Source organism: Lepidochelys kempii, chromosome 1 (genome assembly GCF_965140265.1).
Source record: "Lepidochelys kempii isolate rLepKem1 chromosome 1, rLepKem1.hap2, whole genome shotgun sequence".
Taxonomy (NCBI): Eukaryota; Metazoa; Chordata; order Testudines; family Cheloniidae; genus Lepidochelys; species Lepidochelys kempii.
The window spans coordinates 313,338,900-313,483,078 of NC_133256.1; the positions used below are offsets into that span (position 1 = coordinate 313,338,900).

At 42.8% G+C, this 144,179-nt stretch overlaps 2 protein-coding genes across 4 annotated transcripts in view; one reads left to right on the forward strand and one right to left on the reverse strand.

The window, feature by feature from the left end:
• Positions 1 to 19,118: 19,118 nt before the first annotated feature.
• MOV10L1 (Mov10 like RNA helicase 1) lies at positions 19,119 to 102,354 on the reverse strand. Its single transcript, XM_073331779.1, has 27 exons — positions 102,267 to 102,354; positions 100,879 to 101,063; positions 93,262 to 93,421; positions 91,040 to 91,152; positions 87,281 to 87,471; positions 85,723 to 85,863; positions 84,925 to 85,169; positions 84,133 to 84,325; positions 74,329 to 74,523; positions 73,212 to 73,326; positions 69,538 to 69,715; positions 68,680 to 68,750; positions 68,177 to 68,268; positions 67,343 to 67,401; positions 66,505 to 66,620; positions 65,582 to 65,687; positions 61,963 to 62,141; positions 59,950 to 60,096; positions 55,100 to 55,221; positions 53,758 to 53,857; positions 44,346 to 44,510; positions 26,813 to 26,986; positions 26,352 to 26,501; positions 24,987 to 25,094; positions 23,107 to 23,244; positions 20,224 to 20,315; positions 19,119 to 19,529 (listed from the first exon to the last, which is right to left on the reverse strand). Exons 1-27 carry the CDS (start codon positions 102,352 to 102,354, stop codon positions 19,457 to 19,459), a joined length of 3,696 nt encoding a protein of 1,231 aa, XP_073187880.1. The 3' UTR covers positions 19,119 to 19,456.
• Positions 102,355 to 106,281: 3,927 nt separating this feature from the next.
• The window catches only part of MLC1 (modulator of VRAC current 1), a 38,698-nt gene continuing 800 nt past the window's right edge, over positions 106,282 to 144,179 (forward strand). Inside the window, exons 1-12 of one of the 3 annotated variants that reach the window (XM_073328305.1) lie at positions 106,290 to 106,369; positions 107,706 to 107,843; positions 108,598 to 108,781; positions 118,138 to 118,227; positions 121,056 to 121,109; positions 121,192 to 121,293; positions 129,316 to 129,417; positions 132,961 to 133,032; positions 133,516 to 133,632; positions 134,620 to 134,676; positions 135,737 to 135,859; positions 137,887 to 138,054. In XM_073328305.1, the coding sequence (XP_073184406.1) occupies positions 108,602 to 108,781; positions 118,138 to 118,227; positions 121,056 to 121,109; positions 121,192 to 121,293; positions 129,316 to 129,417; positions 132,961 to 133,032; positions 133,516 to 133,632; positions 134,620 to 134,676; positions 135,737 to 135,859; positions 137,887 to 138,054 (1,065 nt within the window). In that variant the 5' untranslated portion in view covers positions 106,290 to 106,369; positions 107,706 to 107,843; positions 108,598 to 108,601. Of the gene's footprint in view, positions 106,370 to 107,705; positions 107,844 to 108,597; positions 108,782 to 118,137; positions 118,228 to 121,055; positions 121,110 to 121,191; positions 121,294 to 129,315; positions 129,418 to 132,960; positions 133,033 to 133,515; positions 133,633 to 134,619; positions 134,677 to 135,736; positions 135,860 to 137,886; positions 138,055 to 144,179 lie in introns of all 3 variants that reach the window. The other 2 variants (XM_073328306.1, XM_073328307.1) reach the window with 2 other exon arrangements.

Sequence of the window (144,179 nt, forward strand, 5' to 3'; positions counted from 1 at the left end):
GCCTTGTGATCACTGCAAAAAGCCTATGCAAACCAGCGACCCTCATCAAAGCTGCTTGAAGTGTTTGGGGAAAACCTATGTTAGCGATAAGTGTCACATCTTCAAGAGCTAAAAGACCAGAACTAAAAAGGAGCGGGACATAAGACTAAGAGCGTTCCTCATGGAATCGGCCCTTGTGCCGGTCGCAGAGATCGGACTCCGTACCAATGTCACTGTGCTCAGGGCAAAGTGCACTGCTGGCACTGGCCTCCCAAGGCCGGTCCCCGCTAAGAAGCAGAGAAAGCACACCGGGAGACGGCATTCCCTGACATCTCATACTGAAAAGTGAAAGTCCAGAGAGCAGCATAGGCCCAGGCGGGGCAGCATGTCTCCGGAGCCCAGCCAGGTACATGCATCGCTGGTGAGGCTATCCAGCCACACTGGGTAGTGGCGGAGGTCCCATCCACGCCGGAGGCCTTCCAGACCGCAAAAGATGACATGTCTTTGCCGTTGCTACCGATGCCTCGTCAAGACGTACCCATCTCTAGAGGGAAGCCAGCACTGGGGCCCCTGTAATGGGCTCTGTCTGTGTGGCATCTCTCCCCAGCACTGTGGTGGTTGACGTCGAAGCAGCGATCCTCAGGAACGTGCTTCCACACTGACTGGAGTTCCCAGCACCATTTGCTGGACTCTTGGCACTGGTCCCCCAAGGCGTGGCATCGCTCGCCCAATGGTTGGCGCAGAGCAGTAGCACACCACCAGTCCCTGAAATCATGGCACCGGTCACTGGAGCACAGGCATTGCTCCTCAGGGCAAAGAAGTTCATTAAGACCATGCCGCCGATCCCTGGGACCATAAGACTGGTCTCTGGTGCCGAGATGCAGATTGCCAGACTCATGGCACTGATGCCAGGGGTGGAGGTGGCATTCTCTGCCGTCTCATTCTTTGTCGCCGGACTCCCACTGCCATTCCCAGAGCTTTAGGCGTTGATTGCTAGTGTACTGTTGCTGATTCGCCGAGCTCTGCCCCCGGTCTCCGGCCAGGCGGCACAGGGACCCCGAGCCCCAGCCACAGATGCTGGGATGGTAGGCGTGGAGGTGATATGGACATAGCGTTGGCACTGCAATAGTCTCCAAGGCAAAAACTTTCCTCCTCCTGGCTTGGAGGCTGAGGAGATAGCAGGTCCCTCTTGCCAGGTGTAACTAGCCAGATCCGGGAGGGGGGAGGAGGGGTACTCATCCAAGGCCACCAGCCAGAGCAATGGGCCATCCTGTGGTACTTTTGGAACCCATGGGGGTTCCCCAGGCATCAGAGACCCAGATGCAGCGTTCAGTGTTGGGGATTCAGGTGGGGGATCTACAACCCATATTGGACTCATGAGGCATCAACAACTATCTCAAGAAGTTGAAGTTCTGCATGGTCTCCCCGGTCTCCATTATCCCCTCCCTGGAAACTGGTATACTGCCCTCTACTTGAAGGATGCGTATTTTCATATTTCCTTTTTCCATGGACACAAGGTTCCTGCGGTTTGTAGTGGAATACATCCACCACCAGTTTGCAGTGCTTCCATTCGGCCTGGCTACTGTGTCAAGGATGTTCACGAAAGGCTGCGACCACCGCCATGCATATCTGAGGTGCCAGGGCATTCAAATCTTCCCATATCTAGATGATTGGCTCATCAAGGGTCATTCACGGGCACAAGTCCAGCACAGCATCTGGTTGGTGCAAGCCATGTGCCAAGCACTAGGTCTGCTGTAAACAAACTGTACCCGAGCCAGCGCCTCTCTCGCAGAACCCAGATTCAAGGCAATGTCAGGTCTCATTGCCCAACTCACCAGCCACCCTCTCACCACAGCCACGGTATGCCTCAGGCTTCTATGGCACGTAACGGCAAGCACTTACGTAGTTCAACATGCACAACCACATCCCAGACCATTCCAGATGTGGCTAGCATCAGACTATAACCTAGCCACAGAGTCCACACAGTTCTGCCACAAGTACTTACTGCTCTGGAGTGGTGGTCCAACCCTGTAAATATATCTGAAGGAATATTGTTCGCGACCCCGAAACCCACAATGGTGCTAGTGTTGGACGTGTCTGACTTGAGCCTGGGAGCCCACCTTGGATCACTAAAGACCCAGGAGCTGTGATCCAGGGAAGAGCTGGCAATGCACATCAATGTCAGGGAGCTCAGGGCCCTCCAGTTGGCTTGTGAAGTGTTCTTTTTGCAACTGTCCTGTCAGGTGGTACAAGCATTGATGGACAATACGGCCTCCATGTTCTATGTGAATAGACGAGGAGCATGGTCATCAGCCCTCTCTCAAGAAGCCCTTTGACTGTGGGACTGCATGCCATACACATCAAAGTTCTACATCTCCCCGGTGTCTGAAACATGCTGGCAGATTGCCTCAGCAAGTGCTTCTTTTCTCACCATCAGTGGTCCCTCCACTCGGAGGTCGTCAGAATGATCTTCTGGGGGGGGGAACTCCCCAAGTGGACCTGTTTGCCACCAGGTGGAACAGGAAGTGCCATCAGTTCTGCTCCTTTCAAGGGCTCAACAGCAGATCACCATCCTCTCTAGGCTCGCTGGCCTTCCCTTTGAGCCTCTTGCCTCCTGTTCTTTCACATCCGTTGTGGAAGGTTGCTTTCCTTGTGGCTATCACTTCAATCTTGGAGACTCGCCTCACTGAAGCCCTTAGGTTGGAACTCCCATACACGGTGTTCTACAAGGAGAAGTTTCAGTCCACACCCTGCCTTCCTGCCGAAGGTGGTGGTGGTGTCTTTTCATGTTAGCTAGGACATTTTCCTCCTCATATTCTGCCTGAAGCCTCACTCGTCCACTGAAGAGAGGCACTTACACACCTTGGATGTCTGGCAGGCTCTGGCTTTCGACTTAGAGCATACCAATCCCTTCCTTAGATGACTCAAACTCTTCCTCGAGGTGGCTGACAGGATGAAAGGCTTCCCAGCCTCTCCTCAGAGGCTTTCGTCTTGGATTACCTTGGATTACTAACTGTATCTGTACTTGCTACAGTTGGCGCAGGTCGTACCTCCAAAGATAGTGACAGCCCATTCAACTAGAGCTCAGGCAACGTCTGTAGCCTTCACAGCACAAGTCTCTATCCAGGACATCTGCAGGGCTGCAACGTGGTCGTTGGTATACACCTTCACAACCCATTACACCATTATTCAGCAGGCCAGAGATGATGCTTGATTTGGCAGAGCTGTGTTGCTATTGACACATCCATGAACTCCTACCTGCCTCCAGAAATACTGCTTGGGAGTCACCTAACATGGAATGGACATGGGCAAGCACTCAAAGAAAAAAAGCCTTCTATAACCCCTGTTCTTCGAGATGTTGCTCATGTCCATTCTATGACCTGCCCTCCTCCTCCTCTGTCTGAGTTCTAGTGAGCAGGAACTGAGGGAGGGGGGAGCCTCGTATGCTGTTTCATACACGTGCCACTCCGGAGCCAGTCCCCTGTGGATACCACTGAGGGAAAAACTTCTGCCAGTGGTGCATGGGGTGAGCACACACAACAGGGAATGGATATGAACAACACATCTTGAAGAATAGCTATGGAAAGTGAGAAACTTGGCAGAAAAAAAATGGTTACTAAAACTAATCCCTCCATTCATCACAGCTATTCTTAACAGTGAATGCATCTGTAGTGCATGCAGGTAATTCTTAGTGGATATTGCCAGCTCCAAGGGGGCCAATTAAGGGTGCATTGGCATATTCCTATACTTTGTGTTTTCTGGTTCTTCGAGTGGTGGTCCCTATGTGTATTCACTATGGGTGCACCTGCATTCCGTGTGCCTGAGATGAATTTTTCACTAGCAGTGTCCATTGGTCTGCACCTGCTCCTCCTTATGCTCTGAACCGAGGGCTTGAGAGGCAGCATAGATTGACCTTCTATCCAGTTTCTTTCTATCACTTGTCATCTGAGACACAACTTCCTCAGTGTCCACCAGCTTTCCTAGCATTCCTGCTCTTAGGTTTAGCTGTTGTGAATAATTGCTCTTTAGATATTTTTTAGTAATAGTGTCAGGGCTAGGGTTTCCCCATAGTACCTGTACAAGTCTGGGCACTTAGTATGCCCAAGTTTCCTCACTTCAAATCCTGCCTGGGCTGCCCCCGGGCTCTTCCGAGTTAGTGATCCCTACAAGAGCTGTTTATGCTTTTGTGGGGAGACCCACCCTTTGAAGTGCAAGATACGTCATTCTTTCCCTCAAATGTGACAACGCTGTAGAACCTCGATGGAGCCTTTCGTATGGCCCCAATCTGACCCTGGGTCTTCTGGCTCTGCAATGCACTGGATGGAGCCACCGCCTAGTGCCCCTCTAGCCCCTGCGCTCCTTAACTCTGCATCCTCAGAGGTCAGACCCAAGGACTCATCCAAACTCAGAAATGAGGAGGGTAAAGGCAAGCACCCTGATAAAAAGTAAGAATCACCACCTCTTGCATCCTCTAAGAGGAAAGGGCTACCTCCCCCATAATTTCAGGCTCTGGTATGGGTGTATCTGGAGCTCACAAAGAGCATGGTTCCCTTTGAGTTGTTATCTGATATGATAATTCGGTTTACAAATGTACTCTGCGTTCAGCTGTAAAAAGTGAGTAAGTTCATAAGATGTCACTGTAACCTATAACAATACATGTTGCTAGGAACAGGTGCAAGAAAACCAGACAAACTGAATTAGTCCAAACAAAAAAGCCTGCTAATATAATTCAGACTCTAGTGAGATCATATTTAATAAACAAGCAAATGTGGATCTGGAAATTAATTAACCAAATTGGTATGTTGGGTGTTAGGACTAACTTGTGGACAGAATGACAGGATGGGCTATTCTACTTACCAAACCCTTTAGCGTCCTTGAGACTTTGGGGACAAAATAACAGATGGAGGCTATTGCTGTGAGCTTCACCATCATGGTTGCCATCCCTACCATTTCCTGTGACCCTGAGTGGTCTTCATCCTAATCCTGAAAGATCTCCCCATCAGACCAGAGAGAGGGACTCAGATAACATTGCCACATCTACTAGCCGTAGCTGAATCCTAGCAGCACTTGGCTGAAATGGGATCAGACTTGAACAACAGTAGTTCCAGCCCACCTCAACTATCTTTCTCTCTTTTCCCCAAAAGGAAAGTTATCTCTGACAAAGGGGTTTTCCTTCTAAAAATGCTCTCCTGGGAAAGGGAAGAAGGGATGTTAAAAAATAAGTTTAATGCTTTACTTTTCAAATGTTAAATTTTTTCTTTTATCTTTAATAAAATATTAAAAGGATGTTTAGTTGTATTTGCCATAGTACAAAACAGCCTGAGGTCTCTGTGTACCAAACCTCAGACCTTGTTTTACACTGTATAATGTGATGGTGTCTAGTTAATATCTTTGGCTCACATACTCCATCTAAACAAATACGTGTCGCTCTGGGTGCTCCACCATAGGATTTGTGCACACTCAAGCACTCTTGGAGATTTTAATCTGCAGTGTCTGAGGGTCTACACCAGTGTTCCCCCTAATTTTTCCCACCCATGTGCAGAATGAATTTTGTTATGTGCACCAATATGGAGGTGATGTCTGACATCACCTTCATATTGGTGCATGTAACAAAATTCATGGGGTGGAGTGGGGCCAAGGGGTTCTTGTGGGAGGGTGCAGGGGCTGGCTGGGGTGTGGGCACTGCAGCTGGGTCCAGGCCGTTTTGGGGTCAGGCTGGGTCTATGCCACTCTGGCCGTTCCTGGGCCTGATCTGGCCACACCTGGGTCTGTGCCGCTGCAGCCGCATTGCCCCAGGCCTCATCTGCCCGTGACAGGTCTGGGCTGCAGTTGGGGCTGTGGGAGACTGGGGGAGATTGGTTCCCTAAGCTCCTGCATGGTGCTAAATAGGCTGCTGCATGGCCATGCAGTTTACAGGGAACTTAGCTCTACACCTGCACTCCATACATCCTCATGCTCTGGTGCGAGAGTATATAAAGAGAGACTCATTACTCCTCCAGTTCCTTCTCAACCATCCTCAACTCGAGCTAGAGCACTGCAGTGTCTGCTGCTAGTTATCAGCATCCTTTTATAAGTATTTAAATTTCATTCCTTATTATTTTTACTTTAGCATATGTTTGTGCTTTTGAGGGTAGGGAGTGTTTTCCAGCTGCCCCTTTCCTTGTGCTGCTGGGGCCTCCCTGGTTGGGTTATGCCAAACCCCTCAGGTTTCAAAGCCCATCAGCCCTGCTACAGGTCTTCATCCCTCATCAACAGGCATTCTAGCCGAGTCAGGGAGTGTCTCATCCTGTGAAAATGGAAGGTCTACACCTCATTTAAAAACAGTTCTTGCAAGCTGAGAGAGCTCCTTCAGGCTCACGGAGTCTAATCTGTCCCAGTACACTGGCCTCACATGCTTAGGTTATAGTGGTGTCTTCCACAGACCTTGGAGCAGTTTTGGAAACTAACCATTCAAAAAGGAAAACCAAATTCTTGCAGAGAGACTCCAAAAGAAGGGGAAGTTGCTGTTCAAGACTGGAAATAGGGAGAGCTCATGCTCTGGTAATGGGTACTGCTATTGGCTCTGGTACCAAAGCACCAATACCTACCAAGACTTGTGGTATACTTGCACCAAGAAATCTTCTAGCAAATCATGCTGAGAGCCATTGTTGTCGCTACTGAAGCCAAACCCTCTAGCCCCAGAGACTTCTCCAGGTGCTATGATTCTTAAGAAGCTTTCTTCTAAGGTTCTGGTATCGCCCCCTTTAGGTCACAGCCACAAGAAGTGCATGGACCATCCCTCTGCACTGTCTCTGGTATATTCCTCCTTGGGGTGTATAACTATGGAGTGCATGAATTGTACTGCTGCACCCTCTCCCTGTCTCTAGCTTCCCCACTACTGTCCAGGTTCCTCTCTCACAAAGACCTCCTGCAGAGGAACTGGAATCACCCCTATGAAGCGGTATTGAGAAACTCTTCCCCAGTATTGCTAGAGAACTTATCCACTTGTACTGCATCCCAGCATAAAATCTTGACTGCTGGTACCAACACCATTACCAGCCCCACCTTAGCCTCCAAAATGGACATGGTTCCTGGTACCACTTCCTAGAGCTCCTCTACCGGAGGCAAAGAAGAAACCTCCTCCGACTTGGACATTTCTGTCCAGGACTGCACCTCCATCCCAAACCCACCTTCTTCGCTGTAGGTGTTTCCAGATGTCCATATCACTCCTGGCAGGAAAACCCCAAGGACCTTTTCTCTATGCACAACTGTAGTGGATCTTCTGAAACCCCATGACTCCTTAAAGTGGCCAGTATTGTAGGTTAGCTTCGTGTAGGAGACCCATTTTGGACTAGCAGCTACTAGTACCACAATAGCCTCCCCAGGAAGTAGCCACACACGGGCAAAAAGATTCATAGATACTAAGGTCAGAAGGGATCATTATGATCATCTAGTCCGACCTCCTGCACAAGGCAGGCCACAGAATCTCACCCACCCACTCCTGTGATAAACCTCTCACCTATGTCTGAGCTATTGAAGTCCTCAGATCGTGGTTTAAAGACTTCAAGGAGCAGAGAACCCTCCAGCAAGAGACCCGTGCCCCGTGCTGCAGAGGAAGGCAGCAGTTGAGGCAACACTTCCATCTGTTACCCCAAAATTTGGACCCATGGCACCCTAATAATGGTCTGTAAACCAACTGTCAATTTGGCCCATCGAAGTAGGCCCTCCCCTAGAAGAATTACCCACGTTTTACCAGGGAGTTTGTCTCAAGCAGTAATTCTTTGAAAACAAAATGATCATTTATAACCATTATATAATCAAGACAGACGACAATATAACACAATACAAGCTACATAGCAATACAGCTCTCCAGATGCTGGTGGTGGTGGGACCCTTGGAACTGACTGGCCACCACACTGGCGGGGATCCCTGAGCTGCCAAGCCACCAGTGGTGGTGGCAGAGGAACCCAGGAGCTGCTCAGTGGCCACGAGCAGCCACCCCCCGCCCTGCAGTTCCCAGCCACCTCTGGCCATGACAGAGGGATCCCGGAGCTACTCAGCGGCCATGGGAACCCGTGCAGCTCCCCAGCTACCACCGCTGGCCAGGGCTCCCCTCCCCCCCGCAGCTGCTCGCCACCGCAAGCAGCTGTTGCCCGCCTCTGGCCATGGCAGAGGGACCTCAGCAGCTGCTGGAAGCCCCCCCTCCTCCAACCAGCAGTGGCAGGGGACCCCTGCCTGCTCCAGCTCCACGGGGACCCTGCTACTCTCAGCTACTGTAGGTTGGGAAGGGGGGAAGGGTGGTGGACCCTCCTCCCTCCCTCTTTTGTCAGGAATGTTTTTAATAAAAGTCAGGGACAGGTCACAGCTTCCATGATTTTTTTTGTTTCTTGCCTGTGACCCATCCATGACTTTTACTAAAAACAATGACAAAATCGTAGCCTTAGTAATAAGGTGGTGGCCTGCCCTAAAGGAATTGCAAGGGTAGTACTAGGGGGTTTGTTGCTGACCTGCAGAGGATTCCCCAGAGCAGGCTAATCCTGCTACCCCTTGGAAGAACATGGATACAGGCCTTTGCTCAAAGGATTGACATGCAAACAGTAATTCTTCGAAAACAAAGTATCATTTACTTAAGGTGTCAAGGCTAATTCCCCACTCTGGCACTTTTAGTGCAGAAGGTGGAGGCCCACAAGGATTCTAAAAAAATAATACTGGCCACACTAGGCTTGTATTAAACTCCCAAGGTTACCAATTCGAGGTCAGAGAAAAGCTGTAGATACTGCCACCACCAAAGTGCAAAAAAATCCCCCGTCTGAGAACCCAGGAAGGCGCACTTGAGAATTCCTTCCTGTGGGGTACCCTCAAGCCCTTTCATCCCCCTCCCCCCGCTGGGAAGAGCTGAGAAAGGCCAAAAAGGAAATCAGCTCTTGCCACAGACAATTAAACAACGTGTGCACAAACCTCTTAAAACAAAAATCCAATTCTGTTCTTTAAAAAGGTAAATTTTATTAATAAAAAAGAATACATACATCCGGAAACTCAGGCTATTGCTAGATTTTAAAAGAGCAACTACAAGAATTAAGCACCAAGACTAGCTTTCTTGAGGTCCAGCTTAAAGGTTACAAGCAAAACAAAAGCACCTCAGGTTAGCACAGAGGAATCCACAAGCCATAACGAAATAAAAGGAATAAAACTAATTGCATCTTTCTAGACATTCCTGATCTACTTAGATATCTGGGGTTTTAAACGAGTAGTTTCTAGGTATGATACTGAGGATTTTTTCATACCTGGCCCAAGCTTTTACAGCATAGCTGCTGTCCTCTTTGCCCCTCCCCAGGAGGGCAGAGACAGACAGACAGAAGGGGAGTCGTCTTTTTTTTTCCAATTTAAAAAAGCTCTAGCCTTCCCATTGGCTCTTTTAGCCAGGTGTCCACTCCCTTCCTTTTACCTATGCATAGCAGTGAGACTTTTTATCCCTTTACAGGTAGTGCAATTAGAGAACAGTTACTAAGAGGGATTTTATAGCTACTGGCTGGCTGGGTGTCCATAAAAGGAAGCTAACCCCCCTTAATTTATCACAAAAGGAGATAAGCAATGACAATATATTTAATAAAGCAAGAAAAAGTATATCATATTCTACAAGACATAACATTTAAAATGGCATAATAAAATAAGACAGCATAGGAAACATAGCATACATAAGTCAAATGGCAGTTACAATGATGATGATTAAGGCGCATAGAGATCTCATACACATGCATAGAGCCCCAATACAATGGTATATTGCAACCCATCATAACAAACAGAGCTTCTATGCATGTGTACAACAAAACATTATAATACATTAAAGAATCATTATTTACAGTAACATTCTGTGAGTGGTGGCCAGACGATCACAGAATGGGTGGGGCAGATCTCACTCAGGCAGGCATCTGGTTTTTATTTACAGGTACACCCAGTCATTTTTAAAAAAAATTTTGATGGAAAAATTAGAGACTTACACACTCTCACTCAAAATCCCTCTGATTCATCTCAAGGGGTCCTTCTGTTCTGTCAATTTGGAGATATCTGCTCTGGGGATGGCTGCTGCTGCTGCTTCACAAAGCTCCCCTTGCCACCTGCCCGGAACCTGCTGGTGCTGCTGTGCTGCCTTAGAAGCTACTTGGAAGCTTTGGTTGCCTGTGGGTAGCTGCTTCCGGAAGCCTCTGCTTTTTCTTCAGCTTTATTCCCTTCAGCTCTGCAGCTCAGGTACCCTACATGCCCACACACTTAAGCCTGCTGGCTGTCAGTCTTATATACTGGTTGCTTTCTCAAATCCGGCTTATTAGCATAATCTTTCCTGCCCAATTAGATCCACTCAGCCAATCAGCTTCCAGTTATCATAGAGGCTCATCCTCCCCTTCCCCCCCTTTGCTGCATAGATCTTTCCCTGGAGGTCAATATTAGCATAGATCCTCCCCTTGAGGTCTTGGGAGACATGCCGGGTCATTCCCCATTGAACTCTATCTAAACCTATGTCCTCCACAGAGAGTACTTGCAACCACTATTTTGGTTTTCTGACTCTAAACTATCATTAATTCCTACTTATCTAAAGCCTTAATCCTAAAACTAACTACTGTTTTATGCAACCAAAGCGTTGATACTGTCACCACCACTGTCATGCCAAATCTGGAGAAATACGATTTTATGATGATTAAGCCGCTTTTTCAGTTTTTGTCTGCAAGTCTCTATCCAAGGTGCTGCAAGGCTTTTCAGAGCAGCTAAAAGCAAAATCTTTTGTTATAACCCCAGTTACCTGTCTGCTACTGGTCAATTCAGCCTAAGATCACCATTTTGATTTTTTAAATAAAATCATTATGGCTGCCACTTTGGATTTCTAGCTAAACCTGCTATAAACTATCACTATCTAATATTTGTAAAATTAGTTACATCTATATTTTATGTATGTCTCAACATTGATACTGTCACGATTTTTGTTATGCTAATTGGAGCAGGTAAAATTCACTAAGTTTTTCTCCTGCTCTGCCTGCTTCCAGCTGTGTGGGACAGTGCTCTCTCTGGTACTGATTTCTTTACATAGGAGTTAGAACAGCTTAGAAAACTTACCGGATGTGATACAAGAGGCTGTTATTCTGCCTTGCTGAGGGGGTTATGCCCCTGCCCCCATACTCTGCTGCTGAAGAGATTAGACTCCCTCTGGTCCCACTGGAGAAAGTCAAGGAACCGCCACACACTTCCTGGTGAACTTTCTGCTTCCTAGGGCAAGGCTGTCTTACCCTATTAATAGATTTACTATCACCAATCTACTGTATGGCAGACACCTGTCATCAGCCCAGCCACGTGGAAGAGGGCTGACAAAACAGTATTATGTCCCGGCCAAGGGGATGGAGTTTTTTTCCTCCCATCCTTGGTAGTAGATTTTTTTCTTCCCATCCTTTTTTCCTACCAGCTCCTTTGTAGTGGAAGCAGTAAAAACAAGGAGCCATCAACAAGCTTATTCCAAACAGATTCTCTCAGATAAAGAGCTCAAGTGGCTGGAGCTTCTGGGCCAAAAGAGCTACTCCTCTGCTGCTCTGCAGTTTAGGGTCATGAACTATTAAGCCTCGACAATAAAATGTACATGTTTAATCTAATAAAGCATATTTCATTGACTACCTGCTACAAGACCAAAGAGTCATTTTAAGCTCTTATTTGAGAAGGCCAGATGATCATGAAGGCTCCCTAGATTAGATAGCAATCGCTATCATTCGGTGAGCCTCTTGGCTATAAAACCTCCAGCATTCCCAGGGAGGTTCAGAACACAGTGGAGAACCTTTCTTTTGAAGCTCTTCAGTAGCGACACCAACTGTTCACTTCGCTCTCAAGAATTCCAGGATGACACTGAATCTCTCAGGATCTATAGGCCTGCAACAAAGAGATGATTTAGCAAACTGCAGCCTGCTCAACAACCGTGACCCTTTCAATACCAGACCTATAGAAGTCCTGTAGACCCCTCCAGAAAGAGGTCCAGACCTCACAAGAAGGGGGTCTCACCCTTTACGTTTACCTCCCAGTCTGCACCTTCCTTTAAACAGCCATTTTGACAGCTTGGTCCTCCCATGCAAGACTACAACTTAAATACCTTCAGGACCGGCTCAGGACTGTTTACACGCCAACAGACATAGTCTATCCAAACAAGTGACCATATCTCAGAGTTCTCTGCTCCCTCAACTGGTGCAAGGATCTTTTCAAAGTCTGTGTGGAAGTTGCATTTTTTTGCATCCACCCCCCCAAAGGTTCATTACCATGGATATTTCCCTGCTGTGTTAGGATGCCCATCTCCAAGGCTCTGTAGGCCAGGGCAAATGGACTCCTCAAGAAGCTTCTGTCCACATCAACATTCTCAAACTCAGGGTGTTGCCCTGAAAAATGGATTTTTGGCATCCCAAGCCTACTGCCTCTTTATCTGTCTTTCCTGAGGTATCAGTTTCTGGAGTTGTTACAGAAAACACTAAAGGACATGGATATAACCTTCCAATAAAGTAATTGACATAGGCACTACTACTACTACTTTATACTTCCAAAATAAAGTATTTTATTAATGTAGCTAATAATCCCTAATACAATATGATCTAAAAATCTTAAAGAAGGCACAAAACCCCTTACACCAGCAGTTCTCAAACTGTGGGTCGTGACCCCCTTTGAGTGGGGTCGCCAGGGTTGGCTTAGGCTTGCTGGAGCCCGGGGCGGAAACGCTGGCCAGCAGGACTCAGGTTGCAGGCCCCCTGCCTGGGGCTGAAGCCCTTGAGCTTCAGCTTTGGCTCCCCCTCCCCGGAGCAGTGGGGCTCAGGCTTTGGCTCCCCCACCCAGGGCAATGGGGCTTGGGTGGGCTCAGGCTTCGGTGCCCCCTCCTGGGGTCATGGAGTAACTTTTGGTGTCAGAAGGGGTCGCAGTGCAATGAATTTTGAGAACCCCTGCCTTACACTAATTCCTTATTACACGTTTAAAAGAGCATTTAAATTATGACAGCATATAGTGTAAATGATTCCAAGCAAAGCGCTTTGCTACAAATCGCCAGTTTGTAAAAAATCATGGACAGCAGTTCTTGAATTTGTTCTAAAATTTACACAGATAAAGTCTCAATTAGTAACAGTACTTTATGCATTCTTAGTAAAAAACCCCACTCCCGCTATATTCTAAGTTATAGTTAAAACTAACAGGCTTACTTTATAAATCCTTTAGTATCCTTCTTTGATTGCTGATGCTTGCTGCTGAAGTGGCTTTTCCCAACAGTATTTTACCAGGAAGCTTGACCTTCATGGAAAGGAGGGACAGAGAGCATGAAGCCAGTGGGTCAAAGGGTGATTTAGTCAACGCTGAGAGAACAAGGTTGAAGTCCCACTGGGGACAATAGGTTGTGTGTGTGGGAAAGTCCTGAGACGCTTCCAAAATCTGGTAGTCAACGGGTGTGTAAATATGGAGTGCCCTTCTACACAGGTGTGGGGGATGGAAGACACTGATAACCAACTGCTATAGAATTGAGGGCAAGTCCAAACGTCTTCAGGGACAGAAAGTCTAAAAGAAGGGGAATGTCCACTTCCACAGGGGTGAAGCCCCTATCTGCTGGGTCCAGAGGGCAAAGCGTTTCTACTTGGGCTGATAAAAACGCCTCATGGACTCTTTCCTGTGGCTTAAAAGGATGTCTTGTAATGCCAACGAACATTCCTGTTCTAGAGAAGATGCCTATCCAAATACCAAGCTCTCATGTGAAATGTCTGTGGATCAGGATGTCTGATCCTGCTGTTGTGTTGCACAAGCAGTTCCAAGAAGAGGGTAAGGGAATTGGGGGACGGGCCGACGTGGAGAAGTGTGGGAAATCAAAATGGCGGGACCGGAACAGGGCTATCAGGACAGACCTGGCCCTCTCCCGTCTGATCTTGTGGAGGATTCATGGAATAAGAGGGAGAGTGGGGAAAATGTGTAGTTGATCTGGTCTGACCAGCAGAAGATGAGGACATTGCCTTGAGAGTGGATACCAACACCTTTCTGGAGCAGTATGTGCTCTATTTGTTGCTGATGTGAGAAACAAAGAAGTTTCTGGTGGGAGTCCCCCATTGGCAGAAGATGTCATTCACTATGGAGTTGTGCAGCTCCCATTCGTGATCAACGATGAATCTTCTAATTAGAGAGTCTGCAATCATGTTTTGAGTCTCTGGAAGATTACTTCCTGGTCAGCAGCCTAACTGAATAGAAAGTCGTGCCCTGATAGGTCCAAGGGATGTGCTCTATTGCACCCCTTTGTAGCAAGAAGTCCACTTCTAGGGTGAGGATATTGTCATTAATATGGTCCCTGAAAAGGGATCAGGGCAGGGGACATGGATGAGGTAGCGTAGTGAACTCAATTGTATAGTCATAGTGGATGACATCCAGGACCTATGTGTCCACTGTTATTGCACTCCAAGCTGGTAAAAAGGAGTGCTAGACGACTCTTGAAGGGAGAGGGTTGGTTGCATGGTGGTAGGCACGGTGATGGTTGACGACTCTCTAGTGGCACTCAAATATCATTTTTGAGAGGTTTGAACATGAGATGAGGAACATTGTGAAGGTGGGCCCCGAGGATGGGATCCTTGCGTCTTCTGGCACTTATGAGGAGTTTTATATGACCTCTGGTGGAAGAACTGGGGAGTCCTGAACCAGAGTCTAGGCGGTGGGCAGTAGAATTTCCTTTTGGGTGCAGGTGTATAGCTATCCAGTGATTGTAATGTGGATCTGGAATCCTTGAAGGAATAAAGGGAATCATCGGTCTTCTGATTAAACAGATGTGACTCATCAAAAGAAAGGTCCCCAATGGTTTTCTGCACTTTCTGGGGAACCTGGATGAGTGCAGCCATCAATCTCTCCTCATGACAATACCAGTGGCCATTGAGTGAGACAAGGTATCTGCTGCATCTGTAGCCAACTGTAGCGCCATTCTAGCCACCAGCTTGCCCTCCTCCAGGATAGACTAGAAACATGCTTGGTCTTGCTGAGGCAGCTTGTTGGCAAAGTCCTCCAATTTACTGTAGTTAAGAAATTCATATTTGGCCAGCAAGGCCTGGTAGTTTGAAATCTGAAATTGGAGGCTTGCTGAAGAGAAAATCTTGCATCCCAGAAGATCCAAGAGTTTGCCCTCATCTTTCGAGGTGGAGCATGTATTTTGCTGTCTGGATCGTTCTGTTGCTGCTTGCACCACAGGGGAATTGGGTGAGGGGTTAGAGAAAAGAACTCTGACCCTTTAGCTGGAATGTAGTATCTCTCCTCTGCCCCCTTGAGGGTAGGCGTGCAAGTAGCTGGGGTATGTCAAACTGTTTGAGCTGGTTGGAGAATGGCATAGTTAATGGGTAGAACAACCCCGTTTGGTACTGAGGAATGAAGGATGTCCAGGAGCTGATGCTGCTTGTCCTGTACTTCCTCCAGTGGAATATACTGTTTGCCTGCCACCCTTCACAGGAGTTCCTGAAACTGGAAAAAGTCAGCTGGAGGTAAGGGGGAGGCTGAAGGACTGCAGCACCTGGAGAGGATAATGAGAAACACTCCTGTTCCGCTGGTACCATCAGAACTGGACTGAGTGGTTCATCCTCCATAGCTTGTTTGGAGCATCTGCCTGAGGGTGCCCTAAATAGAGATAGGAGCTAAGCTTCCTTCGTAGAACGAGTGGGTTCCAAGGGTGGGTACTGGGGCCAGGACCCTCAATAGGGCCAGCAAGACTGATCTGGCAGATGGTGCGGAGCGCCACATGGAGAGGGCAACCAGCAGCTTCCATGCTGCTGAAGGGGAGGGTATTGCCACACCACTGGTGGACCTTTCATGTAATTGTACTAACAGCAGTGAACAGGTGGCTCTTGTGCCCTGTTGGAATCAGCCGACTATAAGAACTCAGATCCTGGATCCAGTGGTGGTACTATCGAAACCGATGGAAGAAACAGTTCTGGGCAAATTGTCAAAACCCAAGATGTTTAGAAACAGTCCCAGGCCCAAGATGTTCCTCTTTCCCCAGTTCTTGTTTATACTGCAACAGATACATTTCAACAGGTACATTGTCATGGCAATACCCCCAATGCTATTTCCTTATCTGGTATTTCTCCATCTTTCTCATATTTTTCACAAACAGCTCTGGATGGCTTAAAACCTCAAATTCTCGTTTCGGTTATCAACATGCAACTCGGGTCAAACACACTAGGCCTATAACATATTACATGGATATATGGATTATGTATGGATATATGTATCCCAACACCTTGTGTCAACATTACCCATTCTATACTGAAGCGGAGCACTGTCCCCGAACCGGCGGATCCCTGATCTTAAGGGAGGCTGACACTGCAGGTGTGCATGGCTTGGTACCAGCAGATCTGTTGGTCTGTGCAATTTTTTGTCATGTTTGTGTGCCTTGGAATGCCGCCACTTCTCTGTGACTGGAACTCATGGAAGGCACATCATCGTTTGGCTTGGAGGAAGATTTACTGCCAGGCTTATGTGCATGCTTCCTTACCTCCCAACTAGGCTCCAGCACGGGGTCTGTAGATGCAGTACCACTGGAGCTGGAATTAAGCTCTGCAGCCAGAGAAACACTCCTGAGTTTATCAGGCCAATGTATGGGGTGGGGTGTTCCTTGGCCTGGTTTTGACTTCAGACTCGTGGCAACCTCCATGAGGTGCTTCTAGAGGTGATGAGCCTGGTCTTCCTGGGTAGGGCTTGGGAAGGACTTGCAGATATTGCACCTGGATGAAATGTGGGCTTCTTCCAAGCAGCAGAGGTAGCATTGGTGCGTGTCACTGACTGAGAATGAACGTGGACGGGAGGCACAGATCTTGAAACCTGGCATCTTTGTCATAATCTGTGTGTTGGTGCTGGGGAGTGAGTGGGAGGGGGAAGAATGGGAAAACAGATTCCCCCAAAGTCCAAATCCTACTAAAACTGCTACTAAGAACTAAACTATGAAGAAACAGCAAAAACAGTAGACTAAAACTAACTATATATAGAATTTCTAAACTTCTTTTCTTTAAAAGTGCATCAAAGAGGAGAGGACACTAACAGTTCCAACTCAGACCATGCAGCAGTGAGAAGGAACTGGAGACGCAGTGACTCTCAAAAAGAATTGGTGATATGGTGTATAATCCATGGAACATGATCTCCCAGTGTGATGCTGTGGCCAAAAAGGGCTAATAATGTGATTGTGGGATATATAAACAGAATAGAGTTGGAGTAGGGAGGTTATATTACCTGTATTTGGCCCTGGTGCAACTGCTACTGGAATTGTGTCCAGTTCTGGTGACCACTTTTCAAAAAGGATTTTGAAAATTTGGAGAGGATTCAGAGAACAGCTACAAGAATGACTGAAGGATTGGAAAACATAACTTACAGTGAGACTCCAGAAGCTAAATCTATTTAACTTATCAAAGGGGGAGACCTGCTTGCAGTCTGCAAGTACCTACATGGGACAATAGACATTTGGTAACAGATGGCTCTTTAAACTAGCTGACAAAAGTATGACAGATCCACTGGTGACTGCAAGTTCAAGCTAGACACATTCAGACTAGAAATAAAGGTGCATGTTTTTAAACAGTTAGGATAATTAATCACTGGAACATCCCACCAGGGGTTGTGGTGGATTCCCCGCCACTGCAGATTTTAAAATCAAGACTGGATATTTTTCTAGAAAATGTGCTCTAGTTCAATCACAGCTATAGGACTTGAAGCCAGAATTATTACAGGGAAATCCTATGGCCTGTGTTATGTAAATCAGACTAAATGATCACAAAGGTCTATTTATGAAACCTTAAAAATCAAAAACAGTGTCTACATGCTATGCTCTGGTTTAGCCAAGAGTTATTGGGCTGCATGCAGAAATTAATGGGTGAAATTCTGTGGCCTATCGGACTGAAAGATAGTTGTCCCTTGTGGCTTTAATCTTATATGAATTTCAGATTTTCCCCTAATGTATTATATTGAAAAGCATGACATAGGTCACTGCCTTGTAAAGGGCCATCAGATTGCATGAACCACTGATCAGATCTATTATCTATTATAGCAAGACTGCCAGCTGTTTGCTTACTGAAGTGGGAAACAAAAATAAAACAACCCACAAATTTTGGTAGTTTAAAAAAAATTAAAAGAGAACAGTGAGGTGACTATAAGCCTTGTACTGCTTGTTATGGGAATACCTTTAATCAAAACCTTTGTTTAAGGTATATGGGCAGTCAGAAACCCAATAAATGAAACTGTAGGCAGTCCAGGCTGGATCATATTGTTGCTTACAGTATTTCTTAATCCTGAAAGGAGCTGCCCCACTAAGTTTTCATAAAAATCACTAGATAGCTACAGTTGAGGTTATTTTTGTACACCAGCCTTTATTATTTAAACATTAGTCAGTAAATTTCTAAACACTCTTTATCTCACTTATACAGGAAAATAAGCCATATATATGTTCTCATATTTTGCCTGTAAAAAAAAAAAACTTAATGCAGGTCATTCTCATAGGGATGGATTTTCTGAACACTGTTTTTCCAAAACAAAAAATTAAAGGTTGTTTCTTGGCATAACTGCTGCAGTGTTTTTCCACCTTTATTCTACAGTGTATAACTTTTATCGCTAAGTAACCCTTGTAATCTTTAGCTGACATCTTCCAAACTACATTCTAATTTCCTAGCCCCAAATCATTAAACTGATCCTTTCTGTGAAAGTGCACTAGAAGCCATCTAGGTTATCTGCTTGCATGGGATTATTGGCTGTATTAAAAACAAAAAAAAGTTAGAGGTTGCCTAAAATGTAATGCTTTATGTCACCACTTCCTTTCTCTCATTAATATGAGAACCTGGACAAAGCCCAAGTGCAGCACAAAGCTATGAGTTTCATAAATATAGTACCTCTATTATAGGTTTTTGTGATATTTCAGCCCAAAGAGGCTAAGTCACCTTCAGAAGCTACAGATTTGTTACAACAGGTGAGAGCAAGGAAAAAAGCCTTTTAGAAACCAATAGCTTTCTTCAGAGAAAAATGCCAGAGACTAAAGAGAGGGGAAGAAGAAGAAGAAACAGAAATCCTTGAAACATTGTAAAAACTATTCTTTTGATATAAAACTTTCTCAGAAGTCTGGATTGAAATACTTGCCTGGGTCTGAACCGATACTACATGAACTCAGAGGATTGCAGGGCACTGAATAAAAGACATTACAAAATCGTAGACTATTACAGATACAAAATTAAACGTCAGATGGGAGAAATTCAACATTAGTTCCTGGTTCTTTTTAGCTTCTGTTTTGAGAAGCCAAAAGGATAATGGTACATTACAGTATGCATAAACTTTAGGTATTTATACTCGTTTGGTACAAGACTGAAGTTAGTATAGCAACTTTACCTTGACGCACAGGATTTTGAACTTAAAGTTGTTTGTAGTTAAATAAAAAAAATCCCCTTAAAGTTTAGGAATACAAACTATTTAGAAAACAATGCTGAAACTAGAGGTTCTGAGTTTCTGTTTTGGATCAAATGCTTTTCACACATTCACTTTCAGATGGAAAAGTCTTCGGGTCACGCCCTGAGCACTGGAAGTCGTATCTATGGATTAAAGTTAAAAAGTAAAAGGGAAAAATAATTACAAATGGTGAAGTAGATCCAACCACCCTCCTGTGAATAAGAAGGTGCTGGTTTAGATAAAAAGTTAATTCCTGTGTAGTAAATCTAGTATCTTGCTTAAAAGGGGCTCAGTTAGCTTAAATCACAGTCTTTAAAAACTGTTCTCCCTTAGTTAAGTTGCCATCATCTTAGAAACCTTAGAAATAGATTTTCAAATCAGATTTTTAAGTTATTGGTATGAATGCTCAACAAGCAGTCAGCCAATTTGTTTTGATACACAAAGCTCTGTTTGGGTGCTTAGCTTTTAGGCACTCATTGGAATATAATGGCCTTGGTTCACTTATAATTTTTTGATGTACCTTTTCCTATTTGTAGGTCTCCAAAGGCCATACTTAATGACTTGGAGGAAACTTAAAAAAAAAAAAAAAAAAATATCTCTAGTTCCCCAAATACATGTGCACAATTTTGATAAGTTACAATATAGTCTATATAACTTCGAATTTGATAATTAACACATATGGGAAAAGAAACGCTTATATCTCAGTAACAACACCTTCTGAATATGGAAACAGATGTTCCTGTATTTATCATACCCTTATTAGAGTCTGTATCTGTTTAGAAACACACACAGTAAGTTGCCCCCACACTTAAGCATACTGAAGAAGCAGGCACTCACCGTTGCAGAGATTTCAATTCAGAAGGCAAATCGCAACCTACATAAACTCCATTTGCTAGGCTGTATTCCAAAAGAGCGCTGAAACAGGGATCCTACCAAAAAAAAGTTATGTTTAAATACAGTAGTGCAGTTAGAATTAATTTGTGTATTTCAGAGAGTATTAACAGGTGATGCAAGCGTACAGGAGACCTAAATTTATCTGAATAAATTATTGGTCAAAAAATAGAACCTGCAGACTGGTTAACAGAAGGTAATTAAATAATGTTGCTGTCTTTAGCTGGAATTTACATTTTTTACAGATAGATTCGTATGTGCTCCTAAAAGTATTAGAAGTTTCTGAAACACTGCATTCTGGAAAGGCACACTAACCTTATTTTTTTGATTCACTATAAATGATGAACCTAATACACACAGGAAGATAGTGATTCTAAATACACAGAATTCTTATTAGCTGTAGTCCTCCTCATTTCCTTACCTGGAAATGAAAGTGTTTTGGTCCATCCTCTCATCTTGGTCAACATGGATTTACAAATCACTATTTTGTGGGTAACAATCATGTTGTTTAGGTGTCAGAGTAGCAGGCCGTGTTAGTCTGTATTCACAAAAAGAAAAGGAGTACTTGTGGCACCTTAGAGACTAACACATTTATTTGAGCATAAGCTTTCATGAGCTACAGCTCACTTGCATCCAATGAAGTGAGCGAAAGCTTATGCTCAAATAAATTGGTTAGTCTCTAAGGTGCCACAAGTATTCCTTTTCTTCATGTTGTTTAGGTTGATTTGGATGCATTGTTAATAGCTTGTTAGATTCCCTTTAGGCTTAGTATTCCCAAAATAATCCAAGGACTCTTAGGGCTTGTCTATACAGTGCCTAAATCCACACCAGCTGGGGTGAGAACTGTAATACGCACCAGCTTGTGTCATGCACTAACTGACCTGTGTAAACTCTGCTGGTGTGCACTAAAAGTTCTATGCATGTTAATGCAATTCTGTTCAAAAATGGGACTGGTGTGAACTAAGACACACTATAGATAAGCTCTAAGAGCACTCGGATTCTTTTGGGAAGATTAAGCAAAAAGAGAATCTCTCTAACAAGATTAACAATGCATCCAAATTAACCTAAACATCATGACTGTTACCTACAAATATATTGATTTCTAAATTATAAATTCATATTGACCAAGATGAGAGGAGGGACTAAAACACTTTCATATCCAGGTAAGGCTGCGGATGGTAACTTAAAGAATGATGCTTCACACGGATTTTCTCCATCTAAACAAATCTAGAGTTTCCCTATATGGTAGGGAAGATTGTCAACAGGATGGCTTAGACTAAGAAAAATTCTGACTGTCCTACTTCTACGTATTTGCTTACTCTTAAGTCCTTTAGAGATGCAGAAGACATGGACAAAAAGAGCTAAATATTCTAAAGACATGTAAGTGATATCTAAAAGTATTTTGACATTGTGGATGACAATGCCCATTGTATTTCTTAGGACATGGAAGTCAATAGCTGTAGTACTAACATATAAAGAGTCCCAGCGCAACTGAAACCACAAGCTGAAAAGTCAAAAATATTGCATATAAATTCCTTTCTCTAACTGTCCCTTTAGTCACAGATAGGAACACAAATTTAAATAAAGGAGATGGCTGTGCACTGAAAAAACTAAATACAGGAAACTAGAAACAGTATGCCAAGGTTCCATCTTGGTGGCATCTCTGGTTTCTAGGTGAAATTTACTCAGTTTACAAGTAAAAACTCCTTCCTCCCCCAACCAGGGCCGGCTCTAGGCACCAGCAAAACAAGCAGGTGCTTGGGGCGGCACATTTCTAGGGGTGGCATTCCGGCGCCAGCCATGCCGCCCCTAGAAATGTGCCCCTGCTGCCCCAGCTCACCTCCACTCCGCCTCCTCCACTGAGTGTACCACCGCCACTCTGCTCCCCCCTCCCTCCCAGGCTTGCCGCCCCCCCCGCTCACCTCCGCTCCGCCTGCTCCCCTGAACGCGCTGCCTCTCCCTCGCCTGAGAGGGAGGGGGAAAAGCGGAGCGACGGCATGTTCCGGGGAGCAGGCTGAGCGGAGGTGAACTAGGGCCAGGGGTTGTATGGGGGGGGCGGGGGCCAGGAAGTAATGCAGGGGGGAATGTGGCACGCCCGGGGGAGGAGGCGGGGCCGGGGATTTGGAGAAGGGATGGAGTTGGGGCGGAGCCAGGGGGGCATGAAAAAAAAAGCAGGGGCGGCCAAAAATTTTTTTTGCTTGGGGTATAGCAAAAATCCTAGAGCCAGCCCTGACCCCAACTGCCCATCCTCCAAACTCCCTCTGGGATCTGAAAGTCAGGCCAGACTCTTTCACACTTGTGCATCACCACCATCAGTAGGAGATTATACATGCCAAATTCTGACTTTATTTTACAATTGTGCAACCCTACTGAAAGCAACATCCAATGGAACTTCTGCACATGAGAGCAGAATTTGGCTCCACACTTAAAACAATAAATATGCTAAAAGAGAATCCAGCTCACAAACCTAGCACTGCAGAACAATGCAGCTAACATGAGTAAAAAAAATTACTACTTGACTTTTAGTGACATTTCACTAAAGTCAAGAGATAATGTGCCAGCTATGCATAGGGACAGGTATGTGTTAGGTAAGAAGGTGCCATTTTAATCACTTTTCAAACCAGAACTACACTAAAAGAAAGCAGTGCTCAACACTGTTTTGAAAAAGTTTCATATAAAGGAGAACAAAGAGTCATTGTTCTTCACACCAAGTAAATAAAAACTCAAAAAAAACCCCACAGTTCATAGCCCCCAAATACCATACAAATACTGCATACACACACTTCTGTTTTTTTTTTAAACAGCGAAAAAACAAAAATACCACCTTACTTTTACAAGTACATGAGGATTTCCCACCATAATAAGCAAAGCCTTGGGTCTGGTAATTGCCACATTAAATCGTTTTGCATTAGAGAGGAATCCCAAGTAGTATCTATCATCATCAAATGAACCCTCATTCGATCGTACCTAAAACGAATAGACAAACAAAGCAACAGTCAATAAGTGAGACGGAAACTCATCAAAATATACTGCAGTCAAAAATTGTTTTCTTTCCTACTGTAGTAAGGATGGATCAGAGAAAACATAATAAGTACAACTTCACCCCGCCAACTATGTTGCCACTCTAAATATCCCCTACACAAGGCAAGTTCTCCAGATGAGACTGCTCAAGGAGAATGGTGTGTAAAGTGGCCCCAGTGAAGCAGCAATCAGGGGTGCCAATCCTAATTCAGAATGAGAAATTAGTAGTACATATCTTAATGAAGAACGCCATCTTAGAACATTATTTAATTTTATTGGTGAAGGTAGGTAATGCTCCAGAGAAGTTCTAATTGATCAACCCACAGACTAAGCTACTGTATTTGTACATGGAATAGTATTGCACGCTTCCTTACAATGCCCAGACATGCTTCAAACCTAACATGGAGGGACCACCTTCTTCAGACAACTGGTACTCTGGGACCACAACTTATCACACTTCATGTTGTTTCCTTGTTCTCTCCCAGTATGTTATATCCACCTATTGTCTCCTATTTAGATTAGGAACACTTCAGGGCAGAGACCTTCTTCACCTGTGTGTGCACACACATGCACCCAAGCTCAATGGGACCTTATGGTTAGGTTCCTAGCATGGAACTCAAGAGCTGGGTTCAAATACCTGCTCTACCAGACTTGCTGTGGGCAAGTCACTCATCACTGTACCTCAGTATCCTCACAGGTGTGCTGGGAGGATAAATATGTTAAAGACTGTGAGGCACTCATACTACAGTAATGGAGCTAAGATCAAGATAAGTACTATCACAATACAAGTAATATGGCCTGGAAGCATTAGATTTTTATCGGTAAATGTTGATAAACGTCGATCTCACCATACAGAAACCAGTGAAAATGTATTTCCATCAATAATTGACAGTCACAGCTTGGTAAAGAAAGAAAAAATGATGCTTGAGAAATCAGAGTTTGATTTAAGGCTATATACTTTGCATATTTTGACATACGATCCTGAAATCTGTGTTTTAATGGTTACGAGGCTTTAACTTTCTGAATCACAAAATCTACTGTCATTAAATAATTATCGTCTGATCCCCCTCATAATTTTCTGCAACTCTGAAATTTTAAATTGATAAACATTAAAAAAATGCTTAAAAATAAACAGATTATTCATCAAAACTATAAAAAAAAAATCAAATTCTGCCAAGCCTACAAATTTACAAGGTGATAAGATAGTTCAGTCTCCATTCATGTTTGGTGTTGGTGCTTTTGGATAGACTACCAGCAAAGGTATCAATTGAGGCAGTGACTCTGGTCATGTGCACTCCTCTCATTAGGAAGCGGGCTGAATGTTAATTTTCATATAAATCAAATAGCTGTAGACAGGTTCATTATCACAGTGATTAAAAGTTTTCTCCTCTATAGTTACTAGCTTAAATTTACACAATTTTCAATTCCCCAATTTATGTTTAAATGTACTCGAAGTTTGAAGTAAAAAAGTCATACCCTTGTGTAAAATAAATGAGACAATTGTTACAATATAAACGTAAATATTTACCAACTACTACAAAATGATATCTGACATACTGCAGTATTTGCCTGTACTTAGAAAATGAAGTAGTATCTTAGGTGCTGTGATACATAAGTGGTAGATAAAAATACGTTGCCTTTTAAAATGGTGATTACTGTTGTATAAAAAACATTGCACTTTTACATACTGTCGATATGATGATCACCAAGTACTCCTGCCCTTGAAACTCCTCTACAGAACCAACTTTAATATCCATCAAATCAACATTTCGCAGAAGAAACCTAATTTTTTCTACCTATAAAACAAAAATATTTGAAGGAATTTGTTTTTAGATTAAATAACTAGTATCTTTCATACAAAGTGTATCAAAAATAGAATCTAATGTAAAAATTTTTATACCTCTCAAAGTGTTTGCATCTGGATTGAGAGCAAATGTTCTAACTGGGAATGATTAACAAGAGCTTTTAGATTAAGTACAAAGTTCATATGGGAAAGTGTCATACCTGTTGCCAAACTAAGGGTATGTCTACACTACAAAATTAGGTCGAATTTATAGAAGTTGGTTTTTTAGAAATCGTTTTTATATATTCGAGTGTGTGTGTCCCCACAGAAAATGCTCTAAGTGCATTAAGTGCATTAACTTGGCGGAGTGCTTCCACAGTACCGAGGCAAGCATCGACTTCCGGAGTGTTGCGAAGTGGGTAGCTATCCCACTGTTCCCGCAGTCTCCGGAAATGAGATTAAAAAGTTCGTGGTTCTTTTCTTGTCTACTTGGCCAGTGCATCTGAGTTGAGAGTGCTGTCCAGAGTGGTCACAATGGAGCACTCTGGGATAGCTCCCAGAGGCCAATACCATCGAATTGTGTCCACAGTACCCCAAATTCGACCTGGCAAGGCCGATTTAAGCGCTAATCCACTTGTCAGGGGTGGAGTAAGGAAATCGATTTTAAGAGCCCTTTAAGTAGAAAAAAGGGCTTCATAGGTTTACATCGATTTAACGCTGCTAAATTCGACCTAAAGTCCTAGTGCAGACCAGGGCTAACAGGTAAAGTACCCAATAACACAGGTACGATTAGTTGTCTATGGTATTAGGTACGATTAGTTGTCTATGGACAAAATTAATCTCAACATTTTAACCAGCAACTGATATTTTTTCAGTTTCAAATTAGTTCACACTTCTTGGCTTTTTCCTCACATTAATATAGTTTCTAAGAAATTTTGTAATGTTGAAATTCTTATGGTGTATTTAGCTACTATCCAGTCTCTCCACAATTTTCTTAACTGCTTCTGTAAGTAGGCAGAAGACCAACTGTGATAGATCTGGGGACATTAACGTGGGGGAGAGAAGCAGAATGTGTCCTTTTTCATTACTGCTAGCTTTTTATCTGATAGTTTAATAGCATATTAAATATGATTGACAGTACAATACATAATGCGACTAGGAAAGCAGTCCAAAGTTTGCAATAGTTTCTTGCAATAAACAGGACTAGCAGTGAATCAAAAATATGAGTTTAAATTCAGAAACTTATCACTTATAAGCATCAGAATCAGACCTGTTTACGATATGGTGTAATCACTCCAATATCAGTCACCGACACTGCATTGTTAACATGTTTTGCAAGAAGGCAACAATAACGCATTACTTGAACTGCTTCTGTAGGATTAAACCAAGAGGGGTTGTGTCCTTCACGTGTTTCAGTGCCCTGCATTAGGAGAGAAGAAAATAAAGATCAGACACAGAGTTGTTGCAAATTTAGTGATAAATACCTGCTGATTATCTTCTTAACACTTAGGAGTTGGTTTGGAAAGAAGTCAAATTATACAGCAATGTCGGCTAATTTGATTAAATGTATCTACATAGTCTAGAATTAGACTGAGGAAAAACAAACAGGTCCTTCTCCAATTACTGCACTTCCAAGCATATGAAATTTATGTTACTGAAGAAGAAGAGTCTCCCACCTATCAAATCTCCCTTAATTCCCCACCCCCATTTTAGTAAGAATATTTTACATACCTTTATGCCATGAAAAATTAGTGGAAACCCCTTCCTCGGTAATTTTTCCCAACCCAACAAAGAAGTTACAACGGAAGTGTCTGCACAAACTTCCAGCTCTTTATGATAAAACAGTTTAGAGGGCAACGCAAGCAATGTAGAATGTGATCTGTAATTCTTCAAAAGTTTTGTAACCTGCAAGGACGAAAACTCAAAATCCATGAAATGAAATTGCACGCATACCACATCCTGCAATTCTTGTCTCCTTCTCCCAGCACAGAGAAGATTATTGTCTGCTCTTTTCTCTAACCCCTTCACCTGCCCCAGTGACCCCATCACCTGATCTCCTCCACACCTACTCTCATCCTCTCTCTTTTCCTTAATCCCTCTCCCTCACATCTAACTCTTTTCCCCGACAATACAACCATACTTAAGTCTCTCCCATCTTAAAAAAACCAAACCAAACAAAAAACCTCTTAACCCCATTTGCCTCTCCAACTACCCATCTCCCTTTTGTCTCTAAGTTCACTGAATGTGCTATCTACAGTCACTGTCTGGAGTTCCTCTACTTCAGCTGTATCCTAGACCCTGTTCCAATCCAGCTTATGCCTCTTGTACACCACTGAAACCACTCCTCCTAAAACCTCTAACGGCCTCTTCCTAGCTAAAGCTCAGCACCAATACTACATCTTCACGCCCTTTGGTCCATCAGCCCTATTTGACATTATCTACCACACTCCTCTTCCTGAAATATTGTCTTCCCTGACTGTCTTCTCTTGGTCCTCCTCCTACCTCTAATTGTTCCTTCAGCATGTTCAAGAATCCTCTTTCTCCCTCCAACTTTCTGTGAAGGTTCCACAAGGCTCTGTCCTTGGTCCCCTTTTCTTCTTCTACAATTTATCTGAGTAATCTCATCCACAGACACAAATTCAGCTACCATCTCTAAGAAGACAACTCACCGATTTGTGTGTCTACTCCAGACCTGTCTTCTTCTAGCCATATTAAAAAGTCAACCTCTCTCTGTGAGATCTCCTTGTGGATGTGTAGCTGCCAGCCCAAGTTGAATATGGTTAAAAACAGCTTCTAATAATCCATCCCAAGCCCTTGCCACTACCTCCTCTCTCAATTACTGTAGACAACTTCACCATCCTCTCACTCACATCAATAACCGGTGTATGATTTTTTACTCTGCCTTTTCTCTAGGTCCTCATAGGTCGTATCTATATCTTATCTAAGATAAGGACTTGCCTATTCATCTACACAGCCAAAACTCTTGTCCAAACTCTCGTCACCTTAAATCTCGATTACTGCATTAAGGTTCTTTTCCATTAAGAATGCTGCTGCTAAGATCATTTTCCTAGACCATAGCTTTCTTTTGCGCCCCTCCACTGGCTTCCCCTTCTCTACTGTATCAAAAATAAGTTTCTTGTCTTCACTTTCAAGGACCTTCACAGTCAAACCCCATCCTACCTATCATCTCTTATTCCCAATCAATCTGATGCTCCTCCCGAATTGGTCCATGATGCCAGCTTCCATCACTCACTTGTTAAATTTTCAAACAACCACCTTCATGCTTTCTCATGTGCTATCCCTCGGGCTGCACAAACTACTCCATCATCAACCTTTAAATCCCTCCTCAAAATGCTCCTTTGCTGCGATGCCTATAGAAAACTTGACTATGGTTAGACTGCTGATGTGCAGAGATCACTGCCTATCACACCAACTCCTTGTACTCCCCCATCTATCTACATCTATCTGTTGTCTCATCTTATTCTTAGATTATAAGCTTATGAGGGCAGGGAGCGGTTTGGTTTGTACTCCACTTTGATGAATGGGGTCCTGGTCTATGACTAAGGCTCGTAGGCACTATAGTAACAAACAACACTATTTCATCTCCATAGCACAGCAACAATTGTTGACTGCTCTAGTGCAGGCTCTACAAACTCATGGATCTCTCGTGCTTAAAGAAGAATATAGCTGATTTTTTTGTAGTAAAAGTTCTACGACAAGATTTATTGTAGCTTTTTAAAAAAAATAATAAAAACTGGTTTCATTAAATATATCCTTCTTCCCAAATGGTAAAATGTAACTCCCAGTAGACTCCATAATATTTAGACTCAGCCAAAATAGGCCTTAATGAAAGGGAATCAGTTATGGGACTTTTAACTTTGCTATTGAAGCATGAAAAGGGGACAAGCTCATTTTACGTGCATACAGTTATACAGCCAAAAGCCTAGACAAAATGGTAAACACAGTCTTCTTGCCCTTCCCTCTCATCTCTGTGGCCATTATTATCTGCTGTGACCCTGTCTGATCTCAGGATAAGTAAGGGTGGGCTAGTTCAACCTCTTGGATGGGATAACTGCTGCAGGAAGTGGTACTGGTGATTTATTAAATATTTTTCTTTCAAGTGAATCAGTACAACCAATGCTTCAGAATGACTTTAGTGGACACTGTGCTACTTTGGGCAAAACGTACCACAGGCTCAGATCACGTGTGTTACTTAAATATTCTTTGCCCTTTTTGAGAAGAAAGCTTGCACATCTGAGTGAATTCCAATTCCAGTAATCATAATCTGTTTAAGTTCTCCTGCTGTTTCCATTGAACAGACTATTAGAGTTTCTTTTTGTTTCAGCTCTGTGGTGAATGAAGTAGTTTTACAGCTTTGTTATACAGTAGACAATATTTACATTCACTTCTTTCCAGCAATTCTATAAAAGCTTATTTTCTGCTGCTGCAATATTATCTTTCCACCTTTTATGTGGAAAGATTCACAGGTTTATACCTTCTATGTTAAACGGTGGCCTAAAATTGGGAGGTGGGGCAATAGTGCCTGTGCGGCATCTTTATGGATAGATGAATGTCTGAACATTTTTCTTATGTTTGTTTACATTAATATTAAATACGGGGGAGGATTTCTGAGTTGCTTTTTCTACTAAAAAAGCAAGTCCTGTTTACCTCTGGAGTTTTATGGAGGACTGAGGAACTACTGGAGTTATGAAATCAGAGGAGACTGAAGCCCTGTCTACATGAACACTTAGTTTGCAGCAAGATAGGATGTAGATCTGCCCTGCACTACCCTAATGCACAGTAAGTGTCCATGTGGACCCTGCTGCCATGCACTAACAGTTTGCTAGTGCAGGGGTTCTCAACCCTCTTTCGTTGAGCCCCCCTCAACATGCTATAAACACTCTAGGGCCCAGGGAGGCTTGGAGCTTCAGCCGCAGGGGGGTGGTGGTGTGGTGCGTGTGTTTTTCTGGGATTCTGGCCTGTGGGGCACAGGGTCCAGCTGCTGGACAGTGCACTTGGGCATAGGCATAGTTTGACTTCTATTTTAGGGAGCAGGGCCAGATGGGGCTCAGGCCAGCTCCACACGGCAGGGTCCAGGAAGGGAGCACCACACTCCACTTCTGATTCACCTCAGCAAGCCACCCAGCCTGTCAGTGTTGGGGGAGGGGGGGAACAGGGAGGGGGGAAGCAACTAAAAATCATAACTCAAAGGGTATGCTCAGCTCAAAAAGTCTGAAAAGCACTCGCGGTGCAGGGAGACAGGTAGCTAGGGGCTGTGTGCAGGCAGGGGGATAGCAAGGGGCTGTGTGCTGGGAGGGCTCCCCAGGTCCACCCCGTGGTTGTTGCTCCCAAAGGGCTCTGCTGGCCCTGGAGCCAGGTACTCCCATCCAGGCTGCTCTTACTGGCTGCGTGGGTAGTCAAAGGGGGATGGGAGCTGAGGAGCAGCTGTAGACCCGGACACCAGGAGGAGGAGGAGGAGCACCATGGCTGCCCGCTCCATGGCATTAGTCAGAGGAGCAGCCATCCTGTACTGCTCAGCTCTGGCTTCCCATTTTTGACCTGGGCAGGGGGGTGAGGCCTCGGGAGGGGGCATGGGGGGGAGAAAGAAGAGGTAGAGGGAGCGTTTGGAGCTTCCCCTGGGACTGCCCCACTCTGGTTAAGGCACTACAGTTTGGGGGTGGGTGGGGGAGAGACTCTCCAACTCTGCCCATAGGCTCGGGGCTTGTGCCCCACAGGGTGCCGGGGCTCAGGGCTCACAGATCCTCTGAAACCAACTTGTGGCCCCCAAGGGGGCCATGGACACCTGGTTGAGAACCACGTCCCTAGTGCACTTTGATCTACTCCCAGGAGTAGATCAAAGTGCACTAGCGGAAAAAATGTTTACTTACCTGTTCTGTAACTGTTGTTCTTTGAGATGCAGTTGTACACATGTATTCCACTCAATTATATGCGCAACCAGGATGCTGGAGCCAGAGAGTTTTCTGCAGCAGAACCCATTGAGGCAGTGCTCATAACCTACACATCCTCAGACCCTCTCCCCCAAGACTATGTAAGAATAGCACCACTCAGACCACCCTCAGATCCTTTGCATCTGAACCTGGAGAAACAGGACTCCGATGCAGAGTGGACAGAGGTTGGGTCATGGAAGACGTGTGCAACCACATCTTGAAAACAGTTATAATAAAGGTAAGTAACAGTTTTGTCTTCGAGTGGTTGCACATGTGTACTCCACTCAGGTGAGTGACAAGCAGTACCATTAGGAGGCAGGAATCAGAGTTTATTTAAATAGCGACTATAACACCACTTTTCCAAAGTTTGTATCAGATCTTGCAACTGTAGTGATGGTGTAATGATGAATGAAGGTATGCACAGAGGACCAAATAGCTGCCCTACAAACATCCAGTATGGGTATGCCCTTTAGAAAAGCTAGAGATAGCCTGAGATCTCATTAATGGGCTGACAGTCTCTGTGAAGGAGGGGTATTCACTATCTCATAAGCTGTCATGATACAGGAAGTAATCTGGAAACTGCTTGCTGTCTTACTCTGTCAGCACACAAAACAAAGAGCTGAGGAGACAGCCTAAAAGGCTCAGTCCTCTTCAGACAGAAGGCTAATACTGGCTTTACATATAAAGTATGCAGATGAGCCTCATCCCTATTTGAGAGCGGCTTTTAAGAAAAAACACAGGTAAATATATTAAAAATTTTGGATGTGCTCTCAAAGCTACTTGGATCTTTGATAAACAGCATATATAGAGGTCCTGCTACAAGACCCTGATGCTCACCCACTCTTCTGGCTGACATAATAGGAATGAGGCAGGATTCTTCTGATATCAAAAGACAAAAGAACAGGTGGCCATAGGCTCAAATGGAGGCCCATTAAAGAAGCTATAGTCTGGGGGCCCAAATGGAAAATCCTGCCTAAATCTGAAATTTGTAGCATCCATCTGCAGAAATGGTTAACACATTTTTATGAAGGGATTAATTCCCTGGAGTTATTTGCTTGTGTGTGTGTTGTATTATGTAGTGGTAATTGAGAATTATGGGTGCTTTTGTAAATCATCTCAAATTGCCTTCACACATTTCCTGAAAAAGTCCAAGTAATGACTCTTCTTTAATGCGTGTATAATTATACATTTATTTCATCCCATAGTGATTTCATTATAGCAAATGAACTTTAAATATGTTCTCTGCTTGTTGTTTTGTCTATATGTGTAATTTATGATTCGCTTACATAATGTAATGTGATTATTTCATCTGCTATTCCAACAGTAACATCTATTGTGTACTGTCCAGTGCTGCCAGCATCAGCTACTGAATGGGATACAGTTTTCACTGTAATGAAGAATGTCAACAAGATGTCTAGGACACTTGGCCAAGATGATGGTGTTTTGACATTTGATGAGGCTATATATTGTAAGGCTAAAGTGATTCAGTGGAGGTGTCCAGAGGAATTTCAGAAAAAACAATCTTGAGAATGGGTGGTTTCTACATAGCACAGACATTTCTGGCTATAACTGGAAAGAAGTACGAAGAGTGCTCTGGAAGACATCCTCATAGAATTTCAATTGCATGGTAGCAACACAGCAAGCAATCTACTTAAAGGCAGTTATACAACCGTGGAATGAAGGCCCACAAGCTTACAATGGAGGCTCTGTCCAGATTGCGGTGGCAGGCATTTTGTAAATGGATACAAGACAATGAGATTGACTGTGATGTAGACCTTACCAACAGCAAGCTCCAAGAATGTCAAATTCCGGTATCGAAAATGGTGCAACAAGTCTCACAGCAGACACTTGCCCAGCTCAGTGATGCCCTCAAGAACGTACTGGATGTAGTACACAGATTCTGCAATTTTGGAACAGCAACTTCCCAAACCTTTGCATTCTGAGATGATTACATCAAAATGGTTAACATCTCAATGTGTTTCATTAGAGCAGAAAGTGAAAACAACTGGCACATACATCTTGCAGTGCTTTTAGAGATACTACTACTTTTCACTTTTGACTGTACCAGCTATGCCCGCTGGGTATCTGTGTACATCAGTGATACGAAGTTTCTGCCAGATTAAGCCGCCCAAAGTTCATGATCAATCTGTGCAAGGAACTTATGCAGTGGCTCAGTCTACAAATAAATTCAGCAAAGTCTGGATAGACATGGCACTTGAACAAACAGTAAACTGTGATAATAAAGAAAAAAGGGGATATAGTGGGTTTCACTTTGAAACCAGGATCTTAGATGGTTCATCACTGCTCATGAGTGCTTAGCTATCACAACTTCCACAAAGATAACATGTGTTATATAGTAGACTCAGATGTGTCACAAGGAAAACACAAGGAGGCTGCACCACTTTGCATGCAATGTGATGAAGGAGATGTAAATAAGGGAGTTTGCACCATCACTGAATCCATGACAAACCCATTTGATTTGAATGTGAATTGAGAACATTCACCAACATTGCAAGTGGCATTGTTTGTACCCGCAAAGATTGCTACCAAGCTTGTTACTACAAATGATATAGGAATCAAAGCAATGAAACAGTATGTGGAAGAGATTAAATTCAAATACCACTGGTTTCTTTGAACCACTGCCTAAGCTCAACATCAAAACATTTGCATCTCTAAGCAAGAAGTTCAACCTGAAAGTTAGTAGTGATAAGACAGTTGTTTAGCTGTCTTGTAGTAACTACACAAACAAGAGATACATGAGCATTCTACAGTTCAATATGTTCTAGCACATTTGGATGGTACCCTGAACAAAACTGCAAAGAGTAAGCTATTGCCTGAATTAGAAAGAGTGAGAGTCCATATCAACTGCCAGCATTCAACAAGCGCACAACTTGGATAGCAAATGGCAAGTCTGTTATTCAAATGGTCAGGCCAGAAGGTGCAACTAGCTTTGCAGAACTTGCTGACTTGGGTTTCAGAATAGTACACCACCCTCTACAGAGTTATGAGAGCTGCAAAAGAACATATATTGTCTTTACTTATATCATGTCAAAGATTCAATTGAAAGTTTCTGGGCATGCACAGAGGCATCATCACAAAGCAATGAAGTAAAAATCCATGGTCCCAATGGAGAAAATTCATTGAAAACCCCAAGAATAAAGCACATCTGGTAAAATTTTTCTCAGAATCATGATCACCCACACCATAGCAGCTGAACTTGGCCAACAACAATACAGAATGTTGCCAGTAGTACGCATGCTGACTGGGTGTGATTCAACCTGCTGCTTGGCAAGGGTTGGCAAACTAAAGCCATGGAAGCTTGTCAGAAGAATCCACCCAAATTTAAAAGCCTTGCCAATTTTGGCATTACGGTGGTTACTCCTGCACAGCTGGCATCAGCAGAGCTTCCGATAGCTCTTCTCTATAACCCAAAAGCTAACTCTGTGGGTGCAAATAAAATTGCGATATAAGCTTTTCTGTCACAAACAGGCCCAGAAGGCAGCCTTCCCCCCAGTTTACAATAATCTTCTGCAACATACCAAGCACATAAATTAGCCTTACTGGGAACCATACCAAGGAGGCTCAGCCTGACATCCCTTCCCCAACTAGAAATGGCTGGCATCACAACAATGATGGACACATTTCTCCAACAATTGACTAATGACAGACATCTGTCTCTGATGCAGTCCAGGAGCTCATTACGTGGGGGGGGGAGAAGCCAAGTGTGAGCACAACTACTGTTACTCAAGACACAGTATGACAAGCATACAGACTTGACAGAATCCTGATGGTGAGGTTGCTGCCTTGGATTTGAGGGGGGTGGACCCCAGAATGTGATCAAACTCATTGCAACCATATTATGCGCGTTCACACACCATGAATTAATAAAATAGAACACCACATAATAAAGGGTTAATTTGAAAGCAGGCTTTTAGAGGCAAGGTCAGAACTAGCTGGCAGTTTCTGCTAATCATAATGGGAGGAGGGGAAAGAAAAGTCAACAACTGAGAAAAAGAAATTAAGTGGATGGAAAACCCTGAATTTGGGTGACTGATACAGAAGTATTATTATGATTAAGATTGTTAGGAATGTGTTGATAAGTAGTTTACTGAAAGTTAGGAAAAGTAATGATTTTAATAGGGGTCACTAAGATGTATAAAGAAAAGGAGTACTTGTGGCACCTTAGAGACTAAACAAATTTATTTGAGCATAAACTTTCGTGAGCTACAGCTCACTTCATCGGATGCATTCAGTGGAAAATGAAAATTCCACTGAATGCATCGATGAAGTGATCTGTAGCTCATGAAAGCTTATGCTCAAATAAATTTATTAGTCTCTAAGGTGCCACAAGTACTCCTTTTCTTTTTGCGAATACAGACTAACACGGCTGCTACTCTTTAAGATGTATAAGTTAGTTATAAAAGATGAGCTAAGACAGTGTATTCTGGAGCAGTCCTCTGAAGCCACCTTGAGAGATGTTTTTCCTGATGGCTTTTCTCCCTGGCAGGTGAACAACTGGCCACTGCAAACATGCTGTTAATTACTCAATACTGTTCCAATCTAATAAACTCCAGTTTTAGATAGAGCACGCTTACTTACATTAATCTTTCATCATATGGAATTGCTCTGTTCCCACTGATTTATTCCTGACACTGCCTGGAGTGAAATAGTGAAGTTACCCCTGCTGTTGCAGGTGGACTGGACTTAGCACTCTAGGTGGAGTCGCCAGAGCCAACAATGGCTCTAGGGAGGACGAGTGGCCCAGCACGGGTCTCACTGCATTAGTCACTCCCCACTTAATCATAGAATATCAGGGTTGGAAGGGACCTCAGGAGGTCATCTAGTCCAACCCCCTGCTCAAAAGCAGGACCCATCCCCAATTAAATCATCCCAGCCAGGGCTTTGTCAAGCCTGACCTTAAAAACTTCTAAGGAAGGAGATTCCACCACCTCCCTAGGCAACGCATTCCAGTGTTTCACCACCCTCCTAGTGAAAAAGTTTTTCCTAATATCCAACCTAAACCTCCCCCACTGCAACTTGAGACCATTACTCCTTGTTCTGTCCTTGTCCTTGTCTGGGACTCACTTGTCCCTCTTTGGAACTGGAGAGCGCCCTCTCTTGGTGCGCTGTTTCTAATGCTTCTTCCTCGGCACCAGGGATGGAGAATGGTGCCGGTGGAGTCCTTTGCAGGGAAGCTGAAGTGCTCAGTGCTGATTTGGATCAGCTTGGCACCTAGGCCAGTCTGAGGGCTGCCTCCATACAAATATGTCTATATTTCTGAATATGTGGGCTGAAGCTCCTGAAGATCTGGCACTTCTCCTTAATGTGAGTTTCCCTGAGGCACTTTAGACTGCTAGAATGCGGGTCACTCTCTGGCATGGGCTTGCGGCAGGAGGCACATGACTTGAAGCTCGGGGACTGGGGCATGACCAGGCCCTGGTATGAAAATCCGTCAACAACAGGGACCACTATTCACCCTATATACACTAACACTTACTAAGAACTATATAAACTAACTGCAAAAACTATACAATATATTATAAAGTCCAAGGGAAAGAAGTCTTGCAAGAGCAAGAGGGATCATTCCAAGTAACCGTCACAGGCAGTAAGGGTGCGGAGTTGGCGGCACCCCTTATACCGACGCATCTGCATGTGACTCCAGGGGCAACGAGAGCCAGTCCTACGGATACCCCAAGGGAAAAATCTTCAGCAACCGCGCACGTGGCACGCACACACCCCGAGCACGGAATGGATACGAGCAGGAACTCAAAGAAGAAAAAGTGCATCTAGTAGACTGCTCTCTACTATTAAGCAATATTTCCCGAACTGCCACTGAGCAGTCTCTCTGTTTGATCTAACTACTCAACAGTCACACCATGAGGTACAGACTGTTTGGATCTGGGTGCAATGTAGGTCTAGGATGCTGGTACAGTAGGCCTGGAAGAATAGACAGAGATGACATGGAGTTTGAATCGAGAAACTGTGAAGATCAGAGATCCAGCACTGGCTTGACCAAGATAGCATTATGAGAATTATCCTGGCCTGGTCTTGTTTTACTTGGACAATAACCTGTGGGATAAGCAGAATGGGGGTAATGCATACATGAAGCTCAGTCCCCATGTTGAGAGAAAGGTTTGGGTTAGCAAACCTGTACTCTGGCTCACTCAGAATGGAACAGAACCGATGGCACTTCTTGTCTTTTGTTGTGAATAGGTCAAATGCTGAAATACCCCAGACCTGAAAGTTGGTTCGGAGCACACTATTCTTCAGGGACCACTTGTGATTTTGGGAAAGTCTCCTGCTGAGGTGATTGGCCAACTAATTCTGGGAACTTGGTAAGTGTGTGGAAATGGGAGCAACCCCTTCTTTGATGCAAAAGTCCCATAGATTTATCACCTCTAGACAAAGCTGATCAGATCATGCTGTCCCAGTCTGTTTAGGTAGTACACTGTGGCTGTATATTTGGTCAGCTTCTAGATCAACAAGCTCTTTACACAGAAAAGCACAACAAGCCCTCTGAATCGTGCAGAATTTGCGGACACAGATAGAGCAGGAGGCAATTCTCCATATTAACTCTTAGGTTTGTAACCCTTCTAGATAAGCACCCTGTCCTATCAGGAGGGAAGCATCAGTAACAATTGAAGGTGGCAAGAAAAGGGTACGCCCTTGCATGTGTTCTTCTGACCCATCCACCACTCTGGAGGCTATAGGACTGCAGGACAAACCCGTACCAGTATTCTAAGGGATGTCTTTTCGGTTGATACACTGAGTTCAGCCACGCTCGAAGGATGCACAGGAGAAGCAAGGCATGTTGGGTCACACAAGTACATGTGGCAATATGGCCTAAAAGCCTTAGTCATCATTAGATTGTGACGGTGGGATCTGACTTAAGAGATAAGTACAACTAGTGAATGGTCTGAGATTTCTCTAGAGAGAGAAAAGCCATCAAATTTGCAGAATGGAGTAGGGCCCCGTGACACTGGCAGATCAGGTGTCCTCTCATGCCAAGGTCCCTATGTTTCAATTGAACACTGACAAATACATAGCTGGAATCAGTCTGGCTCACTTATGTGTTAGCATTGGTAAAACAGGTATTAAGATTGGAAGCATGCATTTGGTATTCAGAGTTTATTGAATACTTGCAAGTAGCTGTGTGAATTAATCTCATTTAGAACATCTGTAGCCTACATTGTAAAGGTAATATTTGAGCAGTTGTATTGTGAGTTGGGAAATCACCAGACAGGAGAGACACATTAATTAGTGTGAAGAGCTGACCTTCAACAGAAGGTATTACGCCCTTCCCCAAAGGAAAAGTCCATCGATACCAGATTGTGGGACGTTGCAACTGGAATTTCCGTATGTACTGTCAATAAGAGGACAAAAGACTTTTGTTGTTCTTCTCTCCTCCCTGTGACAATGAGTCATGCAAGCGGATTCCTCCCATCAGCTGAGTTTGCAGCTCAGACCACATGGCAGGAGGGGCTCAAAATCCCAAGAGAAGGAACTAGGTATCTCTATGCTGTTTGGACTTGGGGGGAGCATTGGCAGCAAGGTGTATCTAGGCATAGCAAGAGATCCCCAGCTGCTTAGCCTGAGTTAGCCCTAAAGCTCAAACAGAGCTTGCTGATTACAGAAGCCTATATTGCCTTTTAAAATTGAAGAGTAATTCATGCATGTGACTGTTTGCTTGCTTTAACCTTGTAATTTCCTTTTAATATTTCATGAATCTTTATATACTTTATTATAGAATTGGCTGTAAGTGTTGTCTTTGGTGTTAGATCTAAGGTGAAACTGACCTGTGGTAAGTGAGTAGTGCTTTGGGACTGTGAGTAATCTGAATAGAGTGGTGATTCTTGGTGTAAGGGCTGGGTGGCGAGATAGGTCAGAGTACCCAAGGGAATTGTCTGTGATTCCATGTTAGGGTCAGTATAATACTTGAGATGTTTCCACTTGATATTGGTTGGTGAAATTTAAGTTGGAACTCTCAGCCTATTTGGGGTTTGTGCCCTGGTTCCTAACAGTCTGCCCTGAGGTTGGTACTCATGTTCTTCTACCACGGCAGGCAGTGTTACAGCCCCAATTAATTCAAATTTTCCATGTCAGGACTAATGTAGATGGTCTCCTGTTCAGCAAGAGTTCAGGTCTGATGTTCAGACCTGCCTTGTCCTAACCAATCATTCAGAAGGCATGAATTCTTTCTCCTCAAGTAGGTCACCACTACTGCCATGCACTTGGGTATACATGCAGGGCCCACAGCAGGCTAAAAGGGAAGTATTGTGTATTGACAGTGTTGGCCCACTATTACAAGTCTTAAAAACATTCTGTGACTTGGCAGTACTGCCACATGTATGTAAGCAGCCTGAAGATAAGATCAAAGGCAGCAAACCAGTTATTGTGGTCAAGGGAAACAATGACTGACATTAGGGAACTATGTGAAATCTTACATGCCTAAAGAACTTGCTGAGATTTCAAGGTTCAGCATGTGTGTCAGACCTCCCCCTTTGCATGTGGAGAAAGTACTGAGAATAAAACCCCTTTCCCTGATGTTAAAGGGGAATTTCCTCTATGGCCCTTAGAGCTAACAGTCTGAATTTCTTGAAGGAGCACTGACTTGTGAGATGGGTCCCTGGAAAGCGATGGGATTGGTGAGAAAGCAAAGTGGACAGGAATTGGATAGAATAGCCTAGTGCATAGTGCTTAGGGCCCATTTGTCCATTGTTCTAGATTTCCAAGCATGAGGAAATGGGATAATCTGTCCCCAAACAGTGTGGGGGAAATGGCAGAAAGATCACTGAGTATTGCTGTCCTTGAAAGAGAAGTCATATGGGTTCCTTCCTAGTAACTGACTGAAGATGAGCTGGCTGTGTCGAGCTGGGAGTTGGTATGGTGGCTCTTTGTAATACTGATGTTAGTATTGACACCCACAGCAACATTACCAACAGCTTTTGGAGGCTGGGGCACAGACCACTAATGAATGAAGAGTAGCAGGAGAGTCTTTAAATGAACGTAAAGTTTCATCAGTTTTGTCTGAAAACAAAAATAGATGATCAAATGGGGGAGGTCCTCTATAGCTTGCTGGATATCGGAAGCAATGCCCGAGTTCTGTAACCACGAGGCTCACCTCATTGTTATTGCAAAGGCTATTATTCTAGAAGAAGCTGCAGTCATTCCAGTATGTGCTTGCTATGACATCTTGGTGACCACGCAACCTTCTTCAGGAAAGCCTTAAATTCCTCCCTTGCATCTTCTGGTAGTTTGTCAGTAAATATGGACCTTGTATCCCAGTTTACAAAGTCATATTTAGCTAACACTACCTGCTGGTTCACTATATAGATTTGTAGAGGAGGTGGAATAAATTTGTCTCCCAAGTAAATCAAGCCTCTTGGGCTCTTTTTCTTTGAGAGCTGAGTTAAATCTCCCTTGACACGATCTTTCACTGGTGCACCCATAACTACTGGAGTTTGGGGCAGGATGGGGAATAAAAGCACTCAAAGACTGGTATCTTAACAAGACATTGTTTGTACGCTTAGCTGTAGGAGCTAAGGAAGCCAATGTGGGCTGCAAGGTCTTTGCCAGCTCTAGAAGAGTCTCATTAATTGGATGGGCTACCCTTCCAGGGGCAGCCATTTGTAGAATATCGAAAAGCCTGTGACTTCTCTCGAACAAGCTCAGCTTATATGCCCAAAGCTACAATAATTCTTCTCAGCAACTCCTGAAAGTTGAATCAGAAAAAAAGAGTCCAGGGGTGTCATAAATATAAAGGGAAGGGTAAACCCCTCTGAAATCCCTCCTGGCCAGGGGAAAGCTCCTCTCACCTGTAAAGGGTTAAGAAGCTAAAGGTAACCTCGCTGGCACCTGACCAAAATGACCAATGAGGAGACAAGATACTTTCAAAAGCTGGGAGGAGGGAGAGAAACAAAGGGTCTGTGTGTCTGTCTATAGTCGGTCTTTGCCGGAGATAGACCAGGAATGGAGTCTTAGAACTTTTAGTAAGTAATCTAGCTAGGTATGTGTTAGATTATGATTTCTTTAAATGGCTGAGAAAAGGATTGTGCTGAATAGAATAACTATTTCTGTCTGTGTGTCTTTTTTGTAACTTAAGGTTTTGCCTAGAGGGGTTCTCTATGTTTTTGAATCTAATTACCCTGTAAGATATATACCATCCTGATTTTACAGGGGGGATTTCTTTATTTCTATTTACTTCTATTTTTATTCAAAGTCTTCTTGTAAGAAACTGAATGCTTTTTCATTGTTCTCAGATCCAAGGGTTTGGGTCTGTGGTCACCTATGCAAATTGGTGAGGCTTTTTATCCAACATTTCCCAGGAAAGGGGGGGTGCAAGTGTTGGGAGGATTGTTCATTGTTCTTAAGATCCAAGGGTCTGGGTCTGTAGTCACCTAGGCAAATTGGTGAGGCTTTTTACCAAACCTTGTCCAGGAAGTGGGGTGCAAGGTTTTGGGAAGTATTTTGGGGGGAAAGACGTGTCCAAACAGCTCTTCCCCAGTAACCAGTATTAGTTTGGTGGTGGTAGCGGCCAGTCCAAGGACAACGGGTGGAATATTTTGTACCTTGGGGAAGTTTTGACCTAAGCTGGTAAAGATAAGCTTAGGAGGTTTTTCATGCAGGTCCCCACATCTGTACCCTAGAGTTCAGAGTGGGGGAGGAACCTTGACAAGGGGTCATTGAGTCAATGGGCAAGGAGGAAGACAGGTTAACAAGAAATGACAGATCCTCCTGTGATGGGAAACAAACAGGAAACAGTTCCTCTCATAATATTGGCTGCTCAGGGGAAACTGTCTCTGCATGTTTCCAACCTAGATAGCTCTGGAAGCTGTTCTGCCAGATGCTCGGCAACCTTCCCCTAGATGGAGCCACTGATAAAGATCTGGGGGGGGGGAGATCACAAAGCACCCCAAGAGGGCAAAGAAGGCTACTGAGGGTCAGCCAGTAATTACTAGGCCCTGAGGATCTCTCTCTGATGAATGATTGGTCCCACTCCCAGAACCATTGAGGCCCTTCAGAGGCTGCCTAGACAACTTGCTAGACTCACTGCACCAAGGACGGGATGGTAAATTACCAGAATATTCCAAGACAGACTCCAAAGAGCCGCCTGAGTAGTCAGTGGTCATTGGAGGTTCAAAGACTGATGGGGCCACTAGGCAACCTGACTTATCTGTAGCCCATTATAAAGAGACCAACATCGGTACCTAAGTAAGGTAGTCTACACTGCAGTGGCACCCTGAAACGGCAAAGGTATGGCATCATGAATCTGTGCCGAGAAAGACCTTGTAGTTGGTGCCACAATATCAACTGTAAATCAGTACTCAACTCTGACTATCATTCTTGTATCAGGGCTAAAGAATGTACTGGTGCTGACATGCTGTGTACCGCTGCCAAAGAGAGTACAAAGATGCTGAGTCCCCGCCATATTTATTAGCTTGTACAGATACTAGTACTGCTAACAGTCTCTGCACAGAAGCTGAGACAACAAAAGCAACTGCAGTGCAATAGATTCCTGCTTCACAGGAGAGTCTGGAATGGAGATGCATAACAAATCCTTTGCTGCCTCATAAGCTTGCAAAGTTGTCAGTACTGAAACAGCATCCAGAGACTTAATGGCTGTCCTGCTGATTGTACCGGAGTTGACGGCATGGTACAGATATCCATGATATCAGGGAGACATGGGTCAATGGCCCAGCTCCACCATGAGTACCTAAAGAGTTCCAGTGATGTTCTGAGTCCTTTTTGAATAGGATATTTCTTCAACTTCAAGGGATTCTTATCTGTCATGTCCCCTCTTTTCGGTAGGCCCCGGAGCAGAAGGCTGACCCTTCTTTCTCCGTGGAGAATATTCTCCAAGTCCAGAGGTCTGTCAAGACAACCACAGCAGCAGTCTGCACAAGGGTGGCAGGGTGTTTACTCAAGGGCCTTGGGACTGAGGCTGTCCTCATCACATGCTCCATGAGGTGCTGAACAGGCACGTCTCTGGAAACATGCGTTCTTTTCTTGAGCAAACGGCAGATATTGCACCCCTCCTAATGTGTCCCTTGCCAAGGCACAAAAGGGAGTGTGTATGGTGATCACTATTTGGAATCACTGGGTGAGCACACGATTGGAATGTGCAACCACTCGAAGTACTTCTTTTAGTGAGCAGCAGTTTCTACATGCACACAGTGCATAGCAGGCTACTGCGGGGTAGATTTACATCCCAGCTTGCCACGACTAAGTGTTCTTTGAGACAAGCCCTGAAAGGTGGTGTGACGGGGCAAGGCCAGATGGCTATAGAAAAGTAGTGGGAGATAGATATATTGGCCCCAGACTAAATAAATCCCTGGTACCAGGGTAAGTAAATGCCAGCTCCTCTAGGTCAATTACGACACCTGGGGCCAATTAAGATCTTTCCAGAAGGCAGGGAGGATAGCTAGGTTGATTGGGAAACCTAAAGCCAATTAGGGGCTGGGTGAAACTAGTTAAAAGCTTCCAGTTAGTTAGTTGGGCGCATGTCAGGAGCTGTAGGAGGAAGCTGCACTGTTGGAGGAATTGAGCAAAGAGCAGTACAAACCATTTCAGGCACAAGGAAGAAGGCCCTGAGGTAACGGTGAAGTAGATATTGAGGAAGCGGGGGCTGCTGTGGGGAAGTGGCCCAGGGAATTCTACATGTCCTATTTCCAAAAAGTCAGCTACCATAGCTGCTACTATTAGGGTCCCTGGGCTGGGACCCAGAGTAGAGGGTGAGCCTGGGCTCCCTCCCCGATTAATCACTGAGACTGGGAGATAACAGAGACTGTGTGAGGGAGGGTTGCTTCTCCTCACCTCCCTTGCTGGCTTATGATGAAAATAGCTCAGCAGGCTGTGACCCTTGCCTCTAGAGAGAGAAGAGCTACGTGGAGGGTCACAGTGAGCCTCTGAGGCTAGCAGAATCCGCCAGGAAACGCAGGACCCACGGAGACAAGGACAGAGCTTTGTCACAGTGGATAATGGGAAAGGGAAGGGATTTTAAGTCAACGTTAAGCATTTTGTTTTTTGTCTAACATTTACATTATTCCACTGTCTAAACACATAGTTGAGGGGGAAAACCATCTTTGAAGGGGTAGACATGTTAACTCTTTAATAAATAAGGTACAAGAAAACTCACAATACACACTTGAAATCTTGAAGTCTTCCAACAAAACCACAGAAGACCAAACTCGGTCCTCCTTTCTTTATACATCAGAAAGCAACAATAGAAGTGAAACTCCCTCCCTCCGCCCATCCACGTATTTTTTCTTCTTAGGGCAGCTCACTTAAAAAAAAACAAACCCTGCAGTTTAACTTACCAATAGAGGATTGTACGATCCATATGCACCAAAAGTATCCTCATTTCTCTGATATAGAGATTGTGACATTAGTCTTTCCAGCATGGATACATTTAATCCGTAAGCCATTGCAAGTCTAGATTTAATTACTGGTCCTAATTGCATTGGATCTCCAGCGAGCACTATCTGCAGAAGAAGTAAAAACCCTCTTCTGTATTAGAACTGACACAAAGTTAGATGAATACATTTTTTTTAAAAAACTAAGGATTAAAAAAATCAACTGCTGTTACAATACTGTAGACATTCTTTCTCAAATGGCTAACACTATTCAGTGGGTGGAGGGAAGGTGCAAAGTAATGATTAACTTGATGGCTGACTTTATTGCACAAATGTACAAGAATTTTATTCTTTTAAAGATAAAATATGATACAATTATTTGCACCTGAAAAAAAACAAAAAACCCCCCCCAAAAACACAGTTACCCACCTTTTTCGTAACTGTTGTTCGAGATGAGTTGCTCATATCAATTCCATTCTAGGTGTGCATGTGCCCGTGTGGTCATTAGTTTTGCCTTAGCAGTATCTGAAGGGCCAGCTGTGGCGCCCCCTTGAGTGCCATGCTCAGGCGTTCGTATATCAGGTGCCACCGGCCCTACGCTCTCTCTGTTCCTTCTTGCCGACAACTCCAACAGAGGGGCAGGGGTAATGGAATGGACATGAGCAACACATCTCGAATATTTACGAAAAAGGTGGGTAACTGTTTTTTCTTCAAGTGCTTGCTCATGTCGATTCAATTCTAGATGACTTACAAGCAGTTATCAAAGGAGATGGGCTCAGAGTTCGTGGTCTTGTAGCTTACAGCACTGCTCTGCCAAAGCCAGCATCATCTCAAGCTTGCTGGGTAAGGGCAAAATGAGACAAACGTTTGAACAGACGAGCAGGTAGCGGCCCTACACATCTCTTGGATTGCTACCTGTCTCAGGAAGGCCACTGACTATGCTTGTGTCCTAGTCGAGTGTGCCATCACGATTGCCAGCGGAGGCACTTTCACCAGATCACAGCAGTAGCGGATGTAGGCTGTGATCCAGGACGAAATTCTCTGAGCAGACACTGGGCGACCTTTCGTTCTGCCACTGCAACAGTGTTGACTTACAGAACGGCCTTGTTCTATCTATGTAGAAGGCCTGCACCCTCCAGACATCCAGGGTGTGTAGTCTACTCTCATCTGACACATGAGGTTTTGGAAAGAAGATAGGCAAGTACATCTCCTGGCCAGTATGAAACTGGGAAATAACTTTGGGCAGAAACCCTGAGTGCAGTCACAGCTGGATCTTATCCTTGTAGAAGACCATATAGGGAGGCTCAGAAGTAAGCACCCTGAACTCGGACACCCTGGGGGCTGACATTATCGTGACCAGGAACGAGACCTTCCAGAAGAGAGCAGGAAGTCAGAGGCTCAAATGGAGACTCCATGAGCCTCAACAGCATGAGATTCAGGTCCAGGGGAGTGGGAGAATGGGGTCTCAAACATGCGGGTAGAGACACTCCAGACCTTTCAAAAACTGTACTACCATGTCATGAATGAAGATCAACCTGCCTTGAAACAGAGGATGGAAAGTCGAGAAAGCGACCAGGTGGACCTTGACCAATGACAGGGACAAATGTTGGAGTTTGAGGTGCAGCAGATAATCCAGGATCTCCTGCAGCAGGGCCTGCTTGACCCAAATACACGCATTCTGAGGCCCAACATGTGGATCTTTCCATTTGGCCAGGTAAGTCGCTCTTGTGGAGGGTTTCCTGCTACCCTGCAAGACCAGCTGGACACGGGTCAAGCATGCCTATTCTTCCATGCTTAGCCATGTAGTAGCCAAGCCATAAAGTGCAGCGCCACCAGGTTCAGATGCAAAAGGCTGCTGTGGTTCTGTCACAGCAGATCCGGCCAGAGAGGCAGCTGCAGTGGGGAGGTTACCAAAAGGCTCAGTAACTTGCCTAACCAGTGCTGGGCGAGGCCACGTGGGGGATATTAGGATAACTTTTGCCTTGTCTTGCCCGATCTTCACAAGGACTCTGTGAATCAGTGGCACTAGTGGGAAGGCATACATCAGCGCTCCCAACCACAGAATGAGAAAGATGTCTGGCAGGGAGCCCGTCAGTTTCCCAGACTGAACAGAACACGTGTCATTTTCTGTTCTGCCTGGACACGAACAGGCCCACCTGGGAAGTCCCCCACCTCTGGAAGATTATGCTGACCACCTCCGGATGGAGCAACTACTCGTGGTGAGAGGAGACAGTCCTGCTGAGGTGATCTGCCAGGACGTTCCTGGTTCCAGGCAGGTATGTGGCTATCAGATGAATGGCATGACACACACAAAATTCCCAAAGGTGGAGATCTTTTTGATAAAGAGCCAAAGACATGGCAGCGCCCTGCCTGATGATGTAACACATCGCAGCAGTGTTGTCTGTCAGGACCTGCACCACCTTGTCCTTCAGGTGGGGCAAGAATGCCTGACAGGCCAGGCAAACCGCTCTGAGCTCCTTGATGTTTATATGGAGGGCCAGATCATCCCACAACCAGTGACCCTGCATGCTCAGCTTGCCTAGGTGGGCTCCCTAGCCCAGGTCTGAAGCACTGGAGACCAGGGTCAGCTACGGGGATGGGGTCACAAAGGGGACTCCCTCCAACATAGATTCGGGGTCCAACCACCAACCCAGGGAAGGCCTGATGTGGTATGGTACACTGACTACCCTGTCCAGGTCACGCCTGTCAGGAATGTAGACCAACGCCAGCCGTGCTTGCAAGCGCCAGAGATGGCCCAACAGCCACAGGCGTGAGCCGTGGTGAGCGGGTGGTTCTTTACATGGGAGATCAGGTCTGACATGGCCTGAAAACATGCTTACGGAAGGAAGGGTCTGGCTCACATGGAGTCAAGAACCGCCCCAATGAACTCTCTTTGTTGGACTGGCCTTAAAATGGATTTTTTCTCGTTTATTAACAGGCCCAGGTTGTGGCAAGTGGAATGCACCAGATTGAGGATCCTCTGCACTTGCTCCTGAGACCTGCTCTCGATGAGCCAGTTGAGATATGGAAAGACCTGGACCCCTCGGCATCTCAGCTAAGCAGCCACGGCGCCATATATTTTATGAACACCCTGTGGGCCGATGAGAGGCCAAAGGGTAGCACTGTGAATTAAAAATGGAGCCTACCCACTATGAAATGGAGGAAGCATCTGTGACCTGGGAAGGGATGATTGTGGCCAGGGAGACCATGTGAAACTTCAACTTTTTGAAAAGGAGTACTTGTGGCACCTTAGAGACTAACCAATTTATCTGAGCATAAGCTTTCGTGAGCTACAGCTCACTTCATCGGATGCATATTGTGGAAAATACAGAAGATGTTTGTTTTTATACACACAAATCATGAAAAAATGGGTGTTTATCACTACAAAAGGTTCTCTCCCCCCCCCCCCCACTCTCCTGCTGGTAATAGCTTATGTAAAGTGATCACTCTCCTTACAATGTATATGATAATCAAGGTGGGCCATTTCCAGCACAAATCTAGGGTTTAACAAGAACGTCTGAGGAACAGTGGAGGGGGGGGAGGGGCGGGAGGGAGGGAGGAATAAACAAGGGGAAATAGGCTTGAATAGAGACTGGGAATGGTTGAGTCATTATAAAAAGTAACCTAAGTTAATTGTATCCAATTTGCAAATGAATTCCAAGTCAGCAGTCTCTCGCTGGAGTCTGGATTTGAAGTTTTTCTGTTGTAATATCGCAACTTTCATGTATGTAATCGCGTGATCAACCTTCAGGATAGGTTGCAGATCCTTGATAATGCGTTGGAGGGGTTTTAGTTGGGGGCTGAAGGTGACGGCTAGTGGCGTTCTGTTATTTTCTTTGTTAGGCCTGTCCTGTAGTAGGTGACTTCTGGGAACTCTTCTGGCTCTATCTATCTGTTTCTTCACTTCAGCAGGTGGGTACTGTAGTTGTAAGAATGCTTGAAAGAGATCTTGTAGGTGTTTGTCTCTGTCTGAGGGGTTGGAGCAAATGCGGTTGTATCGCAGAGCTTGGCTGTAGACAATGGATAGTGTGGTGTGGTCAGGGTGAAAGCTGGAGGCATGTAGGTAGGAATAGCGGTCAGTAGGTTTCCGGTATAGGGTGGTGTTTATGTGACCATCGTTTATTAGTACTGTAGTGTCCAGGAAGTGGATCTCTTGTGTGGACTCGACCAGGCTGAGGTTGATGGTGGGATGGAAACTGGTGAAATCATGGTGGAACTCCTCAAGAGCTTCTTTTCCATGGGTCCAGATGATGAAGATGTCACCAATATAGCGCAAGTAGTGTAGGGGCGTTAGGGGATGAGAGCTGAGGAAGCATTGTTCTAAGTCAGCCATAAAAATGTTGGCATACTGTGGGGCCATGCGGGTACCCATAGCAGTGCCACTGATTTGAAGGTATACATTGTCCCCAAATGTAAAATAGTTATGGGTAAGGACAAAGTCACAAAGTTCAGCCACCAGGTTAGCCGTGACATTATCGGGGATAGTGTTCTTGACGGCTTGTAGTCCATCTTTGTGTGGAATGTTGGTGTAAAGGGCTTCTACATCCATAGTGGCCAGGATGGTGTTTTCAGGAAGATCACTGATGGATTGTAGTTTCCTCAGGAAGTCAGTGGTGTCTCGAAGGTAGCTGGGAGTGCTGGTAGCGTAGGGCCTGAGGAGGGAGTCTACATAGCCAGATAATCCTGCTGTCAGGGTGCCAATGCCTGAGATGATGGGGTGCCCAGGATTTCCAGGTTTATGGATCTTGGGTAGTAGATAGAATATCCCAGGTCGGGGTTCCAGGGGTATGTCTGTGCGGATTTGATCTTGTGCTTTTTCAGGGAGTTTCTTGAGCAAATGCTGTAGTTTCTTTTGGTAACTCTCAGTGGGATCAGAGGGTAATGGCTTGCAGAAAGTGGTGTTGGAGAGCTGCCGAGCAGCCTCTTGTTCATATTCCGACCTATTCATGATGACAACAGCACCTCCTTTGTCAGCCTTTTTGATTATGATGTCAGAGTTGTTTCTGAGGCTGTGGATGGCATTGTGTTCCACATGGCTGAGGTTGTGGGGCTGCTTTTCCACAATTTCAGCCCATGCACGTTGGCGGAAGCACTCTATGTAGAAGTCCAGTCTGCTGTCTCGACCTTCAGGAGGAGCCCACCTAGAATCTTTCTTTTTGTAGTGTTGGTAGGGAGGTCTCTGTGGATTAGTATGTTGTTCAGAGGTGTGTTGGAAATATTCCTTGAGTCGGAGATGTCGAAAATAGGATTCTAGGTCACCACAGAACTGTATCATGTTTGTGGGGGTGGAGGGGCAGAAGGAGAGGCCCCGAGACAGGACAGCTGCTTCTGCTGGGCTAAGAGTATAGTTCGATAGATTAACAATATTGCTGGGTGGGTTGAGGGAACCATTGCTGTGGCCCCTTGTGCCATGTAGTAGTTTAGAAAGTTTAATGTCCTTTTTCTTTTGTAGAAAAGCAAAGTGTGTGTTGTAAATGGCTTGTCTAGTTTTAGTAAAGTCCAGCCACGAGGAAGTTTGCGTGGAAGGTTGGTTTTTTTTATGAGAGTATCCATTTTTGAGAGCTCATTCTTTATCTTTCCCTGTTTGCTGTAGAGGATGTTGATCAGGTGGTTCCGCAGTTTCTTTGAGAGCGTGTGGCACAAGCTGTCAGCATAGTCTGTGTGGTATGTAGATCGTAATGGATTTTTTACCGTCGGTCCTTTTGGTACGATAACCCAACACACTCACAAATCTTGGGAGACAGGCCAGTCCTTGCCTACAGACAGCCCCCCAGCCTGAAGCGAATACTCACTAGCAACCACATACCACACAACAGAACCACTAACCCAGGAACCTATCCTTGCAACAAAGCCCGCTGCCAACTGTGCCCACATATCTATATAGGGGACACCATCACAGGGCCTAATAACATCAGCCACACTATCAGAGGCTCGTTCATCATGTGCAAGCAATGCCCCTCTGCCATGTACATTGGTCAAACTGGACAGTCTCTACGTAAAAGAATAAATGGACACAAATCAGATGTCAAGAATTATAACATTCATAAACCAGTCGGAGAACACTTCAATCTCTCTGGTCATGTGATTACAGACATGAAAGTTGTGATATTACAACAGAAAAACTGCAAATCCAGACTCCAGCGAGAGACTGCTGAACTGGAATTCATTTGAAAATTGGATACAATTAACTTAGGCTTGAATAGAGACTAGGAATGGTTGAGTCATTATAAAAAGTAACCTATTTCCCCTTGTTTATTCCTTCCTCCCCCGCACTGTTCCTCAGACGTTCTTGTTAAACCCTGGATTTGTGCTGGAAATGGCCCATCTTGATTATCATACACATTGTAAGGAGAGTGATCACTTTACATAAGCTGTTACCAGCAGGAGAGTGGGGTGGGGAGAGAGAAAACCTTTTGTAGTGATAAACACCCATTTTTTCGTGATTTGTGTGTATAAAAACAAACATCTTCTGTATTTTCCACAGTATGCATCCGATGAAGTGAGCTGTAGCCCACGAAAGCCTATGCTCAAATAAATTGGTTAGTCTCTGAGGTGCCACAAGTACTCCTTTTCTTTTTGCGAATACAGACTAACACGGCTGTTATTCTGAAACCTTTCAACTTTTTGAGAAGCTTGTTGAGGAGGTTTAGGGGTGGGTGCAGCCTCCTCTATCCTGGCCTCCGAGTGTGACTCATGCACTGAGTCTGGTGCTGTCCGTACTGCCAGCTGTTGCTCCGAGGCAGTGGCAGATGAACAATGCGAAGGGGGCATTGTCATGACTGGCATGCCCCATGCACTCCAATAAGGCTACAGTGCTGGCCATTGGCCATGCTGCCAAGGCGGCACTGTCAACATCAGCGCAGCCTTGAGAGCCCAATCACTTTGGTGGAGTCTGGGCGAGGGGCTGAACTGCCCTTCTGTGCCAGAGGAATCCCCTTCTGGTGACCACAGTGGGCCATCGACGCCCGCGTCTGCCTGCTGACGGTTGCCGCTGGAGACTGGTGCCTGAAGTGAGAGGGTTGGTGTCGGTATCGAGAGGACCAGAGGCATGACAGGGAGTGCTCCCCACAGGGCAGGCGACTGAGATCTGCGCTGAGAGGATGACTGGCGGGAGGATGAATGGTGCTGGCAATACAGAGACTAGCGCCTCCCCTTATGCAATCCACATTGAACAGCAGGGACTGCGATTGCTGTGCTGGAGACCGAGGGCGAACCCCAGATCCGAAGATCTGCAGCTTGGAGGAGAGCACTGCCTTGTCTCAGGGGATTGGTGGAGTGCCACTGCCCCCGAGGGGGTCTTAGCAGCTGGCTTGCCCTCATGGGGAGCCTTTGCCGTTTCCTGTGGTGCTGGCGGAGGCCTCTGCTCTCTCAGCACTTTCTTGGTTGGGAAGACGTTGATGCTGCCACAAGTTTGAGACCCCTACCGCTCCTGGGAGTCGGTAGTGGATCCTTTAAGGGGTAAGGGCCCCGACCAGGGAGGCACATCCACGTGGCTCCAGAGCGGCCAGGTGGCCCCAACTGAGTCCTTTGCCAGATGTCTCATGGCCCTTCTTGCTCAGTGATGGGAAGCCGTGCTTCTTTGTTTTCTCTTGGGGCACTGGTGACTGGGAGTGGTGCCGGGCGGAGTTCAGTGCTGGGGGTGCACTGCACACCGAGAGCAAGGTACTAGGAGAGTCTTGGTGGGACGGCTCAGAAGCTGGACAAAGGGCAGCCTCCATGAGGAGAGCCCCAAGTGAATATCCCGCTTTTTCTGAGTCCTGTGTCAAAATTTTTTTACAAATATGACACTTGTCCTTCACATGGGATTCCCCCAAGCACTTGAGGCAGCTGCTGTGGGGGTCATTTAAAGGCATAGGCCTGTTACAGTCTGTGCAGGACTTAAAACCCCAGAGACCGAGGCATGCCCCACATGGGGCAAACTCCCTGCTAGGACTAACTTCTAACTACACTTAAGAACTACACCTCTACCCCGATATAACGCGGTTCTCGGAAGACAAAAAAAATCTCACCACGTTATAGGTGAGACCATGTCATATCGAACTTGCTTTGGGCCCCTCTGTTCCTTGTTCCCTAACTGCCCCCTCCAGAGACCCCCCGTCCTTAATCACTCCCAGGACCCCACTCCCTACTCAACCCCTCTGCTCCCTGCCCCTGGACTGCTCCGACTTATATCCACATCCCCCAGCCCGTGACAGGCACTCACTGGCAGTGGCGGGAAGTGGAGCAATGGTGGCCCCAGCCTGCTCCACTCCACCACCTCCCAGCTGTGGTGCTCCGCTTCCGCCGCTGGCGAGTGCAGGAAGGTTGGGGAAAGGATGCTCCCCGTACTCACCTGCGGCAGGAAGTGGAGCACTGTGGCTGGGAGCTGGCAGAGTGGAGCAGGCTGGGGCCAGGCTGCTCCACTTCTGCTGCTGCCAGTGAGTGCGCCGGGGTATCCCTTCCCCCAAGCCCCCTCCCCCGAGCGACATGGCTGGGGCCAGGGAAGCTGAGCGGGCTGCTTCCGGACCCCTCTAATCCCCCAGGCTGCTCTGGGACTGCGGGGGCCCCCAAAAGTGCCCCACCCACAGCTCCTGCCTCCCAGACCCTGGGGGTTGGGGGGGAGCCCCTGACCGCCCCTCAGACCCTCTGCCCCTTATCCAACCCCTTGGTCCTGGCCTGGCACCCTTAACACACTGCTCAGAGCAGCGTGTCAGAGCTTTACCACATTGTATGCAAACCCGTGTTATATCAGGATAGAAGTGTACTTAACACTAACTACTATAACAAACTATTTACAAGGCCCTAAAGCTTCAAGTCAGAAGAGATGAAACTGCTAGCCCTGCTATGCAAGGAAAGGCGCTCTGACTAACCACCACAGGTGGTAAGAAGGAACTGAGAGGGCACAGCGGCACCTAATATACCGATGCATGAATGTGGCACTCAAGGGGGCACCAGAGCTGGCCGTACAGATGACGCTAAGGCAAAATCTCGGATGACCATGCACATGGGCGCGCGCATACCTAGAATGGAATTTCATGAGCAACACATCTTGAAAAACAAGTATGTTTTAGCAAGATAGTGTTTATTATGAAAAGTACTCAAAACTATTACTTAAGAGTAGAAAATGCTGAAAATTAGAGCATTTGTTTAAAACTTAAGAGCTTCAAATTAAGTGGCAACATGTATTTACAACATGATATAATACACTATTAACAAACTAATACAAGTTCCCAGAACTGCACGCTCATTTCTTGGAAATAGCAACTTATCCTATCACTAGCCATGAAGTGATCGCGTTAGAAATAGGAAGCTGTTACTGGAAGTGAAGAAAGCAAGCCTAAAACCCTTTAATAAAAACAAAACAACAACAAAACCATACATATATTAAGATACATACCTGTCCATTAACTTCTGAAATCAGCCCAAGCGGAATCAAGCATTCTGGTTCACTTGCCTGTCCTGCTTCATCCACAAATACATGTGTGAAATGCCCAAGCCTAGAGTTAAATAAAATCACTTCAGACAGCTGTTTTAGGGTTAGTATATTCTGCCACCCTGTGGTTCACCTGGTCAAATAATTCTGAAAAAAATTACAAGGATCAAGTATGTGTGCTATATGCAGTCACATCTCAACATGAGAGGTATTTCAACACTTGACAGCTTTATAATATTGCCGGGGAGAAAGCAAAAGCCTAGTAAACTTAGCTCTCATTTGTGACATCACGTATTTTGAAAGATACATATCAGAAATATTTCCTGTTTTTCTTTAACTTGGTCAGAATAGAAAATTTAAGTTGACACAGAAATGACACTTTTCCTCACCCTCCCTTTGCCCCCCACCCGCCATATAAGCTGGAGAATGTCATTAGTTTAGAGCTGATGTTCTGTGTTGTGTTCCAGCACAGCAGTGCTAGTAATTCTTAAGCTAAGCAGGATTGCATGTGTTGTGCAGGTAGCGGCAAGGAGAACAGAGACACACCCATGGTTTCAAGGGAGCTAAGTGCTTTAGCAGCAATAATTGAAAAATGACCCAATCAGCACTACCTGTGATGATGTTGTGAAGGCCAAGACTATAACAGGGTTAATAAAAGAACTAGATAAATTCATGGAAGATAGGTGCATCAATGGCTATAAGCCAGGATGGGCAGGGATGGTGTCCCTAGTTTCTGTTTGCCAGAATCTGGGAATGAGCAACAGGGAACGGATCACTTGATGATTACCTGTTCTGTTCATTCCCTCTGGGGCACTTGGCATTGACCACTGTCGGAAGACAGGATACTGGGCTAGATGGACATTTGGTCTGACCCAGTATGACCGTTCTTATGTTCTTACTTCCAAGTGCAGCATGACCTACAGTGTTAACTCCTAAAATGCTTTCAATTACAGTTGGTCCTTGGCAATACACATAACTGCCAGAGAATCACTGCTGTAGGAGAGGGGGAAAAAACCAAAACCAAAACCACAATTGTGCCACACAGTCTTCTCACTTTTATGGGATTTTGATCTTTAAATTACGTATTTTGAAAATAATGTCGTTTGAGATAATTTTATAGTTCAACTATGCTGGAAGGGCTAACTAAAATTTAATATGGCTGTAAGCTTAGCTGGGAATGCAATGTTTTACTACTTGTTAACAGTTGCCTGGTTTAAACAGATTAAACTACTTTGCAGAGTACCCCCAAATATTTATTTCATAGCCCCAAGTGTCCAAAGCTATTAATGACATGCATCCACAGTACCTTACTCCTATTTGATAAAACATTCCTGCACTGCTACATGTGGTAATTATTATCCTGAACCGTGATGCTTTCCAAATATCTTCACCATCTTTGCAGTAAAGTTTTACTGTATCACCGACTGTCTGCAAACAGAAGACACTTATTTACTCAAGTATTTTTTATAAAACTGCCACACACCAAGCTCATGATGTGTAAATTATACAGGCCAGCTTGAAGTTCAAAACCACTAAATATTTAAAACTGTACAAAAATATTTTAATAAGATTTTATTTTAGAAGCTGTACTTTAAGTATTTATTGGACCCAGCAATGCACTTTGAGGGGAGTTCGGTCCTGAGTTTGCCCAAACAAGGAGGAGTGCAAAATAAAGCACATTTTTATTACAAAAATAACATTGTATTTTCTTTATTCTTAGTTTTATAAGATCAAATCTTAACATATGTACAACCAGGACACTGCACAAATAGAAACGGTCAAAAAGGGCTGTAAAGATAGTCCATATCTCCCTTTGTAAATAAATGTAGACTTCATTAGTCTGGAAAACAATAAGGGCTTGTCTACATGGTGGTGTAATGTGTTTTTGGGGGGGTGTGATTTCTGAAGTGCACTAATGTATAGTGCATTAATTGGTCTGTGTAGACCCTGCTGATATGCACTAAAGGTTCCCTAGTGAGCACAACATTAAAGCACACTAGGGAAACTTTTATGCATACCAGCAGGGTCCACATGGACCAATTAATGCTCAACACATTAATGCCCTTCAGAAATAATACCCTCAAAGGGCACATTACCCCTCTATGTAAGGACAAGCCCTAAGAAGAGATGAACATAAAATAATGACTGTCAAAGAAAAGATCAATTGCTCTGTGACACAAAACAAGAACACAGGGACACAACATTAAAGGGTGGGAAAAAAAAAAGTAAAGCCAACTTAAAAAGACAAAATGAAAACTACACAGTGCCAACCCAAAAAAACAGTGCCAACCCCCCGCAAAAAAAAAGTATTTAAAATGCAGTGAATAATTGAACAGTGGAAAATTCCTGCTGCATATTATTTGACCAAATAAACTTAGTAAAATTAAAAAGAAGAATTCATACAGGAAAAAAAACCATCAGCAGCATCACTATTTAGGACAAAGATGACAAGGGTTGTCATTACTTCTGTTTCAGGGCATGGCGAGGTGCAGGATTTTAGGCATCCAATGTAAGTCACAACTCAAACCAGGATACCCACTACTGCAGATAGACCATTAGTCTGTTCTGGTATGGATGTTCCTGTGTTCTGAATGTAAGCGAAGAAATTATTAAAATAAGTAAATAGATGTGTATGTTACTGTGACACTCTCAGGAGGCGGATTAAGTTTTATTGGGGCCCTGGGCCCAAAGAACATTTGGGCCCCTCACCTCTGCCCCTGCCCCCTGGCCTAGCTGGAAGCTGGGCCATGGTAAGAGCTGCCCAAGGTACCTGGGCCACTGTAGGGAACCCTGGACCCTCTACCTGCACTGGGTGGTGTGCCCGTGGGGCAGGGACATGGGCTGGGGGCTGTTCTCGGTCCCCAACCCAGGGAGAGTGGACGGTCCAGGGATCCACACAGCTTTCTGGGCTCCCTGGGCAGCTCTTACCTCAGCCTAGGGCAGTTGTCCCCAAACTGTGGGGCATACCCCCCTAGGGGGGCAGAGAGGAACATATGTGGGGGGCATAGTAGGGCCCAGGACAGCCCCCACGGGGGGGGTGGGGTGGGGAGAGACTGCCACCCAGCCACACCTCTGGCCCCCTGCTCCTGCAAAGGGACGGGGTGGTTGGGGGGGTGGGTGGCAGAAGCATGACCGAAAAAGTTTGGGGACCCCAGCCTAAGGTGACCATATGTACCATTTTGGTCCTGGATATCCCAACTTTTTTGGCAAAACTCGTTGGCAAGAGCAAATGGGACAAATGCCCAGTTTTGCCAAAAAGGGGCTCGGGGAGGTGGTGAGCAGTTGGGCTCAGGCCAGCCCTACGTGAGGCAAGAGGGGGACTTGGACTACTGGCTTGGACCAGCTATGCACAGGAGGTGGGGAAAAGGGCTTGGACCAGCTCCACGTGGGATGGGGGGCGAAGGGGTATATGCTCACCCTATCCCAGGGTCTGTCTTCCAGCCTGCCCAAGGCCTCAAGGAGAAGAGGAGCAGCAGGGTGGAGGGATCCTGGAGGGCAGTGTTCCCTCTAATTTTTCCCACACAGGTGCAGAGCAACACATCCTCCATATTGGTGCACATAAAATTCATGTGGCGGGGGTGAGGCTGAGGGGGAGGGAGCTCAGGGGCAGAATGTGGAGGTGCGGGGACAGAGGGAGGTGCAGGCTCTGGGGATGAGGGTCTCAGGGCTGGGTCAAAGGGCTGGGGTGCGGGGAGGTAAGGGCTTCGGCTGGGGGTCCAGGCTGCCCCAGGGCTATGGTGGGAAGAGAGGACTCCCCCCAGCTCTTTCCCTGCAGCAGCACTGGGAGGGGGTAGGGAGGGGATGAGGGAGGAGAAGAGGCGCCTTTCTCCCTGTCGCAGCAGGGCTGGGTTGGGTTGGGACCAGACTGGGGAGGGGTGCCTCTCCCCCAGCTGCAGCAGGTCCAGGGCTGGGTTGGGGTGCCTAGGCCCCGGCTAATCCGGGGCTGGTGGGGAGAGGCGCCTCCCCCTGCCGCAGCAGGTCTGGGGCTGGGGGAGAGGCATCTGTCCCCACTGCAGCCTGAGTGCCTGCGCAGCGCTTAATAGGTTGCCGTGCGGCTTAGAGGGAACTTAGCCGAGGAAATGGGGGTAGAAAAGGAGGAGCAGGAGGCAGGGCCCCTAGGCATGGGCCTTGTGGGCAATCCACCACTGAACATGCTGTACCTTAGAGTGCCACCCTGAAACTCCCATATTCACCACTGTCATATAATTAGGTACGTTTCATACAAAGTATGCCTTCTGAGGTACCATTTTAAAAGTCTTGATCTGTTGAACATTAATATCCTGTTGGATTGTATGTGCTATCACTGTATGTGAGGTTATGAAGTTTTGACATGTATGTGTTACTGAAATATGTTCTGAAGATGGAACACCCACAAACAGCCTTTTAGGTACAACAATGGATTAACCAGACAGCAGATAATGGCTCATCAACACCCATCAAGGACAGAATCCACTATCTCAGGAACTGTATACAATGGAGACTTCTCAGAGAGAACATGTAAATAATGGAGACTTCTTTACCAATGGTAGCAGACCCCTACATCACAAACAGATGTTTGCAGCAAGCTGGAAGAAACTATAAAAGAGGGGAAGTGACATCATTACTGGACCTCTCTCCCCCTTCAACTCAAAACCTAGAAGACATGTCTGGTGGATAAAGACTTTGAACTGAGGAGGCTGGTCCCAGGCTGGAAACGAGTTCCAGCCTACCTGCTGAGGATCTGTAACCTGCTTGCACCATCTGTCAGGGTGAGACACTGCTTGATTCAAATCCTGTTTAGTTTGTAAAACTCAGACTGTAATTTATTTTTTTTCTTAAGTATCCAATTTGGATCTCTATGCTTGCTCTTTATATTCATTTAAAATTTATCTTTCTGTAGTTAATATTTTACCTAAAACAGTGTGCTTTTTTTTGAAGTGCTCGGGAAATCTCAGCTCAGTTTACAAAGGCTAGTGTGTATCCTCTCCACATCGAGGGAGGGGTGGACTGGGTAATGAACTTACACTGATCAGGCTTCTGACCAGAGCAAGACAGTACAGTTCTGAGGTGCAGCAAGGCTGGGGAGGAGCTGGGGGGAGCCTCTCTATTATTGGTTCAACAGTGGCTGGCAAAGCATTCATGTAACTCAGCTGGGTGCAGGGCCGTCTCTAGCCATTTTGATGCCCTAAGCAGCCGCCCCCCTGCGGGGGTGGGGGCTGTGTGGGGACCCAGACTACTGTGGGGGCTGGGGGGGGGAGGGAGGGCTGGCTCCAGGCCTCTGCAGGGGCGAAGCTGGCTACTTCCTGCGGGAAGTGGCGTGACCTGGCCCCAGCCTGCTCTGCTCCTCTGGCTCCTACGCTTGGGGGGAACTGCTCCTCTGCACTCGCAAGCAGCAGGGCTGGGAGCCAGGGGAGCAGAGCTGATTGGGGCCAGGTCGCTCTACTTACTGCCATCAGTGAGTGCAGGGAGCGCAACCCCTGTAGCCATCTTCAGGGGAAGAGCTAGCTGGAGTGGGGGTGGGGTGGAAACAGGCGGAGGCCATGTAGAAGAAGTGGAGCAGCACGCAGCTGCTTAGGGCACCACGAAATTTGGTGCCCCAAATTTCCTGGTGCCCTATGCAGCTGCGTACTTTGCGTATGGGTCGGGATGGCCCTGATTGGGTGCATCCCTGCCTGTGGATGGCTGTGTAAATGTAGCGCCTGTCAGAGGTTTGTGGCTTAACAACAACATCAGTGTGAGAGGGATACCCCAGGCTGGTAGGACAAAGGGCTCAGTGGTCCCATGGTCCAGGTTGCACCAGAGGAACCCCGTCACCGTTACATACATACAACTCAATGCATTATGGAGCAAATTCCATCACCCTTTTCCACACTGAGTAGCATCTTACTGTTTGAAGTAGTCCCGTTGACATAAATGGCCTACTTACAGAAAAAAAAAGCGTTACACAATGAGTTTAAGTTTAGGCTCAAATTCTAGCACAAATTCCAGCTATTTACCACAATTAACATATTTTCGCCAATTGATTATCTAGTGAATTATTTTTAACCCTAAAAATATAAATACTATTTTCCTCAGTGAGTTTAATAAACAAAGGAAAGTCCTAGGAGTGACATTTTAAGATTAAAAGTATACATCCTTTTTTTAGTATTTTAATTAAAAAGGATTTACAAAATTTACCTCTTCACACCTGCAGCTAGCATTAACTCTGACCATAGCTCCTGGTTTTAGGAGGTTACTATCATGCAGTCGTAAGCAAACTAAATCCGTTGCACTGTTGGATGGTGCACAGACCAAAATTCGACTGTCTGGTAAAGTATAATGTATCTGCATTTTAAAAAAAGTGCAGCTTTTTAAAACATTTCATTTGGAAAAGCTACATTCATCACAAATAAAGCAAGCACACAGTTCAAATATTTAATATAATTCAGACTACAATTACGAATGTTTCTACATTCGTCATGTTTCTACATTCGTCATGTTGCAGTTCAGTCAAAACTCAAGGAAACATCTTTCCCTAGACTGGAAATTCAATCACCATCATCAGATTGAAACACACACCATGAATGCAGGGTATGTGCTTTTAAAGCGGTGGTTAAAGCTCTAGTGCAGGGGTCGGCAACCTATGGCACGTGTGCCAAAGACGGCATGCGAGCCCATTTTTAATGGCACACTGCTGCCTGCCGGGGTCCTGGCAGGCAGCAGCGTGCCATTAAAAATCCGGCCCGGCCCACTCTTCTCCATTCTCCGCCCCCTCCCACGGGGGCAAGGGGCAGAAGCTTGGTCCTGCCAGCTCCCCTGCCTCTTCCCGCAGCGTGCTGGGTTCCTACCCCACCATCCCTCCCTCCCTGCCAGCTGATCAGCTGATGGCCCTTGCGAGGTAGGGGGAAGGGGTGGGGGAGGAGCGGAGTCAGTGTGCTCGCTGCTCCTGGTGGAGGCGGAGAAGAAGCGGGAGCAGGGACTTGGGGAAATGGGGCATATCCCCTCCAGCCCCCCTGCCGTGAGGACCCCAGCCTTCTGCCTGACCCCCCCCACCACACACACCCAGCCCTCTTCCCTGAGCCCTGCAGACCCGCACACTCCCAAGGCCCCTGCCCTGAGTCCTGTACCCCCCCCCCACACACCCAGCTCTCTGCTTGACTCCTTCACCCCCACCCCATGACCCCAGCCCTGACTCTGGCACCTCCACACATACCAAGGCTCCCAGCACCTTATGCCCTGACACCTGCACCCCCCTCACATGCCCCCAGCCCTCTGCCGTGACTCTTGCACCCCCCCACATCCCCAGCCCCCCCACACCCCCCACATCCTGACTCTTGCACGCCCCACATCTCCATCCCCACCCTGTGCACCAAATGGGAGCTCCTGCACCTCCCCCCCACATTCCCACCTGCACCCCTCCCACCAAATGGGAGCTGCCCAGGTAAGTGCTCCACACCCAAACCTCCTGCCCCAACCCTGAGCCCCCTCCCTCATTCTAGCTCTTGGCCAGACCCTGCACCCCGACCCCCAGCCTGCTCCTTCACCCCCAGCCTGTGCTCAGTGGACTCCCACCCTCAGCTCAGTGCAGAGAGAGAGGAAGAGAATAGGCTAGAACCAGGGAGAAGGTAGGTACCCACTGTATTTTGGGCAGCGCCGGGACCTCAGACCGGCAGCGGGCTGAGCAGGTCCAGCAGCTGGGATCCTGGCTAGCAGGAGCCAGCGGATGGAACCCCTGAGCGGCCGGTGGCGTAAGATCAACATTTTAATTTAATTTTAAATTAAGCTTCTTAAAACATTTTGAAAACCTTGTTTATTTTACAATACGACAATTGTTTAGTTATATAATATATAGGCTTAGAGAAAGAGAGAGACACCTTCTAAAAAACATTAAAATGTATTACCAGCACATGAAACCTTAAATTAAAGTGAATGAAGACTCGGCACACCACTTCTGAAAGGTTGCCGACCCCTGTCTTAGTGAATAGTATTTAAACAAAAATACTGAATTAAAAAACTGACTATATGTTGTTAAAAGATTTATGAACACAAACTTGTACAGAGATCTTCTCTTGGGTTTATTTTCACATGGAGAGAGTTGAACTGAAATACCCTCTAAGTGTTAGCATGTTTTTTTAAAAGCTATTTTTAGTTTTGATTATGATAAGTATCTATGGCAATTCCAGAGATTATTGCTTTGTTGTTCACTATTACCTGTAAGATCGCTTCTATCACTGTTACAGTTTTTCCAGTTCCCGGTGGTCCGAAGAGAACGTAAGGAGTTGGACGACATTCACCACTAAGTATCCTTTTCACTGCTAATTTCTGATGCTCATTCAGCGCAGGATTGAAAAATTCACAGTCTCTCTGTTCAGGTGTCATGATTCCATTGACTATATTCAAAACAGATAAGCATTACAAATACACAAGGAGAGTTTTTTTTTATAAATTAGAATTTCAGTTAAACAGATTTTGTTTTAATGTGATCTAGACTTTATAATATAATCATTTTAAAAAGACAGTGATAGCTAAAAATGTATCTGACAACTCTTTAAATTCCCAATCCCAATAACAATTAAAATAGAAAAACAAGACCTTCAGTTTCAAACGTGCAAAGGGCCATTCATAGATTTTTAAGGCCAGAAAGGACCATAATAATCATCTAGTCTTACCTCCTGCATAACGCAGGCCAAAGAACCTCACACCAGTGAGCTCTACATCAAGCCCATACATAACTTCTGTTTGACCGTTAGAACATATCTAAGAAGGACATTCAAGTCTTGATTTAAAGACTTCACATGATGACGATTCTGCCATATTCCTAAGTAAGCTGTTCCAATGATCAATTATCCTCAACATTAAAAGACGTGCCTTACTTCTAATGAGAATTTGTCTAGCTTCAACTTCCCACTGTTGGATCCCATTATGTTTTTTTCCCCATTAAAGAGTCATCTATAAGAAATTTCTTCCTCATGTAGGTACTAGTAGACTATGATCGAGTAACCTCTTAGCCTTCTCTCAGATAAAGTAATTAATTTGAGGTACTTAAAACTTTCATTCTAAGGTATGTATTCCAGACCTCAAATCATCCTTGCAACTCTTTTCTGAACCTTTTCCAAATTTTTCAACATCCTTTTTGAAGAACTGGACACAGCATTCTAGTAATGCTGTATAACGAGGTAATGCTTCTTCCCTACTTCTAACTTGATATTTCCCTACTTATGCATCCAAGGATCACGTTCACCTCTTAGCTATATCATCACATTGCGAGTTCACGTTCAGTTGGCTTTCTAGAATGACCCTTAAGTCCTTTTCAGTGTCACTGCATTCCAGGATTCTTTCAACCATCTTGTAAGTATGACCTACAGTCTTTTCTTCTAGATAGATGTATGACTTTGCACTTAACTGCACTAAAACATGGTGTTCAAATGATCCAACCTTACCAAATGATTGGTATCATCTAGATCATTCTGGATAATTGATCTATTAATAGCAGTTAACTCACGTGATTAACTCAAAATTAATTGTGATTAAAAATTAATTGTGATTAATTGCCATTTTAATCATACTGTCAAACCGTAGAATACCAATTGAAATTTATTATTCTTGGATGTTTTTCTACATTTTCATATATATTGATTTCAATTACAGCACAGAATACAAAGTGTACAGTGCACACTTTCTATTATTTTGATTAGAAATATTTGCACTGTAAAAGTGATAAACAAAAGAAATAGTATTTTTCAATTCACCTCATACAAAGTACTGTAGTGCCATCTGTTTATCGTGAAAGTGCAATTTACAAATATAGATTTTTTTTTGTTACATAACTGCACTCCAAAACAAAACGCTGTAAAACTTTAGAGTCTACAAGTCCACTCAGACCTACTTCTTATTCAGCCAATTGCTCAGACAAACAAATTTGTTTACATTTACAGGAGGTAATGCTGCCTGGTTCTCATTTACAATGTCACCTGAAAGTGCGAATCAGAGTTTGAGTAGCAATTTTGTAGCTGGCATAGCAAGGTATTTACATGCCAGATATGCTAAACATTCATATGCCCCTTTATGCTTTGGCCACTATTGCAGAGGACATGCTTCCATGCTGGTGACGCTCATTAAAAAAATAACACGTTAATTAAATTTGTGACTGAACTCCTTTGCGGAGAACTGTATGTCTCCTGCTCTGTTTTACCTGCATTGTGCCACATATTTCATGTTATAGCCGTCTCGGATGATCACCCAGCACATGTTCATTTTAAGAACACCTTCACCGCAGATTTGACAAACGCAAAGAAGGTACTAATGTAAGATTTCTAAAGATAGCTATAGCACTCGACCCAAGGTTTACGAATCTGAAGTGCCTTCCAAAATCTGAGAGGGCCAAGGTGTGGCGCATGCTTTCAGAAGTCTTAAAAGAACAACACACCGATGTGGAAACTACAGAACCCAAACCACCAAAAAAGAAAATCAACCTTTTGCTGGTGGCATCTGACTCAGATGATGAAAATGACCATGCACTGTCTGCATCGCTTTAGATTGTTATCAAGCAAGACCCGTCATAAGCATGGACGGATGTCCTCTAGAATGGTGGTTGAAGCATGAAGGGACATATGAATCTTTAGCACATCTGGCACAAAAATACCTTGTGATGCCGGCTACAACAGTGCCATGCGAACGCCTGTTCTCACTTTCAGGTGACATTGTGAACAAGAAGCAGGCAGCATTATCTCCTGCAAATGTAAACAAACATGTTTGTCTGAGCAATTGGCTGAACAAGAAGTAGGACTGAGTGGACTCATAGGTTCTAAAGTTTCCATTGTTTTATTTTTGAATGCAGTTATTTTTTGTACATAATTCTACATTTGTAAGTTCAACTTTCACGATAAAGTGATTGCACTACAGTACTTGTATGAGGTGAATTGAAAAATACTGTTGTTTTTTACAGTGCAAATATTGGTAATAAAAATAAATATAAAGTGAGCACTGTGCACTTTGTATTCTGTGCTGTAATTGAAATCAATATATTTGAAAACGTAGAAAACATCCACAAATATTTAATATTAATATTAATACCCAAATATTAATGGTATTCTATTATTGCTTAACAGCATGATTAATCGCTTGCCAGCTCTACTGTTTACCACTACACCAATCTGTGTCATCTGCAAATTTTACCAGTAATGATTTTATATTTTTTTTCCACATTGATAGAGTATTGAGAAAGCTTAGCACTGGGCCAAGAACAGATCCCTGCAGGATCCCACTAGAAATAACCTCTAATGGTTAATTATTCTCATTTGCAATCCTTTGTTAACCAGTTTTTAATTAATTTAATAAGGGCTACATTGATTCTGTATAGTGCTCATTAAGTCAAAGGCCTTAGAGACATCCAAGTATCTCACATGAACAGTTATCTTTATCAACCAACCTTGTAATCTCATCTAAAATGATATCAAGTTTGTTTGATGAGACCTATTTTCAATAAAAACCATACTGATTGGTATTAATTACATTACAATTCTTTAATTCTTTCATGACTGTGTCCCATAACAGCTTTTCTATGATTTTGCCTGGGACAGATGTTAGGCCAAGCAACCTATAGTTGCCTAGGTCATCCTATTGACCCTTTTTAAGTATTAGTCCAACATTAGCTTTTTTCCAGTCCTCTGGAACTTCCTCAATGTACCAAGATCTGGGTGGTTTTTTTGGTTTGTTTAAAAACTACATACATACACACACATACACACACTCCATCTTCCAAACCAGTTTACCAGTCAACTTTCAAATCCAAAACATCAGTACAAGATGGAAAGAAAGCATTAAAACATACTCAGTTTACTTGTCTGTGTAGCAACAGTCACCATTCGAGGCATGGCCACTATGTTTCTCTCCTTTGGCACCATGCATTTTGTTTGCTCATTTTGCATTTTCTTTTTCTGAAAAGATCATTACAGAAAACACACACACAAATAATCAAACGTAAGCACGCTATAATTATTCTCTCTTTGTAATGCTTTTAAGACTGTTAGAAATGTTTAGCACTTCCTCCCATTTAACTGCATATCAACAGAAAAAGCTGTCGGGAAGGACAAAGAGGAAAGGAAAAACCCAGACAAATATCCTCACATCCTGGCCCCTTTTATTTGAGCAAAAGAAAAAAAGTTACTCATGACATCTTAAAGCACTGTTGCTAATTGCACACATATTCTGCAGATCTGGATGAGTTTTCAAAAGTTACCATTGGTTTATCTGTTTTTCTTTCCTATAAGAACTGCCAATATGTGCTTTTTTGTCTATTTTTAAGGAAATATTCACCTCTTTTATGATGTGTTTAATCAGGAGTCGTATCAAGGCTGGATCAATCGCATCAGGAAGCATAATTATGCCTCACAATAAGAATTCTCATTGGCTCCTATAGTCAGTATGATTTGCAGCCCAGTATCTTTCTTCTTTTTTTTTTTTTTTTAAAGGAGCTTACGAAAACCAGTCTAAAGCAAATCTGACAACCCAGACTCATAGTTTCATAAGCAGTTTCCCTTTCAGAAACCAAAATCATGGATCACAGGTTGATCCACTCAAAGCACTGAACTGTGAAACAAGATCGTTGCCACCAGAAGGAAGACATCATAAATACACCAGATATAACAATGCATTCACTATTGTGCTGGTCCTGTCAAAGACTATATCTGCAGTAGCAAACTGTTGGCATTTAAGTGTAAAAGATTATAAGAAATACATTTATAGTAGATTTACCTTATCTTTCTTCTTGGTATACTGTTCACGATCAGCAGCAACAGTACGACATCCCATATTATTCCAAGTCTTGACAACTTGTGGGGATTGTAAAACCAGAGTATTTGGAAATAACACTTTGGGTTTAAGGAAGGGAAAAAGAATTTTTTTTTTGAAAATGCATTTTACATGGCTCTATCAATATAGATACATTAAGACACTTACTGTTAGGGTTTAATTATAACTGAATCATCAGCTTCTTTCCTTGCACTTTGAATTAGCTATGTCCAATTTATGAAAATTTGATGTAAAAACCCTAGGTATGGTGAGGGAGGAATTGGAAGGTAAAACTGAAATCCATGTTTCCATTTCTGTAGTCTGTAGAGCTGATCAGAAATGTGCAACTCTTTTCAATACAAAGGCCATTATATTTAGCCAACTCTAACAGAGGAGGATTACGTAAAAAGTTAAAAGGGAATTCTGCATCTTCCCTATATTCCTCCTGCATTTTTCCCAATTTACCCAAGCTGGGAAGTCCTGCAGAACTCTTTCACATTGTGCAAAACAACATAGTGGCACCAGTAGTTAGAAATTGATTAGATATGTTAGTTCTAATTGGAGTCAAACTGCTTTCCTCATGTAGAAACACCACAGAGAGAAAATCAGTTTTCATAGTGGTTGCTCTGTGACAAAGAATTGCTCCTCTCTCAACAAAGATATGGGTTACTTTAGATGAATGAATAGAAGCCCCAGTGAAACATTGCATTTTGAAATCTGACCAAAAGAGTACAGTACATTAACTTCACATCAGTATTTTCTGAAGGGGAGGAAAAATGCCCTCACGCTATTGGAAGGTTACCTTTTTCACCCAGATAGATGCCTTGTTCGACTGCAAACTGGCATCGCCTGCTGGTAGTCCTGTCAACAGAATAGTAATAGTATAGATTAAACTAAAAACTAAAAAGTTTTCATAGAATACAGCAATACTCACTTCCTCTTTGAATCAATGCTATATATCAAAGACTTAAATGAAATATTAAGCCTCTATAACCATGTATTTCTTCCCTCAATTCCTGTTTTCATGTGGTATTTAGCTGAAGGATTACTTTGTCAAGTTTCTTTTATAGGCATATTTCACCAAACTTTAAAATAGATAGATTGATAAAATATGAAAAGTGTTTCTCATTAAAAGGACAAAATAAGTTACCTGGGATTTCAGAGATAAGCAGGATAGGAAGATATTTTTCCTTAAACAAAAAACCCAACTCGTTTTATTAAGGAAGATGAAGTGATGAATTTTTATGGAAAATAATGCTTTCTAAGCAAGTTTTGATGTTGGCAGCATACTAAAAATAATATAGTGAGGTCAATGTCAGCCATTCTTGTCCTGCTCTGATGCCACAAAGTTATTTCAATTACAGAGTCCAATTTTCCATTGCCTGGCTCCTAGAGTAGTCATTTACATGTAAAAGAATGTGTGTAAAAATGTAAATCACTCCCTTTCTGATTTGATAGCATTTTGCAGAGATATTAATGAGTACAGAAGATGCCAGGCAGTGGACCATCCAGTTCTTAGATTTTGTTTGTCCTTTCCTTTCATGTGAACTTTTCAGAATTAAGCAAATAGTCATGTAATAAGACTAACATAATAAAGGACAGTGAAATACAGCTTTTTAAAAGTCTACAAAAATACCTATTGAATGCAAATTCTACATCCATGGGTTCAGAGTTGTAAGCCTGTTCAAACTCTGGGTTAAGTCTCAGCGTAACGTCTTCATCGTGAATCTGTTTTAAAGAGAGGGGGGAAAAAAAAAAAAGACAGTTTATTAGTCCTGTAGGATTTGACGGCACTCAGCACTCATTAGGATCAGATCCCTTATGTTTGAAAAATCTCCTGGAACATTTGCTCATACTAGTTAAAAACAAAAAATGGATAACATCTACCATATAATTTCATATTTCTATATAAGAGTTTTACAGAGTTTGCTTTTAATGGGTGAAATTTGTGGTGTTGAGAAGAAGCAAAAGCTTCTGTCTTCAAAGAACATAGTATGAAATAAAGTAGAATCAATAATTTGGGGGAGAGTAACTGAAATGAATCCAGTTTCACAAAAGCTAAACAATTACTCCTTTAACTCTCAGTTTCCCCTTAGTTTTGTGGGCTACTGTTTTTAGCAGAAAAGCTAAATCACTCACCTCAGTAACATAGGCAATGTACTCTATTATATGCTCAGAGTAGTCTTGACTTTTTAATATCACTTTGTCACCTAGTTTTAAAAAAAGTTAAATACAATGTTTAGTATAAAAATACTGTTACCAGATATTGGAAAATTCTCACTGAAATACTAGCCACTGGTGTGGGTGTGCGTGTGTGTGTGGGGGAAATACAGTGAAACTTAATGAGTTTCAAGGGTCCTGCAAACTCACCAACAAAGGGACATCACTGAAGATGATGCATCTGTGCACACCTCAGCTCAATTTAGTCTTATGTTCTTAAAATTGGAATATCTAGTTTTTTGTGTGTGTGTGTTTGTGTGTGTAAGTAATACTTCTAAGACACCTACTGTGGTATGCGACTAACACGGTTTCAGCACTATTTATTGGAAACAACATCCCACACAATGCAACAGATTTCAAAAATTCTGACCTAAAAAAGTTAACTCCTTTAACCTGGTTTTACATTTAGCCTCTCACATGTTCTCTAATTTAGTATAATACTAAACAGTACAGTATATTTTCTATGTAAAACCCAATCAATTACTGTACATCAGAATCCTGACTATACCAGGACAAGCCATGAAAGCACACAGAAACACATACACTGCCTCTTCAAAGCATAACATCTCCAGAAATCAAACATTCTGAGGCACTGTAATAAAATATACTGGCATAATGTTCTATTTATCTAGGTGCCAGGGTTAATACCTGTCTCTTCAAATGTTTTTAACAGAAAACATAGAAAAGATAAAATGCATCAATTTCTATTGTGTAGATTGAGAATATTGATCATCTTGCTATTCAGCTTTAACAATTTTATTAAGTGTAAATCATCACCTGCATATAAGGAAGGTCTTCCCTCTGCCAACCCTGGCACTTCCAGCACCAAGAAGTTTCCATTCTTTTTCAAAATGATTCCACTCAGGCTAAATTCTTTGATCTCCATTTCAGCATGGATCTCCTCAAGCCACAGCAGGGTAGAAAGGTTTGCTTTATAGTTAGACAGATTCAGTCGCTGAAAATTAAAAAAAAGTAAGTTATGTGTATTGCAATAGTGTCTAGATGCCACAACAAAAATCTGAGTCCCTTGTGTTAGACGCCATACAAAATACATATGAAGACACAGTCCCTGCCCCAAAAGGTGTACAACCTAACTAGACAACAACAGACAAAGGTATGGGAGAACAGAGGCACAGAATGACATGACTTGCCGAACGTCACAGAGAAGTTAGGGCAGAGCTGGAAACATAACTCAAGTCTCCCAGTTCAGTGCCTTATCCACTAATGAAAGGTAGCAAGTGACAATGGGAATTTTGGAAGAACATCAGCCTTAATTTACCATTTTCATGTACGTGAACACGGATTTTCAGAAGAACCTAAGCTGGTTAGGCACCCAAATCCCATTGAAGTTCAAGAATTCCCTTTGGTTCCTTTGAAAAATCTAAGCCACTGTACTTACACACTTTTTGCATTATAATCTAAGAGATGTCTCTAAAAATCATCTTAAAGGGTAAATACAGAAGTATCCTGATTTTAGCTGTATTTTATTTAGATCACACTACTAATTTTGTAACGAAGACTAGTAGTTCCAAAAATATCTAAGATTTAGTATTTGACCTTTAAGTAAGCATAAAGTTCTCAGAGACCCTTTTTTCTAAAACCAAATACCAACTCCTGCACCCTAAAATAACATACTGAACTTCTAGGAGAAAATAAGAGAGAATGAACTATTGGAAGAGTCAGAAGGTCTTAATTAAATAATTTTAGTAAGAGTTAAAAAAATGTTTTTGTATTTAACTGTTTGTATTTAACTCCTTTCTTTCAAAAGAAGAAAGCAAAATCCAGTACTGGTACTAAAAAGTAGACAAAGGAATTGTAATTCTTGGTATCAGGAAAGCTAGTGGTTCACAGGAAATGGATAAGGTAAAAAATGTTACTGATTTATGCAGTTCAAAAGACGCTTTTAAAAACAATAGCAACGACAAATAGCATTCAGGCTACCCTAGTTCCTTGTAACTTCTGAGGGGAAAAGAGCGTGGGACTTATTTTAGACCACTTATTTTTCAACTGGCCAACATTACTCATGTTTACGCTGCCAAGGCAGGCATGCCCTTGCACAGCTGGAAGAACACTGGCTGAAAGAATCCCCCTGTCAAACATTACTCCAAGAGAGAACACTTATGACACTTAACAACAGAGGATGTGGAGAGAGCAGCCCAGGATAGATAGAAACGGTAGAACCTTGTTTGAGCCCTAAACTATTTTGGACAGTGAAGGAAGGATTCAAATTCAGATTACCCTGCGATTCTCACCTTTTTCCCAAATCACAAATAAAACAGAAATGCAGAAGTAGCAGCATTAGCAGATTAACAAATGCCGTCACTGCATTCTGTGCCACATGTTTAGCAGCAGATTTAGCTTATCACAGGGGTTCTCAAACTGTGGGTTGAGACCCCCAAAGTGGGTGGTGATCCTGCTTTAATGGAGTCGCCAGGACCGGCATTAGACTTGCTGGGGCTCAGGGCCGAAGCAAAAGCCCAAGCGCTACCACTTGGGCCAAAACCAAACTCTGAGAGCTTCATCCTTGGGTGGTGGGGCTCAGGCTTTGGCTTCGGCCCTGGAAGACGAAGATCAGGTTACAGGCCCCCACCCAGGACAGCTTTGGTCCCCACTCCTGGGGTCATGCAGTAATATTTGTTGTCAGAAGGGGGTCGCGGTGCAATGAAGTTTGAGAACCCCTGGCTTACCACAAGGCTAAAATACAGAGATCATTCTTGGCTTGTGAAAGATTGGCATGCATCAGAGCATACAGGTCATTTGGAGTTTCTTGGAAGCAGTCTCATGGCCCTGGTGTCTTATTGCAATGCCTCAGTTGTACCCTTCAGAAGCCACTTGTCAACTCAGACAACAGGTTTTTTTTGTTAAATCACAATCGGGATTTCAGAGTCCTAGGTGAGAGCTGAAGCAGTTATGCTTAGACCATAAAAAGGTAGCTGGGTGATTCTGAAGGAGACACAAGGGCATGCTAACCAGAAGCCAGGACTTTGAGCTCTGTAGACGAAGAGCTACCATGTTTATGGCTGTTTGGAGTTTATAAAAATTACCAATATGCACAAATGGAATGTGACCAGAGAGTTTGCTGGTTTACGTTATGTTGGTTGAACAGCAGTCCTCTCTCTGGTTTCTGGATTATTTTAAAGGATTCCCCCACCCCTCCCAAAAAACCCATAACCCCTCAAATCTTCTGTGAACTCTTTCTCCAACCATTTAGACTCAGACCTTGACACAGGGAATTTTGGGGAAGAGCTGGGACACTGATGAGTTGTGAAACACTGCATTATCCAGAAAGCAGTATAGTAATAAACTCTCTAGAGCTGCTCCAGCCTACTTCACAAACCCTGTCCTTCTCCTCCTACCTATTCCTGTTAATCCTGTGCCTACTTCCTCTCTGTTCTTCCCCACAACCATACACTGCTAGTTCAAGAAACATGTTCTTTTGCAGCTCTGGCATCTGAGATGGCCTTTTCCATATGGCACTCTAATATACTCCCCATCCATTTTCAAATTCTCACTTGCCTAGGCCTTCTAATTTCTTCTCTGGTTCAGGGCCTGCAATACTCTGACTCCCACTAAAGTCAAGAGAGCATCTACCAGGATCAGACTCTTACTTTGTAACTAGGTTTTGTAGACCTACATGATAACCATTATTAAGGCTACATTTTAGTCACAGGTATTTTTAGTAAAAGTCATGAACAGGTAACCGGCAGTAAACAAAAATTCATGGCCTGTGACCTGTCCATGACTTTTACTATATACCCCTAACTAAAAATTGGGCGGGGTGGGGGGGGGCGCGCCACGGGGGCTTTTGCACGGAGGCAGTGCAGGGGCACCATGGGTACTGGGGGGTGGTGGCCCAAGACCCCCACGAGTGCTGGGGGGGGGAGAGGGAGAGAAACAGCGGCCCGGGACCCCTGCTGGGACTGTAGAGAGAGGGTTGGAAGGGCTGGCAGGCTCCCTACCTGGCTTCGTGTGTCCCTGCAGCTCCTAGGGGGAGGGGTCACAAGGGGCTCTCTGCGCGCTGCTCCCAGCACAAGCGCCAGCTCCATAGCTCCCATTGACCGGGAACAGCAGCTAATGGGAGCTGCAGGGGTGGGAGCTGCAGAGCCCCCTGGCCCTTCTGGCTAGGAGCTGCAGGGACATGCCCCACCCCAAGGTTAGTGTTTCCCCGCACCTCAACCACCTGCCCATAGCCCTGACCTCCCTCCCACACACCTAAACTGCTGTTGCGGGCAGCCCCTGAGCCAGCACTGGCCACTGCAGAAGGTACAGTGGTCATAGAAAGTCATGGAATTGTGACTTCCATGACAGACATGCAGCCTTAACCTATATATATATATATATATATAAACAAAGAAAGCAACTACACAGGAGTATTTTTGTATGTGATCAGGTTAGCATTCAAAAAGATGCAAAGAGATATTTTACACTTGCATATATGTGCGCACTCATACCTCTGCAAGTAGAGGTTGAAAAGTCAGTATGTCCGATTTTTGCTCCACACATTTTCTTAATCTATCCGGTATGGGATAGTGTGGTAGGAAACTTGGAAGACATCTTCTACAACTTCTAAAATAAGAATTCAAAGTTACTTCACGTCAGTATTTTTAGGTTGCACAAAGTAGTTCTTACAAACTGAACTGAGCTGGTTAGTGTGGATTTCTTTACTAAAGAGTAAGAACAAAACTCAAGATTCTGTAGTTACTAAAGTAAGCATAAGTTTAAAAAAAAAGATTCACATGAAGGACCACAAGTTAGCAAACACCATCCTCAAGGCTACAAAGACAGCAATACCAAAGCGTAAGTACAGTAAATGAAACTTTTTCCAGTTTAGGTTCAAATAAAAACAAGGAACAGAAGTTTGCTACATTGAGGTGAGGAAGAGAATGTTGTTATAGAAGCATGTTTTACTTTCAAATGTTATGACCCCAACTTTTTCCTCCCTACCGAAGGTGTCATGGTGAACAATTTAATGTTAGTTACAGTTTTAGAGTATCTGTTAAAATGTATTTTGTCTGTTGTGAAAATTTACTTATCTAAGGACCGCTTCCAGTTTTTCATTCAAGAAATTTCTAGTTTGTATTGCCAAGACCCAGTTACATCAAATGACTTGACCAATGTCTCACATATCAGTAATTCAGTCAAGGGATTTCCTGGGTTTCTGTCTTGCTGTCTAAAACACCATGAGATTGCACCACTCCTACCAGTGGGTGCACTCTGGCAACACCTTTAGTTTTAATTAGCCTCTAGCTCATTCTTAAGTGTATAACATGCAGCAGGAGGACAGTTTGTGAATCATAAGAAAAACATCTGTAAAGAAAGTTCAAATAGTTTGCTGAACAGGGAAAAACTATTTCAGTCAACGGAGCTCTGAAGAAAAACCCCTGTTTTTATTTCTTTTTCCAGTTTACTGAATGAATAGTAGCTACAAACAGGAGATAAGCTAGTTCAGTACGATAAACTGCCCTGAAACTAAAGTTATACATTTACTTCAATTAGCATTATATAAAGGCATGCCTTTCCATATCCTTCATATTTGACACAGCTGAATGTGGATTTATTTGCTAGTACCTTTTGCGTTCTGTTACAGCCACTGTAGTCTTCATGTGCTGTAACTCCGGAATAACTTTATGCTTTCTTAGGGAGAATGGTTCAGTGGCTGCTATTAGAGATTCCTCTTCATTTATTACAGTTACTTCAATGTAGCGTCCAATAATAAAATCAGAAAAACAAAGCAACAGAAGTTCTTTGCAGCGGCCAAGGTTTCTTTAAGTAAACAAGCAAAAATAAGTTAGGTTCTTCAAAACCACAGATTTTACTTATCAGTTCAGCGATCACAATATTGTTGAAAGAGACTGATTAGGTTTTGAGGGACCTCCCTAAAAATCAAGTAATGGCGGATATAGAAGAATTCGTCACATTCACAAAATTTTGAAGAGTTTTAGTTGAGTCCAGCTAACATTCCCTAAAAGTTTAAAAAAAAAAATCTAAGCACTAAAAAAGTCCAAATATTAACAAGCCTGACCTTGAAAAAAAGTTTAAAGGGGAACTGTGCTTTAGAACAGAAGTACCAGTCTGAAAATTTTGTACCTACTATAATCACAAGTACACCCTTGTGATTACTAAAACTGAATGGAGTTAGCCAAAAGTATATCCTGTGCACAGTCACTCCACTGCTGAAAGGCCCTCATCCAGGATGCATCTCATTACACAGCAGCAAAAACTCTGCTCTTCTGGAGGTCTATGTTCCTCTGCATGGACCTCCAGGAGCTGACAGAGCTAGTGAGGAAGAGGGAAGTCCCAGCCTGACCCCTCAAAGACAAGCATTTCCTGTCAGCAGAGGAAGTGGCAACAAGGGGAGTGCAAATTCCTGCAAAGGAGAGTTTGAGGAGCTTATGCTCCAGACTATCAGAGCTCTTATCCCACACAACCTATCCTTTAATTTCTTTCCAGGTTCTGTCCCAGCACCAAATTTTCTCCTCACCTCTTCAACACATATAACTTAGTTCTGATCCTCTACCCCCAATCCCCCCAGCTGTCTGACTCTTAACTAGCCCTCCCACTGAAATTTACAACAAACATTAAGTCCCAGATCAACAAAGGTGTGTAGGCTCCTTACTTTCACTGAAATTAGGAGCCTAAATACCTTTGAGGACCTGGGCTTACGTGCCTATAAAGGTGCTCAGCCTTATACAAAACAACTACCCAGTGATTTCCAAGCCCCCCACTTATCCCACACCTGTTGCCTCCCTAAAGCTTCAGCATCCTCTTACCGTTCTCTCATGAAGATATGTACAGAGTTATCCAATCCACATATAGTAGGGTCCCAATCTGTATTTCTCCTTCAGAGGTGGGTTTCACAAACAGATCCTACCCTAAAAGAAGGTTTTTCTCCAATTTCTATAAGGGCTACTCTATCTAAAACAGCTCTCATAAAAACTGGAAATTTAAGTTGCTGCACCATTGTTTTAGTGACAGTGTAGCAATGGAGATGGAAAAACAGGATAAAATTGTACTATGTTTTAAATTAGAATCACACAAGTATGATGCACATTTATAACACTGTTTCACAAAAATAAAATATTTTGCATGGCATGTGGCTCCGTTATTAAACTGAAGAGTTTTCTTTAAATCAGCTAACGTCATAGATATTTAGGTCAGAAGGGACCATTATGATCATCTAGTCTGACCTCCTGCACAATTTCATCCACCACTCCTGCAAAAAACCTCACACCTATAGCTGTGCTATTGAAGTCCTCCAATTGTAGTTTAAAGACTTCAAGGAGCAGAGAATCCTCCAGCAAGTGACCCGTGCCCCATGCTACAGAGGAAGGTGAAAAACCTCCAGGGCCTCTTCCAATCTGCCCTGGAGGAAAATTCCTTCCCGACCCCAAATATGGCAATCAGCTAAACCCTGAGCATATGGGCAAGATTCACAAGCCAGATACCCAGGAAAGAATTTTCTGTAGTAACTCAGATCCCATCCCATCACAGGCCATTGGGCCTATTTACCATGAATATTTAATTACCAAAACCATGTTATCCCATCATACCATCTCCTCCATAAACTTATCGAGTTTAATCTTAAAACCAGATAGATATTTTGCCCCCACTGCTTCCCTTGGAAGGCTATTCCAAAACTTCACTCCTCTGATGGTTAGAAACCATCGTCTAATTTCTAGTCTAAATTTCCTGGTGGCCAGTTTATATCCATTAGTTCTTGTGTCCACATTGGTACTGAGCTTAAATAATTCCTCTTCCTCTCTGGTATTTATCCCTCTGATATATTTAGAGAGAGCAATCATATCTCCCCTCAACCTTCTTTTAGTTAGGCTAAACAAGCCAAGGTCCTTGAGTCTCCTTTCATAAAGACAAGTTTTCCATTCCTCGGATCATCCTACTAGCCCTTCTCTGTATCTGTTTGAGTTTGAATTCATCCTTCTTAAACATGGGAGACCAGAACTGCACACAGTATTCCAGGTGAGGCTCACCAGTGCCTTGTATAACGGTACTAAAACCTCCTTTTCTCTACTGAAAATACCTCTCCTGATGCATCCCAAGACCGCATTAGCTTTTTTCACAGCCATATCACATTGGTGGCTCACAGTCATCCTATGATCAACCAATACTCCAAGGTCCTTCTCCTCCTCCGTTACTTCTAATTGATGCGTCCCTAGCTTATAACTAAAATTCTTGTTATTAATCCCTAAATGCATGACCTTACACTTCTCACTATTAAATTTCATACTATTACTATTACTCCAATTTACAAGGTCATCCAGATCCTCCTGTAGGATATCCCTGTCCTTCTCTAAATTGGCTATACCTCCCAGCTTTGTATCATCCGCAAACTTTATTAGCACACTCCCACTTTTTGTGCTGAGGTCAGTAATAAAAAGATTAAATAAGATTGGTCCCAAAACCGATCCTTGAGGAACTCCACTGGTAACCTCTCTCCAGCTTGACAGTTCACCTTTCAGTAGGACCCGTTGTAGTCTCCCCTTTAACCAATTCCTTATCCACCTTTCAATTTTCATATTGATCCCCATCTTACCCAATTTAACTAATAATTCCCCATGTGGCACAGTATCAAATGCCTTACTGAAATCTAGGTAAATTAGATCCACTGCGTTTCCTTTGTCTAAAAAATCTGTTACTTTCTGAAAGAAGGAGATCAGGTTGGTTTGGCATGATCTACCTTTTGTAAAACCATGTTGTATTTTGTCCCATTTACCATTGACTTCAATGTCCTTAACTACCTTCTCCTTCAAAACTTTTTCCAAGACCTTGCAAACTACAGATGTCAAACTAACAGGCCTATAATTACCCGGATCACTTTTTTCCCTTTCTTAAAAATAGGAACTATGTTAGCAATTCTCCAATCATACAGTACAACCCCTGAGTTTACAGATTCATTAAAAATTCTTGCTAATGGGCTTGCAATTTCAGGTGCCAATTCCTTTAATATTCTTGGATGAAGATTATCTGGGCCCCCCGATTTAGTCCCATTAAGCTGTTTGAGTTTCACTTCTACCTCAAATATGGTCATGTCTACCTCCATATCCTCATTCCCATTTGTCATGCTACTATTATCCCTAAGATCCTCTTTAGTCTTATTAAAGACTGAGGCAAAGTATCTGTTTAGATATTGGGCCATGTCTAGATTATCCTTGACCTCCACTCCATCCTCAGTGTTTAGCAGTCCCACTTCTTCTTTCTTTGTTTTCTTATTTATATGGCTATAGAACCTTTTACTATTGGTTTTAATTCGCTTTGCAAGGTCCAACTCTACTTGACTTTTAGCCTGTCTCACTTTAACCCTACATGTTCTGACCGCAATAAGGTAGCTTTCCTTGCTGATCCCTCCCTTCTTCCACTCCCTGTATGCTTTCTGCTTTTTCTTAATCACCTCTCTGAGATGCTTGCTCTTCCAGCTTGGTCTACAACTCCTGCCTATGAATTTTTTCCCCTTTCTTGGGATGCAGGCTTCCGATAGCTTCTGCAGCTTTGATTTAAAATAATCCCAGGCCTCCTCTACCTTTAGATCCATAAATTCCTCAGTCCAATCCACTTCCCTAACTGATTTCCTTAATTTTTGAAAGTCAGCCCTTTTGAAATCAAAAACCCTAGTTGCAGATTTTTGTTAATCCTTCCTGTGAAGCAGAATCTGTGTGCTCTACACAGTTATATTACAGAAATCTAATATGTAGGCAAACAAAAAAAGTTAAGTTTCCAGAACAGCTCAGTTTTGAGTATCCCATGACAGAGTATTTATAAAGCTCAGGATCTTAAAAACTATCCATAAAAATATACACTCTGGGTATTTTTTGCTCAAAGACAGACCATGTCTTACTAGTGTTATTAAAACATGGACTCACTCATTCTGCTTTGTCAATTTACTTCTTTACCCTTAAAAAAAACCTGAAAAAACCGTTACTCATCTTTCCCTAACTGTTGTTCTTTGAGATGCATTGCTCATGTCCATTCCCATGTAGGTGTGTGCAAGCCACGTGCACAGTCACAGAAAGATTTTTCCCTCAGTAGTATCTGTTGGGTCAGCCCCAGTGTGCCCTAAAGTCGCACCCTCATGGCGCTATATAGGGGCCTGCCACCCCACCACCCCTTCAGTTCCTTCTTGCAGGCAACTCTGACAAAGGAGTAGGAGGGTAGGCTTGGGAATGACATGACATCTCAAAGAACAATAGTTATGAAAAGATTAGTAATTTTTTTCTTTGTTGTGGGCTTGCTCATGTCCATTCCCATGCAGGTGATTCCCAAGCAGATAGACGAAGTGGGTTCAGAGTTCAACAACAAGCAGACTGTAGCACTGCTTTGCCAAATCCAGCATCATCTCTGGCCTGCTGCGTGATAGCATAATGGGTTGCAAAGGTGTGGACTGAAGACCATGTGGCTGCTCTACAGATATCGTGGATGGGAACCTGTGCCACGAATGCTAGTGAAGATGCTTGCGCCCTTGTCAAGCAGGCTGCCAGTGCCAGAGAAGGGACCTTTGCCAAGTCATAGCACATGTGAATACACGAGGTAATCCACGAAGAAATTCTTTAGGCTGAGACTGGGAGGCCCTTCATCCTATCAGCCACTGCTACAAAGAGCTGAGTAGTCCTCCTAAACGATCTGACCCTATCTAGGTAAAAACCAGCATCCACCTGATGTCTAGCGCATGGCACCTCTGCTCCTGGCTATTGGCAGGTAGCTTCAGGAAGAACACAAGGAGGAAAACCTCCTGGTTATTGTGGAACTGCAATACCATCTGTCAAGGCTGAATCCCCACTCTGTCACTCCAAGTGCAGAAAGTGGGGGCCTGGAAGGATTTTAAAAATTAACACCTGCCACTCCAGGCTTATATTAAGCTCCCAAGGCTACAGCTTTTCTCTGCCCTTGGTTTGGTAAATGCTGCCACCGCCCAAATGCAACCCCAAACCCTTGGACCTAGGAAGAAACACTTGGGAATTCCTCCCTGTGGGGTACCCTTAAGCTCTTCCCCCCTCCCCCGGGGAAAAGCTGAAAAAGAAAACAAAGGAAATTAGCTGTTGCCACCAGCTAATCAAACAGCATATGCACAAAGCTCTTAGGACACCAAAAATCCAATCCCGTAATTAAAAAAGGTAAAATTTATTAAAAACAAAAAAAGAAAAAAAATATATCTGGAACTTAGGCTTTTGCTAGATTTTAAAAGAGCAATTCCAAAAATCAAGTACTCAAAATAGCTTTCTTTGGGGGTTCAGCTTAAAGGTTACAAGCAAACAAAAGCATCCGGGGTTAGCACAGAAGAGTCCACAAGCCAACAAGAAATAACCCTAATTGCGTCTTTTTAGACATTCACTAATTTTCTTACATATCTGCGGCTTCAGATAAGTAGGTTCAAGGTATGAATTGATCATCTATAATCATACCTGGCTTAAAGCTGCTTACAGCATTGCTGCTGGGAGACCACCACACAAAGGGAAAGTTTCTTTCCCAATTTTAAAAAGTTCTACCTTCCCATTGGCTCTTTTGGTCAGGTGCCCACTCCTTTTCTTTTACCTGTGGGATTGTTAACCATTTACAGATAAAGCAAGCAGAGAACAGACCAAGAGGGATTTTACAGCTAACTGGCTGGCTGGGTGTCCATCAAAGGGAGCTACTCCCCCTCACTTCATGGATCACACGCCTCCCAAATCACAGAGAGTGCTGGCCAGTCTAATTCAGGTTGGGTCCACACCAGCTGGGATTTCTTCCTGGAGGTTTAGGAAAGAGTTAATAAGATACATACACCTCTAATTTTACTATACATGAAGAACTAAACAGTACTTTTTACATTTTAAGGACTACAATGACTTAGAATGCAGGGACATTTTTACCTGGCTGATTCTGGGAAACCTTCCCAGGAGAGTGAATCAGCCACTTTGTGAGAGGCTCCTGAAATGTGCTGTATTTCAAAATCAAAGTTTTGGAGAGCTACATTCCACCGAAAAAATTTCCTGTTAGTCTCTTTGACTGTGTGAAGCCACTTCAGTACAGCACGGTCAGCCTGCAGGTAGAACTGCCATCCCCAAATATATGGGCGTAGCTTCTCCAGAGCATACACAATAGCGTAACATTCTTTTTCTGAGACTGACTAGCGGCTTTCCCTCTCAGAAAGTTTTTTGCTGAGAAACACGACACGATGGAATTGTTGATCTGGTCCTTCCTTCATTAAAACTACTCCCACACCATGCTTGGACGCATCTGTGGTTACAACGAACGGTTGGTTGAAGTCCGGGACCCTCAGTACAGGGTCAGACGTAAGGGCCACCTTAAGCTGGTTAAAGGCTTTCTGACACTTCTCAGTCCACTGAACTGCATTTGGCTGTTTTTTCTTGGTCAGGTCTGTCAGTGGGCTGGCAATTTGGCTGTAGTTTGGTACAAATCGTCAGTAATATCCGGCCAAGCCCAAGAAGGATTGGACCTGCTTTTTGACTGAGGGACAGGCCAATTATGGATAGCATTTACCTTAGCCTGAAGGGGGTTGATAGTACCTTGACCCACCCCGTGTCCAAGGTACATTACCCTGTTTAGGCCTATTTGACACTTTTTGGCCTTAACAGTTAGTCCTGCCTCCCTTATGCGCTGGAAGACAGTTTGGAGGTTTTCCAGGGGGTTCTGCCGATGAATCTGAGAATACAGCCACATCGTCAAGGTAGGCAACTGCAAATTCCCCAAATCCAGCCAGGTTGTTATCTACCAATCTCTGGAAGGTGGCGGGTGCCTAAGCAAAAGCTTAAGTTCCAGATGTATTTTTTTCCTTTTTGTTTTTAAATAAAATGTACCTTTTTTAAGAACAGGATTGGATTTTTGGTGCCCTAAGAGGTCTGTGCTTGTTTGATTAGCTGACTGCACAGCTAATTTCCTTTGTTTTCTTTCTCAGCTCCTCCCCGGGGGTGGTGATGAAAGAGCTTGAGGGTATCCCACAGGGAGGAATTCCCAAGTGTTTCTTCCTGGATCCAAGGATTTTTTTTTTTGTCGTCATTTGGGTGGTGGCAGCATTTACCAAGCCAAGGTCAGAGAAGAGCTGTAACCCAGGTAAAGCAAGCAGAGAACAGACCAAGCTGAACTTTGTCCTTGATGAAAACTGCGTAGGGTGGCTCTGAAGTGAGGGCCCTGATTTATGAGACCCTCTTGCCCACTCTGATGGCTATGAGGAAAGCCACTTTCCATAAGTAGAGCAAAGAGCATGCCACCAAAGGCTCAAATGGTGCCCCCGTCAGTCTTGAGGAGGGCCAAGTTAAGATCCCAAGGTGGGACTGTCTATTTTACCTGTGGGTAGAGTCTGTCCAGTCCTTTAAGGAAACGGCTATAGAACACAATAGCAAAGATGGACCTGCCACTCAACCTGGGTGGAAGGCCAAGATAGCTGCCAGGTGCACCCTAATCGAAGACACAGACAATCCTGGATGGTTTAGATGTAACCAATAGTCGGTATTGTAGTTCAAGTGGGCAAGATCCCCTTCTGTCCAGCCCAGATAGAGAACCTTTTCCATTTCACCAGACAGGTGGCCCTGGTGGATGGTTTTCTGCTCCCTAACAGGATCTCCTGAACCGGCTCCAAGCATGCTAACTCCAAAGGGTTCAGCCATGGAGCTTCCAAACTGTCGGGTGGAAGGATCTGAGACCCGGATGAAGGAGATGTCCGTGATCCTGGGAGATCATGTCTGGAAACAGTGGTAGGTGATCAGTTCTTTGACTGTTAGAGGTGGTGATGGTGGTGGTGGGGCTCAACCCTCCAAAGTCACCAAATCTGACCTCCTTGACTGAGGACCCTGAGCCTGATGAAATGCCCAAGGAGTCCAGAAGGGCCCCTGCACCGGCACCTGCCACTGTACTGGCCAGCCCATGAGTGCGAGTCCCCGGCTCATCTCGTTATTCCGGTACCATTGGTGCAATCGGTGCCAGCTCTTTCTTGAGACATAGGACTCAGGTTCCGAGTCAGATGCTGAGGATTCACTCCTTGGACACCACGGGGGTGCGATGCCGGTTGGGGATACTGCATCATCACCGGCTTCCCTTTTGACGGTACCTGCTTCGGTGTCGCAATTACTTTCGCCTCTGGTACTGGCTCACATCTAGGTGGTGACGGTGGCTCCGGGAGGGACATCAGATCCCATGCCGCCCAGAATGCCTCCAGTGTGGACGGGAGTGCCATTCCCATGTTCCTATGGCTCTCCCTGGGGGGAGAGTCCAATAGCACCAGACTTGATGGTTTCCTTGCAGGGGCAGGAGTCAATGGTCAGCAGCAGCGGTTGTTGAGCCCAAGTGATCTTGCCTGCCGAAGTCTTTATGGCGGGTAGGCTTCAGGATAGGGAAGTGCCCCTATCAGTTTTCCGCTGCTTCTTGCACAGGACCAGAGAGTGGGAGTGGTGCCCATGCACTCTCCTGTACCGACCTCCTCTACACTGGCGAAATGTGGCAGTGCCTGGAGTCGTGCCATGCCAACAAGGAATCTTGCCTCAGTGCTGGGAAGGCCGGGCTGCAGTGCCTGTCCCCCATGGAAGCCGGTGTGCACCTTCTGGAGTCAGAGGTGCTTGGTGCCAAGTTGGGGTGACCTGGCTCCAAGAAGAACAAAGAGCCATCTCCATTAAGAGGAATTTAGCCTCTGCTCCCTTTCCTTGAGTCTGGGGCTTAAAACCTCTACAGATCCTGCACTGATCACGCAGGTGAGATTCACCCAAAGACCTGAGACAACTAGAGTAGGGGTCACTGAGAGGCATAGGTTTATGGCAAGCTCACACAGCTTACACCCTGGAAACCAAGGCATGCCCCAATGCCTGGGTGGGAAAGAACTTTGTTAAGCGGGATCCTTCACTACACTAACTGTAACACTAACTACTAAACTTTTCTATAACTGTTTACAGGAAAAAGTACAAGCACAAGAAAAGTCCACTGGGGAGTACCTGCAGAGCAAAAATGAGCAGTTCCAAAAACCATTACAGGCGGAAAGAAGGAACCAAGGGGGGGGGGGGGGGGAACGTGTCGGCAGGCCCTTATATACAGCACCATGAGGATGCGACTCCAGGGGGTTCTTGAGCCGACCCAACATATACCACTGAGGGAAAAAATCTTCCGGTGACTGTGCACGTGGTGTGCACACACCTACATGGGAATGGATATGAGCAAGCACTTGAAGAAGAACTAGATGTTTAAAATGCAGACTGACCTAAAAGCATTATGTTGCTGCCTTGTAAATTCAAAAAGTATTGGACCAATTCTGCCTTCACATATACACATGCACTTCCCACTGCAGTCAACTGGAGCTGTGCCTGCAAATCTGAGGGTAATATCTCATCCTTAAGCTTTCTTGGGCATAGCAGCTGAAAAAAAACCAAAAAACACACATACACTGCGGTACATATGATCACAATGGAAGTCTTTCCCTCAGGTGGTATGAAGATTTCCCCACTAGCTTCCGCCTCAACTATTGGCTGTTCTTCCACACTTTGTCCATTTTCTCCACTGCACAGATTTTCATCTTCTCTGCTACCAAGATCTTTATTCTCTCTTGCTAAATTTGGATCCTTAGGATTAATTCCTTCTGTAGTAAACAGACAGATAACAGTAAGCTTTAATTACTATATGATAGAGGTTTATAAAATCATGAATGGTGTGGAGAAAGTGGAGGTGTTATTTACCCCTTCACATAAACACACGAACCAGAAACCTCCCAATGAAATGGTTTTAAACTTGCTGCCTAACAAAAGGAAATGCTTTTTCCACACAATGCACAGTTAACCCGTTGAACTTGTTGCCAGGGGAAGTTGCTGAAGTGAAAACCAAGTGGATTCAAAAGGGAACTAGATATATTTATGGATATCAATAGCTATTAGCCAAGATGGTAAGGGATACAACCCCTACACTGGGTGTCCCTAAGCCTCTGACTGCCAGATGCTGGGACTGGACAACAGGGGAGGGATCCTTGATGACTGCCCTGTTCTATTCATTCCATTTGAAGCATCTGGCACTGGCCAGTGTTGGAAGTCAGGATACTGGGCTAGATGGACCATTAGTCTGACCCAGTATGGCCATTCTTATGTTCTTATTTACTGACAAGTGGGGCATGCAAGGTCCTACTGAAGGAACATACAGGCCTTTAAAGAGTTAGACATTACATACGTGTACGTATCTCACACATACCTGGTGGGGTTCCATTATTCATAACAAATGCGTTATTCAGTGGCTGGCACATAGGTTCGCTACTGTCATTGAGTGAATTGATGTTCCCCTTTGACAAATTCTCTTGTTTCACAGGAACAGATGATGACAAAAATGTTGTTGGAGTCTTCTGGCCTTTTTCAGGCAACTGAAAGCTAAACTGCTTCTCTTTTTCCCAGCCAGCTAGTCTGCAGCTGATTAAGGAATGTGGTACATTTCCCTTATTCCTAGAAATAATTAAACAGTTATATGTAAACAACATTTATGAGAAAAAGATTACTTGCAATACAGAACACACAAATCAAGACAGAATCAAATTCAGTGACACTCCAATAAATCCACCCTCACTGAAGCATGGCATGGATATCAACTCCATTGAGAAGAATTTTCAGGATAACTAAAATAAGATAAATATAAATAAATAAAATAAAAAGAATAAACCACTGGATTAAGTTATCTGTGAAGTTTTAATATAAGCTAATGTAAGTAGGACCCATGGATTAGGTTCTAGTACAGCATAACAGATCGTCAGAGCTTATACAATATTCCTCTGTATTTAGACTAGGAAATAGCTGTGGGAACAGAGTCCATGATGTGCCATCTATTGGTAAAGGTGAATGTTTAATGGTGACCATTAAGGTGAGCAACATGGATGCAACTCAACTTTGATCCTGTCAGATATGTGCAAGGTCTGAAATTCAATGTCAGGAATGGTATAAGAAGAAGAAATAGCATAGTCAAAAGGGAAAGAGTTATAAGAGAATAATTTAGAGAGCTTACTCTATCCAAATGACCATGTTTTTACTCTCCCCTAGCTTAAGTGTTCCAAAGTTAGTCATTCTTGACACCTCCAGTCCTCCTTTGTCTCTCATTAAATTTTCATATGACTCATCCAAGTTCATTTCACTAGCGGCAGATAGTCTGTAAAAATCATGACACTGTGTTGAATCAAAGTTAAATGGTTAGACTCAGGAAAATATAAAAATAAATATTACATTTAAAGATCCAACAAAACTTAAGTACTTTCCCTCAGTGTTTGAGTACAGAAGTCCAAAAATGCTTTCTCAGCCATCTACCATGACCCCCAAGCTATTAAGTTGCATTTACTAGGGGAAGCAATGATTTAAAAAAATATATATATGTATTACACACACACAGCCTTTCTTTAGGGAGGTCAAAATCTTGGATGTAGCCTGTAATGGTTTGGAACCAACCTACTCATCCTCAAAGGCCTGGTCCAACTCTCACTAAAGTATATGGAATGACTCCTATTGACTTCACTGGGAGTTAAACCAGGGCCCAAAATCAGCAAAGACGGCAGTTTTTCCATGAGCAACTTCTTATGGCCCAATGCCAGGAGAAGCTTTAGAATCAGGTACAAAGTGAAATGACTGGGTCGGGACAATTCTCAAGTTTCCTTCTTCTGCTGCTGGCTTCATGGGAGTCCCTTTATGGATGTCTAAAACATTTTTAAGGTGACTGCGGATTTCAGCCTAAACTTTAAAAAAAAGGTAACACAACCCACACCAAAATCAAAAAATACCACCACTTGCAGTTTCCCATCAGTGTCAGTGATTGCAACTTTCTGGCTATGTCTAAATTATCAGTAACACCCTCGGTATTACAAAGATGTTCAACTCATATTGAGGGAAATTTCAAAGCAGTAATGAAAAATACCTGAAATTACATATTCTGATTGAAATGAATTTTCTGTAGTTATCCAAGGCAACAGAAGAAAAAAAAAAAAAACAGTGCAGCTTTTCTTTAATAAAAAAGTTTGTTTTTTAAATTCCACCCAACCCCCACTAGATGTCTCCCACTGCTATGACAGTGGACAGATATTCATCCCTACCCTTTACAATACTGGGGAAGATGCTACAATTGGCAAGTAGAAGACAACCTATGAACTCTATTTTTAAAAACAGATAATTAAAGCACCAGTTTAGTATAGGGACTTCATGCAAAAATAATAAAAATGACAAATTTAGAAAACAAAATAAGGAAGACTACAAATTAACTGCATGGTAGTACAGAGTATCAACAACATAAGCAGGAGCTCTAGGAACACCAAAACAGCTGTATTATGTTGCTATCACAAGTGACCATTAGTAGGACATAGTGCTACAGGAAGCATTTCAAGGCGATGAACACAGTTCTGCAGCATGTCCCTTTAAACCAATTTAAACTGAACCATGGTCAGAATGAACCTCCTAGTAGGCCTCAATGAGGGTTTTTAAAAACTGGTTTAAGAAGTTGTGGGAGCATAAATCATGTTATTTCCTCTCCCTTCTTAAAAAAGAGTTATGTTTAACTTCAAACATGAGAAGTTTCCTGTTACCCATTCTTGTCTGAGGGAGCCATGCAGAGTGCTCTCCAAATGTAACATGACTGGTTACTCTCCACAACCACCACATTGACCAGGTCATGTCTACGAGGTGAATAACCATCAGGAAGTCTCAGAGAATCCAGATTGAAAAATATACTGTCATCTATTACGCCAATTCTTCCACAAACACTGGAAATACGAACCTGTAATATTTACATAATTAGTCTTATTACATGTCACATGCTTAAATTTGCTTAGGCAGTAATTTTTAAAACAATCACCACAGAATAGTACATGTATCATATATGTTTATTATTGAAGAAAACTGACACCCAGGCATTTCACAGTATGTCTATAGATTTAGTATAGATAGTAATCACCTCAGTGTTTCCTTAAATTTAAAAGTACCCAAACACAAGCAACTACATGTGCAGGGTAAAAATCATGCTTTAACTGTATGCTATAGTACATTTATGGCTGGCTATTGAACTTCAAGATACCATAGCCATCAAAGAGTTCCCTCACCCTTCCACAGAAGTAATGGAACTGAGAGAACACTAAAACCTAAAGCTTTTCACCAAGAAGTGGAAGGTTGGACATATGACCAGGGAAGAGTATAAAAATATTGCTCGGGCATGTAGGAATGAAATCAGGGGGGCCAAATCGCACCTGGAGCTGCAGCTAGCAAGGGATGTCAAGAGTAACAAGAAGGGTTTCTTCAGGTATGTTGGCAACAAGAAGAAAGCCAAGGAAAGTGTGGGCCCCTTAATGAATGAGGGAGGCAACCTAGTGACAGAGGATGTGGAAAAAGCTAATGTGCTCAATGCTTTTTTTGCCTCTGTCTTCACTAACAAGGACAGCTCCCAGACTGCTGCGCTGGGCATCACAACATGGGGAGTAGATGGCCAGCCCTCTGTGGAGAAAGAGGTGGTTAGGGACTATTTAGAAAAGCTGGACATGCACAAGTCCATGGGGCCGGACGAGTTGCATCCGAGAGTGCTAAAGGAATTGGCGGCTGTGATTGCAGAGCCATTGGCCATTATCTTTGAAAACTCGTGGCGAACGGGGGAAGTCCCGGATGACTGGAAAAAGGCTAATGTAGTGCCAATCTTTAAAAAAGGGAAGAAGGAGGATCCTGGGAACTACAGGCCAGTCAGCCTCACCTCAGTCCCCGGAAAAAACATGGAGCAGGTCCTCAAGGAATCAATCCTGAAGCACTTACATGAGAGGAAAGTGATCAGGAACAGTCAGCATGGATTCACCAAGGGAAGGTCATGCCTGACTAATCTAATCGCCTTCTATGATGAGATTACTGGTTCTGTGGATGAAGGGAAAGCAGTGGATGTATTGTTTCTTGACTTTAGCAAAGCTTTTGACACGGTCTCCCACAGTATTCTTGTCAGCAAGTTAAAGAAGTATGGGCTGGATGAATGCACTATAAGGTGGGTAGAAAGTTGGCTACATTGTCGGGCTCAACGGGTAGTGATCAATGGCTCCATGTCTAGTTGGGAGCTGGTGTCAAGTGGAGTGCCCCAGGGGTTGGTCTTGGGGCCGGTTTTGTTCAATATCTTCATAAATGATCTGGAGGATGGTGTGGATTGCACTCTCAGCAAATTTGCGGATGATACTAAACTGGGAGGAGTGGTAGATACGCTGGAGGGCAGGGATAGGATACAGAGGGACCTAGACAAATTGGAGGATTGGGCCAAAAGAAATCTGATGAGGTTCAATAAGGATAAGTGCAGGGTCCTGCACTTAGGATGGAAGAATCCAATGCACCGCTACAGACTAGGGGCCGAATAGCTAGGCAGCAGTTCTGCGGAAAAGGACCTAGGGGTGACAGTGGACGAGAAGCTGGATATGAGTCAGCAGTGTGCCCTTGTTGCCAAGAAGGCCAATGGCATTTTGGGATGTATAAGTAGGGGCATAGCGAGCAGATCGAGGGACGTGATCGTTCCCCTCTATTCGACATTGGTGAGGCCTCATCTGGAGTACTGTGTCCAGTTTTGGACCCCACACTACAAGAAGGATGTGGATAAATTGGAGAGAGTCCAGCGAAGGGCAACAAAAATGATTAGGGGTCTGGAACACATGACTTATGAGGAGAGGCTGAGGGAACTGGGATTGTTTAGTCTGCAGAAGAGAAGAATGAGGGGGGATTTGATAGCTGCTTTCAACTACCTGAGAGGTGGTTCCAGAGAGGATGGTTCTAGACTATTCTCACTGGTAGAAGAGGACAGGACAAGGAGTAATGGTCTCAAGTTGCAGTGGGGAAGGTTTAGGTTGGATATTAGGAAAAACTTTTTCACTAGGAGGGTGGTGAAACACTGGAATGCGTTACCTAGGGAGGTGGTAGAATCTCCTTCCTTAGAAGTTTTTAAGGTCAGGCTTGACAAAGCCCTGGCTGGGATGATTTAATTGGGGATCGGTCCTGCTTTGAGCAGGGGGTTGGACTAGATGACCTCCTGAGGTCCCTTCGAACCCTGATATTCTATGATGATTCTATGATATTGGTAAACTGACAGTTTTATCTTTTAATTGGACACTCAACTTACATAACACCTGTAAAGACTTATTTGTGGATATACTGGATATGTGGTGACTCAAGAAGGAATAGTAACATTTTCTCTCACCAAAAAAGACAAGCATCCTTTTATAACCCAGAGTGCTTGGAAGACTTTTAAAGCAAACGTAATAATAAGCACATCCATTGAATAAATGATATTCATTAGTTTTGAATCAAGTGTATGTAAGTATAGATGTTTTAATTCTGAGCAGGTCTGTGTACAGACAGTATGATTTGGGTATTTGTTACCTTCTCAACAAGTGGTTGGTAGCTAAAACCACAAAACCCAACCAATAAAAATAACAAAATTTCCCATATGACACATTTAACTCCCCCTGCCACCACACACACAAACTTTGTTTTAGAAATAATCCTATATCAACTTATGAGCATTAGAATGAACTTAATTTTCTTTTATCTTTCAGATGAAAACTTGTCCAATACTTAAGCCCCTTCATTTTCAGTTTAAACCAAAAAAATCCTGGGTTTTACAAAAACTATTTTTCGTTTTTTCCCTGATTTTCATCCTACTTTCATATTATTCAAATATATAAAAAAGAACTTGTTTTATTAGGAAAAATACAATACATTGCATGAGATATATGTATTACGATAATACATTAGTCTGCGTGTATATGCAAAACTGCCTGCTGAAGTAAGGCTATGTATTAATCTGGAAGATACACACAAGAAACAAATGGGCACGCACGCAAGCTCTGAAGTGCATGCACATCTGAATATATTGATCAATCTTACGCCTACCATGTACACATTTCAAGCTGTTAGCAGATAATGGTTTCAACATTGTGTTATATTTAAGGATTAGAGATATATTGTTTTCTTAAACTCAAAGGTGGCACTGTTTTGAGTTCTGTTTTAGTTATACAGCAAACCACACTGAATTCTGTTCAAAGCATTAATCTACTGAATACTTTTTTCTCCGTCCTTACGTCCACCAAAATAAACCCCGATATTTACCTAGAAAAATTATTAATAGTTTTTGCACCGATTTTCAGTAGTTTTTGTTGTTGTAGTAATAAACACCAATAAATTCCCAGGAAAAAATTAAATAAAATAAAAACTGAAAACAAAGGGCACTACCAACACTGTAGCAGATCTACTAAGACAAGCAGCCATTTTTCCTCTCACAGTACAGCGTGAATATTCCCCTGCCAAATGCCCAGAGCAATATGCAAAATACATACTTTGTCCACTCGCTTATATCTCAGTGGCTTTACAGAAACTGCTTCACTGCTCCATGTCGTTGGGTTAATAAAATATTCAGCTTGCACCCAGTCACCTTTACAAGGTTTGAAGCCTATAAAAACAGTGACATTTTTGCAAGTTAAGTTGTCATAAAAAGACACTTTACATAACTTTGTGGAAGCATGTCGTGTTTTTGCTATAAAAGGGCACTGTGCTTTGACATAATTTAAGGAACTTTAAAGTTATCTGCTAAAATGTGTTAAAAGTATACTTATTACAACACTATATATTGAGTGCTACACGTAACAGGAGATACAGAGAACTTCAGCACTTAATTTTAACGTTGTTTTATTTTTTGTGTCCACCAAAAAGCAGGTCCATGAGCTCCTACCCTGTTGCCTGATGGACTGTTGCAACAGGCTGAGACTTCACTGGGAGTGCATCAACTTTTTGACAGGGGAGGAGGGAATTTAATTCATAAATTACACTTGCGAGGGATAAACCTTTGTCTTTAATACTTAACACAGTTTAAGGAGTACCATTCTGAAGACACAGAAATGTTGGCCCTAATCTGGCAATAAATTCTGCACAGGAAGCCCCCTACATCTGTGCAGAACTCCACTGAAGCCAGTACAGCTACATGGAAGAGCCAAGTGTCTACACAGGTGGCTTTGGATATCCCACCCTACTTTGTGAAGGAACATTCACTGTTCAAGCTGTCATGTTAGCCAGCAGCACGAAGCCTACGCAGAGCTGGCCACACAGAGGATTTTAAAGCTAGTTTAAAAAAAAAAAAAAAAGTTACTGAATTTTACTAAGTGTCTGAGATAGGGTCTTTTAAAAGTTCATTGCAGTAAACAATGAAGATTAATTAAAATGTAATTAAATGTTACAATTTATAAGTTTTCAAATGGCTAGCAACAATGAAAGATCTGTGATCAAACTGTGATCCAAAGAAAGCCACAACATTTGCTAATCACTTATACGGGAATTGTTTAAAGGTCAAAGCATCACCAAACTCAGGCTATGGCTACATTAGAGAGCTTGCTGTTCTGCCACTGTAAGCTCTCTAGTGTAGCTGCTCTAAGACAACGGAAGAGCACTTTCCTGTCAGTTTAATTAATCCAGCCCCGCTCCCCCGTGAGCAGCGGTAGCTATGTTGGCAACAGCAGCTCTCCCACTGACATAAGCATCAGTGTGGACAACGTTAAGTTGACATAAATTATGTCCTTCAGGGGCATGGCTATTTCACATTCCTAAGTGACATAATTTATGTCAACTTAAGCTGTCGGATAGCCATAGCTTCACATATTTAATACTTTTACTCGGGTTACAGCTTTACTCCCACGCAACAGTAAACTTCAGGAGTCACAGTGATAAAACAAAGATGAACAGACTTTGGACTACAACTTATGTATTATAAATTTGGCGAAATCTTAGCCACAAATTAAAAAAATAAAATAATCCTAATTTTTAGATATACATTATTTTAAAAGTTCATGTTACAGTAGTGAAAAATAGCACCTGAAACAGAATCTATTTTGTAGATTTAATTTTGTAGATTCTGTAGATTTAACACAATAATTATGAGATCACACAGCTGCATTCCCTCAGGAAAGGGCCTTTTGCAACAAGTTTCAGCCTGTAGCAACATTTTTTTTTTTTTTTGGATAAGTGTAAAACCCCGTCTGAAAATAGGGTTTTAAAATGAAACGTGTGGGACACCCTTAGCCAAAGTTAAGAGTCCGATGAAGTGAGCTGTAGCTCACGAAAGCTCATGCTCAAATAAATTGGTTAGTCTCTAAGGTGCCACAAGTACTCCTTTTCTTTTTGCGAATACAGACTAACATGGCTGTTACTCTGAAACCAGTCCTTTTTATATACCAACATGTTTATTTTCAAAAAGACGTATTAAATTTCACTAATTTCTCTATATTTAAAATGAGTAAGGGTAGGCTACACTAACTGTGAGAAGAAATTACCTCTCATACAAAGCAAGCCTACTTTCAATGAAAGTGACTTAGAGCTCAGTTTACAGCACTCAAAAATATGAAAAAAAAATAGCTGTCTTCATCCCAGTTATTACTTTTACTCTAATAAGGATTATCTGCTATTTGAAATATAAATTCTTGTACTGTGCACTAGACACTTAACACACAAGACTTTCGAGACCATTAAAATGGTTATGAACATGATCAAGATTTTTTTTTCCAAGTCATACCTTCACAAACCCGGTCCATGGCGAAAGAAGTTGTCTTATTAATATAGCCACCATCTTTAGTAAGAGATGTAATATTGCCAATTAACATTTTAGTTTTTAATTCAGAAGAGTCGTAAGTAGGACTGCTATAGTTTTCCCATTTGTCTGAGACAGCTTCTACCTAAAGAGTGCAAAAATACAATATTCCCATAGCTGATATTTCTACTTCACTAATTATTAGGTTAGCAGCAAAGTTAAAAATACACTCAATATGTCCCGTGTGATGTACCAGATTTCAAGTATTTTAAACTACATTTTATAGGCAACCAAAACTACTATTTACAGGATTATATACCCATTTTAGTTGTCAAAAACTCATGTCTCCCCCCACCACAAAAGATTAAAAATACTATAAAAATAAAGGAATCACTAGCAGTAACAATGATATAAAGGTGCTAAGGAACTTCACTGTCACAAACATTTGTTTCAATTAGTTGCACCAGTGCTGATATTTATTATTGTTGTTCATTAATCTATCTGCCTTGTCCATCTCACTTTAAGATCAAGGCAGTATCTTACAGGGTCTCCTGGCAGGTTGGGAGAGAATTTGTTTTCAAACACTTTAATTCTGTGCAAAAAATGACTGGAGCTAGAGCACTTCCCATTCTGTGAATCAGCAAACGCAAGAATTCTTACCATTTGTCATCAGTTTATACACTATAAAAAATTTTTAAAAGGGACATTCAAGTGACAATTGGTAATTTTAAATTAATGGGTTTTTTTTACCTCCATGCTTTTAAAATGTACTCTTTCATTTTATTAAGCAGGTAAACAGCTCCAGGCTGGTGTTTGCAAAATGTCAGCCTGAGAAGGGTCATGTAAACACAACCAGTCTTCTGCTGTGCTAGAAGAAAGAAGCAGATACCATAGGCTTCTTAGCTGCCTGACCCATGGAAGCAGTAATGATTCCTTAATTACTTGGGAAGCTTACGGTAGAATTAGGAATCAGTGGCCTGAGAGAAACACTCCCTACAAGGGCTAAGCAGCAGCTGCAGCTTTAAGAACCATGTCCTTGCTTCCAAGGAGTCACTGTTGTCACTAGACCAAAGTCCCCACTACACAAGTCACTGATCTATCAGGAGAGTTCCTTCATCCCGCAAGGATTTCCCCCCTCCTCAAGGAGGTCTCCAGCACTCATAAGCCCCCTTCTGACCTCAAGAGTAATAGTTACTGATGTCACTGGCCAAAAGCCCCTTACACCTCCAAGCAGCAGTTGATGCTAGACTCTCACAATAAACCATGTCTGGGTATATATGAGGAAACTGCACAGTGTAAGAAATTGGTCAGGGCATGCAAAAGGACTAGACAGGGGAAAAATACTCAAGCAGGTAAAGAGATATGGGATTACTGTAAGGAAAGCAAAGTGAAATATATTTTAGTATTAAACAGTGATATAATAAAAACTCACATATATAATAAATCTCCTATTACATAGTTTTCTTTTAAAATGAATAAAAGGGAATACAGGTAGACTTTCATCATGTTCAAGCACTGCTGTGTTATGACCAATCTGGGGCACAGGAACTAACATGATCTGTAAACAAACTTTATTGTTTTACCTAGAAATGAGCTTGTAAAAGGAGGGTTGTAACACTGGAGAAAGCATGCAGGTTTGAAGACAAAAACAAAAAAATCAGTTTTCATTTTCAGAAAGGTTATAGGATCATAACCATCTAAAAAGCTATTTACATAAAAATAATTTGACTTGACAGCGTCCCTTTAAAAGGCTGATCGTGGCTTAGGCCTTAATTTTTCAGCAACCGCACATCCCAGGAGGTGAAGTGTACAGAGACAACAAGCTCAAAGACCCAGCAGAAGAGTTAAGTGCACCACAGTTATATAATATTAACCGTTATTCATAGGTTACAAAGCTTTTAATGGCTTGTTTATCAGAAGTCTTGCTTCTAACTTCTGCACTGAACAGATACAAGTTTTTCCCTAAAGAATAATTACTACAGTTAGGCAGTGAAATTTAACTTAAGTAGATTTTAATTTTTTAAATAGATTTTTAAACCAAGCAAAGAAACACAATCAGTTTACATACAAGTCCAGATCCTGTTTTATAAATAAATAACACCTGTAGAACACTCAACTAACTCACATATCCTTGTTTCACAATAGACAACTTGCAGCTAGTAAGTTTCCTCACTTCTTCCCTGCAATTACTTACAGGACATACTAAACCCTCAGCACTGCAGCATGGAGGGAAGAAGATTGCAGCAATGTGCTTGAACAGTGCTATCCAAGCTGTGATCGATACACCATTGGTAGTCTGTTAAGCACTAGATACTCTGGACCTTCTTTACAAGCCTCCAGACCCTTCTTCAGAAAGTAGCAAACAAAAAAAACCCCACAAACCACCACACAGACCAAGAAGGAGGAGCCATGTTAGCGGTCTCTACTGGGGTTGTGCGCTACTCAAAGGGAGGAAATAAGCACCACCCTTTGAGCATGGACCCTCTGGTAATGCTAGAGCTGCTAAAAGCAGCATGAGAGGGATATCCAAGGGAGAAGAGGACAAGGTGACTAGCCAGCATGTGCAGGGAATCAAACAGCAGGAAAACACACGGAGCAGAGTAGGAAGAGGAGAAAAAGAATGCATGGGGAGATGAAACAAAAATTGTACTAAGGCAGCAATACAGTAGTTATTGGACTAATGAGAGGTAAAAATACAAAAAAGATGGTATTTTCAAAAGCACTTAAGTGTTAGTCAACTCTACCACTGGAATTAATGGCCATTGATTTAAATGGGAGAAGAGTTTGGCCAATGTCATGTACTTTTCAAAATATCACCCTAAATACTTACCAAATATGACATTTTCAGGCAAGTAACTGCTGTAGTTTCTATAGGGATACTATACAATCATAAATAGTATTTCTCTCATGGACCACCACCTTGTATTAAGATGGCATACCCACTATGAAAAATAGTTTGGGAATTAGAAAGTGAGTCTGAACATACTATGAGGGTTAAAGAAGGTTAAGAGATGATCTCAGAACAGAGTCTGTAATCAAATGGTAGTTTGGGAAGTCCGTAAGAGTCACAGAAAAGGGTCATCCCCAAGCTTCAAGGGGGGATTCATTACCATAGTGCAATGCACCCTCCACAAAACAACTCAAAACTATGACTGGAAATCCATCCTAAGTTACTGCCGGCACCTGATCAAAATGTCCTGCTAGTGTTGCAGAGTAGGGTGGGGTTGCATATGAAAGAAAGGTATTCAGAGGCAGGTTCCCTGTATGAATCACCTAAGATTTAGGTGATTTGGACCTAATTCTCCTGTGGACCCTTAGCACATTCAGCAGGCTAGTTCTGTACTGCTGTAAACCTTGCCCCAAAACAACAGAAATCAAATATTATAAATTGTGGTTCCTAGTAAAATGTCAGCATTTACTCAACAGATATTACACCATTATTGCCTATTTCAAAATATATGCAAAACAATGTAGTGCCTACCTTCCCTCAATTTCTTCACAATCAGCCCACTCACTTGCACACACAGCACTCAGGCCTTCCAAAGCTCTAGGGCAGGGATTCTCAATGTTTTCCTCTCTGAGGCCCACCTCAACATGTTATAGAAATTCCAAGGGGGGAAGGGGGACTTGGGCCTTGGCCATAGACGTACTTTGACTTCTATTTGGGGAGGGTGGGCAGGGACCAGCAGGGCTCAAGCCACCTCCTCATGGCGGGGGTCCAGGGAGGGAATGCCACCTCCACCCCCGACTCACCTCATCAGGCCACCCAGCCTGTCTGGTTTGGGGGAGGGTGCAACCAAAAATTAGAACTCAAAGGTGGGGGGCTTAGCTCAAAAAGTTTGAACACAGCTTAGGGTGCAGGGAGGGGGTAGCTAGGGGCGTGTGCAGACAAGGGGTAGCTCAAGGTACAACTGGGGTTGTGTGCATACAGGGGGTGGCTTTGGGTGTAGGGTGGCCAGGACTGTGTGCGGGCATGGGGGTAGCTCAGGGAGAGGGGTACCTGGGGCTGTGCTCAGGCATGGGGGTAGCTCAGGGTGCAGAGAGGGCATAACCTCAGGGTGCAGGGAGAGGGATATTAGGGGCTGTGTGCTAGGAGGGCTCCCCTGCAGTCCTGGTTCCTAGAGGGGTCTGCCAGCCACAGAGCCAGGTCTCCCCATCCAGGTGGCTCTTACCAGCTGCCCCTGCGGGAGCAAAGGGGGCAGGGAACTGAGGAGCAGCTTCAACCCGGGGCACCAGCAGGAGACGAGGGAACGCTTCCGTTGCTTTCTCCATGGCACCAGCCAGAGCAGCAGCTGCCCCACACTACCTCCGACCTGGCCACGGGGCAGGGAGAAGAGATGGGGGGGAGGGGAGATGTGGAGCTGGCCCTGGGACTGCCATGCTCTTGCGCTGCAGTTTGGGGAGGAGGGGAAAAGCCTCCATGTCCCCAAATGTGCCCATGTGCTCAGGGCTTCTGCCCCACAAGGAGCACCTGTGCCTCCCAGTTTCAGCCTCATGGTGGGCGCCAAGGATCAGGGTTTCAGCCAAACGCCTCCCAGCTTCAGCCCCGCGGGGAGTGCTGGGGCTCAGGCTCTGGGTTTCAGCCATGGGGCCTTGTGGCCCCCTTGAAAGGGATCATGAACCCCAGGGGGCTATGGTCCCTCTGTTGAGAACCACTGCTCTAGGGAATAGTAAGCCTTAGGAAAAATAGTTGAGTACAGACCAGGGGTTCTTAAACTTCATTGCACTGCAACCCCCTTCTGACAACAAAAATTACTACACGACCCCAAAAGGGGGGACTAAAGTCTGAGCCCACCCGAGCCCCATTGCCCTGGGCAGGGGGGCCAATTCTAAAGGCTGGTGGGGACAAAACTGAAGCCCAAAGGCTTCTGTCCCAGACAGGAGGGCCTGTAACCTGAGCCCAACCACCTGTACGGGGAGACTTTGGCAAACCAGTAAAGTGCCTGAAACCACTATGGTTTATCGCTAAAAGCAGCCAAGTCAGCAGGCTGTAAATTGGTCATTCAGCAGTCTCAGTTTAACCAAGGCAGGAGGAGAATGGGTTTTTGGGTGCCACAGAGAACGCACCTTGACGCCGCATCCTTCCTGATAAGAACTGTGTTGAAGCTGCTGATACATGCATTTTAGAAGAGCAGGATGTGCCCCAGGAATGTCTATGGGGGCCTCAAGGCTGCAAACTCTGGAAAAACCCACACCTGGTTAATCGATAATCAGAAGGAACCTCTCGCTTGACCATTGAAACTGCTAACTTAACAAGTTTGCTTTAAGGGACATGTCATTCTATTACTAATGTATAAATGGGGGGAAAAGTTTGAGGTAGTGGGACTCTTCAGGACTGGACTCTCCCTCTGGATACATCTTGTGTTCCCCACCGGCAGACGGGCTGCCACTGTGCCACTCGAGAGCCACACTCAGCTTTGGTAATTATCAAGGACTGGGGGTGTTTTACTAACCTGTTGCGGACGTGTGTATAAGTGCTTGAGACCAAATAAAGTTTAGCTTTAAGTGAAAGCACTCTTGTGTTGTCCTGTTTGTGCCAGCCATTTATCCGTCCAACGGTCGTGTGTCTTCTGATTTATTTCCTGACACCACCTCGCATAGAGTAAAAGTTACCAAGAGTTTTGGGTTGAAAGAACCCCAGGTAACACACCCAGGGCTGAAGCCCTCAGGCTTTGGCTTTGACCCCAGGTGGTGGGGCTTGGGCTTTGGCCAGCCCTGGCAACCCCATTAAAACGGGGTTGTGACCAACTTTGGAGTCCCAATGCAGACAGAGTTTGAGAACCACTGGTATACATGATTTTATTGTTTTAAAATCTGCTCTCTCATGTTGTGCTGTGTGCCTACTGCTGAGATTAAACAGCGTTTTAAGAAAGTTTTCTGGTCACTGGTCATAGCTCCAGAAGGGAAGCTATGGGTGCTAAGCCCAGTCACACATGTAGAGAAATCAGGGTTGATATACAGGAAGCTGTAGCCCAAGACTCAATCTAAGAATGGGGAAAAATCAGGGGATTCCATCCTAGGACAAGTGAATGAAAGAAGCCTAACACCTTTGGGAGAAGCACCCTCAGAGATGAGTCAAAGGTGCAACTAGATCCATAACCATTACAGGCACTCAGATGGTAGGCCATAAAAGTACACGGACAGATACCAGATACCACTGTGCAGTAGCTATTGCAAAATATTTAAGTTTTCTTCTTACACATTTTTATATAGGAAGGTAAAGATATTATTATGAATACATTTACAGTTATATGAATTGACAGGTACCAATACACTTTTCAACCTTAAAGAAACATTCGGTAATCTAAATGATTAACAATACCCAGGTCTGAATAAGATATGAGTGTCTCAGGGTTTATTTTATATCAATTGGGAGTAGTTCCTAATCCAATTTGCTTTCACCTTATTTCAGTGTGTGTCACTCATCTTTGGAGAAGGTGAAGAACAAATAAAATTTGAAAAGAAATGGAATACTGATCCAACTCTCATAAAATAAAGGGAAGATATGTGTTCCTATTCTGCTCCATGTGGAAACTTATACTGAAACAGTTTTGTCATTTTACTTACATTTTAGTTACTCTAATAAACAGTGTAATGGGACAAGACAATAAGATACTTTTACTTGCTACTGGTTTTATTTTGAATGACATTTTCCGATCAGTAAAATGATTCTTATACAGTTGCTTTATTTCTAAGTCAGAATCCCACTTAAAAAAAAAATCCATAAACCCCATGCCCATTTCCAAAATCAGGGCCATCTATATATGTATTATCCTACAACACATGCCAAGTAAGGACCCAATCCTGCAAACACAAGAACACTCCTTTTTCTCACAAATAATGGTTGCAGGATCAGGTCCTAATCTTCGATATCAGTAGGGACCTACCAAATTCACGGTCCCTTTTGGTCAATTTCACAGTCATAGGATTTTTTAAAATCATAAATTTCATTATTTCACCTATTTAAACCTGAAATTTCAGTGTAATGGTAGGGGTCCTGACCCAAAAAGGAGTCAGTGCAGAAGTAAGGATGGCAATACTGAACCCCCCCCCCCCCCGCAACTCCCTTTTTTGGGTCAGGACCCCCCAATTTGAGAAACCCTGGTCTCTCACATGAAATCTGTATAGTATAGGGTAAAAGCACACGAAAGACCAGATTTCATGGGCCATGACATGTTTTTCATAGAATTTGTTTTTTCATATGAATTTGGTAAGGCCCTATCAGGAACAGGGAATTCATTTGGGGTGTCCAAGGCACTGAAATTAAAAAAGTTAGGAGGCTTAGTTTCCTACATATTGTCCAGCTATCATTTCAGTTAAATGTACCCTCCTCTCTTCTCCCTGGCATTTTGGACATTCCCTACCCTGCCCATACCTACAACCTTCAATGGGAAAAAGGGTTAAATGAATATTTTGGATGCAAGTTTGGTAGTGTGGAACCCCAATAATTAAAGGCACTGTGAGAAGTCAACCTGACCACAGTGATACAAAACACCTACTTCAGAAATCATCCAGACAGAAAAATCTTTAGAGACGTTTCCTTACAAAGGCAGTTCATAATACAAAATGCTAGACCAATTGCACTACTCATTCATGTCTTACCCTGATCGCCTTCAATCCATTAGATGTTTTATCCTCTTCAGCAATAGCAATGACTTTCTGTCCAACATTCAGTGGCACACCGCTCATCACAGCATCACTTGTGAAGCAAATCAAGTCATCTATCATCCCATAATCATGGCAAAATCTTGTCACTACTCCTTGTACGGTTTTTAACTCTTTATCATCTGAAAGGGGGAAAATATGTTTATATGATTATATAAAAACAAAACTAATTTTTTGATGAAAATGTATAACTGTGGTAGTTATCATAAATGCCATGTAATGGAAACAATTCCCAACTGTGCTTGCAACCAAAATACTGCCACACTGAGAACCTGAGAAATTTATTTTCAAAGTCAAAGTTGCAAGGAATGTGAACAGTAAGCAATCAGCATAAATAATATATAAAACTGGATTCTGAAAAATAGTTCTAATAACCTAAGATAGTAGCTCTCACCCTTTCCAGACTACTGTACCCCTTTCAGGAGTCTGATTTGTCTTGTGTACCCCCAAGTTTCACCTCACTTAAAAATTACTTGCTTACAAAATCAGACATAAAAATACAAAAGTGCCACAGCACACTATTATTGAAAAATTGCATACTTTACCATTTTTACCATAAATGATAAAATAAATCAATTGGAATATAAATATTGTACTCAGATTTCAGTGTACAGTTTATACTGCTCTATATATTCAAGTCACTGTCTGTATGAAAAAACCAAGTACATTCTAACAGTACCATTTATCTTGTACTTTGAAAACAGAAAGGAAGCTTCATAATACCCCTGCAACGTAGGTGCTACACATTTTTATCCCAATTTCCAGATGGGGAATCTGAGGCACCAAGGATAAAAGATGTGAGAGCCCATAATCACACAAGCCAAGGGCTGTCCTGGAGCTCTGGAACAAAATCCTTGCTTCAAAAAACTCCCTATCCTGTCTCAGACCATTAGGCGCTGCCTCCTAAGACTAGAGAAGGGACACAACAAAGGTGGTGTCTTTGTGTTGCTGCCACAACCAGTTGATTTGTGGCAGGCAGGCCATACCTCTGTTGACCCGCATGCTGAAATAAACCAGACAACAGTTACTTGGTTAAGACCAGGTCCCCTTCTCTCCGCCCCGCAGAGATCTCGCCAGGCCAGGGGCCTGTCCAGCTCAGCGTCAGGGACAGGATCTCCCTGCCCGCAGCACAAGGCACAGCTGGCATCAAATGGCACAGGCTGGAGCCACCCTCGGCTCTGACCAGCCCCAGGGACTCCTGCTCCCAGAGGGAGGCGAGTGACGCAGGCCGCTGGGGCTGGAGCATCGCGCCCAGAGGAGTTGGCCTCACGGGCCTGCGCTAGGGCCCGCTGGACTCCCGGCTGCGGCGAGTCAGGGAGCGATACCTGTGGCCGCCGGCCGCTTCTCTCCGGGCCCCTCCCCTTCTGCCCGTCTCCAGAAGTAGGCCAGGGCTCTGGACAGGAGCTGGAGCATCCCCAGCCCTGACTGGGGCGCGAGCCCGCCCACCCGCGGCCTCCCGAAGCTAGGCACGAGCCTGGAAACGTCGATGGAAGCTTCACGCCCCCCACCCGCTCTACTCCCGGCTTCAGCCGCCGCTCTCCAGAGTCACGTGACGGCACGGCATGCCTCCCCCCACGCGGGCGCTGCGGCCGTCCGTTGCGGGGGAAAAGAGCGGACGGAGAGCCTCACCTTGCGCAGGCGCAACAGCGGCCTCCGCGTGCCTCAGTTCTAACCATGGCTGTCTTGTCCCAGCCCGAGGCCGTGGTAGAAGCGGCAGGGGTGCAGGTCCCGAGGTCACGTGTAGGGGAGCCCCGCCCCTCGCACGCGGAGCGCCGGGCAGGAGGGTTGTTCCCTGCTGTGTTGGCCGGCCAAGCTCCGCCCCCTGCTCTGAAGGTTGGGGGTGGATCTTTCCCCCTTCGGGGGGAGCTTTCTTCACATGCCCTGGGGAACCACCACCTCTGAACAAGCCCTCCTGCCCTCTTCCCTGGGTGCCCCACTTCCTGACCTGCCTGGGGGTGCCTGCCCACAGCCATGGGGTGATGCACACAGGGGCAGGAAACCTGTGGGTGTTACCAGGCAGCATCTCTATACTCTTGACCCAGAAGGACCGTTGTTATTTGCAGGCATGAGCCAGGAACTCCAGATTCTAGTGATACCAAGGCCTAGTCGCAGGAACCTTGGCTGGAGCAGGGCCAATGACGCACATGGAAGGGGAGGCCACAATTTACAAGATGCTGGTCTGGCTAGCTGTCAAGGATGCGGTGGAGGGGTGCCGAGTAGCACTACATGCAGTGCCTTGGTCACTGGAGATGGACCCAAACCCTGTCTCCTTCCATCACAGGCGTGGACTTATGTTGGAGAAACCACAGAGCTAAATGACAGGTTTCAGAATAGCAGCCGTGTTAGTCTGTATTCGCAAAAAGAAAAGGAGTACTTGTGGCACCTTAGAAACTAACCAATTTATTTGAGCATAAGCTTTCGTGAGCTACAGCCCACTTCATCGGATGCATTCCGATGCATCCGATGAAGTGGGCTGTAGCTCACGAAATTGGTTAGTCTCTAAGGTGCCACTAGTACTCCTTTTCTTTTCACAGAGCTAAAGATACCCTTGTACCCTCCCATTGGTGTGCTCGTATAACTGTCTTTCCATAATTTTGTACTGTGCTAGGGTTGCCACCCCCTTCCCTGAAGCCCTGCCCCTTCTCAGAACCCCCCCCTGCATTCCACCTCCCTCTCTCACTCGGTCTCCCCCATTCTCACTTTCACCCAGTTGGGGCATGGGGTTGGTGTGTGGGAGGGGGTGAGGGCTCCAGCTGAGGGTGTGGGCTCTGGGGTGGGGCCAGAAATGAGGGGTTCAGGGTGCAGAAGGGGGTCTGGCCTGGGGGAGGGGATGCAGGATGCGAGCTCTGGGAGGGAGTTTGGGTGCAGAAGGAGGCTCAGGTTGGGGGCAGAGGGTTGGGATGCGAGAAGGAGTGAAGGCTCCGACAGGGGTTGTGAGCTCTGGGGTGGGGAAGAGGGGTTTGCGGTGCTGCTGAGCTGGTGCTTGGGGCAGGGGCAGCACGCGGAGCCCCACTGGCCGCCCCTGCGCCTAGGAGCCAGATGAGCTGGACATGCCAGATGCTTCCGGGAGCCACTCAAAACCAGAGCAGGCAGGGAGCCTGCTTTAGCCCCACTACTCCGATGACTGGACTTTTAGTGGCCTGGTCAGTGGTCACCAGGGTCCCTTTTCGACCGGGAGTTCCAGTCAAAAACTGGATGCCTAGCAACCCTATACTGTGCCTAGGATGTTTGCACCCTTATCTGCCAGTTCATATACCTGCCCATTTGAGCATGTCTGTCATTACATCCACTAGAAGTGGTACATAAACACCTTGAGGGAAGATAGGCATAGAAATGTAGCATGTTATTATATAGATTATTTATTCTCATGTCATCTACATTTTACAGGATTTTATCAGAATTATTGCTTTTGCTTGTTTTGAAACTTGGCATAATTAAATTTTAGACCAAATAGTCTTAATCAGATTTAGGAGGAAAAATGTGTATTTTTCCTTCATTGTTTTTCTTTCAGTCCATGTAATCTAAAATAGGAGCTGCAATGACTCCAGGGAAAAGTAATTTAAGTGAATCTGCTTACCATATTTTTATCAGTTCTTTTAGTTCAGTATCTTGAGTTTCTATTATGCATTTTTCCCAGTCTTTTTTTTTTAACTGAGATTGCGTAGTGTTCTTCAAATATTTCTTACGCTGAGTCAGTGAACTCTATATTGTTTTAACACCATGGTGAATTGCAACATAGGAACTAAAACAAAAGACTTTCCACAGTAGGTGGTACCGAGAAGTTTGGCAGAACTGCATATCTTCATTAAATACTGCTGCAGTGATGTTTATTGTTGAAAACATCTTGTGTATGATACAAGATGAATCGACAACAGCAGTTGTCTTTGAAACCTTTTATTAAGTGTTTCATAACATTAAAACAGTTCCACTTTATTCCTGCCAAGAGAGAAAGAATAGAAATTAGATTTAGACCACTTGATATACTTAAACTGTATACAATATTATCACTTATTAAGAAAGTAAACAAAATATATTTATTCTCATTATTTATGTGTAGTAAAAGAAGGCCAATAGCCATATACAATAAAGAAATATATTAGTATAAGTGATCATCTGGCAAGCATGAATGCATATCAAAAGGGAAATTAATACACTTTTGCACATATACAAATATTAAGTAAATACAAGATCCTAGATTGCTTCCTATAGAGAGGAACATGACTGGCACAGGGAAGAAGAAAAACCATATGGGTGCCCTTATAGAGTTTTTTCCAGGGCAAATACTTCACTGCAAAGCAAGAAAAAGCAGAAGTTGCGGGGTTTGACTCACAGCTTCTCTGGATCCCAAGAGATTCATATAGGTATTTTTCTGAATGCATTTTGCAGTAACCCGTACATTTAGATAATCTTAAACAGCGTAAACTGATCTAAGGCTTTACATTAGTTAAAATTGATATCGGACCATAGATAGTTTTGAATATCAAAAAACATTAATTCAGAAAAGCTTACATTGGAGTCACAACAAAGAGTCTGGAGATCTGAACTGGGTCTCTGGATGCAAGTTGAGAGATTGCAATTGAGGAAAGCTTATTAGAAATAGAATTAACTTCCACTGCATTCTGTCTCAATTCCTCCAGCAGGGAGGAGGAGTGTTAAGAACCTGCACACTCAGAGTTAAGAGGACTGAAGAGGCAGATGCTTCATAAGATTTCAGCTTCCTTTCTCCATGGATCCTTTCTTCTTCTGCAGCCCTAAGATCTTTTCTCCTGAGGTAGAGAATTTAATGGAATTTCTCAGGCCCTCTGTCCTCAGAGTTTTACTGCAAGATGTTTTGGCTGTAAAAAAGGTCAGAATTTCATCTAGATGCCTTTGATCATTATTAGTATTATAAATATACTTGTTAGGGCCATAAAATAAGAATTAATTTGTATTCTTGACAGCACAAAATGTACAATACATACATTAGATAGACCAAACACTTGTATGACTTATACACACAAAAAAGAGAGGGAGAATTATGCATGTCCTATTTTATCCCCATCAGAGTATAAATTATGTGGAGAATGGCAGGTGCAAAAAAGATCTTGGAATATGATTACTATTGTTATGGTAGGGGATAGGGCAAAACCTCATTTAAGCCTCCCTTCATTCAGGATAAATGTAAGAAACAATCAAGCACCAAGCACCTTTCTGGAACCAGGCAGCTGAAACAATAGCTGAAACCACTCAAAACACCAGCAAAGCCTGAGTAGAAGCTGAACCATGTGGCCCAAGGGGCTTCCCTGGAGACTGACAGAGCAAACACAGGAGCTGAGGCATTGATTTGGAAGAGTGGCGTGTGTCCCTGTGAGAGAGAGATGAGGTAAAAACACTCAGAAGGACACAGAGATGGAGAAAAGCAGCCTCATGGAGAGCCAGAGAAGCCCTGGTAACATAAACCTTTCATAAAAGCTAAGAGAGAGAACTTGTAGGTAAAGTGCTGACTGAAAGAAGCTTGGAATTGTGACAAATGAAACCAGTCTTCTGTTGTTTGATTTCTGATTTATTCAGGGAAAGAGGACTTCGTATGGTCTTTGTAAATAAGCAAGATTACATCAAAGAAATACGCAATTTCATTATCAGTTTCTCTTACTAATGGAAGCAACCTGTCAGTCCCATAATATTTTATTGAGGATCACACTGTGCAATTATTATCTATTTTATCATTGGACAAAGACACAGATGGTAGAAATATTTGCACAGTGTTCTTCTATGAACAAAGAGGAATATAGGATTAATTATTTAGCGCCAATTTGTGCTAAGCTTCAACATAAACTGCAGTCATCAATGATACATGATGAATTGCTAAGTCTTTAGTCTGTTCAAAACAATTATCAAATTGTAATTATTTGATTTTTTTTGTAATAGTGGCAGATATTCAACTTTTTTGTTGAAGATTTTACTGTTAAATATTAGTACGTATTGAAAAGTGATGGCTTTTCTGAAGTTCTTGAAGCATACTCTCAAAGGTGCTGGTTTTTCAATATACTACAGTTTGAACTGTTTATTGGTTACAGTGGAGTTTTAAGTATGTACAAAAGACCCAGTAATTGCTGAAGTTGTCATGATGCCAATATCTTCAGGGTAGATGCATTCCTGTATTTTTTCATTTCCTAATCAGCAGAAAGAAGGGATTTAGTTGGACCATGACTATTGCATGTTACTGTTGCCTGCTAGAATTTTAATTGTATTGTTTGACCAAAACTGTGTTCTGTAAGGCTCAGTGCCAATATGAGTCAAATGTGCAAAGTTTATCTGAACATTCTGAGAAAACCAGGATTTAGTCATCAAAACATATTCACAAAAATTTAATTGGAAAGAGGCAAACTAAGGTTTAAACTCCCTGAAGTGCAGAAACTTTTTCTCTGAAAACTTTTTTTAAGAAAACATTATACTTTCAAGTGTTCTCTCTCCTGTGAAATAAGAACTAAATTATTTGGAAAGAACTTCCAGGCAAAACATTATTATTAGATATGGTAACATATATAACTTTGTTAAATTTATTATACATACTTCATTTAAATGTCTGTTATAATGTAGCACACTCATTTAGAAAAACATAAAGTTTAAATGTTTGCATACCTATGGGTTTGATTTGGAATCAGGCTTATGAGAATATAGTACAGTCATCTTCTAGTGTATTCTCTTCATTAAAATTCAGGAGGCATTACCCTGTTCCCTGGCTTAACTGCAGTTTTTGCTGTGCTTTTGTTCCGTATGAATAGATGTTGTTGAAAGCCAAAGTGGAAGAGCAAACTTTTCAACGGTAGAATGAATCACTAAGCAGTGAGAATATCACAAAGTGTACAGATAATTCTACTCACAAAACTATTTTAAACTGACAACTAACTTTTCAATTTAAGGTAAGCACGCAGGTTTTTAACTGTTGAAAACTGTACAATAAATTATAATAATCTATTATTGAAGGCATCAGAATGGATTGGAAAAGAGAGAAGTGAACAAAACCTAATGATTGTTACTAGATACCATTTTTAAAAAGAAATAAAATACATTATAACTGAAGTATTCTGAATAAATGAGTCCATCAGAATAATTTTAAAGTCTAAATATAATTTTTAGATCGCTGAGGTTGATGCCTAAAGCCAAATGAAAATTAGGAAATAAACATGTTTAGAAAATCTTCACAGTCTCTTAGTAATGTTTAAAAGAAAAAAATATTTTAATTTTAGATATATCTACAAAGTTTACACTTAAATCATTAAATGCTAATATTCTTTTGCTCTAAATCTTCTTCTAAAAATCTTTCTTAAATCCAATTTTATAAAATTAACTACAGTGTAAACAAAAAAGTGTTTTAGACATACACACTTATTTACACTACAATACAGTATTGTTGACTACGGATATAGGAAATTCTCTTCTTGTATAGAGCTTAATTAATTAATGTTTGTACAGTACTTTGAAAATGTAAACTGCTAAGCATTAATTATTATTAGTAGTAGTATTTGTTTATTATTTTATTTATTAAATTCTAACTAGACGAAGAGTGGTTTTAGTGCTTATGTGCCTAAGGATGTAGAAAAACAAGACCATACTTTTTGGTATCTGCTTTTAGTTTGCATTTTCATGGTTTTTAAAATATTTACCTCTATAAAGTGTTATGACCAGGGAAGAAGGTTACAGAGAAGAATTTAATTATGACAGGATGCCAACTTTGGAGCGTGGAAAGCAAGAGAATGGAAATTATGTACCAGATATCAAATCTAGTGACCTTCAGATATCAAAGAGATTTCATCCTTGTTTTAGTTATAGAACATGGATCTTTTCTTTGTTGATGGGGGTAAGTATTTTAAACATACTATTGCATTTCATACTGCAAGGAAAGTCTTGATAACTGTGAAGTTTTTCCTTTTGGGAAAGTTAATTAAATTAATCTCTTCACTGATGGTGTTCAGAAGATGAAAATGTATAAATATTAAAATTTGATGTTCAAACAGAAACATATTTAGCAACTACAAATAGATTTTCTAGCTAAATACATCACTTTTGTAAATCTGTTCAAGGCAGTGGTTTTATATCAAGGCTGAATTTGACCTGTAGTGTCCAAACATCATAATCTGAGAAAATAAATCTTAGTGGCAAATATCAGGACATATTCACTGTAAAAGAAATTAAACGTATTTTAATACTACCCAGGCAGATCAAATGTTTCAAACTTTCAGTATATTTCTAACCATTGTTAGTACTTTGCTTGCTATAACAATATTTTTTGTTTTTAAAATATGTATACAACATTTAATTGTCACTTTCTCTTTATATTAAAGAATGGAAAGATCTTTTCCTAAAAACTTTCAGTAATGAGAGCCATATCCTGCCTTGTGTGTGGTTTATGCAAATCTCATGTCAACTTAATTGAACTTTCATGGATAGAACCATGGAAGGATATAATTTTGAAGGAGTATTATATGGGTCCTTGACATTCTGACCAGTAATGACTAAAAGAACAGACATGATAACTATTAGAACCTATATTCCTGGTGTTTTTTCTCGCTGGTGGCCTCTGTGTTTTGTGGAATCACTTTGCAATGACTGAAAAGGTGATTATTTTCATTTTAGGACATTTATTTATTTGCACAGTGAATAAAAACAAAGTCTCATTTTCACTCAGGTCCCTGACCTTTTTTCTCTTTCTGACAAATTAATTTGCTTGAACAGCTTGAATTTACTTGAAATACCTGATTACATAACGAGAAGGGGCAAAAGAAGAGCTGGGTTTTTTTATATGGATTTTTTCAGTGTGCTTTCAAGCATTCACAGAAAGAAAAGAATTTGCTGTCTCATTCTGGGGTGCAGTCCAGACCAGTGAGGGGTTGTGTCACTGCCTGCCCTGTAAACTTGGGTGCTTCATGATGCTTTGCTGTTGTGGCTCCCAAACTGTGCCACTCACAAGCAGCCTTCCAGCATATAGGTCACACCCTGAGTTTCTGTGTGCTAGACAGTCCTGGTTCAGTGCTCTGAACCCAGCATCTCATCTACAGCCCCACTTTGGCTTCCACCTATCTTAGTTACTCCTTGAAAGGTTACCCCAACACACTGCCAGTCCTGGATTTTTCCCAAACTGTGTGTTATGCACTGTCAAGCCCTTTCTTGGACAGTTCAGATATTACAGTTTGTTCCTCCTGCAAGGAGACAGTATTCAAGAGTTTGTTACTTTATCTGGAGTTACCAAACCATTCAGTTTAAACACACTACTGGATTGGTTTAGATTAAAAATAAAACAAGTTTCTTAATGAGAGAAGACAGGATTTTAAGTGAATTCAAGTGTAAGAGCTAAACTTAGACATGGTTATAAGCAAATACAAGTGAAAACACAGATATAAAAGTCTAAATCTTAATCTGACAAGTTTTGATTCAAGTCTTTCTTTAAAATGGCCTTTCTTACCTACAGTCTCCCAGCAAGATGGTGACTGAACCTTTCCTTGGTCAGGATCTCTCCAGAGGCCCAAAGGTGTTGATGCCTTTGTCTTCTTAAGTGAAAGGGACAACTTGGGGTTTTCTGCCCCTTTCTTTAATAGTCTAGTTAACCTTTGAAGAGGATTCTTCTGAAGGTTACCCCTCAAACCAAAGTTTATCCAGACAGTGAGGAAGGCAACATGGAGTCTGGTGGTGAAGGAGGCTCCATTCTCTTTCTCCCCCCACTTGTGTTTGCTAAAATGGAAATTGTTTTGTTTCCTGCCATCTGCTTCCACTGCTCTTTTGAAGATCCTTGTTAACAAATTGCTTTGGTTAACAAAGGAACATCCAGACTGCTGGAGAAGTTGAATAAGTTGTGCCAATTCACAGAAGAACTTCCAGAGAAAGGAGGCAGGAAAATGGTATTATACCATTTCTTTTTTATGGGTGTACTTCAGTGGATAATGGCTCAGACTACCATATCCATGATGGAATCCAAAGTGGGTCAACGAGGGAATGTAATGTGGATGCTTGTCACTCAAAGACTTTAAGGCCAGAAGGAACCATCATGATCTAGTCTTACTTCCTGCACATTGCAGGCCACAGAACCTTGCCCTGTAATAAACCCCTAACCTCTGGCTCTGTTACTGAATTCCTTAAATCATGATTTAAAAACTTCAAATTACAGAGGATCCACCATTTACTCTAGTTTAAACCTGCAAGTGACCCATCCCCCATGTGCAGAGGAAGGTGAAAAGCCCCAGGGCCTCTGAAAATCTCACTTGGGGGAAAATTCCTTCCCAACCTCAAATATGGGGGTCAGTTGGACCTTGAGCATTTTGGCTAGTAACTCAGAATCATCCCCCATCTAGTGTCCCATCACCAGCCATTGGAGATATTTGATACTAGCATTCGCAGATCAACTGCATGCCATTGTGAGCAGCCTCATCATAACATTCCCTCCATAAACATATCAAGCTCAGTCTTGAAGCCAGTTAGGTTTTTTTGCCCCAACTGTTCCCCTTGGAAGGCTGTTCCAGAACTTCACTCCTTTGATGGTCAGAAACCTTCATCTAATTTCAAGCCTAAACTTGTTGATGGCCAGTTTATATCCATTTGTTCTTGTGTCCACAATGATGCTTAACTTAAATAATTCCTCTCCCTCCCATGTATTTATCCTTCTGATGTATTTAAAAAGAGCAATCATCTCCTCACAGCCTTCTTCTGGTTAGGCTAAACAAGCCAAGCTCTTTGAGTCTCCTCTCATAAGGTAGGTTTTCCATTCCTCTGATCATCCTAATAGCCCTTCTCTGCACCTATTTCAGTTTGAATTCATCTTTCTTAAATATGGGAGACCAGAATTGCACACAGTATTTCAGATGAGGTTGCATCAGAGTCTTGTATAATGGTACTAACTAAAAACCTCACCTGATGCATCAAAGGATTGCATTAGCCTTTTTCATGGCTGAATCACGTTGGTGGCTCATAGTCATTCTGTGATCAACTCATACATCCAGGTTTTTCTCTTCCTCTGTCGCGTCCAACAAAATCCCCAGTTTATAGCAAAAATTCTTGTTGTTAGTCTCTCAGTCCATGACCTTGTACTTTTGCACTATTAAATTTCATCCCATTTCTATTGCTCCAGTTTTCCAGGTCATCCAGAACTTTTTGTATGATATTCTAGTCTTGGTGTTCTTCTAGTTATTCTAGATGTCTAGATATTCTTCTGGTTTGGCAATACCTCCAAACTTTGTGTCATCTGCTAATTTGATTAGCATGCTCCCACTTTTTGCACCAAGGTAATTAATAAAAATGTTTAATAGATAGGTCTCAGAACCAATCCCTGTGAAACTCCTCTTGTAACCTCCCCCAGCCTGACAGTTCACCTTTCAATATGGCCCATTGTAGTCTCCCTTTTAAACATTTCCTTATCCACCTTTCAGTTCTCATGTTAATCCCCATCTTCTCCAATTTAACTAATAATTTCCCATGTGGAACTGTGTCAAATGCCTTACTGAAATCCAGGTACTGATTGCATTTCCTTTGTCTAAAAAATCAGGTTGGTCTGGCATGATCTACCTTTTGTAAAACTATGTTGTATTTTATCCCAGTCACCATTTACCTCTATGTCCATAATTACTTTCAAAATTTGTTCCAAGATCTTGCATACAATTGAAGTCACACTAACAGGCCTGTCGTTTCCTGGATCACCTTTTTCCCCCTTTCTTAAAAATTGGAACTGTATTAGCAATTCTCCAGTCAAAGGGTATGACCCCTAAGTTTGTGGATTCATTAAAAATCCTTGCTATTGGGCTTGCAATTTTATGTGCCAGTTTCTTTAATATTCTTGGATGGAGATTATCCAGGCCCCCCACTTTGGTCCCATTAAGCTGTTTGAGTTTGACTTCCACCTTGGATGTTGTAATTTCTACTTCCATGTCCTCATTTCCTTTAGCCACCCTAGTGCCACTACCACTAAGATCTTTATTAGCCTTATTAAAAACTCGGGCAAAGTATTTGTTTCGGTGTTGGGCCATGCCTAGATTATCTTTAATCTCCACCCCATCCTCAGTGCTTAGCAGTACCTCTTTTTTCCTTGTTTTCTTTTTATTGATGTGGCTATAGAATCTTTTACTATTGGTTTTAATTTCCTTTGCAAGGTCCAACTCTGCTTGGCTTTTGGCAGTTCTCACTTTTCCCCCACACTTTCTGATCTCTAAGAGGTAGTTTTCCTTGCTGATCCATCCCATCTTCCATTCCATGTAAGCTTTCTGCTTTCTCTTAATAACCTGTTTGAGATGCTTGCTCATCCAGTTTTGTCTGCAACCCTTCCCTATAAATATTTTCCCCATTGCTAGGGATGCAGGCTTCTGATAATTTCTGCAACTTTGACTTAAAGTAATTCCAAGCCTCGTTCACCTCCAGATCCTTGAGTTCTTCAATCCAGTCCACTTCCCTAACTAATTCCCTTATTTTTTTAAAGTTTGCCCTTTTGAAATCAAGGATCTAGTTACAGATTTAGTTTTGTTTATCCTTCCATTTAGTTTAAACTGAATTAGCTCATCATCACTCAAACCAAGGCTGTCCCCTACAACCGGTTCTTCTATGAGGTCCTCACTGTTCATCAATACCAAATCTAAAATGGCATCACCTCTTATTGGTTTGGTGACTATTTGGTGGAGAAATCTGTCAGCTATCATATCCAGGAAAATCTGGGCCTTACTATTATTAGTAGCACCTGTCCTCCAATCTATATCTGAGAAGTTAAAGTCTCCCATAATCACACAATTCCCGATAGTATTTATTTCCTTAAAACATTAAAGAGGTCTCTATCCATATCGGATCCTGGGAGGCTATAGCACACCCCAAGCACTATCCCAGGGGAGCCTCTGGTAGCTTTCTTTCTGAAAGTGATTTTGACTCAAACAGACTCTGTTTTATCCATTCCATCACTTCTAATTGCTTTAGAGTCTACCTCATCATTAATATACAATGCTACTCCACCATCTTTACCTTTATTTCTGTCTTTCCCAAACAGCACATACGCTTCAATACCAGTACTCCAGTCATAACTACAACTCCATCATGGTTTTTTATCCCTGTAATATTTGGTTTCACTTCCTGAACCAGTAGTTCTAGTTCCTCCATTTTGTTATTCAGGCTCCTTGCATTGTATACAAACATCTTAGTTGTTTCTGCTTGGCTTTACTGAGATTCCTCACCAATTAGGTACAGTCATTCTCCTGCCAGTATCACTTACCTGACTGGTAGCTTCATTGGTATTGACACTCTCTTTCCTCTTTCTGTCCATTCTCCTACCCATTGCTGTTCTTTTCTCCATTGCTGTGTTCTCTCTTTCTTGATTTTCCTCCTGGTCAATATTAGAATCAGGTGTGGAAATTTACAAGAGCATCTCCCAACCATCTTCCCCAGATTCCTAGTTTAAAGCTCTTTTATCAGTTATGCCAACCTCCACCCCAAAAGTCTATTTCCCTCCCTTGTCAGGTGGAGTCCATCCATGAGAACAGTCCTCTGTCTGTGGATGCCTCCCCAGTGGTCTAACATCCTAAAGCCCTACTTATAGCACCACTGCCTGAGCCATCCGTTAATCATCATAATCTTGTCTCATCTTCATTTTCCTCCTCTAGGGAGAGGAAGAATACCATTGAATGTCATCTGAGCCTCCATTTCTTTAAGCATCTTCCCCAGCCTGGCATAGTCTCCCTTGAAGCATTCCAGTGAGAATCTAGCAGTATCATTTGTTCCCACATGAAGGACAATCATGGATTCTTTCCTGCTCCAACTAGGATACTCTTCAGCCTCAGGTCCACATCCTGTATCTTAGCTCCTGGCAGAGAGCACACCCTTCTGTTCTGTGGATCAGTTGTGGTGACAGGCCTGTTAGTTCTTCTTAGTAGAGAGTCATCAATCACATAGACCTGTCTCTTCCTGGTGTTGGTGTGATTCTCTGGCCTTTCTCCTGTTCTTTCTTGCTGCAAGTCCCCTTGTCTTTTGTTCTCCCTTGCAATCTTCTGCAAGTCATCCTCTGTCCTCCGAGGCTCTGAACTCTTCCCCTCTTCTTGTAGGACTAGCCACTCTTCTCTTCTTCCTTGCCCTCCCACCTTCAGTTACTGCCTTCTGTGTTCCTCCTTCATTTTCCAGCTCAGCATATTTTCTCTTGAGCTCTATTTCTCCTTCACTTGCTGGTCTTTTCCTCTGCTCGGTTCTCGTAGTCACATGCTTCTGATGGCCACTTTCCTCACCCACAGTTCTCCAGTCCAGCTTACATTGGCAAGTCCTGACTTTACCCTTCAGCCTCCTCTTGCCTTCCCTCAGTCATCATCTTCAATTAACCATCATTTCTATCTGCATCCATTAAGCCATTTCTTTTAAGGGTGTACGTCAGAAGATAATAGCTCAGACTACCATGATGAAACCCAAAGTGAGCCAACAAGGGAATGTGATGTGTATGCTTGTCTCTCAATGTGGGCTCAGTCTGAGGCCCTGCTTAGGCCAGTCAGTCTTATGTGTTCTTCATGGTGTTGGATCATATTAAAGAAGTTCTGTATTAAAAATCACAAATGAGTTTGATTCCCCAGAGTTTAAATTCCAGGGTATTACTAATTAAGAGGTCTCTTGGTTTTTGGTACTGTTTCTCTCCCTCTATGTGTGAAACTTGCAAGCTGCTAATTGTGTTAGTACATTCTAAGACAGAGTCTGTTCTCAAAGCAATTCACAGAGAGAGAGACTCAAAGCAATACTCTAACAACAGAAACAGCACCCAGAGACTCCCCACCCTTTTGTTGTATTAACAATTGTGATTAAAATAGAGATAGAGGATGTATGTGGATGGATGCTTGGTGTGGATAATAACTGAATGATCAGGGAGGTGCCAGCCTAAGAATCCAGTGTCCATCGGCTGAAGAAGGCGTCAAGTGGAAATAACCAGAGGACCCCCCGGAGGGCAGACTGGAATCCACCCAACAGCCTCAAGAATGGGAGAACCAAAGAACAAGATAACATCTTGGAGCCGTCAGGAATGTGCTATCTGCTGATTGATTCAGCAACAGCATGATGAAGCAATTCCCATAGACTGGCATAGGAAGAAATTCCTATAAAAATAGACTCTAAAAAGTGAGAACTTTGGGGTCTGATTCTGCAAACCAACTTCCAGGAGCATCAGATGAGCATCTGACAAGGCCCTGCTCCCTCCTCATGTCCAGGCCACCTGGCCAGTGACTTGGCATGAGCAACTCTAAGGCTGGTAACTATGATAACAACCTTGCAGAACCTGTATGTGTGTGGGTGTGTGTTTGTATGAATGAATGTGTGAATAAATATGAGATTGAATGGAATGTTATAGCTATAACTAACTGCTTACTATGATTCTTTCTGTATTTACAATAAATGTGGTATTTTGCCTTTTCCCTTTAATAAGATCCTGCTGGTTTTTATTTCACAGTTCTCCAGTCCAGCTTACATTGGCAAGTCCTGACTTTACCCTTCAGCCTCCTCTTGCCTTCCCTCAGTCATCATCTTCAATTAACCATCATTTCTATCTGCATCCATTAAGCCATTTCTTTTAAGGGTGTACGTCAGAAGATAATAGCTCAGACTACCATGATGAAACCCAAAGTGAGCCAACAAGGGAATGTGATGTGTATGCTTGTCTCTCAATGTGGGCTCAGTCTGAGGCCCTGCTTAGGCCAGTCAGTCTTATGTGTTCTTCATGGGATGGGCCAGTTCACTTCCCAGGGCACACTGATATCTCCCTTTCATTGGCCATCTGACAAACTGGCTCTCTGCTCCGAGTGGGAAGATATGTAAGTATCACACTAGAATGCAGCACATGAAAGCACCTCCAAGATATAGTATACATAAAATATAAGAATAATTGGATGGTATAGTGGTTTAAAACAGTAGAAGCATGATAATATCTGCATTATTTGCTTAGATCTTGGTGTATCTGCAGTTTTAGGGAGTGGAAGCTGCAATCTCTTCCTCTGGGGAAGAGTAGGTAATTTTGCTCCCTCACCATCAGAGGAATTATAAAGAAATGCTGCAAGTTGTTACCCATAGAATGTGCACTCCCCTACATGGAAATAACTCAAGAAGGCAATAATGGGACATAAATGTATTGTTATTCCTATGTTCTGAATCTTTTAGGCCCATTAATCTTCTAAGGTCTGAGTTCATTCCCACCTAAATAAAAATTATTGTTTTACTGTTGACTTCAAGTGGACCCGGATTAGATCCACAGTCTGAGAATTCAGTAAAACAAACAAGGGTAATAATCAAAATAAATATCTATTTCTTAAAAACAAAACACAAATCCCCAGATGATTTAAAAGGGTATTTAGGTGGGGGTCACTGAGATACATCAGATTCACAGGGTAAACTGCCAGCAAGAAAAACACAGCAGTGGTAGAGAAAGATAAGAAACCAGTCCTTTCATCAGTGTATACAAAAACTCATACTGATTTTAATTCTGCATATAGAGTGAGGGCCAGATTGGGTATAACAATTAATACTTCCATGTGTGCATATAAATAGTATTCTGGATTCTGCCCTGTAAAATTGAGTATAAAGTGAGACTGTAATTCTCCAGAAGTGGTTATAATAATTCACACATTCCTAAATCAATTACGAATTTGTGAGGGCCTTAGTATAAATATAACAGGAAAAGCCAAAACTGAAAATCAGACTCTACATTTATGATTGGTCAGCTTTGTACAGGTAAATTTTTTCATAATCCAAACCTCAGCACACGGAATTCTTGAATTGCACATACAAGGTTTGGAACAATGTAAAAACCTGGTTGTTCAAAACTGTATGCCAAAAAGCATTCATATACAATTTTGTGAGCATAAATTTAGAGGTTTAGTTGAGAGCCCTTTGATATTTTGGTCCTAAAAGGTTCATTTTTATCATCAAGCTATTTCAGCCCAAAATTCAATTATGATGTGACTACCTTCTAAGCATTTCTTTATGTATTTGCCAAGTCATTACACAATACTTAGCTCAGATGTGCTTGTACAATCCAATATTGTCTTAACAGCCAGCAAAACATGTTCTTTTGACCTGTACATCTTTTGATGTATTGTTTCATTATCAATTGTACAAAGACTGTGTTATTAAAAGTTCAAAAGTACTTTATTTTGAAAGGACTACTGGTTTTCGACTGTTCATGTGCTCTTTTTATACATTTTTGACATTAATTTATACCATATTTTTGCTTTGCAGACTTGCCTTCTTGTTACTTCTGGATTTTCACTTTATCTGGGAAATGTTTTTCCATCTGAAATGGATTATTTACGTTGTGCAGCAGGTTCAGTAAGCATTCTTAATTAATTGCTGTGGCTGTCTGAGAATGCACACTATAATAAATAATTTTATGAACTTAATTTCCTTTTAATGTCTGTCTTCTTCATGCTCAGACTTTCTCCACCCATCTCATCATTTTATCCAACATTATACCTCCTCTCCCATGCACACAATAAATGTTCCTTATGTAGGGTTTCGCTGTACATTAAAGCTAAAGGGTTTTCACAAAGAATTGTTAGTAATATCATGCTTGTTAAATAGCTGCCTTGTTTCTCACCAAAAGTGGTTGTTTTTCAGTGTGGGATGCAGTGATGCCCATGTATATTTTTTATATTACAAATTGTCTCCTGCTGCAGAGAAACCTCTAGGGAGGAAATTTCAGTTAAGATTCCCTTGTGATCCCTCACCCTATATTTGTATCTGGTGGGTAGATGCTATTATGATGGATGGGTTTCATTCGCTCTCTCTTTCTCTCTCTCTGTCTCAGGTTTTATAAGGTGCACATTACCAAGGTATCTAAGTGTTAACAGAATGAAAGGTGTTCTATAAATATTATTACTTTATTAGTAAAATCTGTAATAATTTGACACTCTAACAATTGAACAACAAAGATAGAATTTTATGATATTGTTCCACTGCTGGTGGTAATTTTTTTCATCTATCAAAATTTTGCAACAGACACCAGTTTGAGATTTAAAGAATAAGATTGGCAGAACAGATCACTTTAAGCTATACACAACCATTGTCAATTTTTCCTCTGGCATTCATGATCTCCATTTTAGATCTCTGTGGGTATGATGAAGTTAGCTCTGATTCCTCCGTACCTTGAAATACTCTACTGTGCCATTGTTATTTTGGTGATATATATATCAATCAATCTTTTTTCTAATTTAGGGCAAGACTGGTACTTTATTCTGAGTAAGGGACAGTGTAGCTATATGACCACAGAAGCAGCTCAGGGAAGAGATTGTGACTCAGAGTGCAACAGGAGAAAAACAAAAAATATTCTAAGGTTCACTTTGCCTCTTCCCTTTGCGTCTTGCATCAAGTGCAACTTGGCCAGACTCATGGGTCAGAAAGAGAGTATAAAGTCTTTACCAACATGTTACAAATTGGGAATGATGCTGCTGCAATTGAAATCAATGGCAAAACTCCCATTATCTTCAGTGGGAGCAGGATTAGGTCCCGTGTTAATGTTAACATGGGGGAGGGGAAAGGATTGTTGTTTTCACTCATTTAATCATTTTTCTTCCTTTAAAAATGTTCCCCCCTTTTTTGCTAATGTTAAAAATTGTAAATTAAGTGCTGGAGAGACTCTATCGAGCATGTTAGCTAAATGCTAACCTGCTGTTATACTTGTTCTCAGTGGCAAATTGACACTGTACAAATGTGGGACTCAAAGGGTAAAGCCTGGCCCCAGTGAAGTCAATGGTAAAACTCCCATTGACTTGAGTGGGGCTGGGAATTCACCCCAAATATCCCTTTGGACACAGAAGATGATTAACAGAGCTAAAAAAAATAATTGTTTTTTTTTGGTTCAGTGGCTTAGCTAAAAAAGTGGAAAAAAAGCATTTTAGTTTCGACCCAAAGTGAATTTTTTTTTCTCACTGAAACAAGAAAAACAAAAAAATGTCATTCATGTTGATCATAGTGTTTCAAATGGTGATTCAAAAGGACATTATGAAATGAAATGTTAATTTGAAATGACATTTTCGAATGAAATATTGATTAAAATGGATGTTTTCAAAACAAGTGTAGAAATGGGTTGTTTTGCAAATGTTGAAATGAAACATTTCGACATTTCCAAAATATTTTTTCTTAGGGTGATTTTTGACCTGAATTTGCAAATAGGTTCTGTGCCCTCCACAATGCATTTTTCAGCAAATTTACTATTTACTGAAAAAAATTGCCTAGCTCTAATGATTAGTGAAGGAAGCACAGATGATGTGGAATTAATTTTTTTGGCTAAAAACCATTTTCTATAACTTTATTTTCATAGTTTTCTGTTTCACTTATAAATATGTTCTAACACTGCAGTAACATCCTAAATGTGTGGAATGGAATGGAGCCTGCAATGAGATAAATACCTCAATAAGGGTGACATTTGGGAGATAATAAGATCCCTTCAGGAAAGTTTTTCTTTATGGAATGTAGACTATTTTTCCCCAGTACAACTGGCTCACATTCTGCCCTCACATATACACAGCTCCCAGTGAAGTCATGGGGGTCACAAGTACAGTTCTGAAGACATAATATGACCCCACAAATTACTTTTACAAAGACCTTCAAAACTGAACTATCATCAAAGCTGGTCAATTTTTAGGTCTAACAACTTTGGCTTTGTCTCTTTAAAAGAACACTAAGGGTCCAGGTTTTCTTTTGTCTGCTTTAGAACTTTAGGCCTGCTGGAATTAATTTAAACTAACAAAGACATTAAATTTCTCCAGAAAGACTGCTGTTCTTTCATTGAAAGCCTAGCTATTGCAGCATTCACTTAACAGTGAGAGACTGTAGTTCATTACTGCTCTGAATCCCTTGGAATATTAAAATACAACCCTTAATTGTTGAGTTTGAGACAAGCGTGGTAGCCTTTGCTTTGAATCTCCAAGCTTTTGTTTGCTTGTTTGACCCTTCATATTATTTTAATATATGTTTATGTTTTATTTCTCCTTTTTCTCCATATTATTCATTCACTTTTCAATTCAAAATGGATAAAGAAAAACTATTACAATATGTACCAGATCCTCTAAGAAACATGTATACTTTTCTTATTAACATAAATTTATGCTGTTTTGTAAGCAATTCTATTAATCTTTTGTTTCATTTATTTTTTCTAGTGTATTCCTTCAGCAGTTGTGAGTTTTGCTATAGCAAGAAACAAAGTTAATGTGGTAAGTGCTTATAGTTTAATTGATTATTAATCTTTTATTCTTTGGTTATCTGAAAAAAAATCTTTTTGCAATTGTTTTACAGATACCCAATTTCCAGATTCTATTTGTTTCTACATTTGCTGTAACAACAACGTGTTTAATTTGGTTTGGATGCAAACTTGTCCTTAATCCATCGGCAATAAATGTGAGTTATGAAAAAATTATCAGCCAACTCTGTATTTGTCTTTCTCGTAGACTTAGAGAGTTTAAAGCCAGAAGGGTCCATTATGATCATCTAGTCCAGCGGTTCCCAAACTTTGGTTCGCGGCTTGTTCAGGGTAAGCCCCTGGCGGGCCGCGAGACGCTTTGTTTACCTGAGCATTTGCAAGTACGGCAGATCCTAGTGGCTACGGTTTGCGTTCCCAGCCAATGGGAACTGTGGGAAGCTGCGCCACCAGATTTTTCCAGGGGCTCAAATTGGCCAGGGCTTGATGGGCCGTGTGGCAATCTGCCACTGCCCCCACAGCGGTGTGAGGTTTGGGAAGGCCTAGCTTCCCCAGCCTCCATTACATGCTGCCCATGTGTAGGATCTCTTTGGATCATTGCTTTTGTCTCTGTAGAAGGCTTCCCTATTCAGAGGAAAGGCTGGCTTGTTATAGAAGGTATAAAAATTATATGGGTGAAAGCTGTACAACTAACTTGGAAGAAAAAAACATATGCAAATCGTTTTCCCAATTGTCTTCCTATATTGGTCCGTATACCCAGATTCTTGAATTAGACCCTCACACGTGCCTTCAAATTGATTAAATGGAAGTTTCTCTAGCTTTTGCCTTGAATAATGCTCCGAAAGAGCCACTGGAGAGAGTAAGATCAGAAGAGAAAGGAAAAGCTGACTTGGTGGACATCTTTAGATTAGCCAAGTGTTAATTTCTTTTTAATGATGCTGGAATATAAGAAGTGAGGAGAGGTTCCAAACCTTGTTATTTTAGTGGATTGCATCTTCAGGCTAAGTCTGATCTTTTCCTTGTTCTTCTTTGACTGATATGTTTGTTCCTGACGTCACCTACAGAAAGCCTTTTATGACTAACATTTCTTTTGGAGTTCTTCACCGGTTAACTGACATCTAGTCAGTCAATGAAGTTGACAACAGTCAACCAAAGAAGAATTCATCCACATTAGAATTGTTCTTACATTCAGCAAGCACCATTAAAAAGTCAACGTACAAAACAGCTAACATATAGTGGTATCGAATTCACACAATATTCCCTATACCTAGAAAAGAAAATACATATGGTATCTCAGATACCAATATGAGGTAATGTTGCTAAATTTTTATTTATTTATTTTTAATGGTGACCACTGTATCTTACCTCTGTGGCCATCTGCTAGACATTTTAAAAGTATAACAGAAAGCCATCAATATATAAATAAATAAAATGGAAATGAATGTTCTGTCCTTGCCCGTTAGCACCCAGAAAGTGTGTCTCTGAATGTGTTTAACATAGTATTGTAAATTGCTTTGAGATTTGTACAGAAAGAAAACTTTATAAAAGTTAGTTGTTATTTGTATTATATAAGGCTTTCCCCAAAAAACATTCCGACTATTGCTATCCCCAGTACAGTTACATCAGATTAGCAAGAGCAGAAACACTAATGTAGAAAAAATATTGGCAGTTCTTTAACTGTTCTGTCATCCGCACCATTAGATGGTGGCTAAAATCCATACTGAGGCACCTAAATAACTGGTCTGATTTTCAGAGGTACAGAGCTTTCAAGTTAATAGTAGCTCTGAATATTTACTTTAGAACTTTTGAAAATCAGATCACTTTAATATATGTGCCTAAATTTAGACACCTACATTTGAAAATTTTAACCTTTAGCCCTAGTTCCCTTTGAGTGATTGTGTACCTATACATTCCACTGCAAGTGTACGTATGCCCAGAACACTCTAGTCGGAGACTGTTGACAGCAGTACCACAAGGTGGTACATGCACCATTGTTCACTGAGCATAGGGTGTAAAAGGGCAATGTCCACAGACTGCCTCTCAGTTCCTTCTCACCCCGCATGGCAAGAGTTGCAGCTCCCTGTAGCTTTTGCTTAGGTTTGTCAGCTTTTGCGAAATTACTCCTTTATAATGTATACAGTTAATTTATTAGTAGTTTATAGTGTATTTAGTGTATTTATAGACTGGGGCCCTGGTGGATTTATTATGAAGGAATTCCCAGGCTTCAAGCAATGTGCCTCGTGCAGGGCCATTACCCTGTTAGGATGGACACAAAAAGCTGCTTGATCTGCCTTGATGAGGTCAGGTGCCTTTGAGGGACAAATACCCTATGTGTACCTCGTTCCCCACTGGAATGAAAAAAAAACAGAGAGATTTTCACCTCAAAGTGCATTTGATGAAGGAGTCTGTATGTCCTGTGTCAGAAACAGACCTTGACTAGTAGAGATCAGATTCTGCATTGACGAGGAATGCCCATCCAGCTCCAAATCATAAATCCTGGGATAACACCATTCCTTGTCCTCCATGCCATCCTCACTGAAGTGCTTCAGGCATTCCGACTCTGATAGACATTCAAAGTCCCAGTCCTTGCCTCACAAAAAGTCCTCAAGTAAGTCCTCTGGTGCAGAGTCAGAGCTTAAATACAAGAATAGGCCTTCCCCAGCGCTGTCTGATGCAGCAGTATTGACTCTGGCTTCCACAGGGCCATCAAGACTCGTGTAGGTGTCTTAATGTAAGTGTCTTAATCTTTACCATGTCTGTCTTTTCCGCATCCAACAAAGTGGGCACTGATAGCACAGTCACTGAGCACTTACCTTTGACTCCGCAGGCCTTTCTAGCGGCAGAGGACCTGCAGTGCAGTCCACTGTTGCAACACCCAGCACTGCCATTGGCATTGTCGGCATAATTCATGGCAGCATTGATGTCTTTGTCTCCTCACCCTTCCATGTTGGCACCGCTGGCTCTGCCAACACCATTGGAACTTCCAGCTCCTTCCTATTAATGAAGCCTTGCTTGAACCCTTTGGCAGATTCCAGTTTCCGTCCTACCAACATCAGCCCATCTGGCTACTCCATTGTTGTACCTGAAAGGCTGGGTTTTCCCAACCTCACAACATATTTCAGTAACACACACACATAGCAAAACTTCATAACTTAACATACAGTGATAGCACATACAATCCAGGATATTGATGTTCAACAGATCAAGACTTTTAAAATGATACCTCACAAGGCTTACTTTATACAAAATGACAGTAGTGAATATGGAGGTTCCAGTGAGCTGCTATGAGGTGCAGAGTGCCACAGTGCAATCTTAATTATCTCCCTGTCACAGAAGTTAAGACTTCTACTGACTACCCATTACTCCTGAAGTCATCTGCCTTTCATTTAGTTCCATGGGGGTCCACCTGGCTCCCATAACTGCTGTTCACCCACCAGTTGATGGGTTTTCTATTTTCTCTCACCCTTTGGTTTCAAGATTTCTCAAGTGTCTAGTCAGTGTATGCCTGCTTGTGTCTGACCCTGTACCTTCATGGGACCTTAATCCTCTGGGACCTTCTGGTGACAACATCACTAACTTTATTGTCTATGAAGATGGCATTTCTGGAGGTAACCACTTCTTCAATGCGAGTTTCAGAACTTCAGGCTCTTCTAGCTGACCCTCCTTTCAGTCTTCCATGAAGACAAGGTTTCCCTTAGGCCACACCCACACCCTAAATTCATGTCAAATGTAGTGTCAACTTTCCACCTGAATTACGCTATCCATCTGCCAGTGTTTTACACAAAACCCCACTCTTCATAGGTGCTAACTTTTGTTTTTGCTGGTGGGTGCTTTTAAAGGTGTGCGTGTATTGGGGTGGGGGGACGACACTCTGCCAGTTTTGGGAGGAGGCTATTTTCAGTATATTTATACACTTCTTTCATATTCTAGTTATTGAATGTATCTATCATTGGTATCTTTACTATTTTAATAATGATTCAATTGTTATGAACTACTTAATTACATTATCATGAATTACAGTATATTAAAATCATTACAGTCACCTACAAGCTGTCTAACGTCCCAGTTTAAAGACATTATGTCTCCCTGTAGACTTCTGGATGAAACTGTCAGCAGTCTTATTTACATCTAGGTTCTTTGGTATTGTTTTGATGCACGTTAAGGACAGCTACATTATTCAGCTGTGTCTCTTTCATTGATGACTGGAGATAATTTTTAAGTCTTCTGAAGCTGGAGAATGAGTTCAAGATGATACAGACAGAGTGAGAAGGATCCTCATGAATTTGCAGTACTCTGGAAATATAGTGCTTCCGGAGTACTGTAAATAATGCCAAGATCTCTTTCTTGATGGGTAATAGCTAATTTAGGCACCATCATTTTGTATGTATAGTTGGGATTATATTTTGCCATGTGCATTACTTTGCATTTAACATTGTATTTCATCTGCCATTTTGTTGCCAAGTCACCCAGTTTTGTGAGATCCCTTTGTAACTCTTTGCAGTCTGTTTTGGACTTAACTATCTTGAATAATTTTGTATGGTCTGCAAACTTTGCCGCCTCACTGTTTACCCCTTTTTGCAGATCATTTATGAATATGTTGAACAGCACAGGTCCCAGACCAGTACAAGCCCCTCGTGGGACACCACTATTGACTTCTCTCCATTCTGAAAATGGACCATTTATTCCTAACCTTTTTGTTTCCTATCTTTTAACTGGAGAATGCTTTCAGGATCATCTAATGATCCTTCATCTAATTTAATGACAAGCCTTTTGTTATCTTATTTACCCTGTCTCTGTTTATAAACAAAGTCCCTGCCCCAGGGCAGAAGCTGTTAGCAGCACAGAACTCATCACATTCCACACTCAAGCTCTGGCTCCTGCGTGTTGAACACCCACTATTTTTTTTCTGTGGGTTCCTGAGCCCCGGAGCACCCATGGAGTCAGCGCCTGTGCCACTCTTCCAAAGCCAAAGAAAGACTCCCCACCTTAGATATTTGCATAGCTTTGGCATTCTATCTAGATCACACTATGTCCTTTAGAGCAATGTTTCTCAATGACCGGTCCATGGACTGGAGCCAGTCCCTGAGATCTCCCTGACACAGTTTAGGAAGGCAGCAAGCCAGTCCTTGTTATCAAAAAGGTTGAGAAACACTGCTTTAGAGAATCTCCCTGGCTCTTTGTAGTGTATGCCAAGAGAGTAAATGTCATCTAGTGTCAATTCAGCGTATTTTTGACTGCATTAAACTCTGCTATGATCTTTCTAAAGTCTCTCCTCCACCAAGCATTATGTCTAGCTCCACCAGGGCTTAGTCCACTTCATCAGCTTTCCTCAGCAACACTCTGATAATAGATATCTGCAGAGCAGCAACATGGTCATCTGTACACACCTTTTCCAGACATTTTGCCATCACTCAAGCCTCTCATGACAATGCCAACTTTGTCAAGTTGGTGCTACAGTCTCTGTGCAGATGATCCAAAGTCCCACCACCTGGAAGGGAACTGCTCATGAGTCACCCGCAGTGGAATATATATGTGCACAATCATTCAAAAGAGGGAAAAGGTCACTTGCTTTTACAGAAACGGTTGTTCTTCAAGATATGTTGTGCACATATCCATTCCATGACGCTCCCATCGTTCCCACTACTTCAGACACTAGACACACAGCGGTGTGAAAAAATGGAGACAGAGGTGGGAGACAAGCCCCTTTTATGCCCTACACTCGGTAAACAAGGAGAACAAAAGCACATACACAATTTAGTTGTACTGCTGGCAAGTCTCTGACTCGAGTGTGTTGGGTTCACATACACCTGCAGTAGAATTTATACATGCACAAAACATTTAGAAGAACAAAAGTTACTGTACAAGTAAGTAACCATTTTTTTCAGGTTGCATGGTAATCTGCATTACCATACAATTATGTACGGCCAACTGTAGTGAGATTAAAGTATTTTGATCATAGTAATAATACTTAGCTCTTATATAGTGCTTTTCATCAGTATATCTCAAAGCACTTTACAAAGGAGGTATCATAATCCCCATTTTACGGAAGGGGAAACTGAGGCACAGAAAGGGGGAGTGAATTACCCAAGGTCAACCAACAGGCCAGTGGTAGAGCTCATAATTGAACCCACATCCCTCAGGCTAGTGCTCTATCCACTCAACCATACTGCCACCTCAGAGTCTTCGGTGCAGATTAAAACACAGTGTGTGTGTGTGTGTGTATGTGTGTGTGTGTATGGGGATGGGTGGGGGGAAATCTGGGTATAGGGTTAGAAATTTAGAAACATGTAAAAGTTAGAGAGAGGTAAATTTATAACCCAAACATAATTTCCTATTTGCCAAATTCTATAGTCTAGTACGACAATCACAGGACATCTCTGGCTGATTCTTCATAGTTTTCCAAGGCATCTGAAAACAGATAAATTGCATATTGATTCTGTGGCCCAGATCCTCAGCTGCAGGTGTGGATTTTTGTGCTTCTCTGATCCTGGACTGGCTGTGCACCAGGCTGATCCATGGTGCTATGATTGTTCTATCCTACTGGAGGATCTCCTTACACTGGAGTGATCCTCTCAAGGCCAGGTCTGCCACTTTTACGGCTGCTTTGCACTGGCTATGTAGTGCAAAGAGACTTCAGTACATGAGACAAGTAGTTTATTTTAGCCTCCCTACTTGCCCATTTCATAAATATTATAATATCTCTCTGATGATTCATTATATTGTTCATAGAAACTGCACAGGGAAATATTAGTCATTAGGTCTGACATGGGTTCGCTGCTAATAATTTGGAGGATATTGGACCCATAAAATATTAAATCTCTGTTTAATTCAAAGCACTTTATGACTTAAAGCAACACCATCTGTGGAGGGCCTTTGTTACATCGTCACAGATAACTTTTAAAAAATGTTGTAAATGTTAAAATAAATATGTGGGCCAATCCCAGGCTGTGCTGTGGCTGCTTTGTGATGCTTCCCCAGTGCAAAATAGCCCTGGAATCAGTGTAGCCAGCCATTTGTGGATCATCCCAGCAAAGGGGAATCTTCTGGTGACAAACGGCGTGTCTACACAGCAACTAGACAGCCATGGCTGGCCCATGCCAGCTGACTTGGGCTCGCAGTGTTCAGGCTGCGGGACTATTTCATTGCTGTGTAGACTTCTGGACTTGGGATGGAGCCTGGGGTCTAGCACCATGTGGGATTGGAGGATCCCAGAGCTCAAGTTCCAGCCTGAGCCTGGAAGTCTTCATACCAATGAAACAGCCCAGCAGCCTGAACTCCATGAGCCCAAGTCAGCTGGCATGGGCCAGCCACAAGTTTGTCTTTGCTGTGCAAACATATCCAAAGAGTGTCTATACCACCACATTCTTCCTCAGCTGTTACCTTAAGGAGAGTGGCCATGAAAAAGGGTATGTGACTGGGATCTCCCTGCATCCTGATGCTCTCTGCCTGCTATATCAGTCTTTTGGGACCATTGGCAGCTGATCCAAGTTAGAGACTCCGTCAGGCAGCTCTGCTTTATGCTGGGATTTGTGTGGATAACTGGCCCAGGATCAGTCAAGTGCAAAGGTGGCTTTGTCACCTTTGTTACCTACCCCCTTTCTCCAAGTGGCACTGCATGCTCCTCAGCCACAGAGGAGGATCATGAGCAGTGAACTCATGTGGTTCCAAAATCCTTTCCTAAAGCATTAGAAGCTTTGAAACCCTCCCTAGCCAGATGTAGCATTAACAGAGGCAAGTGATAGTTTCGGTGAGGATTTCTTCTAATGTTTAGAAATATCTCTTTAACTTCTATTTTACAGTATGTTTTTTAATGTGCATAGGTAAATATGATTTTAAAATATGAAGTTGATACTGTAGTCAAATAGTATCTTTATTATTTTGTAGTTCTTTGTGCTGCCACTTTCCCTAGAAGCTAAATATGTCAAGGATCACAATATGCCTAGATCTAAACATGACACAGTGAGGAAGATCAATTTCAGTGCCCAAAAGAAGGCCTCTGAAATCTGCCTGTTCTGGTTTTCTTCAAGAAACGTGGTATGCAAGATATATGTCAGAGACAAGGTGTAACTTTAATGCATTTAGAAAGCAGAACTGACATGAAAGAACAATAGGAACTTATTAATCATGGATCAACAGTTTGCTAAATTTTTATAGACACAGTTATGTTTTTTAATGTTACTTATTTAATGCTTGATATGTTTGATATGGAATTCTGTTGGCAGATAAATTTCAACTTGATTCTGCTAATTCTGCTGGAAATCTTCATGGCAACTACTGTGATCATTTCAGCTAGGTCTAATGAAGACTGCTGTAGGAGGAAGAAAGTAGGTTTTCCCTTAAGAATTACAATTTGTTAATTTCATTTTTTTTGTTTTCTTCAGCCTGTCTGTTCTTTCTTTATGTTGACTAAGTACTAGTGACTTCATTTTTATATAATAATTTTATATTTCATTGTGAAATTGATTCAGAACAATAATTAAGAGAAATCAAGGTACAGGAGACCCTTGTTTGCAGAAACACCTTGTAAGAACAGCCACCGCTTAAAAGCAATATTTCCCCAGGGAACTCTTTCCCTACTGTGAATTGTCTACTAGGTAACAGCAACATAGCTGGCATATAAGAGCAACATTTGTGATGTTGCGATGTCACATCCAGGGGTGGAGATGGGGGGCAAATAGGGTGTTTCCCCCTCCGCACCAAACTACGTCATTCCATTCCCCTCCTGACCCTTCAGTGCAGCTCCAAGGCACAGAGTCTCATTCACTTGCCCTGCCTGACAGAGCCTGAATGGAGAGCATGTGTAGGGGGAGATTGGAGAGAGGGTCTGGAAGAGAGGGATTTTTCAGGGGGGAAAGCTGGAGTCAGGGGAACAGCAGAGGCACAGCTGAAAGGTTTCCTTCTTCCATTCTCAGCATCTGGCTTACAGGCAGTGGCGGGGGGTTGCCATTTTGCAGTGGGGAATTTGGGGGAACCTCCCATGCACTGAGCTGTCCCCTCCATCTCGGTTGCCAGCGTGGGTGTGCTGTTTTGCAGTGAGGGTTCGGGGGACCTCCCTCCCCAGGCCACTGACCTGTCCCCTTCCCCCCTTCTGTCACCGCTCTCTGTGCTAGGAGCCACCTCCACACTCCATTGCAGGTTGTGCATGGTGCCCTCCCAGCCAGCCATCCCTCGCCAGAGTGGGGCATGAAGATGCCAGCAGAAGCATCCTCAGCCTTTTCCCGGCAGCTGGGTTCACTCAGCCATTTTGCAAACTGGGGGCTCCCATGCCAAACACAGGGTGCCCCTGCCCATCCCCCCAAAACTTGCCTCCCCCAACATGGCTGCTACACCCCTTCTGAAACACTCTTAACTCTTCATATGCTTTTGGTCAGATGATACTCCCCGTAACAGCAACAGCTGCTTAGGAGCAACTGGAAAAGGGCACCAATATGTTGCTACTAATGAGCATCTACTGTAATATAATGATGCCCCAATTTTCTCCCATCTCCAAAGGGGCAGAGGGCCCTGTGCAAAGTGTGACTACTATAACTGTACTATGCACCATGGTCAGGATACCATGAGCTCATGCAGGGCATCCATATTCCTTGCTTTTTGTAGAGCATAACTCCATTGGGACACTTTGACAGTAGACAGGTAGGGTGGTTGAAGGACACCATAATTATGCAAATACTCTGAGCCATTCCCTGTCCTTCAGGCATGCATATGTGCAAAGCTTTGCTGCTCTTCTGAAGCTTGAGGAAGAGGGTAGATTCCTTCCCACATTGCCTATGCAGCGTTCCCCAGTATTAACATGGGTAGCATGGGCTGAATGCAGGATTTGGGGCTGTGGATGGGATTTTCAAAACCACCTTAAGTGACTTAGAAATTCAATGACACTTGTGCTCCTAAGTCACACAGGCACTTTTCAATATCCCACCTTATATGATTTCTGCAACAGCACATGCTTCTTCCCAGAACGAAGCAAACACCCACAGATGCTTCCTATACCATGAACTGCTGGGGGTGAGGTGCTGCCATAAGAGATAGCTATCTCACACAGGTAAAATCCTTATCTGGGGAGATCTGACAAGTTTATGGCCCCTTTGCAACACTGTAGTAGTGCAAATGGGCTGCACTGTGGGAAACTGGCCCTGTATCTATGCCATTTTGTAATCCAGTGGTAATGCTGTTTGCTATGCAAAGCCCCAGAGGGAAAATGAGTGGAAATTAATGTTTTCCATTACTTAACAGAAACTGTATAAGGGCTGGATTCTTCCACCTTTTGGAACTACTTTGTATAGGAAGGTTCTGTACTACATGAGAAAGAGTGGCTTAATCTGGCCCTAACCTGATATGGAGAGGGGCTCATGTTTTCTGAGTGGATTCCGTTACAATTTAGTGCCTTTATTAGTAATGATGGAAATATATGAGCTTCAAGATGAAAATACAAAGTAGGGGAAAATACAAAATATTTATGATTCAGTGAAGGATATAGAAAATTTCTCCCTCTGAGAAAAAATGTTTTGTATCCACATATAAAACTTATTATAGTATTGACAATAGTATTGACAATGCTTACATTGGACTAGTTTGTGCTTTTTGTGTCTCCTGAGATGGTGTTGAAAAAAATTGTGATTCAGAGAGCTATGATTCCTTCCCTGCTCCCCACTTGCTCCCAGGGGGAGGAAATTTGCTGCTGACCCTTACTTCCCTTTTGACCATCTGCTGTGGCCAGTGTGTTAGGGGGTGGAACCAATGCTCTACTCATTCCCTGGGAACAGGGCATGCAACACCTACTCTTCCCCACAACCTTATAGTCAAGTTGCAGGCAGACTTCACAAGTGATTGGGGGGATATGTCTGACTGTGTTGGATCATATTAAAGAACTTCTGTATTAAAATCACAAATGAGTTTGATTCCCCAGAGTTTAAATTCCAGGGTATTACTAATTAAGAGGTCTCTTGGTTTTTGGTACTGTTTCTCTCCCTCTATGTGTGAAACTTGCAAGCTGCTAATTGTGTTAGTACATTCTAAGACAGAGTCTGTTCTCAAAGCAATTCACAGAGAGACAGACTCAAAGCAACACTCTAACAACAGAAACAGCACCCAGAGACTCCCCTCCCTTTTGTTGTATTAACAATTGTGATTAAAATAGAGATAGAGGATGTATGTGGATGGATGCTTGGTGTGGATAATAACTGAATGATCAGGGAGGTGCCAGCCTACGAATCCAGTGTCCATCCGTTGAAGAAGGCGTCAAGTGGAAATAACCAGAGGACCCCCGGAGGGCAGACTGGAATCCACCCAACAGCCTCAAGAATGGGAGAACCAAAGAACAAGATAACATCTAGCAGCACGGAGCCGGCAGGAATGTGCTATCTGCTGATTGATTCAGCAACAGCATGATGAAGCAATTTTCATAGACTGGCATAGGAAGAAATTCCTATAAAAATAGACTCTAAAAAGTGAGAACTTTGGGATCTGATTCTGCAAACCAACTTCCAGAAGCATCAGATGAGCATCTGACAAGCCCCTGCTCCCTCCTCATGTCCAGGCCACCTGGCCAGTGGCTTGGCATGAGCAACTCTAAGGCTGGTAACTATGATAACAACCTTGCAGAACCTGTGTGTGTGTGTGTGTATGAATGAATGTGTGAATAAATATGAGATTGAATGGAATGTTATAGCTGTAACTAACTGCTTACTATGATTCTTTCTGTATTCACAATAAATGTGGTATTTTGCCTTTTTCCCTTTAATAAGCTCCTGCTGGTTTTTAATTTATTGGTATAACAACTGCCCCTTATACTGTGTAGAGTCAAGACACAACCTGGCCCTTATTAAACTGCATACTTTTTTCAGATCATGTTGTTTCTTTTTTACCTTTAGAGTACCGTGTATGACAGTACCAGCGTTTTGAACTATGTCAGCTTTCCTACTCGAATTCTGAAATCCTGTTCAGTAAGAAAAGCTTTGTTTTCTTGAGATATATGAATTTATTCTCTCATCTTTTCACATACTGAACTCCTTTAAAGCCTGTGAGAGTTCTGTGTGTAATAGCTTCAGGAACAGGCTTGTTATAATGTGTCAACATGAACATGAGTTATGCGTTGATTTTACAAGATAAATTCCAACTGTCCTAAACAGGAAGGAAAAGTCTACTTAATGATTAAATAAGAAATAATTGCAGATATGACCATTTATTTTTTATTGGAAACACTGAATAAAATTGTAAACATGTAGAAAGGGGCCAGTCCTACTCCCATTTTAACTAATGGAAGTTTTGCCATAGTCTTTCATGCGTGTAGGATTGGCCTCAGACATTTCTCATGTCATAAATGTATCCATTAACGTCTATGAGTCATCCTAACTACACAACTGAAATGACTGTAAAAACTTAGTTTAATTCATTGCTAATTATTTTAGTGCTTTAATTTTTTTCAGGTAATTGAAGTGATTATTGGAATTTCTGCAGTATTTGGTGGAATAATTGCTTTGAATATGGATGTGTTAGTCTCAGGTCCATACCTTTCAGTAACATTCTTTTGGATCTTAGTGGCTGTAAGTACTACACTATTAAATGTAACTTTAAGCTTGATGTTTATTTGGCTCTCAAATTAATTTTCAGTCACTGCCTTACAAAAAATTAATGCTTTTTAATGATAGTGCTAGATTGTCTAACATGCCTGCCTTTTGATTTACAACACTGTATTAGGATGTAAGTGCCTTACTTAGGTAAAATTCCCATTGAAATCAGTAATAAAATAAGGCTATTAAAGGGGTTATTCTTTACTAAACAGGTCCATGTTTTTAAAATACCGTCATTCAGTCTGCACAATTAAGATCTGGGTTGAATTTCACTTTAGTGGAATCCTTAGGATGCCAAGGTCAGCCTATCATCTTGATTAAGTGGCTGTCCTAATTACATACTTGAACCTCCAGTGATTGGTGGTGGACATTCACCTCAGTGTGAAACCCTTCATGATGATAGCAACATAATGAGAGCTGCAGACAGGAGAAGAAAATTCATAAGGGGGTGACCGTGCATGCCTCAATACCACTGAGGGGACAGGTAGTGGAGAAGCCACTGGGTCCATGCTTACGTGAATCCGGTGGTTGGCAATCTCTTCAGCACAAAATGGAGAGAGACACCAGCCCCTGGGTGAATTCACCCAGAATCCTTTAGCGTGCTAAATTCAAGTTCAGTAGAATGTTAGCACATGGAAGACCTACTGACTTAGGCTACATGGGTAATAGTGTCATCTTGATATGTATAGATTTAGTAGTACAGAACACTCCATTAATGGCAATAAAGTTTTTGAGGTAATTTTTCTCCCCATTAAATTAGTACCATAAATATTGCTTATACAGTGTTATACAAAAATTTAACTTTATAACAAGTAAGTTCACATTTTTGGAGCAAATTGAGGACCCGATTTTCAGCTAGTGTAAATCAATGTAGCTCCACTGCAGCCAATGAAGCTATGCCAATTTATCAGCCGAGGAGCTGGGTCTTAATGTTTTCTAATGTCTTGGAGTTCTTTTCAGTGCTTTCCAAGTGCCATTGCAAGTCATGTAGCTGCTGAATATCCAAGTAAATGTTTGGTAAGTATATGTGTAATGTTCAGATATTGTGTTATAATGGAATATTATGAATAAAGTCCTTTGGTGATAATCATACAACTAATATATGTTCACTGTAAAGTTACCATCAAAAGTTATATACTAAATATAACAAAATAGATGTCGGGGTCCTTGGAATACTCAATTAATACTGTTAGAAAGGAGACCAATGGAGTGCTTGGCTCTGTACTTATAAAGTTAATTGTACTAAAAGAGAGTTCAGTCGGCTTTCCTCCTGCGATATACCATTAGTGCATTAACCAAAATAGATTTTTAATTGATTAAAATGTACAAAGTATTTATTTGTACTGGATATTTCAGGGGAAGTTGTGGACATTACTACAAGGATGGTAAGAAGAGCCAGCAGGGGTACAAAATGGGTCTGCCTCACCAAACAGCTAGTAGTCCTAATTCTGTTCTCAGTTAGACACATGCAGCCACACTGAAGACAGTAGTGATCTATGGTGGTAATTGAAACAGAATTTGACCCTACATAATTATCTTTGAATGAAAATCAGCCTGTTATTGTCATCAGGAACCTTACCTGAAACTACCAGAATCTGTTGGTTTAGTTATTTAGCATGTACAGATCACCTAATGTTTGGCTGTAATTCTTATTGTTTCATGTAAATGAAAAAAATAATAGTGTCCCTTCCATGCTAGCCCTCCTAATCCATTTTTGCTTCCTCTGCCTGTACTTGAAAGACATAGTCAAAACAAAAACAATACAACAACCCTCTTGAACTTTGAATGGAAATGAGTTTAAATGTACTAGAAAGCAATAGAGTTCTTAGCTAGTAGCCTTTAGCCTCCATAGTGAATATTCATTTATTTGAATTCCTGCTTCTGTACATACTTAGAGGAGAGATCTGAATATGGATGGCTTGCAGATTGTGCCCTTTCTGTATATTTTTATCACACACTCCCATTAAATTTGCTGCAGGAAGAAGTGGAATCAAGAACCAATGTTATTTGCTCTTATTTTTATTTATTTAACACAAGTTTAACATCAATTTAAAATGTAATATCTTGTTTTAACTAGGTTGAGGTCCTGATTGCCATAAGCAGTGTCACTTCTCCATTGTTGTTCACTGCTTCTGGATACTTATCCTTCAGTATCATGCGAGTTATTGACATCTTTAAAAATTATCCACCAGCAGTTAAAGTATGTATTTTACTCGTTTGAAAAATTAGCATCCACCAATTAGCAATTCAGAGGGAGTAAATAAAGAGTATTATGAGTTATGTATCATAAGGATATAGATAGCTGTATTATGGAGAATGACTAAAATGTTTTGGAAATTACTCTAAAAGCCTATATAACAGTTGTGACAAAGTTCCTCCTCTACCTTGGTGGGTCCTGCACTTATTGGCAGATTTTGCTCACCTCAGAGATTCACAGTAGCCCTCAGTTTGGCCACTTGCTCAAATCTGCTGTTCACTCAGATAACCTCATCACTGGCCAGCATGGGGAAAAGGAAGGAGAACAATCCCCACAGTCTCTGCTGGTCCACCTAGTGGGTCGGGCAACAGGCCAGGGACCTTCCCCTTTGGTGGGACCCACAGTCCAAGTCAACTCCTCCTGTATCCAATAGGGAGTTGGGGGGATGGGGTGAACCCGGGCCTGCCCTCTACTCCAGGTTCCAGCCTAGGGCCCTGTGGATCACAGCTGTCTATAGTGTTTTGTGTAACACCTGTGTGACAGCTACAACTCCCTGGGCTACTTCTCCATGGCCTCCTCCCAACACCTTCTGTATCCTCACCACAGGATCTTCCTCCTGATTCCAGATAGCATTTGTACTCCTCAGTCCTCCAGCAGCACGCCCTCTCACTCTCAGCTCCTTGCACACACCTCATTAACTGAAGTGAGAGCCTTTTTAACCCAGGTGTCCTGATTAGCCTTAATTAATTCTAGCAGCTTCCCAATTGGCTATAGGTGTCCTAATTAGCCTGCCTGCCTTAAATAGTTCTAGAAAGTTCCTGAGTGTTCTGGAATAGTCCCTGTTATTTTACCCAGGGAAAAGGGACCTGCTTAACCTGGAACTAATGTATCTACCTTCGACCACTCTTTTGTAGCCATCTGGCCTGACCCTGTCACACATTCTAAAACTATTCTTTCTATAGTTATTTTGAACCATCATATAGAAGACTATAACAGGGTTATAGTTCTCCATCAAATTCTATAGAATGGTTAAAAATAACCTATAACAAGGTAATCATTTTTTATTTAAATTCCACAGAACTTTTCCATAACAGCTCAGCAAGTGGGATTATTTAGTCTGCAGAAGAGAAGAATGAGGGGGGATTTGACAGCTGCTTTCAACTACCTGAAAAGGGGTTCCAAAGAGGATGGATCTAGTCTGTTCTCAGTGATTGCAGAGGACAGGACAAGGAGTATTGGTCTCAAGTTACAGTGGCGGGAAGTTTAGGTTGGATATTAGGAAAAACTTTTTCACTAGGAGGGTGGTGAAGCACTGGAATGGGTTACCTAGGGCGGTGGTGGAATGTCCTTTCTTAGAGGTTTTTAAAGTCAGGCTTGACAAAGCCCTGGCTGGGATGATTTAGTTGGGGATTGGTCCTGCTTTGAGCAGGGGGTTGGACTAGATGACCTCCTGAGGTCCCTTCCAACCCTGATATTCTATGATTCTAAGGGTTCATAAAATTGTGGCGAACAAACTTCAAAGTTCTAAACCTTACATGAAGAATAATTTCTTTCAAATTGTTTCCTAGGATGCCTATCAGTAAGTGGCACAGTGGGATAGAGTGCTAAATGTTCACTTGTAAACACTTGGATTCATTCAAAGCTTGGTTTGGGGAAAAGATTAATAGAGTTTGCAGATCCCAGTAGCTTGTGTTGCTGAGGAAATGTACTACCACATTCTACACCAGCTCAAGTTTCCTGAGGGCTTTATGCCCAGGTAGTCAAAGATATGTGAATAGAAAATGAATGATTTACACCAAACCAAAACCAAACCAAAACTAACAAATTTCACCCAACTCTGTTCAAGGCTTTTCAATGCAGTTTAGTTTTCCAAAAGAACAAAGTGTTTGATCAGTCAGCAAGAGAAAAAAATGAGGTGTCATACTGAAACATGTAAACTGTGGGAGAACTCCAGAAAATATGAAGTGAGAGAAGGCAGAAAAGACAGGTATGATAAACATCTAACAACTTATATACATTTTTACTTTTAGCAATCTTATGATATACTTCTGTTACTTCTGATGCTGATGCTGTTAACTCAGGCAATGCTTACCATTGGCACTGTCATCCAGTGTGTAAGTTACAAGACAAAAATGAAGCTGCATGATTCATCTTGGGCAATGCCACAGATTAGTAAACAGGAGTACAAAACAATGGAGGTAAGCGTCTAATATCGGACTATAATTTGATAATATCTATAGTTTATGAATGGATTTTCTGTAATATTTGAATTATTTATTCCCAATTATCACCTAAAATTGCCCTTAAAAATGTAAGGGATGTATTTATTCATGCTAAGGTGGAATTTCACCCTGAATGACTTATTTTCCTGGTTAAATTAGATACTCAGTAGAGTAATCAGAAAAGGAGTACTTGTGGCACCTTCGAGACTAACAAATTTATTTGAGTATAAGCTTTTGTGAGCTACAGCTCACTTCATCGGATAAATTTGTTAGTCTCTAAGATGCCACAAGTACTCCTTTTCTTTTTGCGAATACAGACTAACACAGCTGCTACTCTGAAACCAGTACAGTAATAGTTTTCTTAGTTGACTTGAGATATTCTGTGGTATAACAGACTGGTAATGGGACATGGAACCCTTAAAGAGTGGTAACACTTATGAAGAGTGACTGTAAAAATGATTTGCTAGGTTTATTGTTTCTCAATTACTTCCAGAATGAACTGTTCAGTTTATCAGTAAAATGCTTGTTATTTCTAGCCACCAGCCCTGCACATTTCTTCTGTGGGTAAGGCCATCTGTTTGCTTGAGAGGAAGAAAGGTCTTGAGATTGAAGCCCATTACTAAAATCAAGATCTGGGGTCTATTCCTGCCTAGGTCATAGATTTTCTGTGTGACCTTCTGTGACAAAGTGGGACTGTTCTTAATGTTTCCTCTGAATAGTGTGGGGGTGCCTCAGTTTCCCCTATGCAGTTCTTAAGTATCTAGGTGGTGGGGTAAGGGTGTACGATCATTACAGAGCCCTAGAGGGCAGGTGTGTGCAGGGGTCTGGACACAGAGAATGGCCGACATGCTGTTTCCTGGCAACTGATGGCGGGGCCCTTCCCCCCTTCAAGGTGAGAGCTAAAGGGTTGGAGAACAAAGGAATCAGGTGACCTCCTGGCCCGGGAAAGGGACAAAGCCCAGAGGAGGAGGGACTGGAGGGAGTTTCAGTTTGGGGCTGGCTGGGACATGGAGTGAAGGGCAGACATGGTTGTCTGGCTCACTGCCCCTCAAAATGGACCCAGCTGAGGGGTCCTGTTCTCTGCACCTGCAAGCTCTGTTTTAGACCATGTTCCTGTCATCTAATAAACCTCTGTTTTACTGGCTGGCTGAGAGTCACGTCTGACTGCGAAGTTGGGGTGCAGGACCCTCTGGCTTCCCCAGGAGCCCTGCCTGAGCGGACTTGCTGTGGGAAGTGCACGGAGGGGCAGAGGATGCTGAATGCTCCGAGGTCATACCCAGGAAGGTGGAAGCTGTGTGTCCTAAAGACAGGCTGCTCACAGGAAGGCGACTGCCCCAAAGTCCTGACTGGCTTCATGGGGAGCAGTTCCAGAGCATCACGCAGGGACTCCGTGACACCTTCATAGATTTTAAGACCAGAAAAGAACTTTGTGATCATCTAGTCTGATCTGCATAACACAGGCCATAGACTTCCCTGAGTTAATTCCTGCTTCAAATACGATAGCTGTGGTTGAACTAGAGAATATCTTTTAGAAAAACATCCACCCTTGATTTAAAAATTGCCAGTGATGGAGAATGCACTGTTACTCCTGGTCAGTTCCGAGCAGACAAGTGTGCCAGCCAAAAGACCCCCCAAACCAAACAAAAAAACCCAAACCACCTACTGCCATCCTCGTTAGAAGTATCAGCAAAGAAGCCAAGGATCAAATCAGTCTGTGACTAAATCTATGCTCTGGTCACTCAAGGTTAGGGTTGAGGATATTAAACAGTGTGAGGAATCTTGAACTGCATTTGCTAGTCCTGTGTCAGTTCTGTGGAAATGTACAGTCATCTTCAATTCTGTCCATTTTGCACCTTTCACAAGCAAATTCATTAAACTAATTTAAAAGAAAAAGGTAAATGTCCTCTTTTGCTGGCTGTTTCTATTCAGAAAAAAATACTATGGAAATATATCAGGACTTAGTAAAATTAAGAGTGAGCCAATATATTTATGAGAATTTGGTGCTAATACAAAATTAGTGTAGAAGGACTATATACATACAAAGAGAAAAGGAGTACTTGTGGCACCTTAGAGACTAACCAATTTATTTGAGCATGAGCTTTCGTGAGCTGAAGTGAGCTGTAGCTCACGAAAGCTCATGCTCAAATAAATTGGTTAGTCTCTAAGGTGCCACAAGTACTCCTTTTCTTTTTGCGAATACAGACTAACACGGCTGTTCCTCTGAAACCTGTCTCTATATACATACAAGCCTTTTTGGAGAACAATAGTAATGGTGAGTCCCATTGGATTCTGCAAGCTCTGAAGTTTGTCCTAAGGTCTACTGAACTCCTCATCTGATGACTTGGTTGGCTCAGTGAGGTATATTTTCCTGAATAAATGGGATCTGACCCATTATGCATAAAATAGGTAATAGCGATTTCATTAATAAAGATGTTTTATTATTAATCACATGCTGCAGGTTCCCACTGAAGCCTCTAATGGACATTCTCTGAAGGATAGTGTAGAAGGGGCACTGCCACCTCCCAAGCACCTCCTTGCAGCTGAGGTTGGCTGGGTATCTAACTCCCCATAAACGGCCATCCTTGTGACACACCTTCCCCTGCCAGAGCTGATCTTCACTGAAAGATAGGTTCGACAATGGCTAACAGCTGGTCATGTCATGAAGCCAGGGGAGCACTTCCTATTCAGCTGCAGTCGGCAAGTCTACTACATTCTTGACCGTATTCTTGTCCTCAGTATGACATCACCAGGCCTTGGGCTCCATTGTGTGCGTTTTAAGTAATTAATACGGTGGATATCTTACTCCATATTTTGGAGCATGTGTTCAGCACATGCAATAGTCCCTGAATATCTAGTTCCCAAGCAACTTCTGAGGTGGTCAACAACACAGAGGTTTCATTGTGGTTGAACTGATTTAAAGTTGCTGCTGCTTGGTCTCTTGGAGAGGAGCCTCCCTGGATACAAACACAAGCACAGTCATCAGAATTAAAAATGTCTCTATCCAAGTCCAACCTCCGTTCATGTCTTCCGAACACTAAGGACTACACTCTTTCCTATAGCTGTTAACACGTCACTCAGCAGCACCCACTTCTGCTCCAGTGGAACACTGCCTCTTCCCTGTCTAACTACTTAGTACAGGTGGCAGCTTTGAAGGTGTGATTTGTTCCCCATACCAGCTACAGGAGGCAGCACTGAAGTGCTTATTGAGTCTTTTTTGTAAAAAATATTTGTAAAAGAAAAATGTTAAGGACAGAAGTAAAACTATATTAAAGATGTTAAGAACTTTTCATAATAGCTATAACCTGCTTTAATTATTATTTTTAAAATGTCAGATTATTCAATGATTTTATTTTGAAAATGTTGTATCTATATCTATATCTCTGTATTGCAAAAATAACTATATATATACATATATATAGCAAAACTTTCAAAATACAACATATAATCATATATATATATATATATATATATATATATATATATATATATATATATATATATATATATATATATGAGTTAATATTCCCAAATTCCCTGGAACAATACATTTTAATCTTAGCCAGGCTGAGTAAGCTTCATCATCTTTTCAAATTAAGTAAACTGAGTTGTCTTTTATAGTTATTATTATTTGTATTGCAATAGCACCTAAGAGCCCCAGTCGTGGATCAGGGCCCCATTGTGCTAGGTACTGTACAAACACAGAAGAAGCCCTGCTTCAAAGTATTTACTTCTTTGTGTAGGGTTTTCAGCTGAAATCTTAAAAACCAAAGTCCTACTTTATGAATTAAAGGAGGGTAGTATAATTAAAGCCAATCAACATAGGTTTATGGCAAATAGACTCTGTCAAACTAACTTGATATGTTTTTTTATGAGATGAAAAGTTTGGTTGATAAAGGTAATAGTGCTGATGTAATATACTTACACTTCTGTAAAGTATTTGACTTGGTACACACATGACATTTTGATTAAAAAACTAAAATAATAAAAAATTACTATGGCACACATTAAATGGATTAAATGGATTGAAAACTGGTTAACATATATCTCAATGACAGGTTTCAGAGTAACAGCCGTGTTAGTTTGTATTCGCAAAAAGAAAAGGAGTACTTGTGGCACCTTAGAAATTGACAAATTTATTTGAGCATAAGCTTTCGTGAATGCATGTGATGAAATGAGCTGTAGCTCACGAAAGCTTATGCTCAAATAAATTTGTTAGTCTCTAAGATGCCACAAGTACTCCTTTTCTTTTTGCATATATCTCAATGTAATTGTAAACAGGGAATCAACACTGAGCTGGTGTTTCTAGTGGGTTCCTGCATGGATCGACTCCTGGCCTTACTTTATTTAACATTTTTATCAATGATCTGGAAGACAACATAAATTCATCACTGATAAAGTTTTCAGATGACACAAAAATTGGGGGGAGTGATAAATAATGAAAAGGTCGGGTCACTGATACAGAGCAATCAGGATCGTTTGGTAAACTGGGCACATACAACCAATATGTATTTTAATATGGCTAAATGTAAATGTATACATCTGGGAACAAAGAATGTAGACCATACTTACAGGATGGGGGACTCTATCCTAGGAAGCAGTGACTCTGAAAAGATTTGGGGGTCATGGTTAATAATCAGCTAAACATGAGCACCCAGTGCAGTGTGGTGGCCAAAAGCGCTAATATGATCAAAAGGGTTAATATGATCATAAACAGCGAGGTCTTAAGTAAAGGTAGAAAGGTTATTTTACCTCTGTATTCGGCATTGGTGTGACGGCTGCTGGAAAGCTGTGTCCAGTTCTGGTATCCAAAATTCAGGAAGGATGCTGATAAATTTGAGAGTGTTCAAAGAAGAGCCTGAGAATGATTAAAAGGTTAGAAAATGTGCCTTATAGTGATAGACTAAAATAGCTCAATCTATTTAGCTTAACAAAAAGGTTTTAAGTGGTGACTTGACTACAGTCTGTAAGTACCTACATGGGGATCAATATGTGATATTGGATAGGGGCTCTTCAATCTAGGAAACAAAGGTATAACAGGATCCAGTGGCTGAAAGTTGAAGGTAGACAAATTCAGACTGGAAATAAGATGTAAATGTTTAACAATGAGGGTAGTTAGCCATTGGAACAATTTACCAAGAGTCATAGAGGATTCCATCATTGGCAATTTTTAAATCAAGATTGGATTTTAAAAAATATATATACTCAAGTTCAAAAGAAATTATTCTGGGGAAGTTCTACGGCAGGGGTGGGCAAATTATGGCCCGGGAGCTGCATCCGGCCCTCCAGATGTTTTAATCCAGCCCCATCAACTCCAGCTGGGGAGCAGGGTCTGGGGCTTGCCCCACTCTGCATGGCTCCCAGAAGCAGCAGCCTGTTCCCCCTTCGGCTCCTACATGTAGGGTCAGCCAGGGGGCTTCACATGCTGCCCCTTCTCCAAGCGCTGGCGGACAGGGCAGCGTGCAGAGCCGCCTGGCTGCGCCTCCACGTAGGAGCCAGAGGGGAGACATGCTGCTGCTTCTGGGAGCTGCTTGAGGTAAGTGCTGCCCAGAGCCTGCGCTCCTGACCCCCTCCCGTGTCCCAACCCTGATCCCCCTCCCACCCTCCGAACACCTCAGTCCCAGCCTGGAGCACCCTCCTGCACCCCCAACCCCTTATCCCCAGCTCAGAGCCCGCACCCGCAGCTGGAGCCCTCACCTCCTTGCACCCCAACCCTCTGCCCCAGCCCAGAGCCCCTCCCACACCCTGAACTCCTCATTTCTGGCCCCACTCCAGAGCCCGCACCCCGAGCCAGAACCCGCACTTCAACCCCCAATTTCGGGAGCATTCATGGCCCACCATACAATTTCCATATCCAGATGTGGCCCTTGGGACAAAAAGTTTGCCCCAAACTATGGCCTATGTTACATGAGAGGTCAGATTAGATATTACAATGGATCCTTCTGGCTTTGGAACCCATGAATCTGTGTGTATGGATATTAAAGATCCTATGGCACTTTAGTAAAAATAGGGATTTGGCCCAGTGTCCTTAGCCAGAATTTCCATATTGGCCACTCTTCGCAATGTGTTGTGCATCAGCAAGTTGATGCCCTTGACTCTAGTGT

Coding starts and splice junctions, on each gene's coding strand:
- MOV10L1 (XM_073331779.1), bottom strand. CDS start 102,354: ATGCTCCAGCTCCTGTCCAGAGCCCTGGCCTACTTCTGGAGACGGGCA. Junction 93,422..100,878: donor ATGGATTGAAGGCGATCAGG/GTAAGACATGAA, acceptor TGCACTCTTTAG/GTAGAAGCTGTCTCAGACAA. Junction 55,222..59,949: donor CTAGCTGCAGGTGTGAAGAG/GTAAATTTTGTA, acceptor TTCTGTTTGCAG/ACAGTCGGTGATACAGTAAA.